Source organism: Mus musculus, chromosome 1 (genome assembly GCF_000001635.26).
Source record: "Mus musculus strain C57BL/6J chromosome 1, GRCm38.p6 C57BL/6J".
Taxonomy (NCBI): domain Eukaryota; kingdom Metazoa; phylum Chordata; class Mammalia; order Rodentia; family Muridae; genus Mus; species Mus musculus.
The window spans coordinates 154,018,891-154,163,069 of NC_000067.6; the positions used below are offsets into that span (position 1 = coordinate 154,018,891).

The following is a 144,179-nucleotide window of genomic DNA, read 5'->3' on the forward strand; positions in this document are numbered from 1 at the left end:
TGATATTCAACCCATTGATTAGGAAATAGTATTCTAAGAAATTGTTTAATAGGGAAGTGTCATTTTTCTCTTTTCTATTAAATATTTATTTTTATGAGTGTGTGTTTTGCCTGCATGTATGTATGTGCACCATGCATGTGCAGTGCTGAAGGAGGTAGAAGAGGGCATTGGGTCCACTGTAACTAAGTTATAGAAAGATGTGTGCGACCATGTGAGTGCTGGCGATTGACACCAGGTCTTTTAGAAGAGCAGGGAGCATTCTTAATAATCAAGCCATTGCTACATGTCCAGGACTAGAAAATTGGGACTTCTTCTGTTTCTCAAGGTCACCAAATCCCCAGAAAAGTTAGTGAAAAAATGGCCAAGCAATCTGGGAGAGGAGGCTCTTCGTATCTTCCCTGTCATAGTCTTCCACTTTTATTTAAAAGTTATTTTACTAAGGTACAGCTTGTTACACTACAAAGCTAACATTATTTGTAATAGTATACAAAACACAGTGGGTCAGACTTTACAGGTCAGCATGGGCTATGAACATACCAGGCAGGCTTGTCACAGCTGCCCTGGCTGTAATCAAGTTAAATAAAGCTTTTCCGTGCTTTCTGTAACACACTGTTGCTGTTTCTACAGCTCTGATAAGTCTGCTCATGCCTCCTTTGCTCTACTCGGTCTGCATCTACCGATCAGATGAAGACCACACCCAATACCACTGTCTCATTGGTGAACAACCTTAAAACTGGGTCTTCAAAACAAAAAAATGGTTTGAATCTATTATGATCTTATTAGTGATGCTATTAATCTAGACCTGTGTCCTCAACTAGAATACTATTTTCTAACCGATGGGTTGGATATCTTTTGTCATTTATAGCTGATCCACACCCAGGTGGTCTTTTGACAGTCTAGCATTTACCTACCTACCTATCTGTCTGTCTGTCTGTCTGTCTGTCTGTCTAGGTATCATGATCCCCTGATTGCCCTGCACAGTCTTAACATCAGCAAAGGTGGAGAGCCTAGGTCCCTCTGTACCCTCAAGGTCAGTCAGAAGCAGTCAAATAGACTTGACGTCTGCCTCCTAAGTGATTTTAGGGTTTTAATGCCTGAGCGCACTAGGAAGCTAGCAGATATCAGCAGGCTTGGAAGCCACTGAGGACAGACTTTCTCTTACAGTTTTCTCCTCCAAAACCTCTGATATCAGACACTCTCCTACGACCCCAATGAGGATACTGCTCTTGTTTAGCAGGAAGGAGCTGAGAAAATGACAACTTTGCCTTCACCTAGCTAATAGCACAAAAGTATGGATGTCAGCCAGGGCCACACCATTTTGTAGGCTCCTTCGTTTTGGTTGGACTGTGACAGACAGCCCTTGTAATTACAGTAATTTGGTTCTTAGAAGTAAGTTAACTTGCTTCTTGAGATTCTTGAGATTCTCTGCCCCAGGGGACCCCATCCAGGTGTTCATCGATCACCCAACATTCCCTAAGTGACTATTCACTGGGCATTCCTAACAATGACCAACTGTGAGCCCCCAAAGAAAGGTCCCAACCTCCTCCCCTACACTCCTTTTGCCCTCCAATTTCCCAACTTGTTAATAGAGTCCTGATTCGTACAGATAGCTCCTTCTGCAGCTTCCCCCACAGATAAAGACCTGCACCATCATTAAATCACCATCTCCTGTCTGTCTTTTCTTCTTTCACTGGCTTCTCACAGTTGGTAAGTTATAGTATATGTTCAGAATGCACTATAGAAGTCTTATAAAATTGAATCCCCACAAAATATGCAAGAATGCCGATGACAGTGACGGTGACCATGTGACAACATAACACTTTGACCTTTAGTAGTCAGCCTTTTCTTTCTGTAGACAAGTGAGGGGTTGTGAATGTGCAAACATGTGCCCTCTGCCCCTTGGGATTAGGATTTTTTTTTAAAAAATCAATGTTTTAGGTTAAAACAGTAATAGGACTCATTGTGGGTGCCCCCTCCCCAGAAGATAAGTGGTGGCCAATGAGAACGAAGGGAGCAGAGTGAGGAACGGGATTTCAGACAGCCTATGAGTATGAACGGAAATGACACCATGTTCCAGGATCAGCTTCTGGGAGACTGATCAACTTTAATGCATGTAAGTCAAAGGTCATATAGCTCTGGGAGAAGGGGGTAGGGATATCCAGGGTGCACAAAGGTACTGAGACACCTCATTAGCACAGGGAGGCACTCCAGGAAACTCAGGTGCACTGGTTGTGTTCTAATCGGGAGAAAGGAAGCTGAACTTGTAATCTAACCAAGGTGTTCCACAGGTAGAGGTATGTGAGGGTTTGGAGGTCTCCAGACAAGGTCAGAGAAGGAGAAACCCTGCTTGCTAAAGAGTCTGCCATTTTGTGCTGAGCTTAGAAGACTATCCAAATAATCGTAGACTTCAACCTTAATTAGCAGGGTCTTCATCATGAGGTCTTTATACATGAGTCCTTATAGATTGTTCTTGTTTACCCTCTACATATACTTCCCCAAGATGTAGTCATATGATTCTAGGAAAGGAATATCTTATAATTTCATAGAGTCCCATGGAAACTTTTTGGTTTTGGTTTTTTGGTTTTTTTTTTTTTTTTTTTTTTTTTTTTTTTTTTTTGAGACAGGGTTTCTCTGTGTAGCCCTGGCTGTCCTGGAACTCACTCTGTAGACCAGGCTTGGCTTGAACTCAGAAATTAGCCTGCCTCTGCCTCTGCCTCTGCCTCCTCTGCCTCTGCCTCTGCCTCTGCCTCTGCCTCTGCCTCTGCCTCTGCCTCTGCCTCTGCCTCTGCCTCTGCCTCTGCCTCTGCCTCTGCCTCTGCCTCTGCCTCTGCCTCTGCCTCTGCCTCTGCCTCTGCCTCTGCCTCTGCCTCTGCCTCTGCCTCTGCCTCTGCCTCTGCCTCTGCCTCTGCCTCTGCCTCTGCCTCTGCCTCTGCCTCTGCCTCTGCCTCTGCCTCTGCCTCTGCCTCTGCCTCTGCCTCTGCCTCTGCCTCTGCCTCTGCCTCTGCCTCTGCCTCTGCCTCTGCCTCTGCCTCTGCCTCTGCCTCTGCCTCTGCCTCTGCCTCTGCCTCTGCCTCTGCCTCTGCCTCTGCCTCTGCCTCTGCCTCTGCCTCTGCCTCTGCCTCTGCCTCTGCCTCTGCCTCTGCCTCTGCCTCTGCCTCTGCCTCTGCCTCTGCCTCTGCCTCTGCCTCTGCCTCTGCCTCTGCCTCTGCCTCTGCCTCTGCCTCTGCCTCTGCCTCTGCCTCTGCCTCTGCCTCTGCCTCTGCCTCTGCCTCTGCCTCTGCCTCTGCCTCTGCCTCTGCCTCTGCCTCTGCCTCTGCCTCTGCCTCTGCCTCTGCCTCTGCCTCTGCCTCTGCCTCTGCCTCTGCCTCTGCCTCTGCCTCTGCCTCTGCCTCTGCCTCTGCCTCTGCCTCTGCCTCTGCCTCTGCCTCTGCCTCTGCCTCTGCCTCTGCCTCTGCCTCTGCCTCTGCCTCTGCCTCTGCCTCTGCCTCTGCCTCTGCCTCTGCCTCTGCCTCTGCCTCTGCCTCTGCCTCTGCCTCTGCCTCTGCCTCTGCCTCTGCCTCTGCCTCTGCCTCCCATGTGCTGGGATTAAAGGCGTGCACCACCATGCCCGGCCAGTCCCATGGAAACTTAACCGGGAGCCTGGGTGGGAAATTATTGAACAGGATGTTGACCTTCTACCATTTAGTTCCATTCCCACAGAAAAATATTTACTGTGTGTATTTATGTCTCGCGGGGAGGTGATGTTAAAAGAACCATGAACAAGAGATCTGTTGGAATCAGGTAAACTAAAAACTGTGATCACAAAACTCTGTACTCTGATTCTTTCAAAATATATTATTGTAGTGAGCAGTGGTAGAACACACCCTTAATTCCAGCACTGGAGAGGCAGAGGCAGAAGAGGGGCAGGGGTGGAGGGTAGAGGGCAGAAGCAGGTGGACCTCTGAGCCTGGTCTAAAGAGTAAGTTCTAGGACATTCAGGGCTACTCAAAGAAATCCTGTTTCAAACAAATCTCTCTCTCTCTCTCTCTCTCTCTCTCTCTCTCTCTCTCTCTCTCCCCATATGTGTATGTGTGTGGTGTGTATAAAAGTCCATATTTCACAACCACACGGTGACTCACAACCATCTGCAATGGGATTTGATATCCTCTTCTGGTGTGTCTGAAGAGAGTGACACTACATAAAATAAATAAATAAATCTTTTTTTTTTAAAGAGGCATTTTTAAAAAGTCCATATTTGAAATGTTGTTTCCAGTTAATTGTTGATGATTGGTCTGTAAAAGTAAGATTACTGTTTTATGTCTTTCACTTTAACTTCATAAATGAGTAAATTATTGAGTATATCAAACAAACAAAGCTATTACTATATTTTATGGACACTTACTTGGGCAGAGGGCCTCTAAGACTTTTGGACTTTCTGTTGCTCTAAAGTTGTGACCAAGGTGTTTGTCTTGTTCTTGTCCCTGATGCCACTGAGAAATTTTCATCTTTGAGGTGGGTATAATAGAGACTGGCTCAGGGATGAAAAGTACCTGTCAGCAAGCCTGGTGACCTTAGTCCCTTCTCTGGGACTCTCCCACAATGGGAGTAGAGAATCCACACTCCCAGAAGGTGTCCTCGGACCTCCATACGTACACTGTGGCACACACACAAATAAATGTGTTAAGTTTTAAACGAATATAACAATAATTATTTAAATTACTGGGAAGCACTTATGATATTAAGTTAGAAGCAGTTTTCAAAGAGCTAAATGTTTATCTGTATTTATATCATGTACAATCTGTGTTTCATTTGTTTCACATATAATGTGACCTGTGGGTCTCAGACCTGTAGCTGGTAGTTTTGGCTATGGCTTTGAGCTCCCTGTGAGTTGCAGCTGCGTACCTGCCCAGGAACTATCTTGGATGCACGGATGAAACACACACACACACACACACACACACACACACACACACACACGCACGCACACACACACACTAGCTCATTTTTAACCTGCCTTACTGGCTCAATGGCTGGGCTCTCCTAAGCCTCCTATGCTTAGTGTGCCCTTATCTTTACCCCTAGCTTGGCAGCTCTAAATCTTCCCTCAGCTTAGTTGTCCAGTTACCTTCTGTGAAGCCCATGGGCCTCTTTCCCTTTCTGCCTACGTTTTGGAAGATCTCCCTTGTAGTTCTGAGTCTGTTCTGTCTTTCTCCCCCAAGTATTTTGAGTCTCCTCTTCTCTCCTAGCCTGCAGGAACCTGGAAGTCCCACATCTTTATTGATTGATCAAGAACCAATTGGTGACAAGGACCTTCAGCATCAGTACCTGAAGATTCCTGAAAAACTAAAGCATCAGAACACAATCCTATTTCACAAAAGGAAAATTTAGCAAATTGAGTTACTAATGTCTGTATTTTTATTTTAGTTACATTCTTATCTCAGTAGCAAGATGATGGAAATATCAACAAAGTATCCTTTACAAAGTGACTCAGACAAATATCTCCGAGGGGCCTTCCTTTCCCAGGTTATTCAACAGTATTCTGTCTAGCCCCATCTTTATTGCTATACTATAAAAATACCCACTTCCAAGGCTCAAGGAAAATGTGGTCATTTCATTACACAGCACTTGAGCAGTGCTGTGTAATGAAATGACCTTCAGTCTTCCACCATAAAACGACCCATTGCCAGATGTCAATGCCTTGACAGTCTTTAGAATTGTGTGTGTGGGAGTGTGATGGTTTGTATATGTTTAGCCCAGGGCGTGGCACTATTAGAAGGTGTGGCCCTGTTGAAGCAGGTGTGTTACTATGGGTGTGGGCTATAAGACCCTCACCCTAGCTGCCTAGAAGTCAGTCTTCCACTAGTAGCCTTCAGATAAAGATGCATAACTCTCAGCTCTGCCTGCACCTTGCCTTGCCTAGATGCCACCAAGCTCCTACCTTGATGATAATAAAGTGAACCTCTGAACCTGTAAGCTAGCCCCAAATATATGTTGTCCTTTATAAGACTTGGCTTGGTCATGGTGTCTGTTCACAGCAGTAAAACCCTAACTAAGATGGGGGAAACAATCTTTTATTATAAACCACCCAGTCTCAAGTATTCTAGGTTAGCCACACAAAACAAAGTAAGACACACAGGATAGTTCTGTTACAGCCCACTGACCACTCACTCGGTTGGCTGAGTTCTTTGGAGACAGCTGTATACTTGGGAAGACACCTGGGCTTGTTGTGAATCAGCAATTGACTTTATGTGTGGCTGTGCCATATCAGCCTTGCTTCTTGTGTGTCAACTGGGATTAAGTGTACCCACACTGTCTTTCAGGAGTTACGAGTCTGCAGGCTGAAACCGCACTGTTCATTCCTGTTGCTTTCCTAACATGTCAGTCTAACTCAAACGTTCAGGGAAGGGATCCCCTACCGATGAGATGGCCCAGGGTCGTTCTCTCCTTTGACAAGCATTTCACTGCTTACTAAATCACCAGGTTCTGTGCTTGGCCCTAGTGCTCTGGGGAGACAGAGAAGGTGCCGTGGTAGAGATGCAGGAGTTTCTGCTTTGTTTGGGAGACAGCACTTAGTAAAGAATCTCTAGAAGTCTCTGCAAGTACTCCGGGTGCTCAGTATAGGTAGTTGTTATCTCATTTTGGTGGGTATATTTTAAAAAGAAAGTTAAAAAGAAACAAAAAGACATCATAGGTAAACGGGCACTAGGAAAATCGAAAACTATTGTTTTGAAACAAAACAAAAAAAAATATTTTTTAACATTCCAAAGAACTTCTTCTTGTTGCTGTTGTTCAACAAAAAAAAGGGGGGGGATTTTGCTATGTTAAATATAGGAAAATGTACCCCAAATGACCTGAATATGTATAAGGTCAAGACAGAGAAACCTTGGCAGTTCTAGGCTAATGCATTCTTAGTCTTTAACAATGGCCTTTAGTTCTTTCACCTGCCAAGACTGACTGCCCTTGATTCCTGCAAATCCTGCTTCAGATTTAGATTTTACTCTTCATCTCCCAGACTCCAGCTCTCCTTACTTTCATGTGGATGTGACTGAAATCGTATTCTATCCTTCTTCCCTCCTTTCTCTGTCTCTGTCTGTCTCTGTCTCTGTCTCTGTCTCTCTCTCTCTCTCTCTTTCTCTCTGTCTCTCTCTTCTCTCTCTCTTTCTCTCTCTCTCTCTCTCTGTGTGTGTGTGTGTGTGTGTATGTGTGTTATCAGGGCCATGCTAATATTCTACATTGCTCTATGGTGTATGTGCTGCCAAAACGAGCCCGGCTTATCCTTTTAAAATTAAAATGTACTATTAGTATGCTATGAGGGGGGCAAGTGTCTAATGTGGCCAGCTGGCCCATGTGCCTCCTCTTAATTCTCTCGTGGTGGTCTCTACCTTCCAGCTCACCACAGGAGTGCTGAACATACTGATGCACACCATCACATATGGCTTTTTTTACTTTGGTTCCTGAGATAGAATTCAGGTGTGGGTAGCAAGTCCTTTAGCTGCTGAACCATCTCACCAGCAGCACCCCCTACCACATCATCATCATCATCATCATCATCTTATTATTATTGTTATTGTTATTATTTGGAGACAGGGCTCTCACTGACCCTGGAGTTTGTCATTTCAGCTAGGCCAGTGAAGTCCACTCCTCCATCTACTTGTCTCCACCCCCCATAGCTGCTGTTATAGTTTACTATGTTTGCTGGAGTCAGGGTTTCTATTCGTGCACAAACATCATGGCCAAGAAGCAAGTTGGGGAGGAAAGGGTTTATTCGGCTTACACTTCCATACTGCTCTTCATCACCAAAGGAAGTCAGGTCAGGAAGCAGGAGCTGATACAGAGGCCATGGAGGGATGCTACTTATCTGCTTGCTTTCTTCCCCTGACTTGCTCCCAGGGATGGCACCACCTACAATGGGCCCTCTCCGATTGGTTACTAATTAAGAAAGTGCCCCACAGCTGGATCTCATGGAGGCACTTCCCCAACTGAAGCTCCTTTCTCTGTGATAACTCCAGCTGTGTCAAGTTGACGCACAAAACCGGCCAGTACAGCTGGGGAATCAGAATTCAGGCACTCACACTCTGGCAGCAAGCACTTTGCACACTAGGCCATTTCCCCAGCTCCTTCTTAGTATTTTACTTTATTTATTTATGTATTATATATATAAGAGTGCTTTATTTGCATGTAAGCCTGCAAGACAGAAGAGGGTATCAGGTCCCATTACAGAGGGTTGTGAGCCACCTTGTGGGTGCTGGGAATTGAACTCAGGACCTCAGAAAGAGTTACCAGTGCTCTTAACTGCTGAGCCATTTCTCCAGCCCCTGTTAACATTTTAAAGTACAAAATGTGGTGAGAGCTTAGCAGCTCAAAACCAAAGATAGGTCTAAATGGATGCTTTGTGATCTGCGGCAAGACCAAGCATTCTCTTGTGCCTTTATAGCTTCGAACCACTGTACTCTTCACAGGTCTTCTGCCCTGCTTTGAATGGGGGTAGAGGGGAAGGTGGAGCTCTAAGGATGCTTCCGGAAGGCTTTTGCTGCCTCTCAGCCCTGCTGGCTCACTGCAGAGGTGTGGCCCTGAAGAGTCTGTTTCCCATGTGATCAGTGTGACTTCCCACAGAAAGCTCCAGCTTTGTAGATGAAGGCTATCATGTGAGGCCACCAGAGAGGGACATTGTGTCCTCTCTCGGTCTGGAACATGGCTTGATAAAAGCTAGCTTCCTTCTAGCATTAAGAGCCTGTAGATAAAGGGGCTAGTTTGTTTCACCTTGGGAAAGCTAGGGGTGACAGTTCGCAACATTAAACAACAGAAGCAAACAGCCTCAGATTTCTTCAGGCAGCATCAAGAGTAAATGAACATAACCTGTAGGGAAGATAATTATTTTTAAACTAAAACAAACAAACAAACAAAACAACAAAAACCCCCACCAACCCTACCAAAATCTAAAAACCACCAATCACCAACCAACCAACAGTCAACAGCCCCTATAAAACACAAACAGACGCTCAGTGATGAGAGAGAGGGGTGATGAGGGCCGGGGGTGGGGTTGGGGTGGGTAGTGGGAGGAGGATGCTCTAGTCCTGACAAACCCTGCTTGGTATTATAGGGAGGAGCAGCTTTGCCTGTAAAGATAGGGACATCCAGGTGAACAGATTAGATACCAATCCAGCTAATATTCTTTTGTGTGTTCACATGTGTGCCCACATACATGCACATGCGATGTGTGTGTATAGTATGTGTGTAAATGTGCACACCTGTGCCAACCAGAGGTCAACTTCAGGTGTCATTCTTTAAGAGCTGTCTGTCTTGTTTTGGGGACAGGTTCCCCCCCCCCCACCACCACCACCACTGGGACCTGGAATTCACCAGTTAGGCCAGGCTGGCTACTGGCCACCCTCAGAGATTCACATATTCCCACCTGGTAGCGCTGGTGGGCTGTAAGTGTGAGTCACCATGGACAGCTTTTTTCTACTCAAGCTCAGCCCTTGTGCTTGGGCAGTGGGCACTCTCTAGCTCCATAGTATTCTTTTGCTATGAAACTGCATTCTCCTCTCTGGTCTTACCATTGAAACTGTACCTCCGGGCAGTGTGTTCTGGCAGGGCTCTACGTTGAAGTCCCCTCCAAAGGCGTGCTGCTCCATGGACTCTCTGCTAGGTTGCCATTTTTCTAAAGGCATCTTAGACTTTACTCCAAGCAATGTGCATCCAGAAGAACCCTCCTTCCCACAGACAGCAGAAGCTCTCAATGTTATGGACATTTTATGTAATGACAGGAGTCCACCATGTATCTTATCATAGGCTTGGATAGGAGTACCTGCTCTCTTACCCTGTCTATATTGCTGACTGGCCATGACCATGAAACCAGAGCAGGTAGCTTAACCTGTTTTGTCCTTGCTATTTTTACTGGAACCATCTGGGAGTTTTGCCTAGATAAACTCTGAGGTCCTTCTCAGCACTGATACTGAATCATTTGCTGTCATTTGTGTCCTGTCCGTGACAGAGCTGACTTGTGTTCAAACAGAGTCACATTAACAATGACAGTTGCTGTTCTGTGTGTGGATCCTAATGCCCTCAAACACGACTGTAAGATCTTTTACTACTCAATTTATTACAAGGACTCATCAAGAAACCTGCACAAGTGCTCATGTGATCCCATATGGCCTCTGCCCAGGGCTTTGTCATTGGCTGTGCCCCACTTATTGACATTCACTGCCCAAGAAGTCGATTAAGGATCCTCAACAGCACTGCTGACAGTGACATTCCTGATAGTGCTGATGTCTGTCACTGTCACCAAGCTATAGACCAATGAGATGTTAGTCTCAGAGGTCAGTATCCCCCAAATGCCTCAACACTTGTACAGAAGAATGGGACTTCTCGCTAGTGTTGGCTGCCCTTTGGCACCTGGTGTTCAGTTTATCATGCAGTTGGTATCTTCTCTAGCTTCTGGAATGGGCAGGGCTATTGTACCTTCAGCTTGTAGCTCTTCTTTCCTCCTAGTCTGCCTCCTCTGCCCTCTGGGACATGAGAGGGCTCTGCTGGTGTTTGGGAAATTGAACTCTGTTCTGCCCAAAGAGCTATGCTGCCACCCAAATCTCCTTCTCAAATCACTCTTGCTCCACCTTTGGGTCACACTCACCCAGAGAAGCCTGAATTCCTGGAATGGGCACTACTTAGACTGAAGAGGGAAGACTTTGATGTGCTATTTAAGGGGATTGGGGAGAGAATCAGGAATTTTGAAGCTATTCATCTTGAAGACTATTCATGGAAGCAGAAGAATTAAACACGGTATCCTTGAATATATACCATCCAGGAGCAAGGACTAGGCTATTGTTTTCTTCATAATGACAGTATATCTCTGGGGGCTTGTGAAGTGGGCATAGCGTCTGCTCAGCACAATCGCACAGTGCCTATCAGGTATCAGAAGGAAACGAGAACAAAGCTGTATTGTTAGAAAGCCCGAGGGCTGACCCAAACTCAGCAGAACTCAGAAAGCTATTTTGGAAAATAGTTCCTATACAACTGTCTGTGGCTATTCAACATGATTCTTAGTCAGCCTGGACTGGAAGAGGAAAACTACGGATCACTCAGGCGAGGGGCCTTCATATTGTTTTGTGGTTTGTTCCATTGAGAAGACAAGGGGCAAGGGCAAACAGAGGAGTAAGGGTAGTGGGCTGGGCCATGATTCAGAGGAACCTGTAGTTCTGCTTTTTCTTTTCTTTCTCTAGTTGCAGATGCCGTTAAAGTGAAAGACTGATTCTAGGTAAGCACATGGGTTGCTATTAAAGAATTCCTGCCTGCCTGACTAACTGCTTACTTGATTAACTGGAGGCTCAATCAATGTTGGAATTCTCAAGAGGGTGAATCTAGGATCTTTATTAAATGTGATTAAACATGAAGGCTAAGAGTTGGTTATCAGTAACTCCTGCTCCTTTTGAATGCTCTAAAGTAGATCAGATGCATCAGTAGAAGCCACGGAGGTTAATATGACTGTTGGAGCGAAAGTTTGAATCAGGATTCTGTGGTTGGATTTTTCATGTGGCTAATAAATCAATTCATTCCTTTAAGTATGTAGGGGAAAGACCATTTGGAGGAATCCTGGAAACAAGTGCAAAGATAGAAGTGCATATGGGAAAATAGACCTGCTACTCTTGAGTGGTTCACCTCATGTGGATGGCAGTGACCTCTGGGAGTCCGTTCATTTACCCATCCATTCAGTCCACTCACATTATGGAGCCCTGTGATATGCCAAGGAATCAAATAAAGAAGCTCGCTGCTTCTGTGAACTTTCAGCCTGGCGGAGGAGGCAGACCAGCAGGACACGGATGCTTATGTAATGGTACTATAAGGTCAAGGAAGGAGAAGCACAAGGTGCTATGAAAACAAATAGCGAGAGTGGTCAGGGGTTAGAAAAATTTCCATGAAGGAAAGCTGAACCCCCTGAGGGATTAGCCAAATGCAAGGGGTGGGAGCCTAGGGACACCCAAGCAGGAAGCAGCAGCATGAGTGAAGGGAGGAACAGTCAAGGAAATCTCAACGAAATGAAGTAAGCTCCGCGTAAGAGTGAGCAAAGGTAAATGCAGAGGAAAGAAAACAAAATCAAACCAATGACAGGGTAAAAATCCTGCTACTGAAAGCTACTCGTTGAGGCCAAGAGTATGCAGGGCTCTCTACTTCCCATAATGGCTTTGGCTCCAGACACACTGAAAGTCATGGGCTTTTTAAGGAAGCCAGGAGCCAGAGTCTTCTACCCACATCCACAGGCTGATAGCCTGGTGCAGAAGGATGCTGTCTATCTGTCTATCTATCTATCTATCTATCTATCTATCTATCTATCTATCTATCGTGAAACAAGGACCTGCGTAGCAGAGGCTGTTCTTAAACTCATGCCTTCCCATCTGAGCCTTCCAAGTCCTGAGAGTACAGGTGTATTCCACCAGGTTCAGTCAGTGAGTTCTTCCTAATATTAATGCAATTGTCCAATGGGGGAGCACCAATGCTGGAAGAAGAGATAAAACCAGAATGGCTGAGTACTTGTGATGGAACAGGCAATGTCAAGACATGTTATCTTTCCTATCTTATTTAATATTCCAGTGCACCTGTATTGCATTATATTCTCGAGAACTGAGCGTCTGGGAAGGAGAGTAATCTGCACCCCCTCCCCCAAAGGAAGGTGGAGACAAGCCTAGGGTGACTTCTGTACCAGGGGGATTCAGCACTGTGGTTTACCTTGTCGGCGGGATACACAGCTCATCAGATTCGGACTCTTACTTTCTAGAGAAGACAGTGGCTCACAGGGGCTCAGGGCCTCTTATGAATGAGGAGCTCGCATGGAAGGTAGGACTGGTTCAACGTTGCTATTCTACGAATACCTCTACATGTTGCTGTTTAAAAATAAATAAATAAAACCCAGTAATACCCACTTAGTTTGTAAATTATGCGAGTGCCCAAAGGTTACATGAGTTCATCCACATTCCTCATGTTCCTTGAGTTCCACCCCCTACTCCTTTTTAGATGAAAAACTCAGAGGTGAAATAGACAGTGAGAAGGTGGCTATGGTGATACACGCATGCCTTTAGTCCTAGCACTGGGGAGGCAGAGGTAGGTGGACCTCTGAGATCTAGGCTAGCCTGGTTTACAGGGCTAGGTCTAAAACAGCCAGGGCTACATAGAGAAACTCTGTTTTGAAAAACAAATAAAGAAAGAAAAAAGAAGAGAAAGGAAAAAGAAAGAAATATGTAGCGAGAATGTTCTATTATAACACAATAAAACAAACTCTCTAAATGACACATTTTCTAAGGAAGCAATCACACTTTAATGTGTTTTTAAATTTGGAGTTCTGTATTTTGAGGGCTCTCAAGGGAGTGCACACTTGTATGTAGCAGTTTACTTACTCCTTTTAATATGTCCTTCTACATTCTTATAATCAAGCACAAAGTGCAGTTATTTAATTCTCTAGTAAAATGTCATCTGCAGGGTAATATCCATATTTCGAACTAATGGAAAAATACTGTGCAATGGGGAGATGAAGATAGTACCCGTGGCTCCGTCAAAGGGTGACTCTGACATTTGCTGTTACCCATTGCTTCAAATTAGGTCTGACTGTAAGTATGTGACTTCCATCTTCTGGCCTCAGATTTAGCATCTGGGAGAGTTGTCCTGTGGGGCCACCTATAGCTTTGAAGTTCAGAGAGACAGTAGACCTTGGAGGCATATTCCTAAGCAACCCACCCCTTCTTTACTAGGCTCCAGCTGTCATCTCACCTGCTGGCTCCCTTAATTTTAGTCTCTAGCCCTTCCCTACTGGAACTTGAAATACTAAAGGGAACGGTTAAGAAGTTTAATTCCTGGACCGGAGCGCCCCCTAGGCACACCGAGCTAAACTGTGACGCGCTTCATCTGACTCAGGATTCTGGGAAGTTGATGTCCAGGGTCAGCATCGGATCCTTGAACTTCCCGGTTTGTATTGTGAGGCAAGCACCCTGGGACTTTCCTGACTTGGGCAGGGAGGGTGCAGGGAAGGAGACGGGGAAGAAGGAAGTGGCAAACACTGTCCAAGCAGGCACCGAAAAGGCTATGCAGGGGTTGCTCCTTCAACAGACACGTGGGGCTAGAGTGGGGGCGGGAGTGGTAGATATACCAGAGACTCAGGAGATGCAATTCAGCAGGCAATATTCAGCAGCCGCGGTGAGTGCACAGGGACAGAAGAACCATCACTTAATAAAAAGCACTGTTAGAGCCGGCCAGTGTGGCACTCACCTTTAAACCCAGCATTTGAGAGGCAGAGACCGGAGAATCTCTGAGTTCGAGGCCACCCTGGTCTACAACCGGAAGTTCACAGAGAAACTCTGTCTTGAAAAAAAACAAAACAAAACAACAGCAAAAACCTGTTAGAACAGAACAACCCATTTCAAGTCAACTATTTATGTTCCTGTTACTGCTCTCTTGTTACAGTGAATCTTATATGTTCATTTTAAACAAGGATTCTTCAAGTTTATAACTTTTTTGCTGCATTTTGATTTTCTTTCCTCTTTTTTTTTTAAATACTTATCTCCTATATACATAGCTAACATAACCAAAGCTTTGTGTCAAGTAGTATGTTACATTTCGTCTCTGTATGTGTACATTGTGGTGATCTAGTGTATAAGACCTGTGTGCAGTGTTTATCTGTGTGTCTCTGTGGGATATGTATATGACGCATCCAACATATATGCATTATATGTTTCTATCTATGTTTGATATTTTTGAATGTTTATATGATTGTGTGTGTCGTATCTATGCTCTATATTTGTGTATCTGTTTCTGTGTGGAGTGAGTGTATATGTAGTGTGTTTATTTGGGGTGAATATATTTCTGTTTCTACAAGTATTAACATGGTCTGTGTATGTGTGTCCAAGTATGTGTGTGAATTTGTGTATGAACAAATGTGTGTGTGTGTGTGTGTGTCTGTGTCTGTGTGTGTGTGTGTCTGTGTCTGTGTGTACTATGTTCATGTTTGCTGACTCTAGCATCTCAGGTCCAAATTCAGACCTTAGTTACTGTTCTGGAAAGTGAGACTTCCCAGGCACAGCATCTGAGACTGGCTAGCATCTAAGAGTTGGACAAGGCACTTTGCATGGTAGACGTTTGAGAACCTGCACAGTCACTGTGTGTGCTGGGGGCAGTGACATGCCGCAGCTTCTGCCGAGGCCAGCGTCCGTGCTTATCAGCAGTCAGCACCCTCAAGAGCCATTATCACAGGCCACAGAGCGCTTGACTTCACATGCTATGTGTTTCTTTCTCCTCTAAGATACATTTTCATTCTCACCTAAAGACAAAAGGTCTCTTGGGTGGATCCATGGGTCCTTTTTCCTTGTTAGGCCAGTCGACATCAACAACGTCAGCCTTTTTGTCGGGGCAGGAAGTGGTGGCGCAGATCCAAATCAGCAAGGTGGCCTTTCCCCTAGTTTCTAGCCACAGTTCCGACTTGTGTACACAGCTCTGCCTCACCCTGCACAGTGAGCATGCCCCGCTGTGTGGCTCAGTCAGCCTCCTGCCTCCTGACCTGGCTCTTACACAGAAGATGAGACAGTCGTTAGGCCAAAGCATTCAAGGTTTAGTTTAATCCCATAAGTGAATTCCTCTAGTAGCCATCAAGAGGTGTGGCCATACCCTAGGGGAGGAGGGAAGGCTGAGAGCTTGGCTCAGGGTAAGCTAGAACTCACACCCATCCAGGTTCACTCCTTACTCTGTGACTGGGATACACAGGATCTTTGGGCTCTGCTTCCTCAGTTGTTCCTGACTTACTTAGTGTTGGGCAGCAAACCTGGTATAGAGTTCATAGCGAAGTACATAGACTACGACCTTTTATTCAGTGTGTAGGTTGGCTTCCTGGACCCAGCCTCAGTCTGAGGGAGAACAGGTTGGGAGCAGAGTTCTTCCCAGACTGCTCTGTAGTCAAGGTTCTAGAAGCAAGTCATCGTTTATACTCCAACTAAGATGTGCAAGGCCAGAGGAGGGGTGTGTGTGTGTGTGTGTGTGTGTGTGTGTGTGTGTGTGTGTGTGTGTGTGTGTAAGTTTGAGGGGGTGTGTCCAGGTGCAGAGACTAAAACCAGAGGAAGATATCACTTTTTGGCCTTTATTCCCTGGAGACAGGGTCTCTCACTGAACTTGGAGCTAGGCAGCAGCCAGCAAGCCTGGGACCCTTCTGCCTCTGCCCCAGCACTGGGGTTGCAGGTGCTTGAGCAACCACATCGACTTGAATGACATGGATCCTTATGCTTGTGATGCGAGTGTCCTTACCTGTGAGCCGTTTCTCCACCCCTACCACTCACATCTCGGCTCTTTTACCCTGACTTCCAGCGGCCAACATCTGCACATATCTGACCTTGCACGTCTCAGCCTCCTCTAGCTCCAGCAAACCGGGGTTCCCTTAACTTGGTGCTTTCTTTCAATATTTAAAAAAACGAAACAAAACATCCATCACCACCACCAAACTTTTCTCAACAACCCAAGTACTGAATTCTTCACCTAACTGAAAAGCATATGAGAAAGCTTCCCGTATGCTTCTGAACTATTCTTTGATGAGACAAATCTGACCTTCTTTTAGCTGCATCTCCCAATGGAAGGTGCAGCTTAGCAACTAGCGACAGCTGGCTTGCCTTTGTTAGGGACTTGGACACCCCAGGTGACAGGAAATAAATACATTTTGAATTTGTGTGCTTAATAATTTATAAAAAAGTGTTTGATGATGATGAAGAAGAAGAAGAAGAAGAAGAAGAAGAAGAAGAAGAAGAAGAAGAAGAAGAAGAAGAAGAAGAAGAAGAAGAAGAAGAAGAAACCCCCAGGGGCTGGAACAATGGTTGGTGGTAAAGAGCACTGGGTGCTCTTCCAGAGTACTACCTGAGTTTGAGTCCCAGCACCCACCTGGTGCCTCACAACTATCTGTAACTCCAGTTCCTGGAGATCACACCCTGTCTTCTGGCTTCTGAAGGCAATAGGCATGCATGGAGTGCACAGACAGACATGCAGGTACAACATCCATACACACAAAATAAAAGTATTAAAAAAAAATCTCCCAATTGATCATTTCACAGGATTTTTAGAGAGGTACTGGTCCTCTTTCAAGGGAGCAGGCTGTAAACTGGGGATGTGGCAGCCATGTGCCCCATCCTTAGATAGCCTGGGTCCCTGAACCTTGACTAGGGGTGATGAGAAAATGAAGAAATGACAACCACAGAGACATGGGACAGCTGGGATTGGATGGACCGGACTCTCTGATGGAGAAGACACAGTGCCCTGAAGGGCGGCATATTTACTATATACAGTGAACGAGGAGGCAGATTTTTACATGCTGATAAACAAGGCAGGGTTTGTGGTATACAGCTGAACAAGGAGGTGGATTTAGCTAATCCCAGTAAGGACAGTCTCTGTAGAGGAGCAGTCTTTAGGCCATACATCTGGGGTAGAAAGCTACGGAGAAAGCACATGTTCTGTAGGTGATACCTATGTTTCCACTCAGAGCAGGAGAGAAGGCATTGCCCCTTCCCTGAGCCTAGCAGGGGCTTTGCCACACCTGTGGAGCTGAGATTGTGTGGCTGATGACATGGCTGTGTCCTTGTTAAACAATACACATTTGATGAGGACTTTACCCGATCCCTGAAGCCCTGTCTGTAATCTTAGCACTTAGGAGGTGGATGCAGGAGGATTAAAAGTTCAAGGCAGGAGTATAGTGTAGATGCAGTGCTCATGAATAGGGTTCTCAAAAGTAACCAACTACCAACCAACCAACAAAATAAATAAACCTACTTTGAAAATGTTCAAGGTTATCCTTGGTTAGTTCTTATATAAACTGAGGACATGGCCATTCCATGATCTTATTAAGGGGGAGATTTTTTATTATAGATGTGAGTGTGTATGTGTGTGTGTGAGAGAGAGAAAGAGAGACAGACAGACAGACAGAGACAGAGTATCTAGGACACAGAGAGAAAGTACCAGACTGAACACGCCATGAGAGAAGCAAGAATGGGGTGTAAAATGAGGAAGCTGGAGTGCACAGCAGGAGGGAGACCAAGAGCAGAAGACAAAGACAGGGAGAATAATAAGATAGCAGGGTTATAAGGACAATGAGAAGCTGGGGGGAGGGAAGCCCATGAGCTGAAGGGAGGTTAGGGTAGGCGGGGAGGTGAAAAGAGCTAGGATGCATGGACTTTGAAATGTGTAACAAGTTCCGTTTGTACTGAGGGAGCCTGGAGGCCAGCATGGGCGTTGGTGTGTTCATAGGCAACTAACTCAGATAGCCTTTTGTCCTTTTTGCCTTTTGAAATTTGGGGAAATGAAGTTTCCTTTGGACTTGACAGTTCTGAATTAGCTTGAGTTGTCTTACACACACACACACACACACACACACACACACACACACACACACACACCATAAACAAACACATTTTCCATCAGAAGAGGAGGTTAAAGCCAGAGTTCCCCAGCTGGGCACCCCATGCTTCTCCATGGGTGAACCTCCCAGTTTTCCCTCTCAGAGCTGTCAGAACAAACAAAGGGCCTGGGCCTTTCTCTCTGCTCATCCTCTCCCTACCTTGAACATGAGTGAGGAGCTGGCAATGTTTTCCTTAGCTGTATGAGGGGCCTGGGGCCAGCCTATGGTGTCAGCGCGGTGGTGAAGCAGGTTTATTGTGGACATGGGTTAAAGGTGTGCACCATCATACCTGGGTAATTTTTCTTTTCTTCTTTTCTTTCTTTTGCTTGCATTTTTGAGAGTGTCTCCAGTTTATTCAAGGATGACCTTGAACTCTGCAGGCCAAGGAACCTCTTCCGGTCAAACTCAGGAACATAATAGAGTCAAGGCAATTCCTCTTCTCTTGGATCTAAAGCTCTGAATGGTCAATGTGTCTGAATTCTTCATCAGGATGAGTCTTTCCTGTGAACCAGATTGTCCAATGTCCTTTCAATCTTTTACCTTTATCTTCCATTCCACAGCGCAAAATTAAAACTTTCTCCATTTTGAGTTAATTTCAGTGTCATCTACAACCACAAGAAACAGAGAACTGAATTTAGTTCTTCTAGAAGAACTCTTAACCACCGAGCTGTCTCTCTAACCTCCATGTTGACTTTTAAAAGACTCTAACCCTCAGTTCTTGATCTAGGGAATTTACTAATCTGTTCTTTGTTTCTACAAATTTATTGTTTCAAAAAAATGACAAAAATAGAATTATATATTACATGACCTTTGAATTGGACTTAAAAAAAAACAACCTCTGATTAGTTCTCTAATTCTTTGGGAATTCATTGAAATTGTTTTATTTCTCATTGGATCGTGTGGCTGCACCACAGCGTATGATGTAAGCATTCTTTCTTTGTAGCTTCGTGTTTGATTTTAACAGTTTCACTAACCTACAGTCTAGGGCATCTGTGTCACCAGGCATGCCCATCAGTGATTCTGAGTGACTGGCTACCACACAGCCTCAGCAGCAGGTCTGAGAGCTGTTCCAACAGTAGCCCAAAGACTGGGCATCTAAGAGGGGACACTATCTTCTGCTCCCAGTAATCTCTTTAGTCACATGCAGATTAACTTCCATCCAACCCTGGCTGGGTTCAGACATGCATGCGACCTCATCCATGGTCAGTCAAAACAATTAGGCCAAAGTCACAAGTTCTTCTATTTATAGTTAGGTATTTAGGGTTCTAAGAAACAATCACTCCCATATTCCTTCGTGAAAGGTACTCCCAGAGGCCAGTTTGTACCACAGGACCCTGACCTACCCATATGGCACAGGGGTTGAGGATGGCTTTGGTATGACTTTTAGAGACAGCCCAGTCCCCTTTCTTTGTGTGTGATTATTTGAAACCTCTATCAGATGTCTCTCTTATGTAGCTGCAACCCCTCCCACAATGCTCCTTTTAAGATGCTTCTCTCAGATAATCTTGTTATATTGGTGCAAAACTAACAAGATGCTTTGCTACTATTGACAGTTTTTCATTTGTTGGGGATCTTTGTGTAATTTGTTTATTTCTATATTACCCCCAAATACAAAACTCTATGTTGCAGATATAGTAGCAACGCTCTCTTCCTTAATTTGGGGAGCTATACATCTGCAAACAAGCAAAGGCTACAGAGACCCTTGAGCAGGCTCTGTCCTTGTTGATTGATTGTTTTTGTTTTTCTGAGAGGTTATTAGCTAGCACCCCTGCACCCCCTCTCGTGTGTGTGTGTGTGTGTGTGTGTGTGTGTGTGTGTGTGTGTGTGTGTGTGTGTGTGTGTGATTTTGGGGCAGGAAGGAATTTACAGATCTACAGTACAGTCTGTCTTGTTAGCTTCAGTTTGCCAAATACTTCTGCCTCTTGAACCAGCTTCAGATCATTCGTGAGTGTGATGACAAGTCCTCTCAGACCAAAGAAAGTTTCAAATGCTGAAGAGGACAGAGTAGTGAGGTTCACCTTGCCTACAAACTAACAGGCTTCACTTAAGCGTCTCGGAGCTCAGGTGCTTAGTGAGTTAGGAATTCACCCTGAATTTCACTGCCATCCCTGGTGAACTCTTTAGCCAAACGTTTTCTTAGACCAAGCTACACTACATTACTTATTTTGTAAGTCCATCAAAAATGTAAATCCACATTCGATGGGACTTGCTTTTCTGATCCCTAGTGGGTGTCTAGCATTTGCAAATGTTTTATAGTGTTCCCCTGACTGGCTCGGCCTTAAGCAGTCAGCCTAACCTTTCTTTGCCTCTTCCCTCAGCAAACACAAAGAAAACAATAATCTCTGTTGTCTTTACAGTTTTAAAGTTCAGGCTTTTTCTAAGAGTACTATCCTAGTAATATTTTGTATCCATCTTTTAATATCCGAGTAGCTCCTAAGGGCTCATATGATGGCTCAGTGGGAAAAGGTACTTTCTGCCAAGCCAGAAGACCTCAGTTTAATTCCCAGGACCCACAGGGTAGAAATAGAGTCTTGACTCATGAAAATCGTACTTTGCTGGAACACACACACACACACACACACACACACAGACACACACACGCACACACATGTGCATGCTTGAGAAATAGGGAACAAAAGTAAAAGAAAGAAGAGGCTTGGCTAACAAGTGGGCTTTAGAGCCAGATAAACTTGAGTTAGGCTTTTGGTTTCTTTACCGTGTGCTTGTAACTTGAATTAGTTTTCCTGTTAGCCTTCAGGGTTTTTTGTTTTGTTTTGTTTTTTTCCACGTTTTAAATGGGGGTGCATTCTTAAGACTGTGAGAGAATTTAATAATTGCCAGTACATTGTGAGCATCATCATTTTATAATCATTTATTTCTGTGTTCAAACATGTTATGTGCTCAGCAAATAAAAGCTATTTTTGTTTGATGATTCTTGCACACATGATTAAAATCATTGCCTGTCTCTTGTCTTTATATATGAATGGTGTTCTGTCCAACAAGGGCCTCATTTCCTCAAGTTTCCTCTTCCCTCCCCATCCCCTCCCCCTTCCCTCCTCCTCTTCCTTCCTCTTCTTCCTCTTCCTCCTCTTCCTCTTCCTCTTCCTCTGCTTTTGCTTCTGCTTCTTCTTCATTTATGTATGTGAGTACAGTGTAGCTGTTTTCAGATACACCAGAAGAGGGTATTGGATCTCATTACAGATGGTTGTAAGCCACAATGTGGTTTCTGAGAACTAAACTCATGACCTCTGGAAGAGCAGTCAGTGCTCTTAACTGATGAGCCATCTCTGCAGCCCCATACTCTGCTTCTTTAAGGAAGGCATTTGCCAGATTATGTTTGGAGACTCAGGCTTCCTGGTGTTCAGATAGGATCCCTTCTCAACACCTGTTCTCTTACTGAAATGTGTCATGGAAAAGCTTGAGCTCTGGCAACCCTAACAAGTTGTTCTCAGCCACCCATCCTCCATGCACCAATTAAAAAGTCAAAACAGCAGTGAAAAGTAGAGAAAGGAGATTTAATCAATTCAGCCATATTGGAAAGAGGACCCAATACAGATCTCCAGTGGCTTCCAAGCGTACTTTGAGGTACTGGCACGAAGTTTAGGCTTAAGTAAAATAGGGCTTAAGATGTATGCATAGAGAAGCATTTTGGGTCAAGGGGAGGTCCCATCCATTGACCCATCTTTGTCTAGATTAAATCTGTTCTGCAGGTTAGTTTGATGCGTTGTCAGGATTGTGTAAAATCTCTTTCTGGGAGATAAGCTCCTCCTCTGACTACCACTAGGGCTTCAGTCTCTCCTTCCTCTTTTATGAGACTGTGGGGATATGACAGCCAGCCCTAACCTGATGGCCCTGTGTTTTTGCCTGTCCACCAATGAACAGCTCTGTCCTAGTCGTTAGTGTTCAGACCTAAGTGATAATTTACAGGTCCCCTGTATAAAACTTAATATGGAACCAGGAATCCCTTAAGGTCGGTTGACCTTTTGTTCTGGAATGCCTGGGAGAGCCTAGTGGCCTGCAGGTGAGAAAAGATAGGCTAATGGGCTGTGAGTTATTAACAACTGCCTTTGCTTGCCTGCTTATTGCTATAGGGAAGGGATGAAATTGTCTTTTTTATTAAAATATTGGGAAAGTAAGGAACAACTGAAGGAAGAAAAATAATTTTGCTGTCCAGCTGTGGATTCCATGGGTGTAGGGCACATCTTTCTGATGTCTGCCTTTAAAATTCTACCTTACCCTTATGCTTCCACAGAGCATACTGTTTGGCTCTAAGGCTGCTGTCCTGTTAACAGTAAGAATAAATCCACTTAAACTAAATTTGAATTGAGTCTAAGTCCTTGGTCTTTCCCAGTGGATTTGAAAGACATGACAAGACTCCTAGGAAAATTCCAGGTGTTTTGGGGGGACCATTATTTCAATACTGGTAGCTAAAGGAAGGGGAGCGTGACTCTAGAGTGTCGCCTCTCCTGTCAGAACTGTTAGGAGGCATTTCATAATGTTAGTTGTCAGATTTATATTTTAAAAAATGTCTTCCACACCTCTAAGTGTTTCCCACAGTCTAACAATTCTGCTCTTTAGTTCTCTATGCTATTGTTTGTAGAGCTGGAGGTAAGGCTCTCAACACTATAATTTCTCCATCCTCCAGTCAGTTGTGATTACCTTTGGTAAGGGAGACTCTGCCATGAATATGTATCCAAACTGTGTATCCAGAAGTTACTTTTAATAATTATTTTGTTGTCTTTTAAAATACTTTATCTTTAAGCCAGATGGTAGTGATACAATTCTTTAATCCTAGCGCTAGGGAGGCAGAGGCAGGAGGATCTCTGAGTTTGAAACCAGCCTGGGTTACAGAGCTAGTTCTAGGACAGCCCAGACTGTTTCACAGAGAGATCCTGTCTCCAGGGTGTGTGAGGAGGAAACCAAAAAAAAAAAAAGATTATTTTAATTTTTAATGATGGGGGAAGAGAGCTGTGCAAGAATGCTCAACAGCTAAGTGTTACAGTGTTCTTGAAGAAGACCTGAGTTCAGTTCCCAGGACTCACATCAGGTGACTCACACAGCCAGAGGTTCCAGTGCTCTCCTCAGGCTTCCACAGGCACTGCACTCACATGCACAGCTCCCTCCTTAGCTCCTCTTATTATTTACAATTACATCATCTCTCTTTCTCTCTCTCTCTCTCTCTCTCTATCTACCTATCTATCTACTATCTATCTATCTATCTATCTATCTATCTATCTATCTATCTATCTATCATCTATCTACTATCTATCATCTATCTACTATCTATCTATCTATCTATCTATCTATCTATCTATCTATCTATCTATCTATCTATCTATCTATCTATCTACTACCTACCTATCTATTTTTCTATCTACCTTTCATTCACACACAGAATGTAGGGGTCAAAGGTCAACACCAGGTCTCTTCCAATTGCTCCCCTACCCTCACAGTTTTGAGACAGTGTCTCTCATGGAACCTGGTTCTGCATTTAGTTAGGCTGGCTGGCCAATGAGCTCCAGGGATCTGCCAGTCTCTGCTTCCCCGGGGCTGAGGTTTACAGACATGTGCCTCTGCTCTCAGCTTGTTATTTATCTATTTAAGTGCAATTTTAAACTCATTCTTTGAGAATTTCATATGCATTATATAATGTATTTTTTATCATATTCACCCTTCATTTACCACCCCTGCAACTCTTCTTGGTTCCTTCTGTCAACTTTATGTCCCTGCAATGTGTTTTTTTAATAACTTACTGAATCTAAGTAGTGCTGCCTATACACCCATGGGTGTGAAGCCATCTAGTGGAACATGGTCATCTTATAAGGGCCACACCCCTAAAGAAAACTGACCATCCCTTCCTCTCAGACAGCTCCACAGCTAGGGGTGGAGGCTCGTGTGTTCCTCCCCTATGCATGATGCAATGTTGACTAGTTTGATCTTGCTTTGCTAAGCACAGCTGCTGTTAGTTTATCAGTATTCGGCCCTGCCATGTCCAGGGGACACTATTTTGCACCAGCCCTCCCTGTTCTACCTCTTATAGTCTTTCTGTCCTTTGCTCTACAGTGTTCCCTGAGCCTTGATGGAAGGAAGTGTGATAGACACGCCCAAATTATGGCTAAACACTCCCAAAACACTTATTCTTTGTACCTTAACCATTGTGAGTCTCTAAAACAACCACTGTCTAGTACACAAAGAGACCTCTCTAATGAGGGCTGAGACCTGCACCAATCTATGGGTAGAGAGATGCAAATGTAGAAGGCAGTTTGATACTGTATCCAACTGGCAAAATAATAGTATAAAGATCTTCCCTGTGGCTTATGACCTCCTTGGCCATTCCATTTGGGCCAGATTTATAGAATTGGGCATCCATTTCTTTCTGTGGAATGTGCATGAGCCTTAAATCCAATCAGAAATTGATTGGCTAGCCCTGCGACATTCGTGCCACTATTGCAAAGCTAAGTAGAAATTGTAACTTGTGGGGTTCCCAACTAGGTAATACAATTAGTAACTTCTCCCTAAGCAGCTAGGATAGCACCATTTGGTATTATGAAAGCTATGCAGCCTAGAAGAGCTTCAAGACCAGTAACTGCTTTTTATGTATGTGATGGGGAGGGAATCTCAGGTTCTAACTCTTGAGTGACAGGTACCTTACCAGTTGAGCCTCTTCCCAGCCATTATTGAAATGCTTTATTTATTTTTCTTTGTATTGGAAATATTTCAACTACATTCTTATTAGTTTAGCTATTAAGGTAAGTGGCTAGGTGGATAACAAAATAAATATTCCATGAATTTCCTTTTTCTTTTTGATAACTGAATAAATATATACAACATGTTGTAGTCATACTCGCTCCCCCTATTACCCTCCTTTATCTTCTTCCTGTCCTCATGATCCCTTCCTTACTTCTTTACAACTAGTTCCTCTCCTACTTTCACATCTCACATGCATGAGCAAGTATTTGTGTGTGTGCACATGCACATGTGCAGGAGCCAAACTTTTGTGCAAGCAGCCATAGTTGGTAATGTATGTTCATGACTGCAACAGAAGAGTCATATCTAGAAACTATCACGTCATAGCACCCATCTTCCATCCTCCATCCTTACATTCTCTCTGCCCTTTCATGTGTGGTGTATCCTGAGCTTCAAAGGGAGTGATAAAGATGTCCCATTTGGGCCTAAGTACCAGACTTTCATTTACAGCCTTTTGTCTGGTTAAGTATCTACGCCAACCATTATTACCCCTCACAAAAAGAAGCATCTCCTATCAAGGCTGATAGTAACACTAGTCTATGGATATAAACATAAATACTTAGAAGGCAGTTTAACTCCATGCCCACTTAGCAAAGCATCAGTAGTAGGTTCAGCCCTAAGGCCTGTTACCTTCCTAGCCAGATTTACCATACCCGATATAAATTCCTTTCTGTGGAGCAAGCCTCAGATCCAACCAGAAGGCAGTTTGCTGGTCACCCACAAAACAGTCATGCCACGATTGCACCAAAGGTTGGTGGTGTTGTTGTGACCCTCATCCACAGCTGCGTAAGACTGCTGAGGACTCTTCTCCTCCGAGAGCCCACATAGCACTGCCCAGAACTGTGAATGTTACCAGCAGAGAGGGAGTGTCTGGCCCAGTTTCAGCCTGATTCCTCTGTGCCCTGAATCCAAAATGCGCTGTTTCTTCAGCAGTAGGTCTTGCCATCCAGGTCTGGTGGGCAGCCAAGGACAAAAGCAATAGCCTATGCTGTGTCAGAAGCCACTTTGTCTTCCCAGCCAATAACTCTTAGGATGATATTCCACACTGTGTACTGGGATTTTTTTTTAATTTAAAACCTACCACTTCAATATATATTTGGATGTGTGTTTATACATAATAAATCATGGTTGGACTAATATTGTATATGGGGACTAAATTTTTTTCTTAATATTATAAAAGAAGTTTTCTTCCCTCTCTGCGTCACTGATGGCTTACATCTCTCAGAAAAGTGTCACCTCTGTTCACAAGAGGGAGGAGCCTAAGCTAAATCTAAGTAAGCCTTAACCCTGAACACCTCTTCTAAACTACACTTTCTTGCCACTGGGTCTTGGGAGGATGTGAAATGGCATTGAATCTTTATTTGATTTGATCCATTAAGACTTTTGTTTTTGGGGCCAGAGAGATGGCTCAGCAGTTAAGAGCACTTGCTACTCTTGTAGAGGGCCTGAGTTCAATTCCCAGCACCCACAACCATCCATTGGCACACACATGATACATGCAGGGAAACCCTTCCTACACATTCAAAAATAAAATAAATCCTAAAACAACAACAACAACAAAACAAAAAAACCTTTGCTTTAAAATGGTGTGTGTGTGTGTTTTGCCTACATTTATGTTTCTGTTCCATGTCTATGCTAGGTGCTCAAGGATGACAGAGGGCATTGAATCCCCTGAAACTATAGCTATGGATGGTTAAGAGCTGTGATGTGAATGTTGGCAACTGAATCCAGGTTTCTTGCAGGAACAGCAAGCACTCTTTACCACTAAGCCATCTCTCCAGCACCACATTAAGGGTTTAAATAGGAGTAAACCTTTTAAAAGACCTTTTAAAAGTTATTTAGTGTAATATCGTAAATGTATTCCTTGAGAATTTTATATAGAAAGATGCAGTGTATTTTGATCATATTCATCACCCACTTCCCTCTCCAACTCTTCCAGGATTCTCCACTCCATTCCAGGAGAACAAACTTTGTCATGGCTCTAATATACTTCACAATTTACATGGCCTCTTGCTAACATCTCCCTTTTTCTTTAATTACAGAATGTCATTTTGCAGCTAAAGGGCTGTGCACTTCTGTGTGCTGTGCAACCAGATGTGGTCATGTTTCTGATCTCTGGCCAATGATATAAGTTTCAGAACACTGCTGAGAAGATAACCATGACAATGACTCATGCTCTTGTAGTCATCTTGACTCTTACATTGACCTCAAAACTGGAAGATGATATAGATGATATTAGATGTTATTATCCAGACCACTCTCTTGGAGTCCTTTTATGAAGCCTAATAAATAAAAAACTATATTGTTCAGTGAAAATCAAGTCAAAATACCAAATGTTTGTTTAATTTGAATCTGACTGTTTCTATGATCTATATGAATAATGAAAGATGAACAGTAGTTGTGGCTGGAGAGATGACTCAGTGAGTAAGATCACTTAGTACTCTTGCAGAAGATCTAGATCTGCTTTCCAGCACCCACATGGCAGTTCCCAACTGCCTAGAAACTCACACATAATTGGCACCATGTTACAGAAGCCTTCCTAGCACTGTTGTCTGAGTAGTTAAAAGAGTAGGAAAATTACTAAATAATATATATTTATAGATTAGACTATAAGACAACACAATAAGTAAGAACCTCAACTCCAACAACAGTATGAATTAATTTTAGAAATTTGGTGGTCATTAAAAAATAAAAGACATGAATTATACCTCCTCTCTCTCTCTCTCTCTCTCTCTCTCTCTCTCTCTCTCAATCTCTCTCTCATCATTTCTGTTGTTATGTCTCCCTTTTCATTTCTGATTTTGTTATTTTGGATACTGCCTCTGGGCCCCTTAGTTAGTTTAGCTAGGGGTTTATCTATCTTGTTGATTCTCTCAAAGAACTAGCTTTTGGTTTTGTTGATTCTTTGTATTGTTCTTTTTGTTTCTATTTCATTGATTTTGGCCCTGAGTTTGATTATTTCCTGCCTTCTACTCCTCTTGGGTGAGTTTGCTTCTTTTTGTTGTAAAGCTCTCAGGTGTGCTGTTGAGTTGCTAGTGCAGGATCTCTCCAGTTTCTTTACCAGAACACTAAGTGCTATGACTTTTCCCCTTAGCACTGCTTTCATTGTGCCCCATAAGTTTGGGTATGATGTGTCAACATTTTCATTAAATTCCAGGAAGTCTTTAATTTCTTTCTTTATTTCTTCCCTGACCAAGTTATCATTAAGTAGAGAGTTGTTCAGTTTCCACCTGTATGTGGGCTTTCTGTTATTTTTGCTGTTATTGAAGACCAGCCTTAGGCCATGGTGATCTGATAGGATGCATGGAATTGTTTCAATTTTTTTGTATCAGTTGAGGGTTGTTTTGTGACCTATTAGATGGTCAATTTTTTAAAAGGTACCATGAGGTGCTGAGAAGAAGGTGTATTCTTTTGTTTTAGGGTATTGTAGATATCTATTAAATTAATTTGGTTCATAACCTCTACTAGTTTCATTGTGTCTCTCTTTAGTTTCTGCTTCAATGACCTGTCCATTGGTGAGAGTAGGGTGCTGGTCTCCCACTATTGTTGTGTGGAGTTCAAAGTGTTAGTAAAGTTTTAGTAAAGTTTATTTTATGAATGTGGTTGCCCTTGCATTTGGGGCATAGATGTTCAGAATTGAGACTTTCTCTTTGTGGATTTTCTCTTTGATGAAGATGAAGTGTCCTTCCTCATCATGCTTGATAACTTTTGGTTGAAAGTCAATTTTATTGGATATTAGGATGGTGACTCCTGCTTGTTTCCTGGGACCATTTGCTGGAAGACCTTTTTCCATCCTTTACTTTGAGATAGTGTCTGTCTTTGTTGTTGAATGTGTTTCTTGTATGCAGCAAAATGCTGGATCTTGTTTGCATATCCAGTCTGTTAACTTATGTCATTTTATGGGTGAGTTGAGCCAATTAATATTGAGAGATATTAAAGACAGATGACTGTTGGTTCCTGATATGTTTGTTTTTGTAGGTGGCTTTGTGTTCTTGTGGTTCTCTCCTTTTGGCTTTGTTGTGAGATGCTTAATATCTTGTCTTTTCTTTGGTGTAGGTACTTTCCTTGCGTTGGAGTTTTCTTTTTGTTATCCTCACTAGTGCTGGATTGACAGATAGATATTGTTTGAATTTGGTTTTGTCCCAGAATATTTTGTTTTCTCCATCTATGTTGACTGAGAGTTTTGCTGGGTATAGTAGCCTGGGCTGCCATTTGTGTTCTCTTAGAGTCTGCCTGACCTCTGACCAGGCTGTTCTGGCTTTCATAGTCTCTGTTGAGAAGTTTGGTATAATTCTGATAGGTCTACCCTTGGCCCTTTTTCCTTGCAACTTTTAATATTCTTTCTTTGTTCTGTGGATTTAGTGTTTTAATTATTATGTGATGAGAGGATTTTCTTTTCTGGTCCCATGTATTTGGTGTTCTGTAGGCTTCTTGTTCCTTTATGGTCATCTCTTTTTTTAGGTTGGGGAAATTTTCGTCTATGATTTTGTTGAAGACACTTTCAGGTCCTTTAAGCTAGGAATCTTTGGTCTCCTCTATTCCGATTATCCTTAGATTTGGTCTTTTCATTGTGTCCTGAATTTCCTGGATGCTTTGGGTTAGGAGTTTTTATATTTGGAATTTCCTTTGACAGTTGTGTCAATCTCTTCTCTGGTATCTTCTACACCTGAGATTCTCCCTTCTATCTCTTATATTCTATTGATGATACTTACATCTGTAATTCCTGGCCTCTCTCCTAGATCTTCTGTTTCCAGGTTTGCCTCCACTTATGTTTTCTCTTTTGTTTCTACTTCCACTTTTAGGTCTTGGACTGATTTATTCAATTCCTTCACCTGTTTGATTGTGTTTTCCTGTATTTCTTTAAGGGCTTTATTTGTTTCCTCTTTAAGGGCTTCTACCTGTTTATCTGAGTTTTCCTGTATTTCTTTCATTGAGTTATTTATATCCTCCTTAAAGGACTCTATTATCTTCATGAGATAAGATTTTAGGTCAGCTTCCTGATTTTCAGATATGTTGGTGTATTCAGGACTTGCTATGGTGGGAGAACTGGGTTCTGATGATGCTCATGTAAATTGACTTCTGTTGCTTATGGCCTTGCACTTGCCTCTTGCATCTGGTTGTCCCTGGTGTTTGTTGGTCTGGGTGACTCTGTCTGGAGTCTGCCTCTTTTGTCCCTTGCTTCAGGTCTCCTGATAGGCCTGTGGCCCTGGCTGTAGCAGACCACCTTGTCTTCTAACTGGGGGCTCTTCAGAGGGGCAGAGAAGCTGCTGATCTGCTGCCCTGGCTGCAATAGATTTCTTGGGTTGCCTTATACTATTGGGTCTTCAGAGGAGCAGTCAAGCTGTTGTCCTGTGTGAAGATGTTCTCCAGGCGGCTCTATGGACTGTGGTTTCTGTTTCCCTGAATGCAGCAGAATTTCCAGGGAGGCTTTCAGTCTGTTGGATCAGTTGCCTTGAATGCCAGAGAGCCCCTATGAGGTCTTCAGACTGTGGTGTCTGTTGCCCAGTTGCCCTGTGTACAGAAGAGCTCCTGGGATGCCTTCAAGCTGTGGTGTCTTCAGGGAAGCAGACAAGCTGGCAATCAACTGATTGCCTTCTATGTAGCAGATCTACTAGGATGCCTCAGGCTGTGGTGTCAGTTACCCTGAGGGCAGTGGATCTTTTGGGATGACTCAGAATATGGTGTCTCCAGGGGAGCAGAGTAGAAAGGACAGGGTGGAAAGTGGAGGGGTATTTGTCGGGGAGGGGGCAGGGTTGGGTAGTGATGGGTCCCGAGTCCATTGGTCTCCCAGTGGCAGCTGTGGGACTTCCAGAGGGTTCTTACCAAATGCTCAGAGTGCAACGGGTCTTCTGGGCTGGCTCAGGATATGGTGTCTCCAGGGGAGCATACTAGCTAGCAGTGTGCCCAGCAGAAAGGTCCAGGTGGGAACGGAAGGGGCATAAAGTATGCCTTTTAATTAAAATGGATGTAAAACAGAATAAAAGATTAAAAATCAAGAAAGCAGTTACTTGAGGTTTTGGGTTATTTCTAAGAAATGTAGGAGAAGTGGCCTACTAATAGCATGGCTAATGTTTCTCTGGCTTTGTTAGTTCTGCCAACCACCTAAAAAGATGAATCATGAGTCTGCCCAAATATCTTCAGAAACTAATTTATGAAGCCTAAAATACCCTGGTACTAAAATCTGACAAAAAACTCTAAAAGTAAATTATAGATCAAGATCTTTCATAAACACAGATGTAAATATTCTTAATGTTTTCATGGGGAGGTCAGGCAGGCCTATCAGCACAGTTTCCAAGAAGAAAGAGACGATGCATGTCTATGTCAAAAGCCTAAAAAAAAAAAAAATAATAATAATAATAATAACCTAAGTAAAAACTCTAAGAAGTGAGGTTGGAGGATGGCTCAGTGCTTCAGAGCATGGGCTGCTCTTCTGGAGGAACAGGGTTCAATCCCCAGGACCCAGATGGCAGCTCTCAACCATCTGTGACTCTAGCCCCAGAGGAGTCGATATCTCCTTTTGGCTTCTGAGGGCACAGCACACACATATCATGCAGATACGCAGGCAGAGCAACCATATACAAAATAACAAAATTGAAAAACCCCAAGCAACTGTGATAGTTTTTTTTAAAAGATGTATTTACTTGTTTGTTTATTTTATGTGAGTACACTGTTGCTGTCTTCAGACACATCAGAAGAGGGAATCTGATCTCATTACAGATGGTTGTGAGCTACCATGTGGTTGCCGATAATTGAACTCAGGACCTCTGGAAGAGCAGCCAGTGCTCTTAATCACTGAGCCATCCTTCCAGCCATGAAAGAAAACCAAATGAATTAGAAAACTATACTGTGATTATGAGTCAGAAGTCTTGATATTATAAATTTACCAGTACTCTTCAAATCAATCTGCCGACTCAATAACAATAAAGCATATCTCTTAGTATTTACATCACTACTCCCTTATCTTCGGTATTTCAGCTTTAGAAGTTCTTCAACCAGGTACTTTTCTTCAAAAGCACTAGTTACCTTTCCATGTAAATTTTAGAATCCATCTGTAAAAGCCCTTCCCCCACACAAACAAAAGAGAGCCCCCCCCTTCCTGAGATGCCCTTTAAAGGCACTTGCCACCAAGCCTGGTGACATGTTGGATCCCTTGTATGCACAAGGTGGAAGGAAAGAATTGAATAAGTGTGGAATCATCTACAAAGCACATCTTAAAGGCTTTTGAGAGGCAGCCAAGAGCACTGGCCTGTGCTGTTTCAGCGACTATCCGGGACCTCCCTAACCAACGACTTGTAAGAACATATCCTATGCCTGGCACTAGGGTAAGCTTTTAATAGCCTATGACTTATAGAATCAGTGGTGTCCATTCATGCAGTTTTCAAACTCCGAAACTGAACTACGTTTGTGTCAGTCGTTGCATTGGTAAACCTTGATATGCAATGCACAGATTCACCTGGCGCTTTTAGCAAGCGGAAGTGATCTTTCATTTTATTTCATTGAAAGAATCTTCACCTCTTCAGAGCAGGAGCCACTGTGTACAGAAAGAGAAAGCAGAAAGCACCCTCAACATTTCTGTAGTCCAGTGGTTCTCAGCCTTCCTAATGCTGCAACCCTTTAACACTGTTCCTCATGTTGTGATGACCCTGGACCAAAAAAATTATTTTTGCTGCTACTTCGTAACTGTAATATTGCTATTGTTATAGATCACAATGTAATAACTGATATGCAGAATATCTGCTCTGCGATGCCTGTAGGGGTCCTGACCTGCAGGCTGAGAACCACTGCTCTAGTCAACTCTTCCTACAGATGAAGAAACTAAGTCTCAGGAAAGTAGAGGGACGTTCATTGGGAAACATTAGAAGCCACACCTCCCTTCCTGTTCTTAGCCAAAGATGTCTGCCTTCAGAGGTCAATCTATTAAGAAGAGAGAGCATTGCCTGCCTCCCTCATTCAGTGCTGATTCACATGGAGTTCTCAGGGCTGAATGTGATGGCTCTCGCCTGTGAACCCCTGCACTGAAGCAGGAGGACTGAGAGTTCCAGGGCTTGTGGCTCTCTGAAGACAAGATCTGGTCATCTTTTTTTGGGGGGGGGGTGCTGTTTCCATGGTTCATCATCCTAGGCAGATAAATACATCAAGATATGGGAAAAAAATAAAAGTAGTTTAATTTGGCTGCCTCCCTTTAAAAAATAATGTTGATCTACTTTTTTTTTTTTTAGAAAAGGGGTTTATTTTTATCTTCAAATTACGAGTATTGTGTGAGCAGGGGTGTGGTAGGGGTGTGTGCATCTGTGTGCATGTGACCCTGAAGGCCAAATGCTTGGACCCTTCAGCACCTGGAGTTATAGGTGCTTGCAAGCCATCTGATGTGGGTGCTGGGAATTGAACTTGCATTCTCTGCAAGAGTGGCGTGTGTTCCTAACTGTTGAACCAGATCCCTGACTCCCCATCTTTATTTTTGCTTTAATCGCTGAGCAAACCTTCTGGGTTCCTTGTCTTTGTTTTTAATGACGTATTAAAATAAATGCAAACCTTCAGATAAAAAAAATAATGATTTTAATTGTCATGGTGTGGGATAAGTGCTTAGTGGACATGAGAAAGGATGAAATTATATATTAATATGGCGGGGTAAACATAATACATATGGGACTTGTCACCACCTGGAATTTAAGACATCCACTGAAGGCTTTGAAAATAGACTATGGATAAAGGAGAATTCTTGTATCTGTCTCACAGTGAGTAATAGGTAGAATTGATGAATCTAGCTCTTGTGTTAACTTTTGGTAGATTTTTTTGTTTGTTTGTTTTAAGATGATGAATGTAAAAACATTTTCTCGGGATGGTCAGGTGATACAGTTCATGTACATAGATGATAGTCTAGCCTAATCTGGCAGTTAAAAAAATGGAGTAGTTAGTGCCATCATGTCTCTTAGGCTTTTAACTAAACACAGAGAATAACTCCATGTTGGGTCTTTGATGGGAGTTGCTGGACGCTACTGGACTCTCAGAAAAGTCTTCCTTATTACAAAGAAAGGCAGGTGCACATGGCTTGGGAACCAGAAGATGAAGGTTCCCTATAGCAACTGAGGAGCCTATGAGTAACACCACAAGGAAGGGAGGCATGCCTCTCCCAAGTACAGTTAAGCCATCGGAAGTTGCGTTTAGTGGAGGCTCCAAAATTCACCTCAAAGAGAACAATACGAATATTTCAAGTTAGGCTATAATAACTTGGGAGAAGCCTCTGTAGGGTCTGGGCAGACAGTTTAGTGCTAAGAAGCATGGCTTCTTCCTGGGATCCTGGAATAAATCAGCCAGAACACACACACACACACACACACACACACACACACACACACACACACACACACACACACACACACATACTCACACTCACACACACACACACACACACTCACACACACACACACACACACTCACACACACTCTCACACACACACACACACACACACACACACACACACACACACACACACTCACACACACACCAGGAAACTGTAAGCACTAAAGAGTTATGCATATTGACCAGTAGATATTATATCTGTCCCATCCGAAGTCAGTTATCTTTGTTTTGTATCTTCTCCTGGTTAGTGCTATGCGCATGCTCACTCAGGGTGACTACTTAAAATCGTGACCTGGTATTGTTGAAATGCCCCTCCTTGCTGATTTTAGTGGTGGAGTTAGAATGCAGATTTTGCAGTTCTGTCCAGGGGACCTTCATGAAATTCTTCTACGGCTTAGTTCACAAACCCAGTGAACAGGAAGGATTTATTCCTCCTATTAGTTAGACTCAGAAAAAGATATTAGAGGATATTCTTGATTGACTGGCTGCCTGATTGTGTTAATTAGAGGATTCGGATTCAGAAAAAGCTGTTCTTACGAGATGTACTGATTACTTTCTGATCGCCATGACTGAACATCTGACATAACCGACTTAAAGGGAGAGAGGCTTGTTTTGGTTCAGTCCATCTTTGTGGGGACGCCTTGGGTGTATCCAGATCCTGGACACAGTGGCTGAGGCATGCTGCTTGCTCTTATCTTAGTAGATGAGGAAGCCCAGATAGGGGGATATTAGCTGGCTTTCTCCTCTTTCTCATTATTATTATTATTTTTTTAATTCAGATTGTGACTCCAACCTATGAGATGGTGACACTCACATCCAATCTGGGTTCGCCCCACTTAGTTAGTTATCACAGACATATCACAGACAAAGGCTAACTTCAGGAATAGCCAAGATATTTTCTAATCCAATGAAGCTGACTATCAAAATTAACCACCATGGGGATCTTTCATAATGTAAGCTACACCAGACAGGTATTTCAATTCAAAATGTTTCATGCCTCCCCATTAGTCTTTGGTGAAATGAAACTTCTTTCATCGACCCTTTGGGCTTGTGTACTCTGGCCATACCATCTATCTAGTCATTCCATTTGCCACATTAGACCACCATCATCTTTACTACAAAAGGGCTTTGACCCAGCTATTCCTGCTGTTCAGGATGCCCAATGCCTGGCTAATTCTTGTCTTTGTGGTCTTTAGTTAAGTCCCCTCCTAACCCTTTCTCTCTCCAGTTAGAATCTCCCTATGCTCTCACACACACTTTACTTTTTCTTTATAACCCTTACCATGATTTTAATGATTTAAATAATTACTCAAACAGAGTATAACAGTTTGCCAGTAGATAGCAAGTTCCAGGAGGACAGAGACCTGCTGTGCTCAGAGACCAGTGCCCATGTGGCAGGAATTCTGTAGAGTTCTTGAGTGTCAGGTTATTAGTTCCTATAAGTATGGCTGTCCCACGAGGTACTGTGCCTAGAAAATTCATTAACCTCCTTGTACCAAGTTGGTTCTAATCATTACTTTAGAGTGGAAGTTATAGCTAACTTTCTTTCCTACCTTGCATGTCTTCTATTTTCTTATTCATGCTGAGTAAAGAACCTGCTGTGGGAGGAAGGGGTGCTGACTCTACAGACAGGAGACAAGAGCCAGCAGGAGATTTGGAACTGCATCCTCTCAGTTGGAAGATAGCCTTGAGTGTTCTGAAAGCTGGGGAGGGAGGGAGGAGCCTATCAAGGACCTTCATCACCCAGGAAACATTCAAACCAAGAACAACTAGCAATAGCCTAGTAGCCTTCCCGAGACTTCTCCAGGCCTGGAGACCTCCCCATGGAGTAGCATCCCTAGAGGAAGAAATCAAGTGGTACAGAAACCTGGTAATGGAAGATGCAATTGATTTTCACACTAATGAGGAAAAACAAAACAAAATATCTCTAAGCTATGATCTTCCTGCTTGTCTACAAACTCTGAATTTCATAAATAATAAATGCTAATTTATTTGTGCATAGACGAATCTAGATGCAAATAAAGTGTATGCTGGGGGAAGATTCTAAGAAGGGGCTCGTCTGGTTTGAAAGCTCAGGATCAGAGTGTCAAGAGATGGCTTTGGGTCTGCTGAATCTAGCTTCCCATTGCCCGAGTCCTCAGTTTCACCCTGAGATGCTGGGCCTAGATAGGATAATGACTCAGATACCAGCTGCTCAGTGCAGTATTCTAAAGGGAATTGGAAAGAAGGGAAAGGAACCAACTGTAAAGCAGGGAGGACAAGAGGGAAGGGATGCTGGCTATCAGAAACTGTAGGACTGAATAGCATTAGTTATAAGTGATAGAAAGCCCCACATAATGGTGATGAACATGCACTCTTATCTCAAGTGAAGATGTAGAATTTGGCTGTCTATGACTCCAATGGGACGCCAGGCACAGGGACTCCTACCTGTGTACTCTGCCTAGCATGGTGTGTGTGTGTGTTTTGTTTTTTTTTTGCCAAGGCTGAATCCTGATCTAAAATGATGGGTCATTGCTTAACAGCATGAGTGAGAACTTAGACCACCTGGGGAAAGACACTTGTCACATACAGTTGGGTTTTTTTTTTTTGAAAGATTTATTTATTTATTTAGTATATATGAGTACACCATTGCTCTCTTCAGACACACCAAAAGAGGGCATTAGATCCCATTACAGATGGTTATGACTCATCATGTGGTTGCTGGGGATTGAACTCAGGACCTCTGGAAGATAGTCAGTGCTCTTAACCGCTGAGCCATTTCTCCAGCCCAACCAATCACATATAATTTTTGTTTGTTTGTTTGTTTGTTTGTTTGCTTTACGAGACAGGGTTTCTCTGTATAGCTCTGGCTGTCCTGGAACTCACTCTGTAGACCAGGCTGGCCTTGAACTCAGAAATCCACCTGCCTCTGCCTCCCAAGTGCTGGGATTAAAGGCGTGTGCCACCACACCTGGCCACATAGTTTTTACATGGTTTCAAAGTTTTCTCTTTTGCAGAGTAAGAGGAGAACAGATGTTAGAGGATATATATAAAGGCCCAGCTAGAGTGGGGTTCCCAAGAAGTGCTGACTGGGAGAGGCACAGCTTTGTAGCACTGACCTCTGGTCCTGAAAATAGAATGATGATCATTAAGTCTGCTTTTTCTGCAATTTAGTTCAAGTACAATAGAGCAATCAGCTTCTTCAGCATCTTAGGGAAAGAGAGGCTTTAGTTTGGTTTGAAAAGGGAAAGGCATGGTTAACAAGAAGAGAAAAGCAAACTCAGTATTTCATACAAATTTAGGGGTCAAGATGAGACAGAAGATGCTAGGACACAGGCAAAACTGAGACCGAGCAGAGAGGATCCAGAGCCAAGGAAACCTAAGTAAGGTGGAGAAGAAACGGAGGAAGCCAAGGCACCACTTCAGTGAACTACATGTCTACAATTTCCTGTGTATAGCCTTGGGGCAGGCTTGAGGTTCCTCCCACTGTCATTTCTCTGTGAGGTTGCTGGTGATCCTCAGGAGATGAGAGGAACAGAGGAAGCTAGAGGAACAAGGAATTTAGGCACAGGGTTGTAGTTCCAAACAGGCATCCCAGCCCTCCTTCTTTATCTCTGTCAGCTATGAAAATGGCAGAAGAGCTGGTGTTCAGAGAAAGGTAGGGGGCTGCAAAGGAAGACCACTGCAGGCCAGAAGGGACCTGGAGGCTTATACCATTGCCCATCTGTAGCAAAGGTTCATGTCTGCATTATGAGGAAGATGTTCTAATTGGGCATCTAAAGAAGGAAGATACTGAAGCCGCTTGATAGTTTTATCTTCACCTACATGACTGTCTCTCTAGACCATGACACATCGTCTTCTGTCTTTTTTAGACCTTTAGCACTCCCAAGAACAAAGAGCAGAGTCATAACAAAACAAAACAGTGCCCCCTAAAAAAAAGACAAGAGAGGAAGACAAAAGGTGAGTGCACTGGCTGTGTGAGCTGCTACAACAGCTTAATACCATAAAATTTATTTCTATGGCATCTCATCTAATGATGGGGAAACTGAGGAGTGGTGGGCTCTGCCCTCTTCATCTCTCAGCTGCCATCACTGCCCTGATTTTCATCCTTCAGCTTGCAGGAGAAAGAGCATGGGAGATTTCAAGTGGATGGCTTTTATCACAGGCCCAGAAATGGCACAGATCATCGCTACTTATATTCCATTGGGTTGAATTCATGTTCAGCTTAAGAGACTGCAAGGTGTGGACTATCTGCCCAGAAAAGAGGAATGAATCTATGGTCAGCCTATGGTTTAGGTCACAGTTGGTTGACATAAGAGGGCAAGTAGAACATTCTGTAGTGATCTGTATCCGGTGGTAATGACAGTGCAAAATTAACCTGGGACTGGAGATGTAACTCAGCAGATAGGTTGCCAGCTTACCACACACAAGGGCTTTGGTTAGATCACCAATTCCATGTAAACTGAGCATAGGGTACATGCCTGTAATCCTATTTGTAAAGTGGAAGCAGGAGGATCAGAACTTCACCATCTTTGACTATATATGGCACTCAAGACTCTGACAGAGAGTCTGACAAACACAAAAAAAGGTTAATCTTTCTTCAAGATGTTTAGACTATACACTAGAGGAAAAAACCCAAGGTTTCCATGGTTCCTCTTTCTCTCTGGGCAACTTTGACTTGGATTTATTTCCCCTATTGCTTTTTGATCTATTATGGAAATCAGATCAAACTGTCTCCCACAGCTAATTTGCTGAGTTTGATGCACATGATCTTAGGGTGTCTCAGTTACTTTTCTACTGCTGTAATGAAACACCATGACATGAAGGAACTTAGAGAAGTGTGGTGGTTTGAATATGCTTGGCCCAGGGAGTGGCACTATTTGGAGGTATGGCCTTGTTGGAGTAGGGCTGACCCTGTTGAAGGAACTATTTCACTGTGGAAGTGGGCTTTAAGACCCTCATCCTAGCTGCCCAAGGATGCCAGGCATCTCCTGATTGCCTTTGGAACAAGATGTTGAACTCTTAGCTCCTCCTGCACCATGCCTGCCTAGATGCTGTCATGCTGTTGCCTTGAAAATAATGGACTGAACCTCTGAACCTGTAATCCAGCCCTAATTTAATAAAGAGTTGCCTTGGTCATGGGTTCTCTTCACAGCAGTAAAACCCTAACTAAGACAAGAAGGAAGAATATTTGGACTTAAGGAGTCCATCCTAGTGGAAGCCATAGCAGTGAGTGGTAGGCACAGCAGCAGGAGCAGGCAGCTGGGGTTCCCTTTCTGGACCTTCAGTGTGAAGCAGGGAGAATGACCTGGAAGTGGTTTGAGGCTTTTGATCTCAGAGTCCATCCCCTAGTGACATACGTTCTTCAACAAGGCCACATCTTATAGACCTTTCCTACTCAGTGTCAACAATTGTTAAATTGCCAAGACTATGGGGCACAATTCTCCATCAAACAACTAAGATAAACTCAATAGGAACTCTAAATCAACCATAGCCTAAAGATACTCAAAAACTCTACATGGTTCTGCCAAGGAGCTATTGCTTCAATATTGCTTCTGTGCTGAATACTTTTAAATCTTAGAAGGGAGACCAAGTTATCAGTTAATTAATTAAATATATTTTAATGCATTCTCTACATTAATCACTAGAATGCAATATGACAAAAAATCTTGTCCTCTTAAACACCAAGAAAACAAACAACCCATTTAAAAACTGGGCAAGGAACAAAAAGAGAATGCTTAAAAGAAAAAAAATACAGCCGGGCATGGTGGTGCACGCCTTTAATCCCAGCACTCGGGAGGCAGAGGCAGGCGGATTTCTGAGTTCGAGGCCAGCCTGGTCCACAAAGTGAGTGCCAGGACAGCCAGGACTACACAGAGAAACCCTGTCTCGAAAAACCAAAAAAAAAAAAAAAAAAAAAACATAAAAAAATTACAAATGGCCAAGATGTATTTTTTTAAATGTTCAACATCTCTAGCCAGTAGGAAAAATGAAAATTCAAACCATTTTGATATTTTACCTCATCCCAGTCAGAATAGCTGAGAAAGAAAGAAAGAAAGAAAGAAAGAAAGAAAGAAAGAAAGAAAGGAGAGAAAGAAAGAAAGAAAGAAAGAAAGAGAGAGAGAGAGAGAGAGAGAGAGAGAGAGAGAGAGAGAGAGAGAGAGAGAGAGAGAGAGAGAGAAAGGTGGTGGAAGGGAAACATTACTGTTGATAGGGATACAGACTGATGTGGCCACAATGAAAATAATGTGCTGTTTCTTTAAAAATCTAGAAATAGGTCTACCATATGAACCACCAATATCACTCCTGGGAATGGTCCCAAAAGACTGTATTCTATTACCCATGTATTTGTTTATCCATCCATGATCATCGTTGTATTCACTGTATCCAGAAAATGGAAACAACCTTGATGTCCATCAATGGCTTAATGGGTAATGAAAATGTGGTACATATACATAATGGAATATCATTCAGCAGCAAAGACAATATGGAATTCTGAAGCTTTCAGGTGAATGGATGAAGCTGGAGGTAATCATTCTGAGTGAAGTGACCCAGACTGAGAAAGAAAACGATACCACCTGTTCCCTCTCATACGTGCTGCTAGATCTGAATCCTTATATAGGTGTGCTCAGACTGGAGCACCTGCAGAAGGCAGGAATGTGATAGGGAGCCGATGGCGCTGTGTTCAAGTTAGGGATGAGAGAATGTAGATGATGTGAAGAGTGGGGAGGAGTAATGGAAGAGAAAGAGTTCAGTGGGGTTGGAAACTGGAAGACAGGGGAGAGGAGGCAGCGTGGAAGACAGGGATGACTAACACCGAAGACCTCTGAAAAGCTATATGAAAATCAGCTACTGTAGAAGCATCCTAAGAAGTATACAGATACATATATGAAGGACAATATTTCCCTCAGACGACATATGCTAACAACAACAACAAAATAAGCTCAATGCCAGGTATGAATTACCTCTTTTTGACTTCTTTGTCAGTGGGAACCTGTAGTCTAGACCCCTGTGAATACTATAGCCTATTGCTATTTCTCTTGGTGACCATCCAGAACTCAGTGGTAAGATCCTATTGCCCAAGATAGCACATGTTAGAATCAAAGGGCATGGATGAATCAAGTTGTTAACCACCTGGCAGTCCTATCGCTATTGGCTTGCTTTAATAGTGCTAGAAGGTGCTAGGTTGCTACTAGGAGGAAATGATCCACACCTTTACTCAGTGAGTGACAACAACAATTGGCCTGGAAAGAGAGGCTCATGGGGGCAATAGTGGCCTGGGTGTCATGGGAGTAAACAGCCACCTTTTGATTCAGTTTAGGCCTCATCTACAAGTTAGAATTCATGCCTGGTACTGTTCATTGGTAAGACTTGTGACTAGCTAGGTTACAGTCTTAGGGGATAATCTTATACTTTCAGTCTGCTAAAATAGACATAGCAACAGGTTGCTCTGTAAGTTCTTATTTGTATTTTTAATTGTGTGTATATATGTGTGTCTGTGTATGTTTGTGTATCTGAGTAGCAGGTCTAAGGAGATCAAGAGAGGGTCCCCTAGAGCTGAAGTTATAGATGGTTGTGACCCTCTGGCATGGGTGCATATGCTTTTAACTGGGGAGCCACCTCTCCAGTCCTAGTCTTTACCTTTATACCCATAGAGTAGTACATCTTTCCATTCTTACCGGAGAATCTTTTTTTTTCCTCAGTAGACCCAACCAAAGCACTTGCATTGGGTCAATATTAAGACCAATATAATAGGTCAAGAATAAGATGGTAGAGTGTTCACTTCTAAATAGGACAGCCATATCCCATTCCCTTTTCCAAGGCTCAGAGATTATCATGGAAGGGGAGTGTATGCAAAGAAACTAAGAGCTGGGTGTAGTGGACACTTGTAGAGAAACATTGCACTGCTGCTTCACACATAAACCCATAGCCGTAACTATGCAAGACCTGCACAAGATCAAACCAGCCAAAATTCCATTCTGGACAGGGGAAGGGGTTTAGGAAGTCCCACCCTGCTGGGCGTGGTGGCGCACGCCTTTAGTCCCAGCACTTGGGAGGCAGAGGCAGGCAGATTTCTGAGTTCGAGGCCAGCCTGGTCTACAAAGTGAGTTCCAGGACAGCCAGGGCTAAACAGAGAAACCCTGTCTCGGAAAACCAAAAAAAAAAAAAAAAAAAAGGAAGTCCCACCCTTTATTGTACAACTAGTAGGAACTGATGACTTCTGGGGAAGTGAGTTGATTGTCTTCAGGGATTTAACCCCTGAAAGGCTACTCATGCTCTAGTGAGTAATTCCATACCTCCACACATATAGCCAGCACTGAATAGGCTAAGTTTTTTTTGTTGTTGTTGTTTTTAAGAGCTTATGGAATTGTGAGGGAAAAAAAAATCAGTGGTAGAGGGAAAGAGAAATGGATTTGATCAAAATGCATTAAAACACATATAAAGTTTGTTTAGTATGTGTGTATGTGTATGTATGTATGTATTTGTGTGTATATGTGTATGTGTGTGTATATGTATGTATGTGTGTATGTACACAAGCACATCTAAGCCACAGTGTGCATGTGGCAGTCAGATGACAACTTTTGAGAACCAATTCTTACCTTCTATCATTCAGGTTCTTAGACTTGGCAGTGAGTGCCCTTTCTTGGCTGAGTCATCTTGTCTGGCCTGACTCACAGCTTTTAATACACTTCTTAGCTGTTGTATTTGTCAAACTGGGCTGCATACTTTACTTCTGCTGATGGCACAATGTCCTGTTGTACAGGTTGCCCATCGATCTGAATTAAGAGCAGATATGATTCTGTAGCTTTCCTCTCCAGGAGTGGTTGGCCATGGTTTGAATCCCCTCCAGATCTCATGGGGTGAGAATAATCCCCACTGTGCCTGTGTGGGGTGTTAGGGTATAATGTTGAGGTCATGAGAGCTATGGTTTCATAAATGGACTGAAGTCCCTGTGAAAGGGGCCTTGTGCAAATGAGCTCTTTCTGCTTCTGTTCTGCCATGCAAGGAACAGTGTTCTTATCCTATGGACAATATTGTATTTACGATTCCATACCGGCAGCAAAGACTGGATTCCCAGATACCAAACCTGCTAGCACCTTGAGCTTGCACTTCCCAGTCTCCAAAAAGGTAGCCAATATTTTTCTGTTCTTTATAAATTAAAAACAGACTAAGATAAATTCCAATGCACTTGACCATAGTTATGTCTAGAAAAGTCACCCCTAGTTCCCCCAGAGCATTTGGAAACTTCCCATACAGTATTTTCTAAGCTTGCTTCTCTCCAGGGAACATTCTGGAGTCAGTCATTTGCTCAGATGCAGAATTGTGTCTCCTTTGCCTTTCCATTTCAGGCTTCTAAATGTTGTCCCTGGGTCCGTTTCAGCATCTGTAATTAGATCATTTGGGGCAGAGCCTGCGGTGGAGTATCTCATTCACTTGCCACTCTTGTCCATATTCATCTTGGGGGAAAAAATAGAAGCTATCACTCACTGTTCATTGCAAAACTTGCCTATGCTCCGGATTTCAAAAGCATTGCGGAGCTGCATCTGTGCTGTGGTCACGCTCTCAAAGCCACCTCCCACTTTGTGTTGCCAACTCAAAACATATTTGTGCCTAGAAATGAGGACGATTTTGAAATTGTTCTGGACTATGTTCTACAAGGTCATTTAAAGACCCCGACTACTCCCCACCCTGCCCTCATATACACATGGTCTGTCTCTCACTTCCTAAGAATGCTTCCCAGCCCAGTGTATCAGACTCTGGTGTGGAGCTGTCTGTCACTAGGAGACTGGCAAGCAAAATTATCCCTAATGGTCCTAATTTCAGAATGCAGACAAAGCTCATTATATCCATAAAAATCTGCTCATTTTCTCCTACTGGTTTCCCTTGTTTTAAACAGCCCTGGAATGTTTTGATGATGCTATGAGCAACCCCAGCAAGTGACTGGGGCTCCCTTGACACCTGATGTGCCTTATCCCCTTCAGAACACCACCCCTACCCCACATGCAGTTCCTGTCTATCTCGCTCCATCATCTCAATGCTGTGTGTGAAGAAATGAAGCACACTCAGGTCAGTCATATGTCTAACGACCCCACACTAGCAGGCCACACATGTTTGACTTCAAAGCCAAGGCTTTCTACTGTCCCGTTCAATTAATTTTCTTATTTGACAGTAAGAATCAATAGGCATATGACTTTGGACAAGCCAGTTCACTTTCTCTGAGCCCAATTCCTTCCAAATTGAAGGAGTCGGGTTCAATGGAGGCCTGAGTGTTCTACCTCTAATGTTCTCTCTATTCTCACTGCTCCAGGACTGGCTCTCTCCGGAGGAGAAGGATACACCAACATCCAGCAGCAGACCTACCATCAATCACGTACATTAGTTGAGTACCAGCTCTGCATGTGGTAGGTTATAATTTTGTTTCAGTCCTTCTGACAAGATTGTGAGGGTCTGATAATTATCTTGTTTTGTAACTGAGAAATTCAAAAAGCACAGCTTGAGTCACACAGCAAATAAGAAACAATCTGGGAGGATCTACTTCTCAAGTCCATGTCCCTGTGAACACCACGCTATGTTGGGAGGAAAGGGTGGAAGTACTGTAAGAAATGCTTATATCTAGGTATACAAAAACATCCCGGGGCTGGATGTGGCTCAGCAGTTAAGAGCACTGACTGCTCTTCCTAAGGTCCTGAGTTCAAATCCCATCAACCACATTGTGGCTCATAACCGTCCATAATGAGATCTGATGCCCTCTTCTGGTGTGTCTGAAGACAGCTACAGTGTGTTACATATAACAATAAATAAATCTAAAAAAAACAAAAACAAAAACATACCATAACATCTCATTAGCACAATCAATCTTCATGGTTTTATGTGTTAGTTTAAAACAAGTGGAATTAGTAACAAAAATTAAAATCTAAGAGGGAGGAGCTGGAGAGATGGCTCAGCAGTTATGAGCACTGGATGCTCTTCCAGAGGCCCTGAGTTCAATTCTCAGCAACCACAGGGTGACTCACAGCCATCTGTAATGGGATCTGAGACCCTCTTCTGGCATGTATCATATATGCACACAAAACATTCATTCATAAATAAATAAAATGTAAAAGGAAAGGGGGGACCAAATTAAAGCCAGACAAATCTGTGAATGTGATCAAGTGGTCAGAAGTGATCAACTGAAAAGATAGCAGATTCCTGGAGGCACAGGTAAGTAGGCCAAGCTGGTTTTGCAGAGGATCAGATGGATGTGGGTATAGATAATACTTTGGCCTTATTCCCATCCGGCCTTAACTTACAGCCTCAACCAATAATAAAAGGATGCCTGGAGCTTTGTAGGGTGGTGCTAAGTATCATCAAGAGAAGGTGTAGCACTCTGAGCACACCAAAGAGACAGAAGGGAAGGATGACGCCATTGCCATGACTACAAGCAAGCATCATCAGTTTTCATGCTGTTCTGCTTGTCCAAAAACTAGGGTGTGACCACTTCGTGAGTCAAAGCTGACAATATTCACTGGACACCAAGTCTCTGGAATTAAAAACCAGTTCCCGAGGCTGCCAGGACACACCACTCAGAATCTAAGTGGAGGAGTCATATGCCTATTTATGTAGGGAAATCTGAAACCCACCTTTTTCCTGCCTCAAAAGAGACGCAGTTATTGCCTGAATTTGACTATTCTATGAGAGAATGAAGGAATGAAAACTCAAGACGAGTAAAAAGTGAAGCTAGATCAGCCACAGCAAAGAAAAATCACCCAAGAGTCAGGATAGGCTTTGAAAGGTGGGAAGGACGTGCAGGATGATTGACAAGCCCGCTATTGAGCAGGTGTGCTTGTGCTCTAAGTGAGGGTTTTGTCCAGGAATGATATCCAGTAGCACACTTGTTTAGTGACCTGTCATGCTCCATGAAGGTGATAAAATCTTGAGTCACTTAAAACACAAAATACAGAATATGACTACATAGAATATCATGCTTATCTGGGAAATGGAAGCTACACATGATGTCTGAGCTACAAAGTCCTCCATTATCCCAAGCAGGGCACTCTTGGGAAGAAACTTCCAGAACTTTGCTACGTGAGTCAACAGACTCTTCCTCATTTCATTACTTAGGCTCATCTGCTGCCTGATGAATTGGAAGTTGAGTCAGAGGATAAAATCGGGGTTGAGCAGCAGTGGGGTATGGGGAGGGTGGCCTCAAGAATGCTAGATCATTGTTAGTCACTGGCTTGATACTATGAAGTCAAATGGAAATGAACCGAAGGACCGTTCCTAGCTGTTGCAGCTCTATCTGTCTTTCTGGGAGGCAGAGGAATAGAGCTTAAAGAGTGGACAGCATTAGTCAACGGCCTGGCTCAGCCTGAGTCAGCACCTCCCGGCTTCACCCTTTGCACACTCATGTGATCTGGGGTTATCGAGAAGGGTCCAAAGGGAGATTGTCACTTACTGACCTTTGAAAAGCTAGGACATCTGAGGGATCGTGTCTGTTCAAGCCCCCATTGGACGTGGGTATGGATGTATGTGTACCCGATGGGTGTTATGAATACGCCCTGCTGATTCAGGATATGTACAAAGGCTACCTCATCCCTATCCTCCACGTCTCGGGCCTCCTGTGTCTATTTCAAAGCTCTAGAGGTAGGCTGATCTGATTTCTGTCCATCCTGTCCCCTCCTTGTTTACTGGAACATTGGGTCACTGCAGTACATCTGGAATGTGAGCTCTGGACAGCCCTGTGAGGCTAAGGCGGGCCCTGCAAGGCTTCTTGTCATTGCGCTGTTTTTCCTTCCCTCCCACTGCGTTTTCTTGGAAGTTCCCAGCCAGGCTCAGTGTGTATCTCCAGAGACACATTCCACAGTCCCAGCTGCTTTCAACTCAGCAAGTCTCGCCTGCCTCTCCTTTCAAAAGCCTGTGCATAGGCAGGAGGGGAATGAAACGAACACTGTGTGATCCCAGGAATGGGGGCAGCCAAAGTTTTTGTTATGGCTTGAGGATGTACTTTTTCACATACAGACGAATCATCTTTCCCTTCTTCAAAAGCAAAGATGAGACCCATCTCTGGACAGGAGTCATTTATGATGTGGCTGAAGAGAATGAGGTACCTTGAGTTGCTGCTTAGTAGAGGTGACCTGAGGTAGCTATGTTGCCCTTTCTCCCTGATCACGGAGCTCATGTGACACTCTGCCATCTGAACCCTAGGGACCTGCAGCACCCCCACTCCCCCTTTCCCCTCAGCGCTCCAGATCTCTGACTTTCCCCACCCACTCTTCTTTCAGGTATAATTACTTTATCCTTTCTATACTCTAGGAAATAAATAAGGGTAGGAGAGAGAGATACGAAAATACATCAATTATTTAAAAATCATATCTAAGGTCTGGGAGATGGCTCAGTTGATAAAGTACTTGCTTATGGGATCTCATGTAGCTGAGGCTAGACCCAGACTTAACTATGTAGCTGATCTTCCCATTCTGGGATCCCAGGCATGTGATACCATAACCAGCTTTATGTAGCACTAGAGACTGAATCCAGGGCTTTAGGCATGCGAGGCAGACACGACCAGCTGTGCCAGTACTCCAGCCGTGAGTTGTTCTTGTTACCAGATGCTACATGGATACTGTAAGGTTGAGGCAATCCTCAAGATGTGATCCTCTGAGTGCAGTATCAGCATCTCTCCCGACTTGCTGGATCCAGGACTCTTGAGGGATAGCATAGAAATCTGAATTTTTATTGAGCCCAAGAACTAGAACTTCTTTTAGTTCAAGAAGCCTTGAACTAGAGTCTTCCTGGAGTTGGGGTGAGGGAAGGTGGTGGGGTTTCTTTGTGCTCTCCACACATGGTCTGTCTAGTTCAGTCTGTGGCAAGAGTGAGCAAGAACATGAGAAGGACCAGAGGTGGCAGTGGCCATGTCTGACATTGCTGAGATGTCTTCTCCTGCCATTCTCTGGTTAGGGCTGTAGTCTGTCTGGTCTTCACATTGTGCCCGCACCACTATAAGAACACGAGGTGCTGATGCCTGTTCTGAAATGATCTTGACTCTGTCATTTTGTGTCTGGTTTGCCTTAGGCAATAGGGAGAAAATAAAAATGGTATGTTTTATTCTTTTAAACTTTTTCTCTTATTGAATTAAATACACCTCCCCTTTTGAGTCCCGTGAGACTCTCAAAATGAGCTCCCAAGACCATGAGAAGGGTGTAGGAATTACTACTTGTCAGAGTCACTTTTGTGATTTCTAGTCACAGGTGGCTATTGAGCCATTGAAATGGAGATGGTTAGGGCTGAGATGGGCTGTGTGTATAAAGCATATACTACATTGCAAAGATGTACACAAAAATGTGTAAATTGTCTCATAAGCGGTTTTATATACATTTCATACTGAACTGGCAGCTCTTTGAATATGCTGGGTTAAATAAGATATCATGAAAATTAACTTCCTACAGCCCTTTTTTTTTTCTTTAAAAACGTGGCCACTGGAGAATCTAGAACTACAAATATGGCCTGTGTTGGTGACTTACACCCTATTTCCATTAGGTAGCACTGGTCTGGCCCATCTGCAGCTCTGATCAAACCCAGGGTTTAGAAAAGGCCAGTAGTCATGACAGAAGCAAATCCAAGGGACAGGTACACAGCATAATCCAGGCATTCAAGTGGGTAACTCACAGAGGCAGGCAGCGATGGAACTAGAGTGCTAGAGTTGGCTTTGTTCCCTGCCTCTTGCTGGTTGAGTAATACTGAACTTCTTCCCTCCCCTCCTCTCTTCCCTCCTCTTCCTTCCCTCCTCTTGCCTTCTTTCCCCATTTTCCTTCCCTATTTTCTTTCTTGCTCCTCCCTTCTTTCCTTCCCTCCCTCCCTCCCTCCCTCCCTCCTCTATCCTCTGTTCCTTCTCTGTGCTGAGGATTGAATCCAGGCCTTGAGCACACCAAGCCACACTATGCCACAGAGCTTCCACCCCTAACTCTGACATCTGTAAAATGGGATTATCTCAAACGAGTTTTATCCATTAAGAAAATGATTGCAAAATATTTAATTCAGTTTTAGGCTGGTAATAACTATCCAATAAATTCCATTTATTTATTTACTTACTTTCTTATTTGAAACGAAGTCTCACTGTATAGATCTGGCTAGCCTGGAACTTACTGTGTAGACCAGGCTAGCCTTGAACCCACAATGATCCACAGAGACCTCTGGAGTTCTGGGTTTACCATTGTTCACTGCACCCAGCCATTAAATCTTCTTAAATAAGAGGAGATTTTAGGGTATTGGAAAGATGGCACAGTGGTTAAAAGCACTTGCTGCTCTTGTAGAAGACCCAGTTTCTGGATTTGGTTCCCAGTGCCCACGTGACAGCTTATAGCCCACTGTAACTACAGTTCCATGGGACACAGTGCCCTCCTCTGGACTCCAAAGGCATCAGGCACACAGGCTTAACACAGGTGCATGCAAAGCATTCATAGGAATAAAATAAAAGTAACAAGTCTTTGAAAAACGATGCTATAGAAAGAAGTGGTTGTTGCTATATGGTGTTAAGTGTGTGTGTGTGTGTGTGTGTGTGTGTGTGTGTGTGTGTGTGTGTGAAGTCTGCTTCTAAGAGTCTATAATATTTAGATTAGCTTTTTATCTATAAAGACTAGCTACAAAAACGGGGTGCTTGCCCCTTCTCCCCTTCTTCAGATGTAAGCCTCTGGCTGGCTCTGAGCTTTTCCCAGTACCATGTTACTCTAGGTCCTCCTAGGTAAATCAAGGTTATAGACAGTTTGGTCCTGGACAGCTAGTTTGTTATGCCTACAAAACCTGACAGCTTATGTGTCATACACAGTGGATGGAGTCTGGGAGTGAAAAAGGACAGTACACTTCCTGAGTGGCGAAACTGTCTGTTACTGTCGCTACTGGAGTCGGGCATAAGGCTTTGGTCTGGGCTGAGATTCCCTACTGAGCTTTGAAGAGGAGATCTAGTGGTTCCATCTAAGTGACAGCTGGTAATATGTTATATATATATTTGTTGTTGGTTTTTCCAGATGAGGTATCTCTGTGTAGCCCTAGCTAACCTGGAGCTCACTCTGTATACCAGGCTGGCCTCGAACTCACAGAGATCTGCCTGCCTCTGCCTCCTGAGTGCTGGGATTAAAGGTGTGTGCCACCATGCCGGGCTGAGTGTCAGGATTAAAGGCGTGTACCACCATCTCCTGGAGATGTTAAATTTTTATTCTTCTTCAGAGAAGGCAGGCCACTCACTAAATTCATAAGAAAACAGGATAAATGAGAAAATGGAAGGCTGTCCCAAACCGACAGGAAAAGGTTGCCCCTGGCTCTCTTATGAAAGATGCTGAGTGTGGGTGTCCTAATAGCTTCTCTCTAGGTATGAGTTCTCCAAGCTCCTAGAGCTGACACTGGGATGAAACCCTTAACAGTTTATTCAGTAAGAACAGCAGCAGTAGCAACAGTAGCAAATCCTCAGCTTGCTTCCATGGATACTGGTCAAAACAGCTACAATGCACAAACAGAGACTGCACACAGGTTATCCCCTTCCAGGTATGTGCTCTGGGCTGTTTCTAACCTTGAGAAAAGAAGCAAAGGGTGGAAATGCTGTGCTTGGCTGAGGAAGGGATTAAAGAGTCTTCCCTGTCTCTCTGAGTGGTGTTACCTCATTTATCACCTCCATCGTCATCAGGGCCTCATTGTCATCCACATCACAACAGATGCCTTTTGTTCCCCTCTTCCTGCATGCCAGAGCCTTTGCTCATCTTGGTTGATCTCACCTGCTTCTCCTGACAGCCGGCAGGGAAGGACTATTATTAAACTCTGTCTACAGATGAGGAAGCTGAAGCTCACAGACATCACATAACTTGCTAAGAAGTCACGCCCCTGCTGATGCCCCGTACTGGGATGGAGACTGCCTTTTGTGAACCAAGAAGGGATCCCTGGACTGGAAACTCTTGACCTCATGTCAACTCCAAAGACTCCTTTATAAGAAATATTTCATAATATAAGCTGAAGTTCATAAATTAGGTAACTCCTGAAATCACAGTGTTAGAAAAAAAATATTAAAGAAAAAGAAAAATAATATTTTGCCATGAAGAAGCATGAAATGCATATTTTTTAAAAAAATAAGGAATGTGTGTTTTATAAGTAAACACTCAAGCATGGGAGATTGTTGAGTATTCTCACATACATCCAGAATTATCAATAAAGGGCTAAGGCATGACTGAGTGGGTCCAGCACTTGCCAGGCAACCATGAGGATGTAATGAGGATATAATTTACATCCTCAGAATCCATGTAAAAGCTAGGACCATGGCTCATATCCATAGTCCCAATGTTCTTATGGTAAGATGGGCAGTGAAGGCAGGAGCATCTTCAGATGCTCTCAGGCCGGCTAGCCTGCCATCATAGTGGGGAGCAACAAAGGAGAGACCCTGTCTCACACCCACTGGAAAGTGAAGACCACCATCTGTTGCTGTCCTTTGACCTTCAGGTACTGTCAGTCCTACGCTTCCTATACTCACACACATTCATGAATATGCACATACGTGTCACATACACACATACACACACACACACAATCAATAAAAGTCATATTTGCCAGTGTGATTTACTCAAATACTGCAAAGGGTACTAATATCAGTAATTGGGCTATCTGAACAGGTGAACCATTCCAAACAGAGTAAAACACAATTTATAGCATATATTATTTTACAGTCTATGAAAATTTAGTACATACCAACTGAACCAAGCAGCATGCTTTGGGTTTATGGGAAAGGTGGAGTCCTAACTCAAATGTGTTAATATCCAAGTGTATTACTATCCAGTGAGACATTCAAAAGTCAAAATGCATTTCCACTGTGAGGGAATTGACCAGGCATGAGACAGCATCAAATCTACACCTATGCCATACCCCGTCACAAGACTGCAAGCGACTCCTCCGGATCAGTGACTGAACAGCACGGATACTTTATCCTTCAACAAAGTCCCTTAACTAAGTCTTAGGACAGAGTTTCTCATTCTTAGCCCCACACTGCAATACTGTGAGGGACCTTGTCTTTAATGCTGATTTGATGTCATCTATGGAGATTCTGATGTAACAGGCCTATTATCAAGGTTTCAAGCCCTTTCTTAGCTGAGTTCATTTCTTAGCCTTAGTTGAATCAGAATGCCAGACTATTGGCTTGGCAAACCTTTGTTCTGTCCTGTGGATCTGGTCCTTGGTCAGAAAGAGTCCAAGACTCCTGAACCTGAGGAAGACCATCTTTAACTATAAGGCACTGAAGGGACTGTGTGACTCCAGGATCTGACAAGTCAAGACCCCATTTTGAAGTGAGTTAAAAATTAGCTCTTCAAGACCCCATTTTGAAGTGAGTTAAAGATTAACAAGTTAAAGATTGTTAGTTTACTTCCAAGTGTAAAAGGAACAGAAGAATAGAGTTTAACTAAAGAAAAATTCAAATCAACCAGGGACTGACTAGCTAGGGAAACCTACTCATTTCTTCCCAGGCCAGGCTTGGACATTTAGCCCTGCTGGAGCTACTTTTTATGGTCTGAAGGGAATGTCCAATCCTTAAATCCTTAAATAGAAGGTATATCTTATTTCCAGTGCCAACTGCAAATGGATAAGGTATGGCTGTCTGCAGAGGGACTCCAGGCCCAGGCCAGGGCAATTGAAGTGTGCTCGGGTAGGTTGGTCAATGCCACCTGTCCCTGGCACCTAATATGGGAGGTACTGAAGTACCCCCTTTCCTCCCTGAGACTCTACACTTTATCATAGGAGAGGAAGCCCATTTCTCAAGAATAAATAGCACATGAATTGCCTGATCCTCATCAGCTTCTCGAGTCACTTTAAACATTGCTTATTAATTTTTAAATTCAGTATTAGAGATTGACTCTAGGGCCTTGCACACATGCTTTCCTGCACTCTGCTTCTGAGTTATACCCTCAGCCCCAGCTTTAATCGTCCTCTTCTTCCTCTTCCTCCTCTTCCTCCCTCTTCCCCCTTCTTCCTCTTCTTTTTCCTCTTCCTCCTCTCTTCCTCCTCTTCTTCCTCTCCTTCCTCTTTCTCCTCCTCTTCTTCCTCTTCATTCTCCTCCTCCTCCTTCTCATCATCATTTCTATCTGCTGAGGCCCAGTTAGATGTCATACACTTTATAGAAATTTACTTCATAATCTTTATAACACTTTATGTTAGATTCCTTTTTATCAAATTTGTGTGAGATTGTAAAACTTTTCAAAGAAGTGGTCCTCAAATTTGGGTCTACATGACTGGTCCAGCCAGGTATAGAATGCCTTTAATCCCAGCACTCAGGAAGCAGAGTCAGGAGGATGTCTGTGAGTTTGAAGCCAGCCTGTTCTAGAGTGAGCTCCAAGCTAGCCAGGGTTACACAGGGAGACCCTGTCTCCAACAAAAACTGTCCTACTACAATAGTTTCACGTGAATACAGTTGAAGACACTCCTCAAAGCACTAATATTCTTTATCCAGTGCCCGCATCCTTGACTTCTTTGTAAACAGTGTCTCAGCACTTCTGTGTAATTTCCAGATATCAGATTTTATCTATGAATTTCATCAAAGACATCTTGATTAAAATTTTTCTATGTATTGTCTTCTCCTCCCCGTCCTTCTCCTCCTCACCCCTCTCTCATTCTCTCGCTCCCCCTCCTTTTCCTCTTTTTAGACAGGATCTTATTTAACCCAGGCTGATCTTCAACTTGTCTTATAGTCAGTGCTAGCCTTGCCCTCCTGATCCTCCTGCCTCTATCTCCTGAGTGCTGGGATTGCAGCCATGCTCCTACTACCAATGAACTTAAGATGGTTATATTCTTGCATCAGCTCACTATAATAGTGAATTCAATTAGGTGCCGTAGACTGATACCTAGCAAGGAGCTGACCTGTGGTGGGAAGTAAATATTTAGAATCAATTAGCCAATGTTATTTTAATTAGAGTAGCTTTAATTTTTGTTCACATGTTTTGTTTCTTTTGAGGTGGGGGTCTCTTTATAGTTTAGGTTAAACTATAACTTTCTATGTGTTTTCAACCTTTCCCCTCTCCTGCTTCAGCCTAGTGAGTGTTGGAATTACAAGTGTTAACCACTCTGACTGGCTAGGGTTTAATTTTGATGAAGTTTCTTTTATGGTTATCTTTTCTTTTTTTAAAAAAAAATATTTATTTATTTATTATATGTAAGTACATTGTAGCTGTCTTCAGACACTCCAGAAGAGGGCATCAGATTTCATTATGGATGGTTGTGAGCCACCATGTGGTTGCTGGGATTTGAACTCAGGACCTTTGGAAGAGCAGTTGGCACTCTTAACCACTGAGCCATCTTACCAGCCCTGGTTATATCTTTTCAGCATGGACTCTAAGAAATAGTGGCCTAGCCCAAGGTCAGAAAGATGTCCTCCTATGGTCTTTTCTTGAAGTTCTACAATGATAGCGTTTACTTTTAAGTCCATTATTCATCTCGTTGTCTTTCTTTTAAAGTCAGGGTTATTTCTTTTTATTATTTTAAGTTACATGTTTGGAGGGGTGGAAGGATGCACCCAAGTTCAGGTGCCTGTGGAGGCCAGAAGATCGTGTCAATGAGCCACCTGACATGGGGTCTAGGAACCAAAGCAGTAAGTGTTCATAACTACTGTGCCATATCTCCAGCCCCAGCATGAAGATTCTCAAAGCACCATCATATGCTCTGCAGACGCATGTGAAAGTTTAAGAGTTTAGAATGATGTCTTCTCTCTTGAAATGTGGCCTTTAAAGTTGTTTTCCAGCATAATCTGCTACATTACCATCTGTATCGGTTAACTCATTCTCCTGCCCTCCCTCCTCTCCCCAATTTCCCAATTCTACTTCCTCTAAGCTAAACACAAAACAAAACAAAACAAAACAAAACAAAACAAAACAAAACAAAAACAAAACGAAAACAAACCAACCAACCAAAGAAACAAGAACACCCCAAACCACCCTGGCTAAAATGTCTTTGTTTCTGAGGAACTCTGTCCAGAAAATAAGGTATTGCTCAACACTTTCCACTCCCTACAGCCTGACCAGATAACAGCCCATGACCACCATTCCCAAATGCAGTGCCTACATTGTTTACAAAATAATCTTCAACCTAGGACTCATGGAACAGACCACCAAGAGGAAGGCAGGGCCTGCAGTGGATGCTGTAATTGCAGAGGCCAAGGCTATCTGGGATAAAGCCTAGCTGCTCTAACTTCACACTGAGCTCCCTGTGAGCAGGACACTGGGTGTAGGAAGTTGGAGGAGAGGGATGTTGTCAAAGGATCCTGTTCTCTGAATCTGTACAGCTCCAAAAGATTTGATTTCGGAGCTGAAATTGAAAAGAACGTTCTGTATGCTCACAAGTCTAATTGCAAGTTTTATGGCGTATTCCTACCCCCTTTGACATTCTGGGAAGGATGAAAAACAAGCAGAAAATGGACTTTGTTCAATCTAGATTAGATATGTAGAAGAACGTTTGCTTCTCACAGTTAGGCTCCTGTCCTCTACTGTTTGGGTCAAATATTCTGGCTTACAATTGTCTGGGCAGGAAAGTCTTCCCTCCTGCATCCTGCCTGTTCTTCCTCAACCCAGTCTTTTCTGTAAAGCCAATGTACCCAGACATTTTCTATGCTTTAAAACACTGACATATTAACACAGGTATACACACACATACACACACACACACACACACACACACACACACACACACACACACACACACACAGAGGGAGAGAGAGAGAAAGAGAGAGCGAGAGACAGACAGACAGACAGACAGACAGAGACAGAGGAACACAGAGAAAGAGATGATGAGGAGGGAGGGAGGAAGCGAGGGAGGGGGGAAGGGAGGGAGGGAGGGAGAGAGGGAGGGAGGAAGGGAGGGAGGGAGGGAGGATGATGCAGGAGGGGGAGAGAGAAGAAGAGGGGGAAGAGAGGGAGAGAAGGAGAACAAACCCAAAGCCAGCAGCTAGGAGAGATGCTGGAGCACACAAGAACCCTTAGCTGGTTTCCATGCTAGTACAGATTTTACCACAACAGCTTATTACAGTGCAATGAGATGCACATCCTACACAAAGAGAATGTGCAAGAAAGCTGGGCACTTATCGTTGCCTGCCTGCTACAATTTGAAGTATATAGAGAGAGGAGATTTCAAGGAGGAAGAAATAGTTTCCATTGAGTTTTGAGATAATCAAAACTTGATATAGGATATCGGTGGGGTGGTCTCAGAAATTCACAAGGCACGAGAGAGTTTGGGAACTCCGGAGAATAATAGATGGTCCCATGATCCAGAGCCCACTCTGGGCTAGTTAGTAGTTAGTTAGGTGTTCCTCGTAGCTGATTTTATCTAGTTCTGCTCAGAGTGGAAGCTGTTACAATGATGGTTAAGGAAAGTGTGTCCATAAGGTGAGTGTACAAGTGTTCTGATTTTCCAGGTGAGCCAACTTCTTGGTGCATTCAAGCAAAGTCATTCAGATAGGTAGCCCCCTGCTCCAGATACCGTTTCACTGTTTCAAAAGCAGACACAAAGACATCCCTGCTTATTCTTAACCAGGTGCTGGCTACTTTCATGTCTACTTGACACAAACTATAGTCATCTGAGATGAGGGACTCTCAACTGAGAAAATTAATAAGGTTGGGCTGTAGGCAAGCCCAATCTTATGAGCATTTTCTTAGTGATTGACAGGCGAGGTGCCATCCCTAGGCTGATGATCCTAGGTTCTATAAGAAAACAGGATGAGCAAGCCACGAGGAACAAACCAGTAAATAATACTTATCTATGGCCTCTGCTTCAGCTCCTATCTTCAGGTTCCTGCCCTGTTTGAGTTCCTGCCCTGACTTCCTTAAATGATGAACAGTGATTTGGAAATGTAAGCCAAATAAACCCTTTCCTCCCAAGTTGTCTTTGGTCATGGTGTTTTATCATAGCAACAGTAACTCTAGCTAGGACACAGTGTATCAAAGGGATGTAACTAAGATGCTTTCCAGTTGAGTTCTAGCAATGTTGTCCTTTATGCCAGGCCAGATTTCTAGTGATAAACCTAAAACTGGCTCCCTAGAGGACTACTCTAAAGCTGTGCTTCAAACAGAATGTAATGAAGAAGTAGCAAGAAATTTGGCAAGCATTTGAAAACCAAAGTGGGTAGTTTGAGCTTGCTTCTGTGGGCAGAGTCTAAGAGACTCTGTTCCCAATGGGCTCCATACAGTAGACTGATCCACACAGATAAAGATTTGACTGTTCTGCATTACTTTTAAGGCGGACACCAGTCTTCCCAAATGAGTAATATGTGCTCTAGGAGCAGCAGAAACCCCACCTAACATTGTGTTTCTCTACCCATGTTCCAGCATATAGAAAGTTATCAAAAACATGTCAGTTAGTAGCTTTGAACGGTCGACCAAAGGAGAGATGCAGGCCTTTAGAAAGAGACTTTGTAAAAACCTTACAAAAATCAGACCTCTAAGGAGCAGACAGATTGGCGTTTTCATTTTTAATACAGAGCCTGACATTGCTTATAGCAAATGGCTATTTCTCTTGATTTTCCCTTTTCTTCCACTAGAAGGCAGCATCATTCCTGTTGCGCTCAAGGACAGGGGTTCTTTAAATAAATGCATAGTACACACCTAAGTATACATCCCTATAATGTGAACAGGAATCTTAACCTCTGACTTTAATTGAATAGGACTACGTTACCTGATGTCACTTGGCTTAAGGCTCAAGGCAGGAGGTTCTGGAACACAGAACTCTAACCTCTTGTTAACCCCCAAGGAATTGCTCCATGAGCCCATGAAAACAGTCAAGGCATCTTCAAGGAAGATGGATTTCCCAAGCAGCAAAGAGGCGTTCAACGATTATAAAACTCTACAGTAGAGAAAGAGTGTGCAGAGGGTGGTGTGGTGTGTTTTCCGTTGAGTTTTATGTAACCTTGGGTCCCCAGGGAGTTTCTGCAAACAGTGCAGGGTGTGCTGGCTCTCTTGTTGCAGCTTGTTTTTGCACTTCAGGCTCCTTTCAGCACCGTGATTCTTGTGCTTATGTTCATAGCTTAAAGACTCAGGATGACAGAAAAGAATGTCCCAAAGGAGTTGTCAAAGCACGCCCTAGGTATGCTTTATTTTTATGAAAAATTTTAAAGATTTATTTATTTATTATATGTAAGTACACTGTAGCTGTCTTCAAATACTCCAGAAGAGGGAGTCAGATCTCATTATGGATGGTTGTGAGCCACCATGTGGTTGCTGGGATTTGAACTCCGGACCTTCGGAAGAGCAGTCAGGTGCTCTTACCCACTGAGGCATCTCTCTAGCCCGGTGTGCTTTTTTTTTAAGGCCCAGATTTTCTACATCTGCTGGGTTAATCTGATCTTTGCCAATTTGCATGTTGTACATTGTCCGGGCATCTGAGGTTGTCCTGGGAAGTATTTGTCCATTCAACAGAACTTCCAAGAGCTTGTTACATCAGAGAAGTTCAGGTTATGGGTGAGTCATAAGAGGAACAGCCTAAACCAAGGATATGGGCAGCCTCACTCAGAGACACAGCTTGGATTCCTATTTTCTTTGATAGGTGACTAGTGTCATGTTGAAGATTAGACAAGACTCCGTGTGTGTTGGGGACAAAGAGGCGCCGAGATGGAGCAATGATTTAGGAGGAAATCTATCTCCTTCCTCCTTCGCTCGCTTTATTGCAGTATCTGTCGTATGTGAGACATCTGTACCTGAACCCACAGTCTCCAAGGGAGGTCTGTATTCTAGAATGGGTCATTTTCTAGCATACGGCGTGGCACTGCTGCTCAGTGGCACTTCAGGACAACGAGGTGAGCTGCATGACCTGTTCCCTGGGCATAAACAAAGTTTTATTTACATTATGCTGTGTCTACAAAACTACTCTATATAAGCGATTTATTTTAGATCTTAGATCTCTTAATTCAGATCACCTTGTGATTTGAGTCTGTAATGTCCACTGTAGACTCTAGTGTTTCAACATTTGGTGCTGTGATTAGGATCCACAGAAGGCTATAGGGATCTTTGACAACTGTGGCCTCACCATCAGAGGTAAGTATATTCTAGGGGTGTGGGGGTGACACAGGTGTATCTACTTCTGGTTCCAACTGAACTCTTTGCTTCTTGGTGAGCCCCTTTCTGTCAGTTGGACTGAGTCACTCCTACACCTTTCTACTACAATGGCTGTTCCTTCGGAGACACTCCTCTCTTGAGCTGTTCCTGTTAGGCATTTTGTCACAGGCACAAGGACAATAACTAATGCATACTTCACTTCACAAAAAAAAAATGCATGTAATGGTCTGAACCTTTGGAAGAATTGTGTCAATAGACTTGTGCCACACAATGTCGCCACAAACCTTAAGTTTGTAAATAACACAACTTCTATGAAGCAAAACAGAGCAAGGTAAAATAAAATTTGGTGTGGTTCTATCTACTGAAGATGGATTCAACGCCAACAAGGGCTGGTATTGTGGTGGAATGTGCTTTAACAATCCAGTCTCAAAAGAAGTGAAAAATAGTTTGACTGTTCTGGGGACAAGTATCTGCCCTCTGATTGGATTAGATTTCAGACAAAGCCTGGGTGTTTATTTTTTAATTTTTTATTGGTTCTTTGTGAATTTCACATCCTGCACATAATCCCATTTATTTCCCTCTCCCCTAATACCCACCTTTCACCCTTGTAAGCTCTCCATCCCAACAGAAAAAAACAATTTCATTGTGGAATCTATGGTCAGCTGAGGGTCAGCACTACTATGCTGCCCAGGTCAGGCACAGAATGCTCTCCTGAGTGCCGCAGCAGGTGAGGGCAGGGACAGCTCTCCTGCTCTGATGACCTTGGGGCCAGCTCTCTTGCCTGTCATTTGTGGCAAGGGCAAAGGGGAGGAGAGGGGTTCTCTTCCTCACCAAAGCCACCACAGAACAGATGAGAGGCAGGGGCAGCTCTCCCACACTCATGCTCTCAGGGCCTGATCACTGGAAACCCTCTTATCCAGGGCCAGCCCTATGGTGCTGCCCAGGCGACGTGCAGGGACCGCTCTCCAGAGTGTTACAGCTGGTGAGGGGCAGAAACAGGTCGAGGGGTGATGAGGGGTAGGGTAGGAGAAGGAGGCATGTCTCTTATCCACATCACTGCTTGGGAGACAAGGGGTAGGACCATGTCTCCCATCATGTTATCCTCAGGGGCTGGCTCACTTGCAACTCTGAAAATGTGCAGGCTGCTCTCCCCAGCACAACAGCTGGCAAGGTGCAGGGGTCAGCTCTCCTGCTCTCCTGTCCCCAAGGCAAGCTCTCCCATGATTCCCAGGTGAGGGGTGGGGCCAGTTCTGCACAGCCCTCAGACATCAACATGTCTCTGAGTGGCAACCCAGATCAGGGACTTCTGCCTGGTGTTTGGTGGTAACAGATCCTCCCTCCTGCTGCAGAGCCATGGACCCAGACATGGCCTTTAGTGACAGCACAGGCCAGGGCCCCACCGTGGCCCCAGATGGCATCACTGGCTACTCACATCAAGCTGTTCCTCACTACCCTCAGGTCTCTAGTTCTGCCTCTCTTCATCTTCTGCTTCTCTTTCTCTTCCATTTCTCCACATCTTACTTACTTCTCTAAATGTCCTGGGGATCTTTGAGTGCCTGGGGTCATCTTGGGCACAATGTGCCTGTTCCAGGCCTAGGCAATGCCATCCCTACTGGTGGCTGTCTCAGGCTAGCTCCTTTTCTGAGCCCCCCCTCCCCCCTATGGCATGGACTGGCAGTTGTCTCAGGTTCCCCCTTTTCAGGAAATGTTAGGCTGCTAATCATTCATATAGTCATTGCTCAGAACACTAAGCATAGACATGGCCCCTCTCCTCTCCGCCAGCTACTGACATACTGATATAGCAGCCACACCTGCAATGCTAGGTGTTTTTTTTTTTAAAGACCTCTAATCAAATTAAATAGATATGATTCTCATTTATTCAGTTATGTATTAAGGGCTGTTAAATAATTCCTCCTGAAAATAAATGAAGAGACTTTTTCCAGACTCCAGATTTGGATAGCGAGACACAGTCTCTTGCGATGCAAAGATGGCAGCATCATTTTATTCAAACCTTTATTCTTCTGTTCAGAATAATTTGGAGAGCTTTCCCCACACCAAGCACAATTCTGAACGCTGGGGTAATGTGTGACTGTCATAAGCGACCAAGTAGGACAGATATGAGTCTCTGTGTGAAGTGCGCCTGCTGTGCCTGAGACCTAACACAAGGCTCAGCTTTCCAGGACTTCTCCCTTTCCAAGGGCGCAGCCCCTCAGCTTATGGAAGCCCAACCATTCATGTGTTCAGTGTTTGTTCACATTCCAAGACTTTTAGGAACAAGCTGTTCATGCTTCTCTGGCTCCAATTTCTGTGTCCTAATGCCACTGTTTAGAGTACAAACTCAGAGCCTATTTTATAGAACTGAACAGGATTCGGGTTTTCAGATTGCCCAAGATGTCGGCCCCGCCCACTTTCTTTCCATTAGAAAGCAAGAGGGGTGTGGAGAAACAATTCACTAATGGTCCCTGGGGTGAGGCCCCACCCACTAAGTCACCTTTTCCCTACAGCACACAAGGAGGGGTGGAGGAGAGCAGGAAAGGGGAGACTGGTTCTTTCCAGAATGATTCTTCAGACCCAGCTCAAGAGAAACATTCTCCCCCCCCCACCCCACCCCCACTCCCGCCCCAACCGGGAAGCAGCTCTCAGAGGCAGACCAAGGCTAGGGCCACCTGCTGACATAATGAATGGTCCACACCTGGAAGGACTGGGCCAGCAGCTTCTGTAATAAATGGTCCACACCAGGAAGTGGAATTTGGCAACAAGCAGGAAGTCAGTGAAGGTAGGTGGTAACTATCAGAGCTCAACTCTGAGAATAGGCTCTACCCCATCCTCCTAGCGTGACACTTTGGGGAGTGTGTGCTCTAGTCTGCATACTGGACTAAGAGAATAGATGAGGAAATGAGCATTGAGTGCTTGCTTCCTCCACCCAGAACTTTTCAAAGCATCCATTCAAGTTCCCTCTACAACGCAAGAATCGGGGATTTAGTGGGGCTCCTTTGGTCTGGAAATATTATGTTAATCACAAAGACCCAGATGCTTTTAGGTTGAAAGAGTATAGGTCGAAAAGAAGAGTACAGAGGACATCTCCCAAAGCCTGTTCAAATGAACTAGAGCCCCGCCTCCCCGCATGGCTAGTCTTGAGCTTCGTTGCCATCCTGCCAAAATCAGGGGTCAGCATTATATGATAAAGGCTTAATGGCTTCTGAGTCCAACAACCCTGGGTTCTGTGACAATGGGAAAGTCACCTCAGCATCCTCCTCTTCGACTTGCTACGCACAGATTGGAGATTGAGATGGGAATTGTACCCTCCCACAGGGTTACTGGGATGGTTAATTTATATCCTGGTACCTAGGAAGTGCTGGATAAACAAGTTCTAGCTATGTGAACAGCTCAAGGCATAGCACATAACACACCTTAGATGTTTCTGATCAACAGAAATGGGGTTGAGCTTAGAGAAAGTAGAACAAACGAGACAGTGTGTAAACTCTTTCTGGGCCTATGACTTTCCCATTGTCACAGAACCCAGGGCTGTAGGACTCCGAAGCCATTAAGCCTTTACTATATGATGCTGAGCCCCATTTTGGCAGGATGAAAGAGAAGCTCAAGACTAGCCACGTACTTCAGCTCAACCCTTTTGTTGGCCTAGTCATTTATCCACATGAAAGCAATGCTGGCTTCTTCACAGTGTGGAGAATGGGCATGCAATTAAAGATGGCCCAAGTTGGTGGAAGCCCCTGCAATGACGGTTTCCAAGGGACTTATTCCTGGCCAAATGTCATAAAGAGCTCTGGGACTGTTGATGTGTGGCTAATTTCCCCCCAGCTTTATTAAGCAATAATTGATAAAAGCTTATATGCTCATGATATACGGTGTGAGAGATATCTGATTAGATCAAGTTATATGGCACATGCACTTGTTATTTCATTATGGAGAGAGAGAACACCGAGATAGCAGTTCCCAAGTATCCAGCACTCACCATGCTGCATAAGAGATATCTAGAACTTCATCATTATGCTGATCTGAAACTGTGGGATCAGGCTGGTGGGATGGCTCAGAGGGTAAGAGCACTGACTGTTCTTCTGAAGGTCCTGAGTTCAAATCCCAGCAACCACATGGTGGCTCACAACCATCCATAATGAGATCTGACGCCCTCTTCTGGTGTGTCTGAAGACACCTACAGTGTAGTTATGTATAATAATAAATAAATTTAAAAAAAGAAAAAGAAAGAAACTTTGTGATCCTTGGCCAACATCCATTCCCCAATACCTTGTAACCTCCTCTCTCTTCCCCACTTCTGTGAGCTCAGAGCTCAGCATTTTGAACTTTGTGTATTAGTGAAGTCATATGATGATTGTCTCCATGCTTGGCCTCTTTCACTTAGCACAATAGCATTGATGACATTTCAAATTATAAAATCGTACTCTTTTACCTGCCAAATGGCACTACACTGTGCCAATTTATCTCATTTTCCCTGCCCACTCATCTGTTAGTGGACACTTCCATCACTTTTATATGTTAGTTACTGAGATGGTGCCATAATGACCACAGATATCTCTTCCAGAAGCAGATCTCACAGGTCTGTTCTCTAGCTGACGTGAGTGGAAGGTAAGAGGAAGTGTACCTAATGGCCACTAGAGTGAGGCTTGTGAGACAAAGAGAGAATTCTGGAAGCATATTAACTTTTTCCACAAGGGCAGGAGACATACTTCTCTGAAAAGAATTAATTAGCTTTGGTTGACTATGAATAAATATAAAATAAAATATTGAGTGGGGTGCAGTTGTTTTGGCAAATCAATGTGCTTAAAAACTATTACCATAATCAAGAGATTACACATTTTATCACCCTCCAAAGTCATTATAGGTAACCCCTTCCTGTTTTCTGTCATTATAGGGATTTGGGGGGGGGGTAGAATTTTATATGAATGACATCACCCAGTAGGTAGTCTTCCAAGTGGTATTTTCTTGATCTACACTGCAGTTTATACCCATTGTTCGCTCATTTTCATGCCTGAGTAGTATTCCCTATCTCTTTATACTTTATTGGAGTTTCCCCTTTCATTTTGGTTTTTTGGGGGATCTTAGTCTCTATCCCAGATTAGTCCTGAACTTACTTCTATCCTCCTGTCTCAGCCTCTTAAACGCTGGGATTATACATGTTTCTTACCAACAGTTCTATTTGTCTATTCAGATATGAATTTGAGTTGTCAATGGTGGTCACGTTAAAACTGATTTCATGTTTAAGTCTATGTGGATACATTGATGGGCAGTGAGGTAGATACAAATTCTTTTCCAAAAAGTGAGTAAAGACTATTTTCTCCAATTATCTGTTTACCCTTTCATTTACTCATTGATGCTGCTTCTAGGAAATACATATTTTGTTTTCATGAAATACATGCATAATAATAATAACTATTATTATTATTATATAGGTCTATAACTTTAACTTTAAGTTTTTATTTTGTTTTAAAACAGGGTCTCTCTTTGTATCCCCAATTGTTCTGAAACCTGATATGTAGACCAGGTTGACCTTGAACTCAGAAATCTGCCTGTCTCTGCAGCCTCAGGGCTAAGATTAAAGGTGTACACCACACACCTTGGCAGCTTTAATTTCTTTGAGGTATAGGGATCAAATCTAGGTTCTCGTGCATAGCAGGCAATTGTTCTACCTCTGAGCTGCATCCTAAGCCCTGCTTTGACATTTCTAATGTGTGCAGTTGCTTTGCTGAGGCCAGAGACTTTGTTGACATTCTATGACTCTTCCCAGGAGTCTTAGAACCTCACTGATCTCTATCTCCTGATGATAGATGCTAAAGCCATGGTTGTCTTTGAGAAGGAAAAGGCTACAGGAGAAAACCTCTTCTTTTGACCACTTGTTTTTCTAGCCCTGAGCTAGAAGAAAGCAAGGGAGTCGGAGACTGATAATGACTGCATTATAATGCTTTGCCAGGCAAACTTCTCCATGATGGATGCTTCACACATGAGGAAGCTGAGGCCCACAGAGTTAATCACCCACTGTAGTTACACAGGGATTGTCAGTCTTGGAATGATAACTTCCTGTGTCATGAAGATCTTTTGAACTTCCGCATCCAATGGTATCTCTCTCTTCCAATGCATTTTTCTTTTTCCTCTGTGGGAAATGTTATTATCTAAAGCCAAAATATATTAACCATATATAATTAGTGTTTTTTTTTCAAGCTGCTGCTAAATTATGAACAGAGCAGCCCAGAGTTCTTCTTTTAGAGCTTTGGCACTATTTGCATCTCTAGTATGTGGGTCACTTGGTAAAGAACAAAAGCAACTGATTGATCAGTGTGTGGAGTGAGATGCAGAGGGTGTCTCTGGAAGTCATCAGCTACAGAGTGAACACCAGAGACCATATGCATGCACACACACATGTGCAGATGCACACATACACACAAACATATATAGATATGGAGGATATAACTTACACAGGGCACTGGCAGCCATGCCACTGTGGAGACAAAGTCGCTACAAATCATGTCTCTATTATCTCAGGAGCTACATGGCTGGGCCCCTAAATGGTGAGTTGGGACCTGACAGGTGATCCTCTGGCTCTCTCACTAACCACCTGTGACTTCCAGCCGTAATTGCAAAGCAGTACTGTTGGGTGCCAAGCTTCTAGTGTCCAAACTGTGACACCTACCTTTATTAGTTTTGTGAGTTTAGACCAGCTCGCTCAGCTTCTCTGTGCTTGGTTTTTCACATATAAAATGGGACACTGGTTTTCATAGTTCTACTCTGGAAAGGAATATGGGGGTGAAAATGGGAAAAGGTACTGTCTTCCTCAAAACTGTGTTCCCATTTGCTTGCCCCACAAATAGTGCCTTATGGTGCTGGGGTTCCTGAGGACTGTGTAACGATGTTTAGCTTTCATGTCACATCTCTGATTGCTGTAGGTTAAGTGGGGAGAGTGGGTCATGGCTGGCACATCTGGGAGCAGTTTTAGAGTTCTCTAGAAGAACAGATTTGATAGGATGAAACTACATTTATTAAAAGGGGATTTATTAGAGTGACTTATATGGTCCAGCTAGTCCATCAATGGCTATCTCCCAACCAAGCCAATAATCTGATAGTTGTTCAGCCTGGATGTCTCAGCTGGTCTTCAGTATACATTGGAATCCCGAAGAGGGAGGCTCTAAAGCCAGCAAAGGAATTCCTCAGCAGCAGGATAGAGAACTTGTCAAGAAGAGTGAGGGTAAACAGGCAAGAAAAGCAAAAGCTTTCTTCTTTCCGTGTCCTTTTATGGAGTCTGCCACCAGAAGGTGTGGCCCAGGTTTCAGATGGGTCTTCTCTCACAAATGATCCAATCAGAATAATCCCTCACAGACTTGGTCAGATGCCTGGGTTTTGGTTTATTCGAGATGTAGTCAAGTTGGCAACCAAGCTTAAACATCATTGAGGAAATATGGTCTCTCCAGTTCCTTTGCTTTCGAACACGTGGCTATCCCACTTGTGTGTGATTCAGCTGAGTCCTAAGGCCGCATTGCCCATATTTCTCTAAATTCACTCTGCTGTTGAGAGTTACTAGGGTCATACTCAGGCAGGTCATACACAGTGGGATGAAGGGGGTTACTGCATGACATGGGAAGAGGGGAGGTGACAAACGGAGATGAGTGGTGGGGAGTCCCAGAGCAAACACAAGAGCCCCAACTGCAGAGGCCCCAGCTCAGGCTGTTAGGCCTCACAGCAGCATGTTACTGTCTTAGCTAGGGTTACTATCACTGTGGGAACCATCAGGCTAAGCCCCTCATTGGCTGGGTGACCACTGGGAGACAGCACCCTTCTCTACAGCAAAAGGATGTTGGGATCAGGAACTGGGTGACTGAATTTCTTTTCATTTACTGCCCTTTCTGTAAGATTACCAATTCTGTGACCTTGTGAGTCACAGAACTTTCCAGCCTGTTTGTATGTCAGAGGCCTGTGTTGTCTTTTTTTTTTTTTTATCTTAATATCCCTAGTACCCAGTTGAGGCCTGGTAAATGATCAGTGGTTCAGAACTGCTTGCTGAAGTGAATTAAATTACATCCATCAGAGCTCTGGGGAGAGATCTCAGGATCTGCACTGGAAGAAAGCCTTTAGCTGTTAATAAGGGCAAACATTTTTAACAGGCTTTGTGGATTCAGTTCTTGTTTGGTAACTTGCCTTACACTTAGCTGAAATTCTGCTCATTTGTTATGACTTCAGGGACGAGAATTGGTTTGTCATACACTTGAGAATTGGTTTGTCATACATCATTTCTTTTGCCTGACTTGTTTGCTTTCAAATCTCAGCGTCAGAGGGATGTGGTAAGTTTTTCAGTAAACATGTTTAAAGGATGACAGGAAGACTGGAGGGACTCAGAAATCTGCTGGGACTGTCTGGTGGAGTTGTCAAGGATACCTGCCTCTGTTGTTCTGGTCTCTCATGGATATTGCTTGAGATTATCTGTGTATTAGCCATTTCACAGACTGGAAGAAAGGCTAGTCTTTGCATCCTGATCACAGAGGTAATCCGTCATCATAGTTTATTCTATGGGGCCAAATCTTGCTCATCCCCTCAGGTGGCTGGATGAAAACCTCTGTGTATCTGGAGCTGACCCTTTGGTACCTTTTAGCTCATGTCATAGCTCATGTCAAACCTCTGTTTCTTCTCAGAAGTGTTCTCGGTTTGACAATAAATAATAAGACACTCTATTTATTCACCTTCTTTCTAGCCATGGCTAATCAATCAGAACTTTATGGAGGAATTGAGTTGTATAGGTAGATAACAGTTACTAGGGATTGCTTATTCTAAAGTCAACAAAATCTGTATTTTAGCCAAAGCAATATATTTCATGTGTTTTAAAGGCCATTGGGACTATAAAGGTAAAATAAAATACAATTTCCTATCAGTTTGTTCCTATTTCTTCATAAATTTGTCACCTGCCTTCTAAACAATGCATTGTTTTTTTTTCATTTTAGCATTTTATATCCTCTGTTGATTTCAATGATAGAGTGGTAGAATCATATACTTCAAAATTTGTATATACTGGCAGAAGCCTAGGCCTCCAATCTGACTGTGTTTGGAGACAGTGCCTGTGAAGTGGTACTTAGGGTCATGAGAGGGGGATTGCCATCTCACAAAACCAGCATCTTTGTAGGAGGAGGAAAAGGAACCAGAATTTCCCCGGTGCCAAGGTATAGAGAAATTTTAATCCAGCAACATGTCTGCTCTGGCAAGGGATCCCATCCAAAGACCTCCTAGGTCTGTGTGGTCTAGGAACGACACAGCTTTAATGCTCTAGCTGGAATGCAGGCATGTCCTTAGTATACACCTGTACTCCCTAGCAATGAAGGTAAAATCAGTTTGTAGAAGGAAGTAGCCATGTTTGAAAATGGTGTCTAGTTGAGGGGCAGACAAAGTGACAAATCAGAAACATTGGACAGAATGAGTCAGAGATAGGATATGCCCAGCTCTCAGGAGAAGTTAGAAAAGAGAGGCTATTTAAGAGAGCAGCACAAAGGGAGAGGAGAGAGAGAGAGAGAGAGAGAGAGAGAGAGAGAGAGAGAGAGAGAGAGAGAGAGAGAGAGAGAGAGAGAGAGAGAAAGAGAGAGAAGAGAAGAGAAGAGAAGGAGAGAGAGAGAGAGGGATTGCAGTTCAGTGAGTGTAGTTTAGCTGAGTTCAGGCAGTGCAGTGGAGTTCAGTTGAGTTCAGCTCAGTGCAGTCCAGTTTGTGGATTTCAAAGGCAGTTTTCCAAGGAGAGCAATTGAGTGAGAATCCGAGAGAACCAGTTTGAATCAGTCAGCTTGGAGAGGAGTTTGAGCAAGAACAGCTGAGTTGAACCAGCCAGCCAGAGTTTAGAAAGAACTGGAAGGATGAGGCTTTGGGGTTTTTGTTTTATTTTGCTTTTTTCTGCAGTAAGCCTCTGAGGTGACCCTATACAAACATGCATACACATGTGCATTCGTGTGCGCACACATACACACACACACTCTTCAGCTCATCATTTTCTTCTGATCCTAATACTTCTTACCTAGTGACTCTTCCAGACTCATTTTTATTTTGTTCTTAAGATTTTGGGTGTAAGGGATTTATTTTTAAAAACCTAAAGCCAGGTATGGGGGCTCATGACTATAGTCCTAGAACTCAGTGCTCAATCAGGAAGATTACCGAAAGTTTGAGACCAGCCTGGTTTATATAATGAGCACTATGCTATCCTTGACCAGGAGTGAGACCTTTTCACAAATAACAACAAAACCTTCTTCCAGACCTGTGAGTGGGGTTTAGAATAGTGCTTGCATGTTCCAGCCACCATGTTTAGAGAGCTCAGTAGCATTCTTGTGGTATTTTTCTACCATCATGTCTGGCCTGTCTGCTCCTGCTTTGCACGATCACTGAGAGATGAAGTGAGTCGTGAAGCAGCATGTGTGCCATCTCTTGCCTCGCCTGAAAAGCTTTGCAATGATCACTCCACTTCTTCATCTGTGATATTTTTAGGTCCTGAATTTGGCTGATGGATGAGCTGATCTGGTGTCCTTTTAGGCTGCATTTCCAGCTCCATGGCACTTAGCTAAGACATATCACTTTGGTACAAGGCATGGTACACAGCGGACTTTACCCAGATCCTCAGTTCCCAGCAGCTCACCCTTTTCATTCTGTAGTGGCCATAGAGATTCTAAATGGACACTTAGGTATCTATCTATCTATCTATCTATCTATCTATCTATCTATCTATCTATCCATCTATCTCTATCTATCTGACTTACATTCCAGTGAGGACACTGACTTAGTCAGAGTTTCTATTCCTGCACAAACATCATGACCAAGAAGCAAGTTGGGGAGGAAAGGGTTTATTCAGCTTACACTTCCATACTGCTGTTGGTCACCAAAGGATGCAGGACTGGAACTCAAGCAGGTCAGAAAGCAGGAGCCTATGCAGAGGCCATGGAGGGATGTTCTTTACTGGCTTGCTTCCCCTGGCTTGCTCAGCCTGCTCTCTTATAGAACCAAGACTACCAGCCCAGAGATGGTCCCACCCACAAGGGGCCTTTCCCCCTTGATCACTAATTGAGAAAATGCCTTACAGTTGGATCTCATGGAGGCATTTCATCAACTGAAGCTCCTTTCTTCATGATAACTCCAGCTGTGTCAAGTTGACACAAAACTAGCCAGTACAGACACCAAATAGCTTCTCAAGAGAAGAAATGAAATTCTCCCCACCTTCATAATGATATTCACTTTGGACAAGCAGCAGGAATGGTATTATAGAATATTATTTTGTTGGTTCACTTGTTGCATAGCTCCAAATAATTTTCTACTGAATTTATTTTGAAAAACTTCATTTAGTAAAGCCTATATTCCAGACATTAATTAGTAGATGAAAGTGACAGTTGACATTTATAACCTACTATCTATATCCTGCATGTCTGTACAAGGTAACTTCTAATTCTGCTTCTGGTCCTGTTAAGGTTCTCATTTTAGGCACCTGTCTATCTGTCTGTCTGTCTGTCTGTCTATGTATCTATCTGTCTATGTATTTATCATATATAAAAAAATAAGAGACATAAGAGACAGTTAAGGAACCTGCTTAGTCTATCTCACTGGGATGATTTTGCTCTCCCTGCCCCCTTTTAACTTTTGGCAACCACTGGAGCCAGTTTCACTTCTCAAGACTGGTGAGGGGACTGTACTGTAAGGCATGAGGATGGTGCCAAATACCCTACGGCTCATAGAACTGCCACTGCAAACAATTATCCAACTCCAAGTATCAACAGTACTGCTACTAGTCAGTTCGTGGAAATCTTCTGGCAACTCTTACTGAGTCATCCACGAACACTTGGTGTATACTGACCTAATCAGGTTAAGGCAAAAAGAAGAGAGCTTTGGAAATGGCCATTTTCATTTGCTATTTCCTGCTAGGGAAATGAAAAAATATGTTGCCTGACATGTCTGGTATGAATCAATTGAAGAGAAAGAGCCATCCCATGAAGCAGGAACTCAGGACGGCAGATGAAGGTAGAGAGACAGACCTGTGTCCTTGGGAACACAACTGACTTTCACTGAACCATATCTTTCCTGGAACCTAAGCTGTCCCTAGGCTTCAGGCTATGTAAGATAACACATCCATGTTATTTAAGGCTGCTGGAGAGGGAGTTTTTGGTTCCAGACAGCTGGGACTGCCATAGCCAACTTGTGTTGCCAATCACAGGAGATTTCTCAGAAAGTTTAACAGAGATTGGGTCACATGATAAGATTGTTTCACCCTTCCGGTTAAACCTTGACTCGGGAGATTAGGAGACTCTGTCCTTAGTTTGGTTCTCCTACTGTCTAAATGAATGTTCACAAAGTAGAGACTTAATCAGTGAGCTGGTAGTTAGAGGACAATCCCACGGGGCAGTGAGGAAGAAGGGGAGGCCAGGGGGGCTGATCTCAGTGTGATTAGAGAAGTGGAATATTATCTGAAAGGATAGGTGCTGTCTCAGGATCCCCAAGACCAAGTTCTCAGTACAAAGATGTATTTGCCTCAGAGGGACAAACGGCAGGAAATAAGAGACAAAGGCAAGAGATAGAGGAAGCGGGAGAAGAGGAAGGGAACAAAGGAGAGGGTGGGAAGAGGTATTTGTCTCAGTGGGACAAAGGACTGTCTCTGGATAGAGAGGAGACAGATTGGCACATAGAAAAATGGCAGTTTATAAAGTAAAGAGGGAAAACTGTTAGGATGAGGTGTTTAATTTTAATTCAGCATTGTAGTTAGGTGAGCCAAAGGGGGCTTTTGGTTGCTAGACTTCAATACTTTGACAGGTGGACCTTGGTAGTCAGCCAGAGGAGGAAGAAGTAGTCAAATAAGGGAATAGACTTTGGTGTATCACTTTAGGAATGTAATCTAATGGCGTTAGGCAAGGTAAATGGAATGTGGAGAAGGTTAATGCCTGCCAGAGCCATGCTTTCAAGCTAGCTAAGGCCCTTTGTTATCCACATGGAAAAAGCACAGTGAGTTAAACTAATGACCTCTGGGTAAGGGTCATCTGTTTGCTGGGTGTAGGAGATGGATTTTGTGGTGTGAAGAAAATGCTACCCCACCACCCCAAGTCTCAGGTATTTGAATACTTGGTCCTCAGTCGGTAGTCCTGCTTGGGAAGGCTTAGGAGCAGTGGACTTGCTGGGAAATATGTCCCTGGGACAGACTTTGAGAATTTAAAAGGCACGCACATGATTTGCTAGTGCACTCTCACTACTTCTTGTTTGCAGCTCAAGAGGTGAGCTCTCAGCTTCTGCTCCAACTGTCATGACTGCCTGTCACCATGCTCCCCCCACCCCCAGCCCCACACCCTGATGGTGATGGACTCTTATCCTTCTGTAAGCCCCAAATAAATCCTGGCTTCTGTAGTTGCCTTGGTCATGGTGTCTCATCAGAGCGATAGAAAAGTCACCAGTCCATGGAGTTACTTGAAGGAGCTGGTCTCAGAAATACTGTCCTCAGCTATGTTGTGTTGAGGGAATTGAAAAGAAAAAGGGGGGAGAGGTATTTAAGCCTTGCCCCAGCCTAAAGTGCTGCCTCTGAATCAAAGACAATGGTGTCCTTCATTGTTTGGTACTCATATAACACCTCATGAGTCCCAGTGGTGACTACTTCTATATTTATTCTAGAAGCAACTAGAATACACACACACACACACACACACACACACACACACATAATAATATATATATTGCTGTTAGCCAAGTACCTGCATGAGGTAGATGAGAGGTAGACTGTGATGGTTTGTATATCACAGTCCAGGGAGTGTCACTTTTAGAAGATACTGCCCTGTTAGAGTAGGTGTGGCCTTGTTGGAGTAGGTGTGTCACTGTGAGTGTGGGCTTTAAGACCCTTATCCAGATGCCTGGGAGCCAGTATTCTCCTAGCACCTTCAGATGAAGATGTAGAACTCTCAGCTCCACCTGCACCATGCCTGCCTGGATGCCGCCTTGGTGAAAATGAACTCTGAACCTGTAAACCAGCCCCAATTAAATGTTCTCCCTTACATGTTAAATGTTGCCTTTGTCATGGTGTCTGTTCACAGAAGTAGAACCCTAACTCAGATAGAGACCCACTTATCGGTATGAGTGACCAGAATGACCCTTCCTGTCATTTGATTCATCTGTAAGAGATAAGGAGTGGAATGTGAGAAACGTTGCCTTAAAGGGTTGAGGGTGCCTTAGGTAAATATGCTGACTGATTCTCTTTTTTTAACATACTTTTTATTAGGTATTTTCCTCATTTACATTTCCAATGCTATCCCAAAAGTCCCCCATACCCTTCCACCCACTCCCCTACCCACCCACTCCCACTTTTTGGTCCTGGTGTTCCCCTGTACTGGGGCATATAAAGTTTGCAAGTCCAATGGGCCTCTCTTTCCAGTGATGGCCGACTAGGCCATCTTTTGATACATATGCAGCTAGAGTCAAGAGCTCCGGGGTACTGGTTAGTTCATAATGTTGTTCTACCTATAGGGTTGCAGTTCCCTTTAGCTCCTTTGGTACTTACTGTCTCTAGTTCCTCCATTGGGGGCCCTGTGATCCATCCAATAGCTGACTGTGAGCATCCACTTCTGTGTTTGCTAGGCCCCAGCATAGTCTCACAAGAGACAGCTATATCTGAGTCCTTTCAGCAAAATCTTGCTAGTATATGCAATGGTCTGACTGATTCTCTTAACAGCTACATCACAGTAGGGAATGTCCTGGAATCGGCACAGACAGGCATTGTTGTCTTTCAAAAGTGAATTCTCAGTTTGGTTTCTGAACTCTGGAAAATGTAATTATTTCAGTATAAGCTACAGCAAGAAACTGGTGTTGTAATAACGCATGGGACTGGCCACTGTAATAAATGGGCTTCCCTTATGACCTCGGTGGTTATCAGTATCAGGTTATCCTGGTTTTGACCATGAACAGTTGTGAGCACAGTGCCATGAGGGTACCTTCCTTTAAGACCTCTGTGACATAAGCAAAGAAAACAACAACCAAGAAAGCCAATGGCTGTTCCCAATTATTGATTTTCCCAGTTTCCTGGGACACAGAGAAAGCAAATGTATCTTGTGAGTAATTGTGAGACCATTGGGAACCAGGCGTGCTCTGGAAAGTCCAGGTTAGGTCGCACGTGAGCACAAACACTGCCTGATGTTGCTCTTTAAGTGGTTGCAAATCCACAGACTCCTCTCCTTGCAGAAATGCTTACCAGGACCACAGAGTTTCCTGTTTTTGCCTCTTCCCCCAATTGCCCAAGTTAGGTTTAATTTGATTATTCTTTCTAGTGGCATCCACGGAGGGCAAGCTTTGCTGACATCCAGGCTCATTCTTTCTACGGAGGAGCAGCTGTGTGATCTAAGCTTTGCCTCAGTTTGAGGCTCACCCACACATGTTTCCCAATCCCTTCCTGTGTAATCACATCAGGCCTTTTCCCTCCGAGGCTGAGACAGGCTGATCTGCCTCTCATCTCAAGAACCAAAACGCCTGCCCTTTCCCAAAGATAACCTCAGAGATAATGACATGGAATTCCAATTTTATATTTTAGTAGATTTCAGCTATTATTTTATTTAGGAGACTTTGTTTGTTGGTTTGTTTTTGTTTTTTGAGACAGGATTTCTCTGTATAGCCCTGACTGTCCTGGAACTCACTCTGTAAACCAGGCTGGCCTCAAACTCAGAAATCCGCCTGGCTCTGCCTCCCAAGTGCTGGGGTTAAAGGCGTGCGCCACCACTGCCTGGTCTATTTAGGATACACTTATCTCTTGCAGAAGGACTCTTACACCTGAGGACAGTCTCCTGGAATGAAGTGTTTGGGTTTTAACTAAGTGACTGGATATCAGAAACACTACAGTCATTTTCAGCCTTCTTGGGAAGAGCTACTAGGGGGTTGTGACACAAATTTAATGGATTATAATTACCATTTTTTTAAAAAAAATAGACATTCTCACTATGTAGTACTAGCTGGGTTAGTTGGCCTCAAACTCACAGCGATCCAGAGACCTATCCGTTTCTGTCTTTCTAGTGCTGGGATAAAAGATGTATACTGTCTGCCTAGCCTCTAACGTCATCTTAAAGATGGAGCTGTAGTGAGAAGAATAGCAGAACTGCATATATATGTGAAAGGTCAAGTGATGCTGAGTCAGCTCTATCAACGTGAAAGCACACACAGTCACGGTATAAGGACCTATTTCTTTCTATGAGCTACACTTGAAACAATGTGAGTAGGGTGTGGCACACATCTGTGATCCCAGGGCTTAGTGGGTCAAGCCAACAGGGTCCCAGGTTCTGCAGCAGGCTGGCCTACATAGTGAGACTTCACCTTAAATTAATAATAGCTGAAAAGTTCTGAAATATAAAATTGGAATTCCATGTCATTATCTTTTTAAGATAATCTGTGGAAAATGGCAGGCATGCTGTTCCCTGAGGTAAATAACCAGAAATGCCTTGAGCTGCAGCAACAATCTATCAACTCTGAAATCCATCCATCTCTTAGAAAGTAACTCTGGGGGCTGGAGAGATGGCTTAGCTGTTAAGAGCACTGACTGCTCTTCCAAAGGTCCTGAGTTCAAATCCCAGCAGCAACCACATGGTGGCTCACAACCATCTCTGATGCCCTCTTCTGGGGTGTCTGAAGACAGCTACAGCAAGTGGGGCCAGAGCAAGAGCTGGAGAGTTGCTTCAGTGGTGTCTTAGTCAGGGTTTCTATTCCTGAACAAACATCATGGCCAAAAAGCAGTTGGGGAGGAAAGGGTTTATTTGGTTTACACTTCCATGTTGCTCTTCATCACTAAAGGAAGTCAGGACTGGAACTCAAGCAGGTCAGAAGGCAGGAGCTGATGCAGAGGCCATGGAGGGATGTTCCTTACTGGCATGCTTCCCCTCGCTTGCTCAGCCTGCTCTCTTATAGAACCCAAGACTACCAGTGCAGGGATGTTACCACCCACAAATTGATCACTAATTGAGAAAATGCCCCACAGCCGGATCTCATGGAAACACTTGCCCAACTGAAGCTCCTTTCTCTGTGATAACTCCAGCTTGTGTCAGGTTGATACACAAAACCAGCCAGTTCAAGTGCTTTCCCGGAGGTCCTGAGTTCAAATCCCAGCAGCTACACAATGGCTCACAACCATCTGTAATGAGATCGGATACCCTCTTCTGGTATGTCTAAAGACAGCTACAGTGTACTTACATATAATAAATAACTCAAAGAAAGAAAGAAAGAGAGAGAGAGAGAGAAAAGAAAGAAAGAAAGAAAGAAAGAAAGAAAGAAAGAAAGAAAGAAAGAAAGAAAGAAAGAAAGAAAGAAAGAAAGAAAAAGAGAGAGAGAGGGAGAGAGGGAGAGAGGGAGGGAGGGAGGAAGGAAGCAAGGAAGGAAGGAAGGAAGGAAGGAAGGAAGGAAGGAAGGAAGGAAGGAAGGAAGGAAGGAAGGAAGGAAAGAAGGAAACGCTGTATCAGACCCAGGAAAGGGCATAGATGTTTAGTCCCCTTCTCTGCCTTTGGTTCTTCTCGTTCGCTTTGGGATTCTTCAAGAGGAGCCACATTCCGAGAGTGTGATTAAGAAAGCAAACTGGAGGGCTGGTGAGATGGCTCAGTGGGTAAGAGCACCCGACTGCTCTTCCGAAGGTCAGGAGTTCAAATCCCAGCAACCACAAGGTGGCTCACAACCATCCGTAATGAGGTCTGACTCCCTCTTCTGGAGTGTCTGAGGACAGCTACAATGTACTTACATATAATAAATTAATAAATCTAAAAACAAAACAAAACAAAAACAAAAAAAGAAAGCAAACTGGAAAATCAAATCAGATGCTCCAAAGCTGTGTGAAAACTACCGTAAAGTGTATACGGGTGGGAAGGGCCCTGAGCCAATCATGGCACCAGAGCAGAGCAGCCTGTCCAAAGAGGAAGCAGGAAGGTCGCCCCCTGCTTTGCATACCTTTTCTTTCCTCTGTATTGCACATAACTTTTGACGTTACCATTTGGACGTTACCAGTTAAAAGCTGTCTAATCGCATAAACAAGACAAGCAGGCTCCCCTGGACCTTCACATGTGTCTTGGTGTATTGGAAGGACATGAAACTGATAGATCCAGAGGCAAGCTAAGGAAAGAGGCGGGGCTTGGTTGGGTCATATGCCCTGAATGGCAGGATGTGAGGATGGAGCCAGTGTCTGGCTGCTGTCTCTCCAGCTGCTTTGAGCAGGTAATGTGTGTGTGTGTGTGTGTGTGTGTGTGTGTGTGTGTGTGTGTGTGTGTGTGTATGTGTGTGTGTTATACCCAGAAGAGTCCAATACTTTAGGAAAAGTGGAAGTTGTTTGGAGATTCTGGAAATACATGAGGACTGTTTAGCTTGCAATTTCAAGTTCAGACAACGTTTTCTCTTTGTTCTTTGGCAGCTCTTATTGGGCTTTAAGAGTAAAACTGCCATTGGAAATCTCCATTTCTGAAGGAACTCACTGCACAGAAGGCATCAACAAACAAACAAATGACAAAGAGCAAGTGGAGAACCCACCCCCCTCTCCCTCCCCCCCCCACACACATACACACCTTACAGGAAATGTGGACCACTGTGCCCTGGAGCCTGACTGATATGTCTTGAGAGCCTTGGATCTATAATTGTTGGAAGTATTCCTTTAGATCCTTTGTGCTTTGTTTGTTTGTTTGTTTGTTTGTTTGTTTGTTTGTTTTAGATAGGCTTTTCTGTGTAGCCCTGGCTGTCCTGGAAGTCACTCTGTAGCCCAGGCTGGCCTCAGCCTCCTGAGTGAGGTGTGACCCAGCTTGTTTATATCCTTTGTAAGATGGAGAGGACTCAGATTTATCATGCAGGTGGTTTATTCCGCAGAACATTAAAAAAAAAAAAAGAACTTATTCTGAGCTAGTTTCAGTTAAGGCGTAGAGCCTAAGTGTTCAAAGAGTAACAGTCTCAGAATTTCTAATACAGGTGATCAGTTTGTATTGAGAAGTATGTTCTAGTTATTTTGTGTGTAAGGTGTTACAATTTTTATGACTCCCATTTTGATACAACTGCTTTTCATATCGTGTACCTACTATGTCTAAATGCATTCGATCATTTCACAATAAGTAAAACATATGAGCCTAAAAAGAAGAAAGGGAAGAGGCGTGCACACTGGACTGGGTCATTTATCTTAAACACCTTTGGCGTTCCCTTACGTCGCCACCGTAAAGGCAGAAGGAGACTGTTCTGGAACGTGTGGTAACACTGTGTGGGTGAGGAAGATACACGGGGAATAAAAACTCTAAGCATAAATGCATGAATGGATCTAAACCATCCTTTCTTATCTGCTAAGGTCCTTGAGACATGAACACCATTGGTACTTCAATCCTCCTTAAATGCTCAGTTCATGGTGGCAAGGGCATTCAAACTGGTGGGCAACCGTCTGCAGGCCCTTCTCAACTTCCCCAACCACACTCAGGACTGACTAAATAAATACTACCCGTTCTTCCTCCGCCCAGCCTGGCAACCCCCGCTCCACTTCCGCTTCCAGGAGTCTGGCCTCTGACAGACTTCATGTCAGCAAAATCAAGTAGCGTTTGCTTTTTGAGACTGGCTCATTTCCTCAGTGCCTTCCCCTCTGGGTTTATCCATGCTATAGCATGAATCAGAATTGCACTTCTTTTTAGGATTAAATAAGAATCCATATAGGTAGGTACATGAGGATTATTTTCAAAATACCCCCTTTTTCCTCTCTGGAAAATGTACATTACTCATTTCATGCCAGCCAGAGAGGGAAGAATGCTAGGAAGCTATTATTGTCCCCAAAAGACCTGGTGACAGAGGATCTGACAATGCCACAGCCCAAACAATCTGGTAAATGATTTCCCTGCCTCCCTTTTGCCAGTGCTGGAAACTTGCAAAAGTTAAAACAGGTTTTTATTTGCTTGTTTTGTTTTGTTTTCCCTTCTAGGAGGTCAAACTTTCAAAACCCCACTGAGGGTTTTGGTTCACAGGCCCAAAACTGGGACCTGGCACACCTTGAAAACAAGTTGGTTCTTCTTTCTCAGGGATGCACGAACATGTCTGCATAATCATTTGAGCCCACTTCCCATGTTCCTTCATGGATCTTAACTGCAAGGTTCCCGGCAGATATCCACTAGGCTCTGTTCTCTGTCTCCGACTGCCCAGATTCTAGAGCGTGGACAGTGAAGAACTATAGAATGGCATTGGGACCAATGAGTCAGGCAAAGGGCCCTGCTTGGATATCTTAGGTCAGATCTGAGGATTTAATGACATATCCAGCTGTCCTCGTAAGAGACAAGGATACAGTTCATGTTCTGAGAGGTGGCTCATCTGAGTGTGTCTGTGGGACTGTGAATCAACCCAGCTCTGGGCACTACTCAGTAATAGAATTGTATTCACCTTCGGGGGTTGAGCTCTTCTGAATGCTACACGATTTCTCTCATTTGGGTCTCACAGTTTCTCTATAGAAGGTTCTACTGTGACCCTGACTGCATAAACGCAGGCAGGTGAATAGTTTGTATACAGAGCACAAAGTTAACAGGTGCAGGGATCCAGCCAGCTCTGCAGTTCCCCCCCACTCAATCAATTCACTCAGTTCTCAACTCAGAAGCCTGGAAGCCCAGCCAGTGGTCCATCTCAGCCTTGGAAAGGCTCTGAAGGGCTGTACCCAGCCAGTTCCTCCCGCACTGTTACAGTGGTGAGCCCCTTGGTCATACACCAAAGAGACATCGCAGATCTCTCTCTTTATCACTGTATCATAGGGACAGACAGCATTTAGTAATGGTAGCCTGAAGGAAGCTCCTGACCTTAAAATAATCACATTTTCTTTTTAAGATCCACTGATTACCACTCATAGTCTGAATACCTATTTATTGGCTAGTGCTGAACTGGGAATTATGATGGACGAAACATAGGAAAGAAAGAGAGAGAAAAAAAGGAAGACCCTAGGAATCCACACACATGTAGTTGCTTAGTTTTTCAACAAGTCACCATTGAGTGGATAATGGTCCCTTCAGGGAATTCTCTGTGGTAACTTTGCTGTTGCTGTTGTTCTCTCTCTCTCCTCCCCCCCCCCCCGTGTGTGTGTGTGTGTGTGTGTGTGTGTGTGTATGTTCAAGAGCTTTGCAGAGGTCAGTATCAATGTCAGGTATAGTAATTTATCATCCTCCAGGTTGCTATCTATCTATCTATCTATCTATCTATCTATCTATCTATCTATCTATCTATCTATCTATCTATCTTGAGACATGGTCTTTCATTGAGCCTGGCTCTACCAATGGCCAGCAAGTCCACAGAGTCTTACTATCTCTGCCTTTCTGGTGCCTGGGTTACAGGTGATCACCATCACATGCTGACTTTTTCATACGGATGCTAGGGATCCGAACTCAGGTCCTTGTGTGAGCCTTTTACCCTTTTAGCCATCTCTGCATTAACTTTAATGGGCAACGATGGTACATTTCCCCACAGGAACTTTATTTATCATTTTGTAGGCAAGGTCTTGCTATATAATCGAGGCTGGTCTCAAACTCCTGATCCTCCTGTCTTAACTTCCCAAGTGCTTGAATTACCAGCCTGTAGCACCATGCCCATCCCGATTTATTTGAAGATTAAAACATTCCCCCATAAATTGTAGAGGTTTGATCTGTTGCTCTGTATTGTAATGCTAAATTCTGTATCCCAAGGTCTAGTTGTCTCTAGACAAGTAAATTCTCACGTAAGCCAACTTTTGTTGTGGAAGCTGTGCTCCTAAATTTAAAACTATTGATTGAATAAAGATGCTTACAGACTAGTCTCTCTCAGAAGAGAGGTAGGTGGGGCTTTGATTCCTGCACTTGAAGTCTGAGGCAGAGACCGTGTGGGAGGAGAAGAGAGAGAGGAAACAGAGTGAAGAAAGCGCCATGGGGTAGGTAGAAAATTCCCAAATAATATTTACTACAACAATAAGTGTTCTTAAATCCTTTGTCATTAATTAGGGTAACTAACATCACATAAGGTTTGGGGTCAAAGGTTTCACTGCACACAGAGATTGCCCCATTTCAACCAGTCCCCATAAGGATGAACAAGATCATTGAATATGACTTCACATCCACCATGGGAGGTGTCTTAGTCAGGGTTTCACTGCTGTGAACAGACACCACGACCAAGACAACTCTTATAAGGACAACACTTAATTGGGGCTGCCTAACAGGTTCAGAGGTTCAGCCCATAGTCATCAAGGCAGAAACATGGTCACATCCAGGCAGTCACGGTTCAGGAAGAGTTGAGAATTCTACATCTTCATCTGAAGACTATTAGCAGAATACTCACTTCCAGGCAGCTGGATGAGGGTCTTAAAGCCCACACCCACAGTGACACCCAAGGCCACACTTACTCCAACAGGGCCACACCTTCTAATAGTGCCACTCCCTGGGCTAAGCATATACAAACCCTAACAGGAAGCATTCCTCTCGGCCTTTGTCATTCTTATTTCTGCTCGCTCTCTGCTTCATTTCATTTGGCTTTGCCTAGGTCTCACTTTGCTAAAGTCAGAAATGACAGCCAATGAATCCACTGTGAGTAGAGCATGGTACAACCTCTTTGGAAAATGAAAGAGACCTGTGACCTCCTCTTTATGAAACATTGTGGTGTCTGTCAGTCAAGAGAAACTGAAGGGTGCCAGTCAGCTCTGAAGAACTTGAGATGTCTTTATCTTTGGGGCTGGAAAAAACCCCTCCTCACACAGGAGGGCCAATTGTTCAAAGTGCCACCCAGCTGGAATCCCAACTGCATCCTCTTGGAAGTCTGCTTATTCTGTAGCATTGGCTATATGCAGATGTAGGTACGCCCTGATAAGAGCATTTTCCTATTGTTCCTCATCTGTTATGTTTGAATAAGAAATATCCTCCATAGATGAGTATCTTAAAAGCGACAGGTGCTGCTGTTTTGAGAAGTTCTAGAAAATGGGGCCTATCTGGAGGACATATGTCACTGGGGTTATCTTTTCCCTAGCCCCTTACTTGTTTCTCTGCTTCCTGGTTGTCTTGGCTTCTTTTCCCAATAAAAGTAACTCAAGAGAGAAAGGACTTATTTCTGGTCACAGTTCAATTGCACTGTCTGTAGTGGGAGGGAAGTCAAGGCAGCAGAAACTTGAAGCACCTATTTCTGCCATGTCCATAATCAAGAAGCAGTGATGGGTATCTGCTACTGCTCAGTTCACTTTCTCTACTTCTGCTGTCCAGGATCCCAGCCAGTGAATGGTGCCACCCACCGTGGGCAGGACCTCCCATGTCAATGGATGCAGTCAAGGACATGTAGAGATGTCCTTCTCCCTTTGGGACATGAGCACTCTGCCCATCCCACCCTCTTTGCCATGGAGGATCAAAAACTGAAACTGTGACCTCAAGCAAATCTTTCTCCCTTTAAGTTGTTTTCTTGGGCATTTTGTTCACTGGGGAACTAACAGATACAGCATCTGTCTGAACCTGCAAGAACTAGGGTGCTTGTGAAATATGAAGAGTTTGTAACTCCACTCAAGGCTTAAGAACAACAAATCTTGGAGGTGGGACCAGGAATCAGCACGCATCCCCAGAACACTGTACATTCTCTTTACCGAGCAGCCACTGAAAAGGCAGAGGGACTCAAGCCAGCTCAAATTTGGGAAAAGAGCCATTGAATAGTTTGGGAAAGAGTGGCCAAACCTACTCCATCTTAGAGACCAGCCTCCATCTTAAAACAAAACAACTGAAAAAAAAATGGCCTGAGAATTTGGCCCCAAGCTGCATTCACATACCAGGAAGGACCACATGGCTGTCCTTGACCAGAGCTATTCCCTAGCTACTTCATAGCCACAGTTAATCAAAGATTAGTCTGATTGTTTCAGATGTACTTTCAGACCGCTTGTGATTGTATACTGTCTTGCTTCAGAGCACCCACCTGTGAGCTTACAATAGCCATTTAATTAGATGCTTGCCAGAATGGACACCCCCTCACTTGCTTCCATTTTCTATAAAACTTGGTCCTGATGAGAGTTTGGGGTTGCTCCACTAGATTGTCCTGTGGGCTGGAGGTGAGTTGGCCCACACTCGAGTTTGTAATAAAGAGACCCTACTGTGATCACATTGGAAACGGCTCCTTGGTGGTCTTTTGGGGTTCATTAATGCTTCCTAGCATAACAGGAAAAGTATGGGACAGGGTAGTATGCCTCCTAGGCATGAAGAATGATGACCAGGGAAGGGACAGGATGGAGAAGTGACCAGGAGTATTTATCTCAGGTTCTGAGAGTCTTGGACAAATGGCAGGAACTGGAAAGAAAGATAGACCCAAAAAAACAAAACCCAAACTCCACTGCCTAATTGTAGATTTTCCTGATGTCCCACTGGCTTTTGCTACTCATACTTTATGAAAACCAGGTTCCCTCTTCACATTCTTCATTACCCTCTTCCATCTTCACCCCCTCCCAACACCTATTACCCAACCTACATTTCATCCAAGTGTAGCCTGGATCCAAATGGAAAGTTTGTTAGAAGAAAAAGAAGAGGATGTGCAGTGGCAAGGGAAACTGCTGGTTGCCGTGGGAACTGTGCTGCTGCAGGGTCTGAATGGCTTTCTGTTTGCTGACGTCCATTCTTCAGGGCAGGCCTTGGCATCCGCAGGGACTGGGCACCATATCCTCTGTGTCTCCCGTTTCCGGCATCCGGCCTGGTGGCATGCACCCCAACAGGTCTCCTGGTAGCAGGCAGGGCGTGCAGGATTGAATGCTTCCTCCTGACCTCTTGTCCCATTGCTGCTGCCCTGCCCAGCTGGGAAACGAAGGGAAGCAGAGGGTGTTTCCCAGCTGTTTGAAGAGAGAGTTCTTGTTTTCCACTTGCATTTCATCCTTGCTTCCCCTGTCATCCAAACATGAGCCATTGGCTGTCTGCCTGTCTCCTGCTGGCCAGCGGTCCTCGCTGTTCTCAAGGCTTGAATTTCTATTTATACTGTAGGAACTGAAGAATTTGTTTTCACTCAGCTCGGTACCCTGGGTGAGCTGCTGTCTGTAATATATCCTCCTCAATTTTGCTGCGGGAGCTGATTAGAATGGTTGAAATGACCATGTCTGAATGATCCCCGGCCACATTAGACAGGGTTGACCTAAATAGACAAGGTTTATTAGATTAGGCTAGGGATGGCTAAGGCCTCCTGGTGGCTTTACCACACTGGATATGGACAATGTGTGGCCACACTGCAGGTTATCATTTCGCACGCCAGTTCCCCCAATTGCCAAGTGACCTTACACCCCTCCACCGTCACACAGGATTTTGTTTTGTTCTTTGATTTTTTTTTCCCCCTGCTTGTCACACTTTTTACTTTGTCTCACTGAGGCCTGAATGACCTGGCCTGGCTTGTGAGGTTTCAGGGGGAAGTAAAGATTCTAACAGGGACTTTTCAACGATGTTTTGTGTTAAGAATATACTGTTCTGGTCAGGTGGCGCTGAAGAAGTGGTTGTGATGAACAAGAGACTGAAACCACTGAAGTGAAACCTTTGCTTTGCCGTGACAAAGGATACAGTCAGCTGGGGCCGAAGAAGCAGCTCTGATTAAAGGGCAGCATCATCTGGGAGAAAAACCTTCCAGTGTTTCCTTGGGGATCAGTATATAGATGTTGTGGCCCAGAGGGAGCCAGGGCTTTGCCTTGAGCTTGGAGCTGAACTTATTAATGTGTACAAGTCTTCTAGTTGGTACTTGTTTTGAAAACATGAAGGGGTCACGGAAAACAGCTGAGGACTGGCACCATGGAGAAGCCAGGAAAGGCTATTGGGGAAGGTGCAGCCTCAGTTGCAGTAGAAGCCCCAGGGAAGAAGGGATGGTGGAAAGAAGACTTGGCATCCGGTGGCATGGTTAGAGTCCCTGAAGAGTGCCTAGGAAAGACTTTTGGTGAAGTTGCAGCCCAGTTGCAGAGACCTCAGAGTTTTGAAGATGCCAGTACCATGGGATTACCATCAAGGGGGACAGCAGAGGTGAAGCGGAGCCATTGACCCTATGAGATGCACTATGTGTGCTGTGAAAAGCAGAGACAAAGAAGTGAAACTGCCTAGGTCCTCTGGAACCTAGAAGACTGTGAGTGCCAGACGTCTGAAACTGCACTTCCCCACTGTTGGGCTTTGGTTTAGCTTTATTTTGATTCTAACTATGCCTGTGTTCTTCCTTCTTGGTATCAGAAAACAGCATATTTCCTACTTATAGAAGATGACAGTTAACAGAGTTTGGAATTTTAGAGAGACCTTGAATGTTGAAAGAGACTCTGGATGTTCTAAAGAGACTAAACTTTTCAAGTGTTTGAATTTTTAACGGCTGCGGGAGTCTTAGAAGTTGGAATGTTTTATAAAGTGATAGTGATATTTATATGAGATCTTAGAGATAGACAAGAAAGGCAAGTTTGTGGTTGAATAGTTATGTGTTTGTGTGTCAGGTTGACACAGGTCAATTGTGTTAGTTAGTCTTATGTCTGTTTGACCCAAGCTAAAGTAAGAGGGACTATCAATTGATCAAATGCCTTGATAAGATTTGTCTATAGTCAAATCTGTAGTACATTTTCCTGATTAATGCTTAACGTGGGTGGGCCAAGCTCACAGGAGGTAATGCCTTCTCTAGACATGTGGTCCTGGCTAGTACAAGAAATCTGGCTGAGCACAGGGAGAAAACTAATACAACATTTCTTCATGGCTTCTGTTTCAGTTCCTGCTCTGACTTCCCAAAGTAGACTGTGACCCAGGGTAAGTAAGCCAAATAAATCCTTTTTTTCCAAAGTAGCTTCTGATTATAGTGATTTATCATAGCAACTGAGACCTTAAAACAGTCCTAAGAGAAATAAAATGAGAAAATTCACAAATGTGTTGAAATTAAGTAACAGAATCCCAAACAACCAATAGATCAAAGAAGAATTCGAAACATAAATTAGGAAATATTTAGATAGTAATGAACATGAAAATATAATACACAAAGCTTATGGAATATAGTTAAAAAAACCAGCACCAAGAGGGAAATTTATAGTGTAATTCATATATGTGAATAAACAAGAAGGATTGGCATGGGTACGCACATATAATCCCAGCACTCTAGAAGGTGAAGTAGAGCAACCAGAAATTCAACACCAGTCTTGGGTACATAAGCTATGTACAAACAAACAAACAAACAAACAAACAGGGCTCAGTGAGATGGCTCAGTGGATAAAGGTATTTGCCACTCACCGAACCTGACCAGCTGAGTTCTATCCCTGAAACCCACATGGTGGAAGGAAAGAACCAACTCCCATAAGTTGTCCTCTGATCTCCACGTGCTCACTAGGATATGTGCACAATAAATATATGCAACAAATTAAAACAAACAACATAAAATGTTATGCTAAGTGAAATGAGCCAGTCACAAAAAGATAAATAGCACACGACTCCATTTATATGTGCAGTTTAAATAGTCACAGGCACTGAAAGTAAGGTGATGGTGGCCAAGGGTAGGCTGGGGAAATGGGGATTACCATTTTGTCTGATTTATAAGATAAAAGGACTGTGAAAATGATCATAGCACAACATTACGAATGTGTTTAACAACATTAAAGTCTATACTAAAATAGTTTCACAAAACTTGTGTCTTGGGGTTTTACTCTTATGAACAGACACCATGACCAAGGCAACTATTATAAGGACAACATTTAGTTGGGGCTGGCTTACAGGTTCAGAGGTTCAGTCCATTACCATCAAGACAAGAGCATGGCAGCCTCCAGGCAGGCATGGTGCAAGAGTTCTACATCTTCATCTGAAGGCTGCTAGCAGAATACTGACTTCCAGGCAGCTAGGATGAGGGTCTGAAAGCCCATACCCACAGTGACACACCTACTCCAACAAGGCCCCACCTTCTAAAAGTGCTGAGCATATACAAACCATTACAACTTGTAAATTATTTTATAATAAAAATGATTTTTACAGGGCATTTAAAATAATAATAATTATTATAATAATAAAATAATTTTCATGAGCTTTTGGTATTTTGGGGAAGACACATTTAGGTTTTGACAATGGACTCATTGCTTGACTAATAATATAGTTGTGCCAATTTAAAATAGTTGTTCTTATTGCAATATAGCACCCCAGACTATGTCCTGGGGAAAGCCACTGGAAGATGTGTGTTAGAATATGAATAAAATATCATTTGGTTAATAGGAATCCATGGCTTTGCTTCTGTAGATGTACCATGATAAGGTAGGGTGTATTGTAAAAAACAAAACAAAACAAAAAACAAAACAAAACAAAAAACAAAAACAAAACAAAACAGAGTGGGTAAGGGCCCTGCTTGTTCTTCCAGAGGATCAGGGTTCAATTCCCAGCACCTATGGGATGGCTCATACCATCTGTAACTCCATTTCCAGGGGATCTGAAACCTTTTTCCAGCCTCCATGGACACTGCACACCAGATAGGAACATACATGGTGCATAGACATACACAAAGGCAAAATACTCATTCATAAAATAAAAATAAAGGCATCTTAAAAAAAATCTGGGTGAAAGGTTAATGACTAAAAGCAATCAGGACTGGCTCCAGAATAGAATGCTCCATGGAACAAATGTGACAAAATTGCTAATGCATTAAGGAAATATCAGAAATTTACAACTCACCAAGAGATCTACCAACGAGATTAGGGGAAGAGCCCTTGCTCCACTCAAAGACTTGGTCACATTTTCCAAATTATTTGAAAGAGAGAAATTAATAAATGTTATCTTTATTTTGCCCAAAGGTAACTTACAGGAACTGGAAGGGTGGGCTTGGACAATGGGCTGACAGATGAGAACATGCCTTTGATGAAATGAAATCCTAGGTGATTAGAGTCCTGGAAAGATTTTCTGAACTCAAGCCTGAGCTGGGCTCCCCTTCAGTTATCCACACATCCTGAGAGGACAGCAGAAATCCAGTTGACCAACAACACTCAGTACAGAGTTCAGGAGGACAGCCCGGAAGGATGGGACACAGGGGAGGTCTTCAAAAGAGGCTGGAAAAGTCATCACCAGATAAGAACAAAGAGAGATAAAACTGACAAATAGCACTTACTCACACTTAGTTAAAGATCAAATCTGAACTTTGAATAGGTTGTGGGTTAGACTTTTAAAGCTGGCCAAGAACATCTTTGGAGGTGGGGCTGGGTCCAATTTCCATTCTGCCTTGCTGCTAACTTGACTGGGCTGTCCCAAACCCCGGTTTTAGTGCTGCCTACCTCTCCTCTGCTGTGATATCTCCATCAGTATTCTATGTTGTTATTCACCCCTTCCCCAAAATCTTTACCAGACATCCTCTGTGCCCTTCCCCCAGCATTGAGTAGACTGAATAAACCTTAAATGCCCCAGGTGGAGTCTTCCTCCTTGTCCCACCTGCATTTTCCTACAGGAGTAAACTGCCCACTGAGCTTGCTTTGCAACATAATCCAGCTGAAACAAAGGATGGGTCTGTGGGCTCTCCCTATATAAACACAATGCTAAATATTAAACTTTGAGCCTTGATCAGGAACTTTTCTCTTGGCTTCATCCTTCTCTCTCACCCTGCTCCTTTTCCATTTCCACCCCCCTTTTCGGTATACCCAGTTCGTCCTCGGCTGCTGGACGGCTACAGTCCTCAACCTTCCTAATGTTGTGAGCTGTTAATATTGTCCCTCATGCTGTGGTGACCCCTAACCATGAAATTATTTTCGTTGCTACTTCATAACTGTAATTGTGGTACTGTTATGAATTGCTATATAGACATCTGATATACAGGATATCTGATATATGACCCCTAAAGAGGCTGGGGCCACAGGTTAAGAACTCATTTCTTCTTGTCTTTCAATCAATGTTATCCAAGCTAGCATTAGCCAAGCCATGTACAAGGAACTGGGATGACAGGGAAGCCTTCCCGAATCACCTCTCCTCTTTCTCTGTGGACTCCTGTGGACTCCAGAGCAGATGTTTAACCAGATATTATATGTTTTAAACTTGTGGAGTGTGTGTGTGTGTGTGTGTGTGTGTGTGTGTGTGTGTGTGTGTGTGTGTAAGAGAGAGAGAGAGAGAGAGAAAGAGAGAGAGAGAGAGAGAATGGGTGGGACGTTGGGGGTCTCATGAATAATTTGGAGCATAAATGTTCAGAATTGAGAATTCTTCTTGGTAGGTTTTTCCTTTGATGAGTATGAAGTATCCTTTGTTATCTTTTTTGATAAGTTTTGGTTGAAAGTTTTTATTTGATATTAGAATGGCTACTCTAGCTTGTTTCTTGGGACCATTTGCTTGGAAAATTGTTTTCCAGCCCTTTACTCTGAGATAGTGTCTGTCTATGACACTGAGGTACATTTTCTGTATGCAGCAAAATGCTGGGTCCTGTTTACATATCCATCCAGTTCTTGGGGAATTGAGTCCATTGATGTTAAGAGATATTAAGGAATAGTGATTGTTGCTTCCTGTTATTTTTGTTGTTAGAGGTGGAATTATGTTTGTGTGGTTATCTCCTTTTAGGTTTGTTGAAAGAAGATTCTTTTCTTGCTTTTTCTAGGGTGTAGTTTCCCTCCTTGTGTTGAAGTTTTCCATTATCCTTTGTAGGGCTGGATTTGTGGAAAGATATTGTGTAAATGTGGTTTTGTCATGGAATATCTTCGTTTTTCCATCTATGGTAATTGAGAGTTTTGCTGGGTATAGTAGCCCAGGCTGGCATTTGTGTTCTCTTAGGGTCTGTATGACATCTGCCCAGAATCTTCTCACTTTCAAAGTCTCTGGTGAGAAGTCTAGTGTAATTCTGATAGGTCTGCCTTTATATGTTACTTGACCTTTTCCCTTACTGCTTTTAGTATTCTTTTTTTTTTTTTTTTGTTTAGTGTATTTGGTGTTTTGATTATTATGCAACAGGAGGAATTTCTTTTCTGGTCCAGTCTATTTGGAGTTCTGTAGACTTCTTGTATGTTCATGGAAATCTCTTTCTTTAGGTTAGGGAAGTTTTCTTCTATAATTTTGTTGAACATATTTACTGGCCCTTTAAGTTGGGAATCTTTACTCTCTTCTATACCTATTAACCTTAGGTTTGGTCTTCTCATTGTGTCCTGGATTTCCTGGATGTTTTGGGTTAGGAGATTTTTGCATTTTGCATTTTCTTAGACTGTTGTGTCAATGTTTTCTATGGTATCTTCTGCACCTGAGATTCTCTCTTCTATCTCTTGTATTCTGTTGGTGATGCTTATGTTTATGACTCTGATCTCTTTCCTAGGTTTTCTATCTCCAGGGTTGTCTCCCTTTGTGATTTCTTTATTGATTCTATTTCCATTTTTAGATTCTGGATGGATTTGTCCAATTCCTTCACCTGTTTAGTTGTGCTTTCCTGTAATAATTTAAGGGATTTTTGTATTTCTTCTTTAAGGGCTTCTACCTGTTTACCTGTGTTCTCCTGTATTTCTTTAAGGGAGTTATTTATGTCCTTCTTAAAGTTCTCTATCATCATCATGAGATGTGACTTTAAGTAAGAGTCTGGTGTGTTGGGATATCCAGGGCTCTCTGTGGTGGGAGAACTAGGTTCTGATGATGCCAAGTAGCCTTGCTTTCTGTTGCTTATGTTCTTGTCCTTGCCTCTCGATATCTGGTTATCTCTGATGTTAGCTGGTCTTGCTGTCTCTGACTGGCTTGTCCCTCCTGCAAGCCTGTATGTCAGTGCTCCTGGGAGACAAGTTCTCTCTAGGAGGAATTTGGGTATGGAGGGCTGTGGGACAGGGTCAATTCCAGGGTACAGACAGAAACTGGAAGGGTCCTGTCCCTGGATGTTCCTTGGTTCCTGTGTCCTGATGACACTTGGCTGGTCCCTCTTGGGCCAGGAATTTGAGCAGAAGTGGTGGTCTTACCTGTGCTCAACGGTGTGCCAGCATTCCTTGGAGACAGCTCTCTCCTGGCAATATTTGGGTATGGAGTGCTGTGGCACAGGATCAGCTCCAGGCACAGACAGAAACCTTAATCATCCTTTGAAACAGCCTCTCAGGCACACCTGGCTGTGTGCTTTACTAATTTCCATCTCCATCCCGTCCAGTTGACAATCTAGATTAACCATTATATGAAGTGACTCAGTAGAGATGGAGAAAGTGCCCTTCTGGCTCACAGAATGTCTTTGTCATGGGCCAGAGGTCCTATGAGGACACTCAATGTATTGGAAAAATGAGACTTTCCATGGCAGTGTGAGATTGGGGCTCTTCAGGGTTTGCCCAGGACTTCTGTGAATTCCTTTCTGAGACATGAATTTATTCACCTGCAGGAGTGACCTTTCTCAAAAAGCCCTTCAACACTCAACTCTGGGAGCATCTTCACAGAGACCTCCTTCTCCCTTCCACCCCAAGTCCTCATCACAGATGTGTCTACACCTCCCTCTTTTTATCATCATTGTCTCTAAAACCCAGGCCCACAGACCTTTCCTCGTTAAGGTTCCTTTTGAAATTGTTTGAAGAGGAAAAATCTTTTGAAAGCTGTGGAGACTTACACAGAATCAGAAGGAAGTTGTACTCTAATAACAATAACAGTAATCACAATCTTCAACACAATCTCTGGCTTCTGGAGCCCCTCACTGAAGCCACAGCACCATGACCTAGGCTTCACTGCCCATCCCAGCTGCCTGCAGACATGCACACATGTGCTCAGTCTTATTTCTTTGCAGCATCTCCCCCAAGGCTCTCTACAGCCAACTTTACATCTCCCAAACTTCCCCTAGCAACTAGAGAATTTCTAGAAGGAAGTAGAAGTGAAAAGGGAATGAGATCAAATATAAAGATTTCCCCAGGTCTGAGTTGTCGTAGGTGTTCAGCAAAATTACTTTGGGTTTGATATAACTTATTTTTAAATGCTTTAAGACACTGTTACTATAAATAATGTCCCCCACCCATTTGGTAATGTTTATTCTCCTGATCTTTTATATTAAACACTTGAGAAGTGATTCTTTAAGTGCTAGTGAAAAAAAGGCAAATCAGACACAATCTTGGCATAAGGAATTTATAGTAAAAAAAAAAAAAAACAAACAAACCCAAAAAACAAAAAACCTTCCAACATTTATTCATGCTTGCCTGGGTGACCTATTATGTGTTAATTTAGGGTTTTATTGTTGCTTGTTTGTTTTGTTTCTATAGTATATAGGTCTAGGAGGAGATGAGATTTTTGGTATAAGAAGGGAGGCAGGAGAGGTGATAGCATTCATTAGTGGAGGGGACAGAGGAAGGAAGGGAGGAAGGGAGGGAGTGGGGCAGGGAGCTCTTCCAAGCCTGAGGGCTGGGGGCACAGGGAAGAGTGTGGTGTGGCTTCATTCCAGATGCTGGACGATTGGCTGCCTCCCTACCCACCATACTGTTATAACCCCCATGTTCAAAACTCCCTGGCTTGGCTTCTGAGTTTCCAGATAGGTTTGACCCAATAGACATTTCAAAGAGCAGAATAATCCACCCTGTCCCCTGCTCTGCACCCACAGGTCTTGGCAAGAGCTAAGGCAGGGTCTCAATAATTCCCACAGACGCAGAGAAGCTTGGGAAGCAGGGTCCAGGCATTGATGAGCATGTCTGAACTCAGTCTCCAGCCTATAATTAGTAGTATAATCCTAAGTCACATGACCTTGGAGTCTCAGTTGTTCTCAGCCTGATGAAGACAGAGGACCCAAGTTACTGTGTTATTATCAGAATTAGATACATTATTGTCATATAGCAAATTATTCATGCTGAGCAGGGGGTAGCGGGCATGAACCCCCAGAACCCAGCAAAACATGCCCTTTAATTACTCAAGCATTTACCCAAACCCAAATATCAAAAAAAGAAAATGTTGCTCATTACCACTAATACATCGCTATAAACTCATCAGAATAACCAGTACCAAATCACCTTGAGCATAGGGGTCCTTAGAAGATGGAGAAACAGCATCTCTGGTTTTGTAAGCCAGCTGCAACTGTGATATGATGAATTTGTGTTTCTTTGTAGGCACCAGTGGAGATCTCAGCACATCCCAGGATCGAGTTCTGGAGGGTATGTATGAAAAGGGGAGACTGTTAGCAAAAGCCACGTTCATCCCTGGGATGAAGAGTTAATTTTTAGTAACCGACATACTACAGGGGAGAAATGGTTCTTTGTTCTGTTTTGTTTTATTGTTCTGACTATACTGTACTGAGTCGAAATTTTAAACCCACAAGTGCTCTTAACTCTAATGCTCTGACTACTAATTACTATTGTAGCAAATACTCAGAGAGCCAAGTGCCAGGCACTGACCTAAGTGTTCCCATTTGACTCATTCAGTCATCAAAACAATGCTGAGAGCTGTGACATTCCTAGCTGTATTTCACAAACAAGGAACCAGGACATGCAGAAGCTGAAAAACCAGCCTTTAGGCAAACAGCTAACTAAGGAAAAGAGCTGGCTCTCAGACAGAGCCATTGGCTCCTGTGGACAACCCGCCCTTATTAGACATCACTCCTCCCGTCCATTTGAACTTAGAACACAGAGTCAAATTTTCCTGTCTTCATGGAAAGAGTATGAAGTTTTCTTTTTCTCATTAAACAACTTATTTGCAGGGACCAGATGACTCGGTGGTTAAGAGCACTGACTGCTCTTCCAGAAGACACACGTTAATTTTCCAGCAACCACATGGCAGCTCACATGGCTGTAACTCAAGTCCCAGGGGATCCAACACCCTCTTCTGGCCCAACGTGAATGAGGTACACAGACATACACATAGGCAAAACAGTCATATGCATTATAAATAAACTTTAAAAAATTATGGAATGTTTTGTCCTAGTTTTATTTCAAAGTTTCTATTTCTGGACAAAACATCATGACCAAGAAGCAAGTTGGCGAGGAAGGGGTTTATTCAGCTTACACTTCCACACTGCTGTTATCACCAAAGGATGTCAGGACTGGAACTCAAGCAGGTCAGAAAGCAGGAGCTGATGCAGAGGCCATGGAGGGATATTCCTGACTGGCTTGCTTCCCCTGGCTTGCTCAGTTTGCTTTCTTATAGAACCCAAGACTACCAGCCCAGAGATGGTCCCACCCACAAAGGGGCCTTTCCCCCTTGATCACTAATTGAAAAAATGCCCTACAGCTGGATCTCATGGAGGCACTTCCCCAACTAAAGCTCCTTTCACTGTAATAACTCCCGCCTGTGTCAAGTTGACATACAAAACCGGCCAGTACAGGTTAGATCAAACAATATAGAGATCTATGACTGACAGCTTGCTAAGTACCACAGAGCTGAAACAACTGTGCTCTTGGTTCGTGAGCTTGGCTTTGCCTGGCAAAGCCTAAGTAGAAAGTTATACAAAGGCCATTGGTCAAAGCAGCAGAAAATTAAAAGATGAGACAATGGCCCATTGGAGGGCCAGGAGAGGGGCACTCTGAAGGCAGGGATGTATGAAAGAGACAAGTTAGGGGGTGTTCTGGCATCCCACGAGCTGCTTGATGCTCATGGTTCCTCTGCATTCCACCGTTAGGTCAGCCCCACGCCGGTCAATGCCATTTCCTCCACCTCAGCAGCTTAGTCTCACACTCAACTTGCAGAAATCACGTCTGATCACCTCACGTGTGTTTCGCACAGAAGTGTTTCTTCCCTGGTTCTTCTCAGAGCTGTCATTATATCTGCAGCCCTGTAGCCCGTGGCTTCCTAGAATCTAGACAACTCAGCTTAGAAGAATGGGGGCACCAGAACACATGTTTTTGAGTGTGGTACCTAAGGTACTAACACGTAAATATCTACACACAAGAGGGGTTGGGAAACCCAATGGTCAGCAGCAGTAAAAGTTAAAGGGAACACAGACCCAGCTCTTCTGCTCCCAAGTTCAGAATCTGCCCCAAATTCTGTATTTTCTCCAAAGTTATCACAAAGGATTATGAAGAATTATGCCAATACTTGCCCTGGGCTATCTGGGCAAGGTAGGTTAATTGCAAAAAGTTCAACCAGGCTTGTTCAACCAGTTGCCCTCAGGCTGCATATGTCTCAATGTAGCTGTGACTGTGGCCTGTCACATTCATAGACTACAATGTCATGTCACACTGACAGAAGATTTGGCAACCCCAGATTAGTCCAAACTCAAAATAAGTGTTGGAATCCTAGGCAGCTATATCATGGCAGATGCCTGTGTCTGCTGCTCAGCCAGACAGACGTCCACTGCATAACTGCTGTGTCCCAAAGTCATCAACGGCTTGTCAGAACAGCCAGCATAAAAGTCTAAGCACTTTTTCTATCCTTCTTTCTGTCTCTCCCTCCTGAATTCTCAGGAGGACACCCGTAGCACCCAGTGAGCTCTGTCCAGGTGTAGACATTGGCTACAATTCTATTACAGGACCCACATCCTGAAGAGCCAGCCTCTAAGAACACCGAAGGAGCACTCTCTGCCTAAAAGAACAGTTCTTGCTTGCTGAGCTCTGCACTGGCACAGAACCTCAGGGGAGGCCTGTTAGCTAGCTCATGGGCCTGAGTTTTTCATTCACTGAACATGGCTGCTGTGACGTCATTTCCAAGTCCCCTTAGGATGACAATCGTGATTTCTTTTTTCCTTTGTTAACACAAGATATGAAGTATGGGTCTTGGGACCCTTTTTTGGCAGGAAGATTTTTTTTCCATTTTTTATTAGGTATTTAGCTCATTTACATTTCCAATGCTATACCAAAAGTCCCCCATACCCACCCACCCCCACTCCCCTGTCCACCCACTCCCCCTTTTTGGCCCTGGTGTTCCCCTGTACTGGGGCATATAAAGTTTGCAAGTCCAATGGGCCTCTCTTTCCAGTGATGGCCGACTAGGCCATCTTTTGATATATATGCAGCTAGAGTCAAGAGCTCCAGGGTACTGGTTAGTTCATAATGTTGTTCCACCTATAGGGTTGCAGATCCCTTTAGCTCCTTGGCTACTTTCTCTAGCGCCTCCATTGGGAGCCCTGTGATCCATCCATTAGCTGACTGTGAGCATCCACTTCTGTGGCAGGAAGATTTAATGCTGGGGAAGATGGAAGGGATGCTGATCTAGGATGAAGAAGCACCATCAGCAGCAAAAGGTAAAGAGAGATGACCTAGTTGGGTACAAGAAGCAAGCCTTCCCGGATGCACTCACAACCCTTCAGAGGCCATCCTCACAGTCTATATTCCTAAGTCACCTCGCTTCCGTTCTTCTGGAACATTTGATGTCGACAAAGTGACCCCATTTCCCTCTGGGGGTAAACATACCCGTGGCTTTAATTATTAACATTTCAATGTTGTTATTGAAAACGTTTATTTTAATACTAATGTAACAAGATGGAAAAATTTCACGAGGGTGTCCTGCAGCCAACTTCTTATCTGTTGCTGCCAAGAAAAAGAAAGGAAAGAACAAAGCTGAAGAAGGTTGGGACGATGAAGACGATGAAGCCAGCTGATAGAAGCCAGCTAGGCAGCGTGTGGCAGGGACCCTGAGGGCGGGCGGCAGCCGCAGGAATGTTGTTGCTGCGGGCCAAGAGTGCCAGAGAGAATTCTAGCTCCCAGGTCCTCCTTAGTTATGGCTTCTCCGGAATGAGTACTTCTCCCTAGAAGCTATCTGTATGAGCAGGTACCTAGTCCAGGTACCATCCCTTCTAGTAAACAGCTTTGTGTTTCCATAGTGGAAATGGCTTCTAGCTACACCATACTTTCAACTCATCTCTTAAGTGACTTTAGGACCTCCATTCCCGAAGAGAAATGTTTCAGTACCTTCAAGGCCACCGAAGCTCTGGGTCCCGCTTCCCGTTTCCCTAGTTAGGTTTCAGCTTTTCCACTCCTTAAAAGTTTGTTCAAAAGGATAGAGCACCTCTGGCCCTGGGTGGAGACATTATACTTTGATGCACTCCAAAGATTAGAGCTTTTCAGACTAGAGTTTCCTTCCTTCAGGGTTGATCCGGTTGGGCCTGTCAGTCAGCTGGTCAGAAAGACCACGCCTCTGACAGACCAGCTAAGAAGAAGGATGGAATAATGCTCCCTTAATGAGATAATGTACTTTGCTTTTCCTAAAACCATGCCCACACCGTGGTCACCTAAGGAGGGGCAGCCTCGAAGTTCTGCTGAGTCAGCCAGTTTTTTTTTTTTCTGAAGTTTTCTGAGGTTTAGCTTCCCCCTTCTCTTCTTTGCTGTCTTTTTCTTTCCAATCTTGGTTAGGACCTAAGCATGTTTTCTCTGGTGCTTTGGCGCTCTCTCATGTTCTCTGAAGCCACAGCTGCCTGCTGCCTTGTGGACACTTCATGACCTCTGTTGCTGACCATGCCAACCCAGCTCGAGAGCTTTTTTCCTCTCTTTAACATCCTTCCTCCATAGCCGCTAGGAATTACTGTTTACCTATGCTGTTGTTTTCTCTCAAACTCTCTTAAAATTGTCTCCAAGCTTCTTAGTGAGTCCATTTCAAGCTCTTTTTTTATTGACAAGACTAAGAACTAAAAGAAGGAACCCCAATTTTCTGGTAACACCAGGAGGCTCAATAAACACTATTTTAAAGATTATTTTTACGTCCAAGACCTGTCCTTATCCTTGCTATTCTATCTTGCCATGTGAAAATGGTCTATTTGGTTTATTTAATTTGTTCTATGTGTAGGAGCGTTTTTGATAGGTGATAAACATGGTGAACTTCTGAGAGTTCTTTCTCACCATCCTGATCTGAGACAAAAGCCTAGCAGCTAAAAAAAAAGGTGTGTGTGTGTGTGTGTGTGCTGGTTCAATCAGACTGTGTTTGCACAACAGTCGTAGGCTAGTCAACTGTACTGTCTTTCTTCAAGCTAACCAACCCTAAGCGAGAGGACAAAGAGCCTTCAGAGACTTAAAAAGCCCAGTCTTCTAGAAGAGACTGGGTTTTCAGGTTCCCGAGACCCCTTTCCAAAAATCGAGGGGTCTTTTTCTCTGTGCGTCTGCTCTGTGTGTGTGTCTCCTCACCCCGCAACCCCCCCACACCCCCATATATGCCTTTCTTCAACTACTGATCCTACATGCTGTGTTTGAGATTTATCTGTGGCTACCTGTCCAGCTGGAAAATTTCCCCACCTTTTAATTCTCTAACGAGAAGAGAAGATGAATCCCATCTAGACCCCTGGAGACAACACTGTGTCAATGTGGTTGCTGGGAAGGAAATCTCGGACTTTGTACCTTTGCAAGAGCAGCGAGTGCTCTTAATTCCGAGCCTCCTCTCCAGTCCGAGCGTTCCAATTTTTCAAACCCGCAGTTTGAAAGAAAACGAGGAAGAGGCGCCAGAGTGCAGATTGAAACCCGTGGCTGGTGGTGTTTACTGCTTGAAGGGACCAGAAGTTCATGGCAGCCTGGCTGGCCTGAGAAAAACCTGTTCTGCTTAGGGAAAAACCCAGCGGCAGCAAAACAAGAATTCTGGCCAGAACTCTGAGGTGTGTACCACCCCCATCCCGCCTTCCTCCTCAAGGTGGGCTTGCCCCGAATTGGCAATGCAGCACCCTGTCTGTCTCCCAACAGCGATTTTTTTTTTTGAAGTGCAAGCTCCCCGAGAGTCAGCTCTGCCGTGCAGACTTTTCTAGACACCAGCGCAAGCTGGGCCACGTGCAAGAGAGAGAAGGAGGGCAAAAGGAAGACAGCTCAGCCGGCTGGCCTTGGCCCTTGAAGAAAACAAGCCGCGGCAGGGGAAGAAACATAGTGTTCCCTACAATCTGATCAACTGTGCAAACCTCTGGCTTGCATACCGGGGGACGCCAAGGCCCAGAGGCGAAGCTGATTAGACCAGGCAGGAAAGAGGAATTGGAGATTGTTCCGGGGCAGATGAGAAACAGGTTATGAGGAAGGGAGTATTGCGTGTGTGCGTGTGTGTGTGTGTGTGTGTGTGTGTGTGTGTGTGTGTGTGTGTGTGTGTGTGTGCTCGCGTGCCCGTACATATGCTCAGTTTGAGCCTGTGTGGGGGTGAGGAGGATGCTGCCCCCAGGAGGAGACAAATGCATAACACTGTTTGTGCACTGAGATCCCAGCTCCTAGGGTGGCCTCTGGCAACTGCTGAGGCCTCACAGCGAGAAATCTGGAACAACAAAGGCTGAAGGACAGAAAGGTCTCTGGCCAGAGGGGCTGCTGGCTTTCCAAGGCCAAGAACTTTACTTCAGAGGGACAGGGGACAACCAACTAAGGGGCTGTGAGGTGAACAGAGTTTGGAAAGAAGGAAGCCAAGGAGGCCGCGGATGTGCTGTGTGCAAGGCGCAGTGTGAGGCTCATACACACGGGGGTCACACTACGAAATTGCACTCAATCATAAAATGGGAAGCAAACAGCTCTTTTCCTTCCCCCAGGTCAGTGACACCTTGCGTTGCATAATACCACACCAGCCCCATTTGTTTATAAAGTTAACTAGAAGCCAGCCGGGGAATTTAGTCATTGTGAGACAGTATAGAACATGCATTTTAGTTTAGAACTCAGAGGATGATGTTCAGGAATGTGAAGACTGTAGTAGTCCTCAAGTCTTTGCCACTACCCCTGGAATGTCCTGCTGGGCACCTGTCATACCAGCGGACACCTTTTTCCGCTGCCTCTACTCTATCGCCACCTGCTGGCTCTGACTGCATAACAACATAGCTTGCTCCACTCAACTTGCCTGTTTGCCTCTCCACATTTCTTCAGTCTATTTTTTTTAAAGGCAAGACTTTAATTTATTCATGAACAAAACCCAACAAAAGCTAAATACTTCTAAATTTATAATATATCCCCCATTTGAAAGGCCACACTTGCTGCAGTTGTTTGAGCCCATTATTTGAAATATACAGGAACACTATATTTAAAAAAAAAAACTCACAATCTAAAAATGATGATTAAATAACAAGAAAATATTTTAAATAAGTCAATATTATTGAACATATGTTTATAGAAGAGAGTCAGTTTTATATGTAGATACCCACCTAGGATTTTTGAATTTTATTTTATTTGTATAGCGACAGGGTCTCGCAGCTTTTCCCTGGCTGGGCTGGCACAAGTCGCGCTGCTTCTTCGTCTTGCCAAGCACCCTCAGCATTGTTTTCAGACAGATCTGGCTCTCTGTTTCTTGTATAGCCTCTTCTCCGTTGAATCTTTCCCCTACAATTTTCTTTCTTGTTTAAATTATGAAATTCCATTGATCTTTGTTGTTGCTTCCTGTGGGTTTTTGTTTGCTTGTTTATTTATGTGTGCAGGCATGCACGTGCAACAGTGTGTTCGGGGGTAAAATGCCAAGTCTCTGGGGTTGGCTTTCTTCTTTCCCCCGGTGGGGTCCGGGACTTGAGCTCTGTCTCTGGGCTTGCCTGTAAGGCCTTTACCCGCGGCGGAGCTGTCTCAAGAGTCCTTTCTACCGCTTTAGAGGATCTACCTTCCTTCCTCCACATATTTAGAACATGTTGCAGAAAGTTTGGTTTGGTCCTGTGTGAGAGACACAATGTGGACTACTCAGTCTGTGCTTCCCGACAACACCCAGTCAGTGCCTGTATCCAAGGGCTGAGTCTGGGCGCACCAGTGCAGTCCAATTGTGCAGCAAGGGCCTTTCATGCCCGAGAGCCCTCACTGAGGACGTTAGATGAGTTTTCTGCTTTTGACAAGGATAGTGTGACTCAAAGTCCAGTTCTCATCCACAGAACCTGACCAATCACAGTGGGAGAGTCAGCCTGGGGCCAGTTGGTGTTGATGGTGAGCTTGAGAGAGAAGAGTTTTCTCAAAGTGGCAAGGGTGAGTGTTCATTGCAAGACAGAAGGTGAGAGCCAGAGTGTAAGGGTCACGCCAAGTAGATAAAGAGGTCGGATAAGGAGTAGAGAGAGACACCACAGCTCATTGCTTAAAGGTTTTCAATCTCTTCCTACTGTTTCCAGGTAGATTTGTTAACTTCGTTCCCATTGACCCATGCATTTGAATATGTAGACCCCTGTTGGTGGCACTGTTTTGGGCATTTGTGGAAATGTTCGGGACATGGGGCCTAGCTGGACGACAGAGCCCTTCAAAGGCAGATTGTACCTGGTCCAGTATCACTGAGATGTTAGCTTTGAGACAAGCTTTCCAAGGCCAAAGAGCCGTTCACTGCTATACCTTCCTGACCAGGGTAGACTGTGTCCTTCAAGCCATGAGCCAACCGAGATCCTTGCTCTTCTCCTTCTCTCAGATATTCTGTCATAGCAATAAAGAACTAACACAGAATTGACTTCAGAACCCAGACTTGGGAAGTACACAATGGAGGCAGACTCAGCAAGCGTCAGTCATGGTTTGGATTCTAAGCACAAAACATGGCACTTGAGACAGAGATCTCGTAAGATATTCACTGACACGAAAGGCAGCTATAAACTCAGTATACTCAAGGTGGATTTTCTTCTTCCTAGGATAATTAAATAAGGTGTCAGTTTGGATGAGGAAACCACCAGGTCCATATTATGTGAGCAAGCACCCAGTGTCCTATTTTGTACAATCATCTGGAGGGCCAGGTTAGTTTTCAGATGTACAGTCTGTCTGTTTAACTCAAAACCTGGCTAGGAATGAAAAGTCACTGAAGCATGGAGGGGGTGGGGAGAATTGGCAAGCTAACCACAGAAGTGCTTGAATTCTGGCCTTGGGGAAGAACGTTTCTCATCCAAGCAGCCCAGGAACAGAGCCTTCCTTGGCCAGCCTCCACCTCCTGGCAAAAGACCAATTCCCATGATGAAATAAGACACAAAGCATGCTGTCTGACTTTAAGACTTCAGCTCAGTATGGAATCTATACTGATCTATACTACAGATAGAGGTAACCTTGATAAATAACAGAGCAAAGTTTTTTTTTTTCAAAAAGACAAAAAAAAATGCTGATACTTCCTAAATCTCAGCAAAACCAACTGTACGAGATAGCAATGGACCAGGAGATGAGGTAGCAAACAGGTTCCTTTACAGGCCTGGGAGTTGAGGTTGTCTTAGAAGACATGAGATACATATCAGAGAAAATGACCATATTCAGCAAGAGCAGGGGAGTTAGCCCGGGAGGGAGATCAATCATGGGTGCTGAGCACCCACAGTTTCCCAGGGTCTGTTCCATTGTCAGCTCTCCTGAGGTGCTAGAGTTGCCAAGTGTGAGTGCCCACCTTCTCCTTAATTTTCCCCTTGCCTCTCTATAGTCCCAATACATACTGTCTGGGTATGGCTTTTCACAGAAGCCAATTATACTGCATTTTTTTTTCTTATTAACACCTCCTATAGGGAAACCTATTTTCTCCCTTTTAACAGAGTCTCACTAGGTAGCTCAGGCTGGCCTCGAACCTAATGATCTTCCTTGCCTCAGCCTTCTAAGTGCTAGGATCATAGGTTAGCTGCCATGTCTCATTTTAGTATAACACTTGGGAAGCCAGTGTAAATTGATCAGTGAGACAAAATTAATTCTGTTCTTGATCTGTCCAGTCCTTTACACATTCATGGTTTGCAAACAGCGACAAACCATGACTGCTGTGGACTTTGGGGGACCAAAGGAAAAGGCAGCTGTGATCCTGGGAGGTTTGCTGGAAAGTTGATGCAAGCAGTTGAAGAAGAGTGAATCTTCCTTCTTCCAATGTCCTTATGTAGGCCTTCAGCAGAAGGTGTGGTCCAGATTGAAGGTGTGTGTACCACCACACCTGGACCTGGGACTTGCTTTGGCCCAGGCTGACCTTGATCTCAGAGATCTCCTTGCTTCACAATCCTGGTATGAAAGGCATGTACTACCTTGCCTGCGCATAAGCTTTTCATAGCCACTATGCCTCAAGATCTCCCTGCCAAGATCCAGGTCAGAAACTTGTGTCTTCCAGCCTGAAGATCTGGATCACAGGTGAGCCCTTCAAGTCTGGAGTGTAGTTCCTTCCAGGTAGAGTCAAGGAACAGCCTGCCTTGAAGGGCTCTGTAAACATGCTCTGCATGGGAAGATGAGATGCCTTTGATGTGCTGTAGAAAATACTCAGGACCACATTAATCTTTCCCAAATCCAAATCAACTCTCTACTTCTTCCTCGGTTATGCTTCTAGCTTTTGCATTAATTAAAGAACTCAAGTTATGTGGTGCTCACAGCATAGAGCTGTAGCTTCTTTCTGGATTCAGTTCTGCAATTTTCCCCTCCAAGCCATTATCCAGTTGTGCTTAATTCATATTGACCACGTGTGTAGGGCTTGGATCTTCTGTAGTATTTCTGTACCAACAAAATTGATGAGGCTCAGCTTGGGAAGGGAAACCAGCATACAAACTCCAGGTCTATATGCTTGAATGTCGTGTGGGACGGCATCAGACATCACCTATACAGCCTGTAGCACTGAGTCAAAATCGAAGACTGTGCTGAGATGACATCACTAGGTACGTCTTCACAAGAGAAGGAATTAGTTCCGTCTCACCAATCAATTTACATTGGCTTACCGAGTGCTATACTAAAAGAAATTGTAAGACCTACCCTTAGCCACATGAATGCGAACACAATGATCAATTAGTGATGTCTACCAAGGGTAGGTCACTGTATTGAGCAAGAGTATAGAAGCTACAGTCGGAGAGTTAGAAACTCAAGCCTTGTCTTTGCTACTTAGTAGCTCAGTGATATTGAGCAAGTCACCTAATCACTTCCAGTCTCAGCATTAGAAGGCAGGTGGATTATAGTGTCTGCTTTGCAGAGTTGCTGTGAGGTTTCACTGAGGTAGTGCATGCCAAGTGCTTAGCACAGTATCTGGCACAGAGTATTCAATGAACATTAGCTGTTATTATCATAATTAATAATACCTGGTTCAAATGTGGTCACGGCAGCTTGAACTCAGCACATCCGAGGGTGGATGGCATTTGAGTCTCTGTGTTTAATTACAATTACAGGCCCTTGTAGTGGTGGTTGGGACTTCCTAGTTTCTAAGACATAAGCAAATTTGATGCTCTCTCTCTCTCTCTCTGTCTCTCTCTCTCTGTCTCTCTCTCTGTCTCTGTCTTGCTCTCTCTTTCTCTCTCTCTCGTATGTAAAAATGAAAAACAGATGTCCTTGTAGGTCAGTTGAGTGGTACAATCTCTCACTATAAGAAAACACTGGTCTTGTCTGACCTTGTGGATTGGGTCCTAGTTATTTATAAGACAGAAAGAATTCCTTGGCTTCCTCTCTCGGAGTTTTCAATCTTATCTCCTGATTTTCTCCAATAAATTTCCTGAGCCTGAATCCATTATTTTTGTATCCCTGCAACATGCTGTTCCTGCTGAGAGTTCATGTTGCCTGTCTAGACACTATTTTCTGAACAGTTTGCGTAAGGTTAGAATTATTGATGCTTTGACTAGTTGGTTAAATTTTCTGATGAGGTAATCTTGGACTAGGGTTTTTCTGGAAGGTTATTACAGACTTGATTCTTATGGCTTGATGATTATCCAGGTCTTATATACATTCTTGAATCACTTAAGTTACAGCTTTTGGTTTTGAAAAGAGCGAATCAATGTTGTTGTGTGGCTGTGATCTCTGGAGCTTTGACTGTGAGCTGCCCTCCATAGACTTGTGTTTGAATATTGGTCTCAAGCAGTTTCTTCTCTTCTCTTTCTTTTTTTTTCTTTTGCATTAATTAATTTACTTTGCATCCAGATCACAGCTTCTGCTCCCTCCTCTCCTCCCAGTCCCTTCTTCCCTTTAACCTCCCCCCCCCCCTATGTTTGTCCTTCCTCCTAAAAGAAGAGGTTTCCCATGGACATCAACCCCCCCTTGGCCTATCAAGTTGCAGTAGGACTAGGCCAATCTTCTCCTATTGAGGCTGGGCAAGGCAGCCCAGTTAGGGGAAAGGGATCCAAAGGCAGGCAGCAGAGTCAGAGACAGCTCCTGCTGTTAGGGGTCCCACATGAAGACCAAGCCTCACATCTGTTACATATGTGTAGAGGGTGCTCTCTGGTGGGTGTTTTAGTCTCTGTGAGCTCCTATAGGCACAGGTTAGTTGATTCTGTTGATTTTCTTGTGATGTCCTTGACCCCTCTGGTTCCTTCAATCCTTCCTCCCCCCCTTCAACAAGGGGGGTTCTTCTAGCTTGGCCTGATGTTTGGTTGTGGGTCTCTGCATCTGTTTCTATCAGAGGCTGGATGAAGGCTCTCAGATGGCAGTTATGGCAGGTTCCTGTCTGCAAGTACAGCAAGAATAGCTGGTTTGTCTCATTGACAGAGTGTCCTTTGCCTTACAGAAGCTTTTCAGTTTCATGAGATTCCATTCATTAACAGTATTGGGGGTTCAGAACAAATTGTGGGGCTAAGGTTTGGTGGCTGAGTTGGTGTCCCTATTCCTCCATTGGGAGTCTTGCCTAGTTAAAGGAGGTAGCCATTCCAAGTTCAATATCCCCTCTTGTTAGGAGTCTTAGTTAGGGTCACACTCATGGATTCCTGGGAGTTTCCATTGTCCTAGGTTTCTAGCTCCTCCCAGAGATGCCTCCTTTCCCTGAAGCTGATTCAAGTTCTCTCTCCCTCTGGATCCCTCCCATTCCCTTCTCCATTTTCACTCCCATCCAGATCTCCCTCCACCCCTGTCCACCCTCATGTCTATTTTCTTTTGTGAGATTCAAACATTCTCCCTTAGTCCCTCCTTGTTACTTACCTTCTTTGGGTCTGTGGATCATAGTATGGTTATCCTGTACTTTATGGCTAATATCTACTTATAAGTGAGTACATACATTTATGTCTTCCTGGACCTGAGTTACCTCACTCAAGTTGATATTCTTTATTTCTGTCCATATGCCTGCAAAATTCATGATGTTCTTGTTTTTAATAGCAGAGTAGTAATCCATTGTGTAAATGTACCACATTTTCTTTATCTATCTTCAGTTGAGGGACATCTGGATTGTTTCCAGTTTCTGGCTATTACAAATAGAGCTGCTATGAACATAGTTGAACAAGTGTCCTTGTGGTATGGTGAAGAATCTTTTGGGTAAATGTCTAGGAGTTGTATAGCTGGGTCTTGAGGTTGAACTATTCCTGAATTCTTGAGATACCACCAAATTGATTTACAAAGTGACTGTACAAGTTTGCATTCCTATTAACAGTGGAGGAGTGTTGCTGGCATGAGCTGTCACTTGAGTTTTTAATCTGAGCTGTCCTGACAAGTATAAGATGGAATCTCAGAGTTGTTTTGATTTGCATTTCCCTGATGACATTTCTTTAAGTGTTTCTTGGTCATTAGCAATCCCTCTGTTGAGAATTCTCTGTTTAGCTCTGTACCCCATTTTTTAATTGGATTATTTGGTTTACTGGTTTTTAACTTCTTGAATTCTTTATAGGTTTTAGATGTTAGTTCTTTGTCTGATGTAGGATTGGTGAGGATACTCTCTGGCTCTGTAGGCTGACATTTTGTCCTTGACAGTGGCTTTCACCTTCTAGAAGCTTTCCTGTTTCACAAGGGCCCATTTATTAATTGTGGATCTTAGAGCCTGAGCCACCGATGTTCTGTTCAAGAACTTGTCTCCAGTGTCAATGCATTCAAGGGCACGTCCCACTTTCTCTTCTATCAGAGTTAGTGTATGCAGTTTTATGTTGAGGTCTTTCATCCACTTGACTTGAATTTTGTGTAGGGTGGTTAAATACAAACCTATTTGCATTCTTCGACATTCAGACATTCAGTTAGACCCGTACCATTTGTTGAAGATGCCTTTCCCCCCCGTTGGTTAGTTTTGATTCCTTTGTCAAAAATCAAGTGTCTGTAGGTGTGTGGGTTTATTTCTGGGTCTTTGATTTGATTCCATTGATCAACCTGTCATTAGGTCTTGCTTTAAAAGCCACAAAATTCGAAAATCTAAATGAAATGAATTATTTTCTAGACAAATGCCACTTACCAAAATTAAATCAAGATGTGGTAACCAATTAAAACAGACCTATAACTCCTAATGAAATAGAAGCAGTCATTAAAAAAACAAAACAAAACAAAACTCCCAACTCAAAAAAGCACAGAGCCTGATGGTTTAGCACAGAACTCTGGCAGACTTTCAAAGAAGAGCTAATATCAATACTCAATTATTCTACAAAATATAAACAGAAGGAACATTGCCAAATTCATTCTATATGGCCACAGTCACCCCGATACCTAAATCACACAAAGATCAACAAAGAAAGAAAATTTCAGACCATTTCCCCTTATGACTATCAATGCAAAAGTACTTAATAAAATGCTCACAAACCAAATCCAAGATGACATCCAAAACATCATCTGCCATTGTAGCTTTAATTTTTTTCAAAGCTTACTTTTAATGGTGGTTTTTAAATGCTTTAACCTCCCTTCTAGCCCACCACCCATCAGAGGTAGTGGGAAAGAAAGCATGCAGGTGGGAGGGGAGAATGAGCCTGTTTAGAAATTGTTCTTGGGAGCAAAGCCCATCTGCATCACTAGGAAACCAGCAGTTCAGTTCAAAGGACAGCAGCAGCTCCTCCACCCACTCGCAAACACTTCCCAGATACACCAGCAGTCTAGTTCAGTAGAGTCGGGATAGCAAACATGAATGAGCAGTGGTGGCATGACCTAACAGGAACAACCAGCCCTCAGCCGAATCAGTGAGTCAGCAGGACAGACCAGGGCCAACAGGAACGCCAGAAGAAGGTTTTTTTGTTTGTTTATTTTGTTTTTGTTTTTATTTTTTGTTTTTGTTTTTTGTTTGTGTGTGTGTGTGTGTGTGTGTGTGTGTGTGTTTTGTTTTTTGCTGTGGCTCTCTTCCTCTGGACTCTATAGCAGGACCCTTTCATTAAAGGATCTTAGTGTCATCCGTGGCTCCTAGACTACCAACTTCTGTACCAATATAGGGAAAGGAAATAAACTTTATCTTGTTAAAACCTTTGCCCATTTGAGATAGATTTAGCTGCATTTGATACAGACCCTGATGGCCCATCTGCAAGCATTACTTCAAAACCAGCCTGTTACATGCATGTTTTCAAACACTCGAAGGTTCTGCTCTTTTTAATTAATTAATTAACTTTTTACACTCCATATTTTATCCCCTACCCCGTCCACCCTCCAACTATTCTACATCCCATATCTCCTCCACCCCCACCCCCATCCCATCCCCCCTATCCCCCCACCCCCGTCTCCACGTGGATGTCCCCTTTCACCCCACCTGACCTCTAAACTCCCTGGGGCCTCCAGTCTCCTGAGGGTTAGGTGCATCATACAGCAGTCCTCTGCTGTATGTGTGTTGGGGACCTCATATCAGCTGGTATATGTTGCCTGTTTGGTGGTCCAGTGTTTGAGAGATCTTGGGGGTCCAGATTAATTGACTGCTGGTCCTCCTACAGGGTCACCCTTCTCCTCAGCTTCTTTTATCCTTCCCCAATTCAACCACAGGGGCCAGCTGCATCTGTCCATTGGTTGGGTGCAAATATCTGCATCTGATTCTTTCAGCTGCTTGTTGGGTCTTTCGGAGGGCACTCATGATAGATCCCTTTTTTGTGAGCACTCCATAGCCTCAATAATAGTGTCAGGCCGTGGGATCTCCTCTTGAGCTAGATCCCACTTTGGGCCTGTTGCTGGGCCTTCTTTTCCTCAGGCTCCTCTCCATTTCGGGTCTGAGTTGTAACTGTGGGATGCGCCGGTCCCCATTTGATGTCCTGTCTTCCTGCTGGAGGTGGGGTCTTTAAGTTTCCTCTTCCTACTGTTGGGCATTTCATCTAAGGTCCCCTTTGAGTCTTAATGGGCACCAGTGCCTAAGGGTAAATAGCCCAGAATGGTCAGTAATGAATCTTCTGCTTCAAAATGCACTCTCTAGGCCCACAGGGGAGGAATTTATCTTGAAAGCTGAGTTTTACTGAGAGATAAAGTTTTTATTCTCCAATTCTCTATACATCAAGAGCAGTATCCAGGGGTTTGCTAATAAAGTATCAAAGACCAGGCTCTAAAGCACAGTATTGAGATAAATAGGATAGGACTTGGGATTTCCAACCCTAAGGAGAAAGGAAACTCTCAACACAGGCCTCAGGGAAGGAGGCTGGGACTTTGATTTGAGCATCCTTATTCTGCCCCAAAGCCAGCTGGGTCCATGGCAGCAAGATGGAAGGACATTGGTCTAATGAATGGAGATGCTATGCCCAGGGCTGAGTCAGAAATTGAGAGTGATCAGTAACATGAAGACAGGTCAGAGGGGTGGACAGAAAAAGGAAAGGCTGGGAGACATGGCTCCTGGTAACCTAGAGAGAGCATTGTAATGGTAGAAGACAGAAGCAGGGCTGCAGAGAGATTTTAGTCAAACAAGCAATGTGAGTGGAGTTACAAAGGGCAACTGATTTGTTTCTGTAGGCAGAGCCAGAGTACTCATCCTAGAATCTTAGGAAGCAGACATTACATCCTAATTGTGAGACACAGGAGAGAAGACCCTGAGTATGTTCAAGGTGTCCCCGGATAGGTGGAAAGGGGGTCACAGGTAAAGGGGCCTCTCAAAGGTAAATGTAATGAATGCATGCCACTTGTTCATGTTGTCCTAACATAGTGTTCATTCCTCTATGTGGTCAAACACCAAATCGTTTTGTTTAGAATATTGTCTTTTACAATCATCTATCCTGAGCATCTTAATATTTATAAAGTTTCTCAAAATCTTATTGGATTTTCAAATGTCTAACTTGTAGAAGGCTTATGATTTTGCATGTGTTTTTTACCTTATATGTCTAGTTTTCAAATGCAGTGTCTTGAAATTTCTGATTGCTCTGAGTTTCTCAACACGTGGCAGATTAGTCAGGCCTGTCAGACTGTAAATACGCCCAATGATGTTGAGTGATGGACGTTAGTAGGTAGAATTCACAGGGAAGCATGGTGGGGTGCTAAGGCAGCTTCACAGCTACCCTGGGTTTTGGGGTCCCCCTTCTCTGTGAAAATCCTTCGTTATCACCCAGAGACCACTGTCACATAGTCACATTCCATCCCTGGATATTCTCTGAGAGGTGCTGACGTGCTCTGTCTCAAGGTTTTCTCATACTGAGTTGTCTTGGTTAAAGCCTGGTTTTCTGCTGCAGTTAGCTGTGTGTGGCTTGACATCTCTCATCCCAAATGGCACAAACCACAGCCATTTAGACAGGAATGAAAAGCCTGGGGACATTTTTTTTTCATTTTTCTCATCAGGGTCTATGGCAGACACCAGAGCTTCCTAGCTTATATGGACACAGGCAATGGGGTCTGACGGAAATGTAAGAGGGGACAGTGAGTGGAATTTCCATGGTCAGATAGAGACACAGACTCTTACTGAGTTTTAAACTTACAATAAAACCTAGAAAGAAAGATCCCTGTTAAGTTGAATTCACCAGGAGTTCCTGCTTAGATTAGAATTAAGATGTTTTTTTCCTCTTCTCTGAAGGTGAGACAGGAACTTATGGTCATACAAGCACACCTGGTGAACGTTTTAACTGTTGGGGTTCTATTGTGGTTGCTATTGGATATTTGCTGTGTATGGCCACCCCCTGCTCTCTGCTACAGGGAAGGGTTTGTCTAAATGAACTTGCCCAAGGGTACAGTAAACAGCTAACCAAGGAGTAAATAATTCACTTAGTTGTCAACTCCAAGATGATACTGTGTATGTTTATTGGGATTGTCACACTGCACGCCTTTGTGGTCGTCACACTGTGTGGCTTTATGACTGTCACACTGTGTGCCTTTGAGGTTCTGGAATGGGTCCTATCATGTTTGAGAAAGGATTCTAAGGTGTTGCAGTCTGAGAAGGAAAATTTTAGCATTTATTAGTGACATCTGTATGGGAGCAGGAGGGAGGCAAACTGCTATCAACTGGGCTCTTGGCACCTTATGCCTGATGCTATACTTTCTGCCCCAGCAATGGCAGGCACCTTCTTCCTTACCCCCTCCAACTCAACAGTTCTTAGCTTGCAGATTTCATTGATGCTTGGCTCGATTTGTTTTTTTATCCCCATTTGAGATCTATGTCCATCAGTAGCTCTTGTGAAATCTCCTTCCCTTCAGACTCCCAATTTTAAACTTCATCCCGGCCACCTTTAAAATGTTATTATTTTAAAATTGTTATTATTATTTAAAACTTTGCGTTTTGTGTTTTTCTGTGTGAAGGTGTGTGTGTGTACACTTTGAGGCCAGAGGCCAACCCTATCGCTCTTTGTGAGTACCAGTCACCTTATTTTTAAGAGAGGTTCATTCATCAGGCTGGGCTGCCCTACTGCGCTAGGCTAGCTGGTTAAGAAGATCAGGAATCTACCCCCTCCTTTCCCCCAGCAGTCACAACCACATCCTGTTTTTTCATTCATTTGTTTTTTGCTTTGTCTTGTTTTATTTTTTATTGAATTTTAAAAATTAAAATATAATTAGAACATTCCGCCATTCCCTATATTTTTTCAGTCTCTCCCTTGCCCCTCTCCCTCTCAACTTGATGGCCTCTTTTGTTTGTTTGTTTGTTTTGTTGTTGTTGTTGTTGTTTATTTTTCGAGACAGGGTTTCTCTGTATAGCCCTGGCTGTCCTGGAACTCACTATGTAGACTAGGCTGGCCTCGAACTCAGAAATCTGCCTGCCTCTGCCTCCCGAGTGCTGAGATTAAAGGCGTGCACCACCATGCCTGGCTTGGCCTCTTTTTGATTATCATTGTTACATAGATATGCATAACTATATATGCTTTCAGGGCTATTTGTATTAAATAACTGATTAGGGGCTCCTCCCTGGAAGGTGCTAATTCCCCCACCTCAGCAATCACAAGTCACAGGTCATTTTTTTGTTGGGGGTGGGATCCTGTGATATTCCCCACGTGGAGTCTTGTTCAGGTGTTGTTTAGTTAGCCAAATTGTTGAGGTATCATGGGTGCAACTTCTCTGTCGTTCCTAGGAGACACACTCGCACAGCAGACTTCCTCTCTTGGGAGTCTTAGATGCTGGAATTGTGTGGTAGATCTATTCATTTGGGACTGGGCTCCACGTAATCTGTATTATAACCTGTTGTGGTTTCTGTAATGGTCTCTGCTTGCTGTAAAGAACCGCTTCTTGGATGAGGAGCGAGACCAACACTCATCTATGGTTATAAGGCTGCATTTTAGAATGCAGTTTGGAATTATTCCAGTCTACTAACGAGGTAGTAGCCGGTTCTCTCCTAAGGCCTATGGCCTCACTAACCCTGAGTAGTTGTCAGTAAGAGACACTGGCTAGGTTTTTTAGTAAAAGGCATGGTTTCCCTCCCACTGAGTGAGTCTTATATATGATCAGACAGCTGTTGGTTACCTCTAAGATATGAGTGTCACTATTGAACTTTTAGGGATATTTTGCCATGCTGGTTATTGTTATAATTAATTGGCATCATTGCTGGATAGGACTATCAATTGCTTCCCTTCATTTGCTGTTTCCACAGGAAACCACGTAAACGTTTATAGTGCTTTTCTAGGACTATAACAGTGGGCTGTATGAAGAAGAGTCTTAGTGTGGGTTCTGGGAATGACTCAGGACCTCGTGTCTGTAAGGCACAGGCTTTACTGACTGAGCCATCTCCCCAGGCCCCAGGCTGTCTTTTTCAGACTGGAAAAGCTATTGTCATCTAGAAGTGGGGTAGTTCATGGAATGCCAACTGGATGCCTGGAAATGGTCCCGTGAGTTAGTACAGCCTTGAGTACCTCACCATATGTAGTTTAGGAACCCTCTTAGTTTCTTGATGTAGGAACTAAATTGCAATCAGTACCTCAAATTAGATTCAAATGGAACTGATTTATATGAATCAAAGACACCAAAGACTCATCCATCATTATAGCTTTAAAAATGTACTTTTTTTCATTGTTGTTATTTATTTTTATTTATTTATTTATTTATTTTATTACATATTTTCTTCAATTACATTTCCAATGCTATCCCAAAAGTCCCCCATACCCTCTCCCCCACTTCCCTACCCACTCATTCCCATTTTTTTTTTTTTGGCCCTGGCGTTCCCCTGTACTGCGGCATATACAGTTTGCGTGTCCAATGGGCCTCTCTTTCCAGTGATGGCCGACTAGGCCATCTTTTGATACATATGCAGCTAGAGTCAAGAGCTCCGGGGTACTGGTTAGTTCATAATGTTGTTCTACCTATAGGGTTGCAGATCCCTTTAGCTCCTTGGGTACTTTCTCTAGCTCCTCCATTGGGGGCCCTGTGATCCATCCATTAGCTGACTGTGAGCATCCACTTCTGTGTTTGCTAGGGCCCAGCATAGTCTCACAAGAGGCAGCTACATCTGGGTCCTTTCGATAAAATCTTGCTAGTGTATGCAATGGTGTCTGCGTTTGGAAGCTGATTATGGGGTGGATCCCTGGATATGGAAGTCTCTACATGGTCCATCCTTTCGTCTCAGCTCCAAACTTTGTCTCTGTAACTCCTTCCATGGGTGTTTTGTTCCCAATTCTAAGGAGGGGCATAGTGCCCACACTTCAGTCTTCATTCTTCTTGAGTTTCATGTGTTTAGCAAATTGTATCTTATATCTTGGGTATCCTAGGTTTTGGGCTAATATCCACTTATCAGTGAGTACATATTGTGTGAGTTCCTTTGTGAATGTATTACCTCACTCAGGATGATGCACTCCAGGTCCATCCATTTGGCTAGGAATTTCATAAATTCATTCTTTTTAATAGCTGAGTAGTACTCCATTGTGTAAATGTACCACAGTTTCTGTATCCATTCCTCTGTTGAGGGGCATCTGGGTTCTTTCCAGCTTCTGGCTATTATAAATAAGGCTGCTATGAACATAGTGGAGCATGTGTCCTTCTTACCGGTTGGGACATCTTCTGGATATATGCCCAGGAGAGGTATTGCTGGATCCTCCGGTAGTACTATGTCCAATTTTCTGAGGAACCGCCAGACTGATTTCCAGAGTGGTTGTACAAGCCTGCAATCCCACCAACAATGGAGGAGTGTTCCTCTTTCTCCACATCCTCACCAGCATCTGCTGTCACCTGAATTTTTGATCTTAGCCATTCTGACTGGTGTGAGGTGGAATCTCAGGGTTGTTTTGATTTGCATTTCCCTGATGATTAAGGATTTTGAACATTTTTTCAGGTGCTTCTCTGCCATTCGGTATTCCTCAGGTGAGAATTCTTTGCTCAGTTCTGAGGCCCATTTTTTAATGGGGTTATTTGATTTTCTGAAGTCCACCTTCTTGAGTTCTTTATATATGTTGGATATTAGTCCCCTATCTGATTTAGGATAGGTAAAGATCCTTTCCCAATCTGTTGGTGGTCTTTTTGTCTTATTGACGGTGTCTTTTGCCTTGCAGAAGCTTTGGAGTTTCATTAGGTCCCATTTGTCAATTCTCGATCTTACAGCACAAGCCATTGCTGTTCTATTCAGGAATTTTTCCCCTGTGCCCATATCTTCAAGGCTTTTCCCCACTTTCTTCTCTATAAGTTATAGTGTCTCTGGTTTTATGTGAAGTTCCTTGATCCACTTAGATTTGACCTTAGTACAAGGAGATAGGTATGGATCGATTCACATTCTTCTACATGATAACAACCAGTTGTGCCAGCACCAATTGTTGAAAATGCTGTCTTTCTTCCACTGGATGGTTTTAGCTCCTTTGTCGAAGATCAAGTGACCATAGGTGTGTGGGTTCATTTCTGGGTCTTCAATTCTATTCCATTGGTCTACTTGTCTGTCAGTATACCAGTACCATGCAGTTTTTATCCCAATTGCTCTGTAGTAAAGCTTTAGGTCAGGCATGGTGATTCCACCAGAGGTTCTTTTATCCTTGAGAAGAGTTTTTGCTATCCTAGGTTTTTTGTTATTCCAGATGAATTTGCAGATTGTTCTTTCTAATCCGTTGAAGAATTGAGTTGGAATTTTGATGGGGATTGCACTGAATCTGTAGATTGCTTTTGGCAAGATAGCCATTTTTACAATGTTGATCCTGCCAATCCATGAGCATGGGAGATCTTTCCTTCTTTCTGAGATCTTCTTTAATTTCTTTCTTCAGAGACTTGAAGTTTTTATCATACAGATCTTTCACTTCCTTAGTTAGAGTCACGCCAAGATATTTTATATTATTTGTGACTATTGAGAAGGGTGTTGTTTCCCTAATTTCTTTCTCAGCCTGTTTATTCTTTGTGTAGAGAAAGGCCATTGACTTGTTTGAGTTAATTTTATATCCAGCTACTTTACTGAAGCTGTTTATCAGGTTTAGGAGTTCTCTGGTGGAATTTTTAGGGTCACTTATATATACTATCATATCATCTGAAAAAAGTGATATTTTGACTTCCTCTTTTCCAATTTGTATCCCCTTGATCTCCTTTTGTTGTCGAATTGCTCTGGCTAATACTTCAAGTACTATGTTGAAAAGGTAGGGAGAAAGTGGACAGCCTTGTCTAGTCCTGATTTTAGTGGGATTGCTTCCAGCTTCTCTCCATTTACTTTGATGTTGGCTACTGGTTTGCTGTAGATTGCTTTTATCATGTTTAGGTATGGGCCTTGAATTCCTGATCTTTCCAAGACTTTTATCATGAATGGGTGTTGGATCTTGTCAAATGCTTTTTCTGCATCTAACGAGATGATCATGTGGTTTTTGTCTTTGAGTTTGTTTATATAATGGATTACATTGATGGATTTTCGTATATTAAACCATCCCTGCATCCCTGGAATAAAACCTATTGGTCAGGATGGATGATTGCTTTAATGTGTTCTTGGATTCGGTTAGCGAGAATTTTATTGAGGATTTTTGCATCGATATTCATAAGAGAAATTGGTCTGAAGTTCTCTATCTTTGTTGGATCTTTCTGTGGTTTAGGTATCAGAGTAATTGTGGCTTCATAGAATGAGTTGGGTAGAGTACCTTCTACTTCTATTTTGTGAAATAGTTTGTGTAGAACTGGAATTAGATCTTCTTTGAAGGTCTGATAGAACTTTGCACTAAACCCGTCTGGTCCTGGGCTTTTTTTGGCTGGGAGACTATTAATAACTGCTTCTATTTCTTTAGGGGATATGGGACTGTTTAGATCGTTAACTTGATCCTGATTTAACTTTGGTACCTGGTATCTGTCCAGAAATTTGTCCATTTCGTCCAGGTTTTCCAGTTTTGTTGAGTATAGCCTTTTGTAGAAGGATCTGATGGTGTTTTGGATTTCTTCAGGTTCTGTTGTTATGTCTCCCTTTTCAGTTCTGATTTTGTTAATTAGAATTTTGTCCCTGTGCCCTCTAGTGAGTCTAGCTAAGGGTTTATCTATCTTGTTGATTTTCTCAAAGAACCAACTCCTCGTTTGGTTAATTCTTTGAATAGTTCTTCTTGTTTCCACTTGGTTGATTTCACCCCTGAGTTTGATTATTTCCTGCCGTCTACTCCTCTTGGGTGAATTTGCTTCCTTTTTTTTCTAGAGCTTTTAGATGTGTTGTCAAGCTGCTAGTGTGTGCTCTCTCCAGCTTCTTCTTGGAGGCACTCAGAGCTATGAGTCCCTCTTAGAAATGCTTTCATTGTGTCCCATAGGTTTGGGTATGTTGTGGCTTCATTTTCATTAAACTCTAAAAAGTCTTTAATTTCTTTCTTTATTCCATCCTTGACTAAGGTATCATTGAGAAGAGTGTTATTCCCTTTCCACGTGAAAGTTGGCTTTCCATTATTTATGTTGTTATTGAAGATCAGCCTTAGTCCATGGTGGTCTGATAGGATGCATGGGACAATTTCAATATTTTTGTATCTGTTGAGGCCTGTTTTATGACCAATTATATGGTCAATTTTGGAGAGGGTCCCATGAGGTGCTGAGAAGAAGGTATATCCTTTTGTTTTAGGATAAAATGTTCTGTAGGTATCTGTTAAGTCCATTTTTTTCATAACTTCTGTTAGTTTCACTGTGTCCCTGTTTAGTTTCTGTTTCCACGATCTGTCTATTGATGAAAGTGGTGTGTTGAAGTCTCCCACTATTATTGTGTGAGGTGCAATGTGTGCTTTGAGCTTTACTAAGCTGTCTTTAATGAATGTGGCTGCCCTTGCATTTGGGGCATAGATATTCAGAATTGAGAGTTCCTCTTGGAGGATTTTACCTTTGATGAATATGAAGTGTCCCTCCTTGTCTTTTTTGGGTTGGAAGTCGATTTTATTCCATATCAAAATGGCTACTCCAGCTTGTTTCTTCAGACCATTTGCTTGGAAAATTGTTTTCCAGCCTTTCACTCTGAGGTAGTGTCTGTCTTTTTCCCTGAGATGGGTTTCCTGTAAGCAGCAGAATGTTGGGTCCTATTTGTGTAGCCATTCTGTTAGTCTTTGTCTTTTTACTGGGGAATTGAGTCCATTGATATTAAGAGATATTAAGGAAAAGTAATTGTTGCTTCCTTTTATTTTTGTTGTTAGAGTTGGCATTCTTTTCTTGTGGCAGTCTTCTTTTTGGTTCGTTGAGGGACTAATTTCTTGCTTTTTCTAGGGCATGATTTCTGTCCTTGTATTGTTTTTTTTTCCTGTTATTATCCTTTGAAGGGCTGGATTCTTGGAAATATAATGTGTGAATTTGGTTTTGTCGTGGAATACTTTGGTTTCTCCATCTATGGTAATTGAGAGTTTGGCCGGGTATAGTAGCCTGGGCTGGCATTTGTGTTCTCTTAGTGTCTGTATAACATCTGTCCAGGCTCTTCTGGCTTTCATAGTCTCTGGTGAAAAGTCTGGTGTAATTCTGATAGGCTTGCCTTTATATGTTACTTGACCTTTCTCCCTTACTGCTTTTAATATTCTATCTTTATTTAGTGCATTTGTTGTTCTGATTGTTATGTGTCTGGAGGAATTTCTTTTCTGGTCCAGTCTATTTGGAGTTCTGTAGGCTTCTTGTATGTTCATGGGCATCTCTTTCTTTAGGTTTGGGAAGTTTTCTTCTATTATTTTGTTGAAGATATTTGCTGGGCCCTTTAAGTTGAAAATCTTCATTCTCATCAACTCCTATTATCCGTAGGTTTGGTCTTCTCATTGTGTCCTGGATTTCCTGGATGTTTTGAGTTAGGATCCTTTTGCATTTTGTATTTTCTTTGATTGTTGTGCCGATGTTCTCTATGGAATCTTCTGCACCTGAGATTCTCTCTTCCATTTCTTGTATTCTGTTGCTGATGCTCGCATCTATGGTTCCAGATCTCTTTCCTAGGGTTTCTATCTCCAGCATTGCCTCGCTTTGGGTTTTCTTTATTGTGTCTACTTCCCTTTTTAGTTCTAGTATGGTTTTGTTCATTTCCATCACCTGTTTAGATGTGTTTTCCTGTTTTTCTTTAAGGACTTCTACCTGTTTGGTTGTGTTTTCCTGTTTTTCTTTAAGGGCCTGTAACTCTTTAGCAGTGCTCTCCTGTATTTCTTTAAGTGAGTTATGAAAGTCCTTCTTGATGTCCTCTACCATCATCATGAGAAATGTTTTTAAATCTGGGTCTAGATTTTCGGTTGTGTTGGGGTGCCCAGGACTAGGTTGGGTGGGAGTGCTGCGTTCTGATGATGGTGAGTGGTCTTGATTTCTGTTAGTAGGATTCTTACGTTTGCCTTTCGCCATCTGGTAATCTCTGAAGCTAGCTGTTATAGTTGTCTCTGGTTAGAGCTTGTTCCTCAGGTGACTCTGTTAGCCTCTATAAGCAGACCTGGGAGGCTAGCTCTCTCCTTAGTTTCAGTGGGCAGAGTATTCTCTGCTGGCAAGCTCTCTTCTTGAAGGGAAGGTACCCAGATATCTGGTGTTCGAACCTGCCTCCTGGCAGAAGTTGTGTTCCACTCACCAGAGGTCTTAGGATCCCGTGGGGAATCCTGTGTGGGCCCTTGCGGGTGTCGGGAGACTCCACTGGTGAGGCATCCCGGTGCTCGAGTGGAGCTGAAGGGACTTGTGCCCCAGGTCAGGCCCAGGTCGTCTGCTTCCCTAGTTACTGCAGTCTCAGGTTCCAAGCGATTGGATTGGGGGAGATGCTCTGTTCCACTCACCAGAGGTCTTAGGATCCCGTGGGGATTCCTGTGTGGGCCCTTGCGGGTGTCGGGAGACTCCGCTGGCAAGGCACCCCGGTGCTCGGGTGGAGCAGAAGGGCTGTTATTGTTATTTTTAGATGGAGTTTCTCTGTGTAGCTCTGGCTTTCCTTAAGCCCACTCTGTAGACAACTCAGAGGTCTGCCTATATCTGCCACCTAAGTGCTGAGATAAAGGGTGTGCATGCCATGCTTGGCAAAATGTACTCCCTTTAGAGCAGACTGCAGCCCTCTGACCTACACAGTGGTCCCCAGTACAGAATCTCCATGCCAATGAGGATATGACCAGGGCATGGTTTGGTAGACATGAAACTGTTGACCAGGGCATGGTTTGGTAGACATGAAACTGTGCAAGCTAAAGGGATTTGAGTCATGGTGAGTTCCCTTCTCACTGACCACTTCACCCTGCTCAGCCTCCTGTGTTCCAGCAGTGCTCCCAGAATCCTGCGTTCTGGCAGTGCTCCCAGCATCCTGTGTTCCAGGAGTGCTCCCATTTTCTCTGGCTTGCCTTCCAGTGGCTTCTTGATGAGCAGCTCTTCTTTACCAGCCTCAGAGAAGTCACCTCATTCGAGTTTTTCTGAGTAAATGTCTTTTTCTATGGGGTGACCCTTGCAGGTTGGAGGGTTCCCCTTTTTCAAACCTATCTAGCTCATGTGCTAGTGACTCAGCCTCACCACCTTCCGATGATACTTACTTACTTGACTTTAAATCCTTTTTACTGTAAAGTATTTATTCTTATTTTAAATAATGTGTGCGTGTGTGTGTGTGGGGGGGGAACTATGTGTGTGTATGAGTGCAGGGGGCCTAGGAGTCCAGAAGAAGAAGGCATAGGATCCCCTGGGGCTGGAATTATAGACAGTTGTGCATTCTCTGACATGGGTTCTGGGAACTGAATTTGGGTCCTCTGCAAGAAAGCCTGTACACTTAACCACTGAGATCTCTCCAGGCCCTCATAAAAGGCTCCTACTCCCTTAGTGATAGTGCACATTGGATGAGCCTTAGGTAACAAATGCTTCCAAGGCAGTGTGCCACAAATTACTCCAAGAAGCTTGGGAAGAAGGTAATGCCTTCTACCACCTTTATCTTACAGGTAAGGCATCTGAGGAACTGTGCCATGCTTTTCAGGTAAAATGTGATTCTGGCTATTCAAAACTGACATTTAGAAATAGAGATGAGCTGGGCAAGGATGAAGGGGTCCACTGGAGGGAGAAAAACAGGGCAGCGCATCAGAATCTGCTTAGTCCCCTGCGAATCGAGGAAGAAAGCGAAAAGAGGTCGTTGAAGAAGCTCTCCCAAGTTTGGGCCCGTGTTTTCTGTGTATCTGTTCTTTTCCCACTGAAGATGCTGCTAGAGGTTCCCAGGCTCTGCAGGGAGTTGGAACGACAGTCTGCAGACTAGACCACTACTCCTTCTTCTGCCTAGTCATGTGCCCTGAGCTCCCTGTCCTACTTGCCGTGTCTTGGCAGAGGTGGAACCAAGAGGGAACGAGTTTGGAATGTACTCTGGATGCCATCTGAGTGCCCTTCCCTGAGCTACATGGGGTATCAGTTTGGCAGGTCACCTTCTGCTGGCACTGGGACTCAGAGACCTGAGAAGCAAGCGAGAGGGACAATTGACAGAGAACTGAGCATTTTCAGTGCAGGCTCCATCCCCATTTCCATTCAGGGCTCCTCATTAGGCCACTGATGCCCCATGGACCTGTTATTTCCTTAGGTTGGCAGGGCCCACTGTCCCATTAGCAGCAATGTGTACCAGAAGAATTCCAGTGAGAGGAAAGAGGCTGAAAGAACTGGAGGTTCTGGTCCAATTTTTAAAGAAAAGCAGAGAATGAAAAGCCCATAGAGCCCAGAAATACTTCTTTCCCTGGTTCATTCACATGGAAATGTAAATCTGCTGATAATGGACATGATGGCCCTGGAAGCCAGAGTCAGCATGGCTCCAGGCTCTCAGTTTAGACCCTCCATACCCACAGGCCTCACTCCCTGGGCTGCCAGTTAATAAACCAGGCATGGTGACACATTTGTAATCCTAGCACTTGGGAGGCTGAGGCAGGGGGATTGCCATCAGTTCAAGCCAGCTTAGGGTACATAGTGAGGCCAGTCTGGGCTGCAAAATTAAACCTTGTTTGTTGTTGTTTATTTGTTTGCTTGTATTTTTTTTTTAAAAATTCCTTAATGTTGTATCTCTGGATATTTGGCCAGAAGAGACACAAGCATTCTAATTAGTGAACTAATAAGCACGTAAGAGCCAGACCAACCCATCCTGGAGCACGTACTCCTGAGAACTGGGTGCTGGACCATTCATTCTCCATCAAGTACAAGAAGACTCTTTGCTTGTTGTCTTCACGATGTGGAGCAGAACAAAGTCAGCAGTAATGACATTGGCAGCAGCTGTTGTAGAGACTCCCCTGGGCCCGCTATTTGTGCTGCATTGAATGAGTCCAGGCTGGGCAAGTTCAGGTCAGTGCTGAAGGGAAGGCAGATCCCATTTCCTCAAAGTTGAAGAAGCAGGTATTGAAATAGAGGGAGAGAAAGCACGTTCGACTCTGCCGAGACCCCTCTGCTTGCTACTTAACCTGTAAGTGGCCTGTCCTGACACAGCTCTGCAGACTCCAAGTGGGGACATCCAACCTGGACCAAATGTGTAACCTTCACCTTTGACCATTGTATTCCCAGCCATCTTTTCTTGACCCCAGCAAGCCAACTGCATGGTATTACCCTTCCAATCTTACAAACGAAGAGACCGAATCTCTTTGTGGAGGTGTGCCTATTTCCAGTAGAGTTGATGCTCAAACAGAGTTTTGGGCCAGGTACAAGACTCTTCCAAGGACTTCCCTTTTTAAAAGATCTCAAGCTATCTGTGGTGGTTAGGATTAAGAAAGGAAATCAAATTTGGGACGATGAATAACTTTGCATTTGAAGGCTAGTTTTAGGATATATGAATTTCCCAAAGATTTATTTTCTTTTTATTTATGTGTGTTTCTATACATATATTCCACATGTGCTAGTACCCAAGGAGGTAGAAGAAGGTGCTGGATCCATTGGAGCTGGAGTTACAGGCTGTCATGAGCCAGCTGATACGAGTGCTGGGAACCAAACTCAATCTCTCTGTTTCTCTGTCTGTCTGTCTGTCTGTCTGTTTCTCCAATCTGACTCCTTTGAGAAGCCCTAAGCCAAAGCTTTTGTCTCAGAAGACAGCCTGATAGTAGTAATATCCAAACAGAGCTACTGTGTCCTCCAACTTCTGAAGCCAATACCCTGTTCTGATTCCCACCTGGTGTCAGGTGTCACCTCAATGCTCACTGCCGGTCTGCTCCTCCTTCTGCTACCTTGACTTTGATTTCCCTGAGCTTAGGGCCCCCTTTCTTGCTTTCTCCACCATGCTGTTTAAGAATAACTGTGGACCAAACCCAGAACATTTTCCATTAGCAGCTTGAGTCTGCTGTGGACAAGAAACAAGAAAAAGGCACTGGGTGGGCCCTCCAGCATGGCGGCAGGACTCTCGTGTCTAACCTCACCCTAGACCCATCAGATGGGAGTGGTGCTGTACTCACAACCTCAGCTTTCTAGAGCCCTGCTGGGAAGCCATAGGTTCCTATATATAGGAAAGACTGAGGAATATACAATAGCTTTTTATGTGGGAAAATGCAACATTCACGTATCTGTTACCCAGGGCTACAAGAAGAACATTGAGGTGCAAGAAAGAAGCTGCCTTAGTGTGAGAAGGCAGTAGCTTTCTTGAGCACATGGCTGGTAACATCCTCTTTTCTTAGCACCCCAAGGTGCCCTCCTTACATTTATTTTTCCCCCTTCCAAATTGGCCTCCATCAGGAGGAAGAACCATAGAGCTCAGCCAGACATTGCCTGGGTTCTGTCCTGTGCTCCTTCCCTGACCTCACACTTTCAGTCCTCTGGGCTGATGATGACCGAGTCACTTTGGAGTCTAGGAGATTTGGAGAGGATATCCGAATCCCTGGGATTCTCAGAGGCTGGCCAGGATACATGCAGATGGAGACAGTTTTCTTTGTTGCTCAGATTGGATGAGTACAATTGATTTCTGTACTATTCCTTGGTAGGCAAATGTTGAGCCCCAACTTCCCTAATTGATACAGTTTGTTGAGCTCACATTTTTTTCAAATCTTTTAAAATATGTTCAGCAATGGCTACTTACTGCAAATACATAAATCACGGGCAATGACTGTGTTTGGATTAAAAAAATATGTATATAACAAGATTTCCTATACCAAGCTTCTAACCAAACAACTAACCAAATATGAGATCCGTTTTATCATTCTAATTTGAAGGAAGTAACCACCCAGGCCAGAAATGGGTTAACTCCACAGTAGCTGATGGTCAGGGAGGCCTCAAAGGGCCCTAAATAATAAGGCTTTCACTATTCCTCTAGGTTACCCACCAGTACTAGTTGAGAAGGTCCTATTTCAGAAGATGCCATGTGGATGCAGTGAAACGGAGCTGGATAGAGCTGGAAGCTTCCTGACCCTGTATGCTAACTCTCATAGTGCTGAATGGTGCTATCCAGGCTGCCAGAGGGCTGACGAGGTTGGGTAGAGCCCTCTGTAGCCTTTATCGAGCTGTGAAGTCTATAAACTACTTGCCCACTTGCCTGATAAGAAATATCCACTGGAGCAACAGTGGCACAGATATAATGGGGAAAACCAGTTGCTCATAGAGTAGGTTCGAGTCCTGCTCTACAAGAGGGAATCCATTGTAAGTCTGGTCCAAAAGTCATGACTAAAGAGGTCTTGGGATGTGGGGCAGAGGCACCTAACACTTATGTTTACCTGAAGTGACATATCAAGCACTCTTCTAAATATGTTCACACCCACGGAGAAAGGCTATCCTCAGCTTTAATCAGAAAACTCTCTTCACTTAGTACATGAAGGTGAATGCAAATAATCAGCTGCACCAGATTCTGGGGATAAAGGATAGTTGAGGCTTCGTCCCAAACCAGACATTTCTACCATTTTCTGAAAGCTCAGGGAACATCGTGGAAGAAAGGTGGAAAGAATAAGAACTGGAAGATAGGGAGAAGGGTACCAAGACCATGGTCTAAGAACAACACAGCTATAGCAACTGTGATTTCTCAGCACTTGTATGGGCTTATTGGCATGGGGCTACCCAACAGTCAGCCATGGTTGGAAAAGGGACTCAGATGCTACCACTTACTGCTGATCTATTAGCGACTAATAGATGTGGGAGAAGGGGAGGGGAGTACCTACTTGTGTATCCACTGGTAAGCCCACCAGGTTTTAGCTTTAAGCCAAGCTTGGTTAAACTTTGTGGGACACAAAACGATAAGTAATGAATATGAGGGAAAAATGTGTAAGGAAGAATGGCTGCTGACAGGACTTGGAGGAAAACAGAGTCTGAGGTGAGGACCAGACTATATTTTATACATGTATTAAATTGTAAAAAAATAAAGCTTATTTAAAAATAAAGCATTTTCATATTAGTTTCTTTGAGCTTCTTTGGAGTCATTTTGGTTTTCCTATAGCCATTCTCTTCCACAAACGTAGTCTGGGTTAGACTGGTAAGCATGACTGCAAGTGAGAAACTGACAGATGTGTCCAGCCCTCCCTCTCTTCCATCTTCAGGGCTCTTCACCCTTTGACCTTGGGTCACCAGCTCATTTCCAGCCCAAAGCTGCCCTGGGGTGAGGGACTCCTTCAGAGATGGCTGTTCTGCAGTCCCTGGTGACTAGACTCTGAGATAATGAGGTCTATTCTCTTTGCCAAACATCTGCTTATCACCAGGCTGGGCAAATATTGTTGGAATGTTTCAAAGTACCGCTACTCAAATTCCAGGGCAGTCCAAATCACCTGGTTAAGTGCTTTGAGCTCTCATTTAGTGCTGGCATCAACAAGTCCTTGAAGTAGGTCAATGACTTCAGTGAAACAAGTATAGGTTGTACATTTTGTGATGTACACATGAAACTGAGATATAAGAAGATAAGCTCATACACATAATTATCTAGAGGTGTGTGTGTGTGTGTGTGTGTGAAGACTACCTGCAATATACTCTTTTAATGGAAATCTTAAATCAACTATTATTAGCCAACATCCCCACTCTGCTCAGAGCTCTATTTTTGTGTGCAAAACTTTGGCCTGTTTCTCTCTCTTCCCCAGGCTGGTATTGGAGACTTATTCACAATCTATGTGCATTTCAGTAACTTTAAAATGACTACATATTTAGTGGAGAACATGTAGGCGTTTTCCCTTCCTTGTATAGCTTATTTCACCTAGCATAATGACCTCCAGGTTGACTTTGGCAGAATCTCTCGTTTTAAGGTGCACGATATCTCTATGCTGCTATGTGTAATTGTGTATGAGTAGAAATTACATAATATAATTTCTTAATCCTTTCCACATTGGAAGAGGCTGGTTGTTTTCTATTTTTTCTATTTTGGCTGTCATGAATATTGCTTCAGTGAATGTGGAAGCACAGCTATCTTTCCAAGGCGAAGATTTCATTTCTTTTTTTTTAATGGATATATATATATATATATATATGCAACTATACACACATGAGAGAGATTGATGTGTGCTATAGTATGTCTCTATTCAGTTTTAATTTGTTTAGGTACCTCCATGCCTTCTCATCATGCTGTCTGCCTCTCATAAACAATGCAGAGGAAGTTTTCTTTCTACAGCCCGTCTCCAGTTCTCGTCACCATTTGTATCAGTTCATCTAATAAATAGCTAATCTCATTTGCATAATAAGGAGGGATGCTGAGCACACTCTCATATATGTTGTGTCCATTTGAATGTTTTCATTAGCAAAATTTCTGCTCAAAACCTTTGCCCATTTTTAAGTCGTTGCTTTTCTGCTGTTGAGTTGCTTTTGAATTTTTTATATATGTTGGATATGAATCCCTTAAAGGATATATAGGTGGTTGTGCACATGTTTTTTTTTTCTTATTCTTTAGGGGAAGTTATTTCCATTTAGTTGCTTCCCTTTCTGTTTACCAGACTTTACTTAAAATACCAAACTATTTTAAGTCTGGTGTAGTTCCATTTATTTATTTTTGCTTTTATGGCTCCAAGTTTTGACATGATATCCAAAGATATCATTGCCAAGCCCAGTCTCAAGAAAATTTCTCCCAATACTCTTAATTCTTATAGTCAGCTCTGTGATCCATTTTGTGTTGGTTTTGTGTGTGGTAAAGAGTCTAATTTTGTTGGTTTTTTTTCCATATAGAAATATAGTTTTTCCAACACCATGAATAAAAGAAACTGTCCTTTCTACCTTGGCTCTTCTTAGTGCCTTTGCTGGCATGCTTGGGGTTACCTTCTGCTCCATGGGCCTCTGGACCTACTATCAAGCCAGTACCAAGCCATTTTATCACCACATTCACAAAATACTATCCTAAATCAGGAAGTGTGGTGCTTCCAATTATGTGTCCCCCTTAACTTGGCTGTTTCTTTGGAAAGCTGTTCTCATCTTCCTCTTCCTGTGGCAACTGTCATTGGTATAAAGACCGACTGATTATTGCCTGGAGTGAGATGAGTTTTATAACAGTGTGATCTGTCCACACTGTGGTCCATTCATGTGTGCCTTCTTCAGCTCCTGAAGTGACACGTGACAACGCACATGTGTGATCATGTACAGGGTTGATTTCTTGTTTCTGTTTTTGCCCCTCCCCCCAAAGAAAGGTTTATGTATAGAAATGTATAGAACTGTTCTTTATCTTGCAGCTTTATTAAGTCCACTTACTGGTGTTTGATAGAGTTTGGATCGAGTCCTTTGAACGTCCATGTAGAGGACAGTGCTTCTGTGGTCCCTGCTTGGATGTCTGTGGTACTTTCACTGTTCTGCCCATGGTGGTGAAGACGTTTGAATGAATGGGATGAGGATGCTTGCCTTGTCACTGACCACGGGGAAACAGTTTTCCTTTTTAAGCGTCTACTATACTATTGGCTACAGGCTTTTCATAGCTGCTTTTTATTTTGGTATTTCGATTCAAGTGAGTCGAGGGTAGTAAATAATAAGAAAAAAACTTTAAAAGTGTTAATTTTTCCTTCCACTGAAAAGCACAGATCTCAGTTGACTAACTCGAAAGATTCAAATAAGTTTAGGATCCAGTGTAAACAACATCTGCGTTATGATAGAGGGAACTTCCATGATCAGAAAGTCCCCCCCATGACCCCTTGAAGTCAGTTGGCAGCTGTTGCTTTGACTGCCACCCCCTAAATACTTGCAATGGACTTAATATCAACAAACTAGCTTAGAATGTACTTTTTAGCATCTGATATTTAAAAACCCAATGTGTTTTTGATATCTATCTATGCTACTGCATATATTATTAGCTTTTCCTTTTCATTGCTGAGTAGTATTCCAAATATGTAATATTCCATAGTTTATTTATCCATTATCTTCTTGATTGACATTTGGTTGTTTCCAAATTGAGGCTATTATGAATAAAGCCTACAAGAACATTCTTGAGTAAACACTTAAAGATGGAATTATTGGAATACACAAAATAAGTAACATTATAAGAATTGGCCAAATTGCACTGGTGAGATGGCTCACAGGGTAAAGGTGCTTACAGTGAAGCCTGCCTACCTCAGTTTAATCCCTGTAAAAGTAGAGAATCAATTCTGCAAAGTTGTCCTGTGATTACACAAATACTTTGACATATATATTCCATGACTCCCTCCTTATCACACAGACAGACAGACAGACAGACAGATACACACACACACACACACACACAGAGAGAGAGAGAGAGAGAGAGAGAGAGACAGAGAGAGAGACAGAGAGAGAGACAGAGAGAGAGAGAGAGAGAGAGAGAGAGAGAGAGAGAGAGAATTTGGTTAAACCATCAGTAATTTGAAATAAGTTCCTGCATATTATTGTAGTTTAGATTCCTTTGCTTTTCTTCACTCAAGTGTTGTAAAGTTAGGATTTTTCTCACCTCACTTCTTAAACAAAGACTTTCTTGATTACAACAGTAGTTATAAAACATTTTTAATGTGTGATGCATATTGGATATGTGATAGCTTCCTTGTGTTCTGCTAGAGCAGAAAGCCAGTCTTTGTGTGGGGGAAGCTCACAGTCTAGATGGGCAGTCAGGGGTGGAGAGCAGTGGTGTGTGCTCAGGACAGGAAGCAGCTGCACACCTGAACAGCATCTGTCAGCCGTGGAGGGGTCTACGGAATACTGAACATCCCAGAGAAAGACAATGTCCCAGGGAAAGAGAGGATGATTCATCTGGAGATGAAGAGGGTGCCCATGACTATGTCAGCCAGGGATAGGGGAGGCACCTGGGAGCTAAGACCTGGATCACAGAGGGCCAGGAAGGCTCCTGCAAGGCATCTGGACTTTACTTGGTATATTAGTTACATACTCATGACCAAAGCAACTTTGGGAGGAAACATTTTATTTCCCCTTATGGCTTATAAATCTATCACTGAGGGAAGCCGTGCAGGAACTCAGGGCAGAAACCTGGAGGTAAGAAGTGGGGGAGTGCCTTGGAAGAATGCTGTTTACTGACTTGCTTCTCTGGGCTTGCTCAGCCTGATTTCTTATGCCATCCAGCACCAGCTGCCCAGGGGTGGCACCACCCACAATGGGTTAGGCCCTCCCACACCAATCATTAATCAATACCCCACAGATGACTCTTATGGAAACACTTTTTTTTCAATTAAGAGTCCCCTTTCCCAGATATAACTAGATGTATGACAAGTTGACAAAAGTCAACCAGCACATCTTGCAGAGGACATAGAGCCACTGGCAGTTCTTGCATGTAAGAGCATGTGACATACGCAGAATAAAGTGGCCACCTTTCTTACCCACAAAGCTTTGGCTTGGACTTTTTTTCACGTCACTACCTTAGTTCCCCATGGTTCCTGAGCTTTGGACCCTAATTCCCTTCTGTCTGGTCCATATGGTCAACTTTGTGATTTGGTCACACTAAGAACACATGATTCTTAGTGATTTGCATGGCCCCAAGCCTGTCAACAGGTCTTGTGGGCACAGTGTTGGTGGGTATTTGGTAAAATGGATTGAACCATGAATTTCTAGAGAATATGGCTACCCTGTGGTAACTAGGTTTTTATTTAAGGAGGGTGTAAAGTAGAGCCCATTGAAATACACCTGAGAATTTCTGAAATTAAATATTATAAACAAATAAGGGCTACATACATACCCCTTACCGCATTCCCAATCATATCTGCCTTTTAAGCAGAATCCCACAAAGATGTGTCTGCACTGCTCTGCCGGAAACCTTGCTTTTCCAAAGTGCTCTGGAATTTCTACATACTGAACAGAGGACATTACATTCACTTGGGACACAGAAGAATTTCCATGGATTCAAACTGCAAAAGCTTGAGGAAACCGGAGTATGGAGTAGAGTGAGTGGGAATAGAACATGATAGTCAATAGAAAGCGAGCCCCATACAAAGAAAAAAAAATCTAGTGGAAGCCTTAGCCAGCAGTCAGGGCTCTACAGGACAGGATGTGTGGAAGCTAGAGGTGAACATTCACAGGCCCTGTGCTTAGCTGGGGTTTCAATTATAAGCATGGCAATCTCTCTCTCTCTCTCTCTCTCTCTCTCTCTCTCTCTCTCTCTCTCTCTCTCTGTATGTGTCTGTTTGTCTCTTTCTCTGTATAGCATTCCTCTTATGTGCTTTGCCCCAAGGACACAGAAATGAAAGTCCAGTCCCTGCCTCCAGGGACATGAGCATCGAGGTGAGGACAGACAAATAGAAGGTTCACAGGGAAAGTGAGAACAGAAGAGTGAGGGCCCAGCCCCTCCCAGGACCCAGGAGACTTCTGGGAAGGCACTAGGAGCTGGCGGGGCGGGCGAGGAGACTGGGACTGCATCGAAGTAAAGAAAGGGACAAGGTCAAGGGCTTGGCAGAACCAACAAGGACACAGAGGCCCAAGGAATGAAGTAAATACAGAGAGATCATCTGTGTGGCATGGCGTCGTCAAGGGGTTGCGGCATGAGGTGCAGGCTAGGGGTCAGAAGGAGTCAGAACATTCAGGAACATCTGAGCACAACACCACGCAAGGTCACATAAATCACTTGCAAAACAAAGTGTGTCCAGTCAGTAGATAGATGAGGGTGTGGGCGTGTTTGGTAATTGCACAGCACTGCCAAGATCAACAGTTCGCGTGCACAATTATTCATTAATCTAAATACATGTAGAACAGAAGCGCTCGGTACCAGGACTGAAAGCCCTATGACCAGTGCTGCATTCCTGATAAAATCGCCAGCATTAGTTTGACCTCTAAGGCGAGACCTCTGAGGGAAACTGTTGAACGAATAAATGGATGGAGCCCCCATCCAAAGACCTTCCTGTTTCTGCTGATAGAAACTGTATCTCTTTCATATTTCTTTCATAGTTACTACCTAGCTTCTACTAACTCACCAGGGTAGGTGGATCACTCCCAGAAGGGTACCACTCAGATGGAGCAGGGACTTCATCCCAATCCCTGGTTCTTCAAGAACCAGACAAGCAGAGTGAGTGCCCGAGGAGATTTGAGGTGGAAGACCACAGGGGGAGTGAGATCTACAGCCAGTAGAGAGTAGGAGTCATTTTAACAGGAACACCAGCTGCTGCTAGTCAGCTAGAACAAGTTAGGATTAAGGCAGAGGGAGGGAGAGAGAGAGAGAGAGAGAGAAAGAGAGAGAGAGAGAGAGAGAGAGAGAGAGAGAGAGAGAGAGAGAGAGAGAGAGAGAAAGAGAGAAAGAGAGAAAGAGAGAAAGAGAGAGAGAGAGATGCAGATTTGTGTTTTCAGCCAAGTGATGCACCACTGTCTGAAGTTCTCCTTCTCACCACCACATGCCTAGGACTCAGCAGGATCAGACTGGTACCTGTATAGAGGAGAAGGCAGGCAGTATTATTTAGTAAGACATAGAGCCCCTTCCCCAATTGCCTTTTGTGATGGACATGACATTGAATTCTGAGATCTCTGTATTTAAAAGAGGGAATGTCTCTGTTCCCACAGACAAGACAAGGTGGCAAAGAGTGTCAGGTGTCAGGGCACCCCTCCCCCAATACACACACACACTTCTGACAGCTCTGGTGTTCACCTGTAGGCTAATCTCTGCCCACAGGCCTGGACCAGGCTTGACAACAGCTCCTCCCTCAGACCGCCCCAGCCCTGCTGGGTGGCGGTTGATGATTCCCTGGCTGTTTGTTCTGCTAGAGGAGACAGAAGACTGCAGTGTGCTGGAATCCTGCCCTGCCCACTCTGCACAGCTGCCTCCCCCAGCACATGGAAGCTGCTGAGCAGACAGAGAATCAAAGATGATTACGGGCTGCTGGAAAACCGTGCGCTTCTGCCTGGCTGCATCTGCCTGCCAAGCTGTTATGTAAGCCACAGACCCGTTCAGGCCTGGAACCAAACAATGCTGCTGACAGCCCTTCTGTGACCTGCTTATCAGCTAAGCTGCCAGAAACCCTGCCTCACCTGGAGCACACCTGCCCCTTGAGAACTTTGCCCATCCTGCGCTGACAAGCCATTTTCATATTTGTTTTGGGGTTTCCCTGTCTCTGCTCCCTTCCAGCACAGACATATGGGTGGGTCAGGGCCAAGAGTTGACTTTGGTCAGATTCCAAGTGACTAAGACATTTAACTCTGGAAAGCTTCGTTTCACAACCCAGGGGTTGTTTTTCAGCCTCCTAAGTGAATAATTCACTTTGGCTGTTTAGACACTAGAGCTGAACTCCTGGAGCCCCCAGATGACCTCCTGCCTGGAGAGGGACTGACCGATCTGCTCTGATAACCAAAAACTTATTTAGGGATCCTAGATATGCCCCACAGCCAAAGGCACCAAATTTGATGCCGAAGAACTTTACTTCCAGCATGTCCATGACTCGGTTAAATTTGTTGGTTTCTCAGCACTTCAGTTTCTTAGGTCTCTCTCTCTCTCTCTCTCTCTCTCTCTCTCTCTCTATTGTAATGCAGATGTCTGCAGTAGGCACACAGGAAAATTCAAGCTGAAATATTAGCTGTGCCCACGTTCTTTAAGCATACGTATTCATGTATGCAAGTATGTACTTGTTTTTGCATAGTGTGGCTTCCCTAGGTTGATAGCCGGTACCTTTCTCTTTCTCTCCACTCTATATATCGAGACAAAGTCTTGCAGTTGAACCCAGAACTCACACATGTAACTACTCTGGCTAGTCACCTTGCTCCAGAGAACCCCTGTCTCCAATTTCTGATCACTGGGATTACAACAGGGGGGTGGCCACCCTCATCCAGACTTTGTGCCGGTTCTGGGAATCCAAACTTCAATCTTCATGCTTGCATGGCAAGAATTTTAAATGCTAAGCCATCCTTTTAGCCTTTATTTTCAGCATTTCCAGAAGTATTGCCATTGCATCTGAAACCAGCTCCCAGTCCCACCAGTGTTGATGGTGTTTATGCAGGACATAGGCATTCAAACCTAGATGACACGGGTTTTCATTACTCTCCTTTTTGCGATCATAACTGGTGGTACCCCAGAGTCTGGGCTCATATGTTGGGACTTGGACCTTGGAGTTGGGTTTAACTCTGATCAGAGGCCATAAGACCTGTGCTGTAGCTTGAACCTCGCTGCATAACTGGACTGTCTTGAGCTCCTTTTTTTCCTGCATCACTTTATAATGCACAGGCTCTAAGGGGTCCCATTCCGACGTTGGCTGATGGCTGACCATATTCACCTTCATCTGTTCCAGCCTGGAAAGGGTGAGTAGGAGAGTCTCCATTGCTGAGAACAGTCTATTAGCTAGGATCTTAAATCTTTGGACTCAGGCTTTACTCCTGGCCCTTGCCTTTCTCGATAATACAGGAGGCGGGGGTGGGGGGCACTCACAAACCAGGATACCTACATAGCTGTTCAATTCACTCTCATTCTCCATGGATGGCTAAAGTGCCAGATCTAATGACTAATCCAAAACCCTGCTCCTAGGAAGATGGCCAGAAAGATCATGTCCTAAGGACAGGCATTCTGAACATGCTAAAACAGAAAGAAGAAATTGTCTTCTCTAGGTCCTAAACTGTAGAAGGCCTCCCGGCTCTCTAAGTCCACATAAGAGCAGATGTTTGCAGGAGTTCCCCATAGGTGACATGGCAGTGAGAGACCCACTTGTCTGCTGCCTGAGAATGACTTTATTCAAATACTTTATGGCATATTACAATGCTGTGGAGGAGCTGCCCTCCCATGGCCGCTTCTAAATTGGAGACGCCACCTCAGACCCTGATGCCCTACTCAAGGAAACTGTCCTCACTGTTCCTCAAGGTGGCCTGAAGCTGGGAAATAAAGGCTACTTCAGAACGCAGTAGAGTTTGGGCTTTCTTATTCTGCCTTGCCCTCGTCTTTTGGAGAGGTAAAAATTCCCTGCTCTTGGAAGATAGAGGCCTCCGTGGTGATGAGCTTATGCAGCCTCCACTGGCTTCCAGGATGGTCATTCCCTTATGGTTTTCTGTGTTTCTACACTAACATTTGGACCTGGATGGGATCAGGAGACTGAGAAGTTCTGAGCACCTTTCTTTTTGCCCCTGGAGGGGTGCTGGCCTCCTGCCCTCTTGCTGTACAGCTTCCAACAAGAACCCCTAGAACTCTTCCTAGAGAGAAGGGCTGAGGATGAAGTGAAGTGGTGTCATTTTACTTTAAGAAAGGAATTCTCACAGCATGCTCCCCCTAATGTGCAGAAGAGGAAGTTCAGTTGGACCAGGCAGATAACTAGGGAAAACTGCACAGTTCAAATGTGGAGGCTGCATTGATAGTGTCTCCCTGTCCTTGTCTCGGAACAGCTAGGATGGGAAGAATTTTAGCATAGGAGAACACTTTTGTGTGCCCAAGAATGAATAGTGTGTAAAAAGCCTGGGCAGCTATTAGCCTGAATGTATGACATCACCCTTCCAGGAGCCCTTTCTTCAACTCCAGGCATTAAGAGTACAATTCACTCTTGAGAGTTGGACATTAAATAAAAACATAAGAACGAGGAATCATTAGTCTCTCTCACAATTTAGAGATGCATAAACATTCTACTATACAATTTAGGAACTTAAGTATTGATTCATTAACCGTTGCTACTCAGTTAAATGTAAACTATCAGATTATGTACTGTCAATCAGTTATTTCTGGGAGGGTCTAAGATTCCACAGATATTTATTTGGCTTTGAAGGAATAATTTTTAATAAACTCACTTCCTTATAACATCCTTAGATGTACATGAAAATGACAAAGATGGAATTCCCTGTCGATAACATCTTAGTTGGACATGGTACATTTATTAGAATAAAATTAACAAGTCGACATGGATAATTATGATTAAAATTAAAATTGCAATCGGTTTTTTTGGTCAGTGCTCTTGGGTACCAAACCCAGGACCTTTCACATGCTAGGCAAGTGTCCTGTATTACTGAGCCACATCAAGACACCCTAATTTCTCAGAGAACTCATGGATCCGGGCTCCACCTGGCAGATAGAAAACCTTTGCTGGGTTTAGCTGTCACCTCTGGAGCACTTATGACTGTCTACTTTCTTGGGTATCTCCTGCAAGAAGAAAATATTAAATATTTTCTGATCTAAAATCCGAACGGTTCACTGCAAAGGAACTCTTGTCAGCTGTACCTCAGAAATATTTTATTATGATAGTGGCATGAAATGGCTCAGAATAGAGATTTTAGAGTCATTAACTCATCTGGAGCCTAGTTCTGATATCCTAAGCTGTCACTTTGGTAAGGCCATTTTTTTCCCCCATCTATAAAATAGAAATGCTAATAGCACCTTCTTCATTGACTTCCAGTGAGGAAGCACCTTGTACAGTTCCAAGTATACGGCAAAAATGTAGGAATCGTGGCTACCATTAGCTCGGGAGCTGAGGCCCTTTCAGAGAGGCAACCACGCTCAACGGGCTAGTCAATGAGTGTCTAGATCAATTTAGTGAAAAATAGCTTTTTCAACGAATATCAGTTTCAAAGGTCAGAAGGGAGAAGAAAAATGGTTGCATAAGCATACACTTAACTGCTTGAAGAATTCTCTTCACATTAGAAAAACAAGGCAATTATAGAGACTACTGACGTAAAAACCTGGGAGGAATTACTCACAGGTCTTTTCTGCTTTACCATTCTGCTTTAAGGATTAAAACGACAGCGACTGTTTTGAGCCACAGATAGCTCCACTGAGGAAAAAAAATGATGTCTCATGGCTAATTGGAGAGACACTCCTCTGCCTGCCCCCTTCCCTCCCCGTTTCAGCACACATACTAACACTGCATGTATGTCAACTTAGTGCACTAATCAGACATGCAGGTGCTCCTGCCTGGCCACACTTCTCATGCACCATTCCTTTGGCCTAGATACAGCTCCATAGTTTCATCTGACCACTATTTTCTCTGGACTGAAGTCAGGCATCACTTCCTACAGAAGGTCTTCCCTTGGTTGGCCCAAGGATCACTGTCCCCTTCACCCTAAGGTGAGTTCTGTAGGTGCCCAAGTATAGCAGAGTTTACATTTGGATGGTGATGAGGGTTAAGAAAGCCTTTGTGTCAGAATGCTTACAAGTCTAAGAGCCTTTTTGTCTTGTGTTTTGAGATAGTGACTCCCTGTGTAGCTCAGGCTGGCCTTGAATTCTGGATATAGCTCCGGCTGCTTTCCAACTTGTGATCTCCTGTCTCTCCCGTGCTGGGATGACAGGTCTGTATCATCATGCCAGGCCCAAAGGCTTTTGATTCTTCATCCAAACCCTGAAGTGGAAAACAGTTGGGGAAATAGATGAATTTGGTAAAGGTTATACTCTTAAGTCTAAATCAGGATGAAGAATGCTAATGGCTTCTCTTTATTTATTTATTTTTAAAAGATTTATTTATTATTATACATAAGTACACTGCAGCTGTCCTCAGACGCACCAGAGGAGGGCGTCAGATCTCATTATGGGTGGTTGTGAGCCACCATGTGGTTGCTGGGATTTGAACTCAGGACCTTCGGAAGAACAGTCAGTGCTCTTACCTGCTGAGCCATCTTGCCAGCCCCATGGCTTCTCTTTAAACAGCATCATTAAGCCAGTGTTGGGTTGACGGGTGACATGGATTAGTTTGGGTGGTTGTTTCTGGGGGTCGGTGAAATGTTGTTGACCTACTTCATAGTCTTCACAAATCAATAAGAATTTCACTTAGAAGGTAAAAACAATGACAATAAAACCCTGTCACTTGTTCTTGTGCCATGAGAGCTTTGTGCTATCCTCAGGTTCCCTGGGCTGAGGCTGTTCTAGGGAGGAGCTCCCTTGCAGCCTGCTTCCTTCACCTCTCCTAGGACGGTGCTTCACCTGCCTGCTTTTCCCATCTCCCTAAAACTGGTGATCATTATACTGAATACAGTCGAGGCCATGCAAGTCAGGTACCTTCTTGGAGGTACCAAGCCCATGAGTTGGACTCTGGAGTTTCAACCACTGTTTCCTTCAGCACTGGGCCTCTACTGGTGCTGTTGACTTCAGGCCCCCAGGACTGGCTCTCCCTATATAATGCTGTGCTCTCAAATCAGGTCTGTGTTGCATGTACCTGGTTTTTTTTTCAGTCTGGAGTCCACTAGTGTGCTCTTACTGCTTAAGAAGTAATTTTAGAAATCAAAATCATTAGTGGTGTGTGTGTGTGTGTGTGTGTGTGTGTGTGTGTGTGTGTAGCAAATGTGTGAGCACATGGTGATGGGGGGCAAGCACCTGCAATGGTGTGGAGATCAGAGAACAACTGGTAAAGTGGTTCTCCCCTCCAGCCATCATGTAGGTTCTTTGGTTAGAACTTAGGTGCCCAGGCTTGGGTGGTGGGTGCGTCTTCCCATTCAGCCATCTCACCAGCCCTCATTCAGGAAGCATGTCACCTGATTCTCTACCCTACTCATCCCATGAGTACCCCTGGTGTTGGGTAGGAAACAGGGTTCCAGGATGGGTAAGGAGGCATCTTTGTATTTCATTCATAACTTTTCCATACATCAGGATCCAACCTGCACCCAAGGATTGCAGTAGAAACCCCAGTGGTAATAATGTATTTGGGACACTAGCTCTAGAGTGGACTTCAAAAGTCCCTCCATGTAGATACATTGGACAAGAGCTATGCATCTCCCTAAATAGATAAATCATTGCTGGTGTTTGGGAATTGGGTTTAATATAAAAGATTCTTTGTTATGATTTTGTGATTTTTCTTGGCATGCCATTTAGTTTGAAATGAAATGTGCGCTATAAGACATTTGAAACTGCTTGATTAAATGCCAAGCCTGTTAACAGTGTGTGAGCGAAGGGCAGCCCATCAGTGTGGAGATTCAAGTGAGGAGTACTTACACGTCCTCTGGATTCTCTTGCCCTCGATCCCTGTGTCTGGAAAGACATTCCTGTATTCTGACGAGCATCTGCATTAGGGAAAAACATCATTAGTTCTCTTGGACCCATCCATCGCCTCGACTTTCAACATTCTTTCCCATCAAAGCAGGGAGGTACATTAAGGTCAACTACATGATGATTCAGAGAGGAAAGCCCATCACACAGCGATGAAAACAGACAGCAGCAGGAGGCAGAGCCCAATCAAGTGCAGCCTTGCCTTGCCGCTCCCTCTCTGGGAGATTAGTATGTGGTTTTGGCACAGGACAGCAACTTGGGGGAGAAAGCAAAGTTTATGGATATGGTTGTCTTTTCTCCTCTAAGCCAACTAGTGCCTTGTTTTTCTGTGAGCCTGCAACTGTGGGAAAATTGCTAGAGTGTAAAGTTTCCCTCTTTGTCCTCGGTGCACTTCATTTACCAGGGAGCCAAGTTGGGAACAGAGCCGCCTCTCACACAGCCCATGAATGACTCCATTTTCTCAGGGCAGCCACTGCCTGCCCATTGTTTAACTGTCATGGCCTCTTGTATAGGTGTTCCCTGCAGCCCGGGCTGTTATGTAACGCCTGGGCAGGGAACATTGCGTGAGAGAAAGAGAAATCAGAGAGGAAAAATCCAGAGGGCAGCCCAGACCAAACTGTCTTCCTGGAGGGGGTAGAGGTGGGTGGGGGGGGGGAGGGTGGAGAGAGAGAGAGAGGGAGAGAGGGAGAGAGAGAGAGAGAGATTCGTGTAATCATGTGTAATCTTTTTCCTCTGGCTTGTTTGCTTGAGTGATAAAGCCTGGATGCTGGCATTTAAAGCCCCACGGCTGGCAGAAATGAAGGCTTCTGTTTATATCCACAAGACAGGACATGCTGTACCCTCACATCAGTGCAGCTGTTACCTAGGTCCTCCCTCAAGACTCTGGCAAGAAACCCTATGCCTTACTGAAGGCCTAAGTGGAAAGGATTTTCCCTCACCATAGGCTACACCATGTTCCTCTTTCCTGCCACCTCTGTGGCTCAGGGAGCCTCTGAATCCTGCCTGTCAAACGGGCACCTGTGTCAATTTCCACGTTGGCATGGTTCTCCATCAAGTGCAAGGTCAAGAGGCAGCCACCTCTCAGTGCTGCCATTGTCTCTCATACCTGCATGAGTTCTGGTGTTTCCCACTGCAGTGATTTGAATGAGAAATGACCCCTGTAGGGATGGGTATTTGGGAAGTGCTCTTTGGGGACCTTCAGGAGGTACACCAGGAAGTACATCACTGGGGGTGGGTTTTGAGAGATTATAGCGTCCACTTCCTTTCAGTTCCCAGTGGCTCTGCTTACTGTTGAGAACTTAATTCCTCAGGCTCCTCCTCCTGTCCACATACCTGCTGATCATTGTCATGTTTTCCTGATGTGTTGATCTCCTATTCCTCTGGAACTGGAAGCCAAAATAAGCTCTGTCCACCACAGGTCACTTTTGGTCATCGTGGTTTATCACAGCAACAGAAAGTAGCTAATACACGCCTCATCCCCTTCGGTCACACTGCCAATACTGTGGTAGGATGGAGGGTGTGGAGGTGAGGCTTAGCCTGTCAGCACTGGCCTTTCTTCCTAGCTTGTTCTGTAGACTCTGAGTCCTGGCACCATCAGGACAGATCTCACGATGAATAAAGATGGATGCTCCTGAAGAGTGCTGCACCCTCTCTTCCAGTCTTAGAAAGTCACAGTCCTGCTGCACAAGGATACCCTGATGGATTTGCAAGTGAGAAACCTAAACCCCTCCCACAGGCCATTCTCAACCTGAACTGCTCTCCTGGGCCAATTCTCAGCTATGCTACCAGCTCCCTGGAAACAGAGACTTGACTTGTATTGGTCTTGGTTGAATTCGTTGTTCACAGCTCTGTTGTGGGTGTTTGATAACTGGTTGAGTTAAACTGAAGCAAATTTAGTTTAGAATACCTAAAGATAAGCATGCATTTTGTTTTGTAAATCAGAGATGTGATAATGGAGGAATAAAACAGGATCCAGGTGAAGCAACTCAACTGGCAGTGCAAGGTGTGTGTGTGTGTGGTCAGGCTAGAAGCGCAGGAAGAGCAGGGGGAAGAGAGAGAAAGCTCTTTCTCCAGTGTAAGACCTGTGCACTGTGTGGAAACCATGTTCTTCTGTGGAATGGTGAGTGGTTTTATTCTGAGACTCAGGAACGAATTTCTCTACTCTCTGGTATGAAGGCACCAATCAAATAGCCTGTCATATGTTTCCAGTTTGTGCTGCCAATATACTTCTGAGTGTTGGGGCCATCCCTGGAATATGGTCAACCTACTAGGAAAATTGACTCTCCCTCCTTCAGAAGCCATCAACTGTGCATAGCTTCCTAGTTAGGGATGGAGGCTCCCAAGCCCAGTCTTACTTTGTGTTAGAATGCTAGGTGGCTTGATCTTGTGGAGGTCTTGTGCAGGCAACCACAACTACCTCTAGTTCTTCATGAAAATGGCGACCACTGAAGTTTCTTAGACTATGGTCTTGACTCCCTGTGGAGTTGGGTAACTGAAAGTGGAGACGGAAACATTTGGCAATAGTGAAAGGCTTCTGAATAAATGATAACAACAACAATAAATCAGTTTAAAAAATCTAATGGATACTGAATCTAAGATGCTTCTCAGTGACCTCCTGTGTTACATTGTGTCTTTTCCTCATGGTCTGGAACACAGTACAGACCCACCTTGCCATCAGGCCCCACAGTACCAATGAGCACTGCTCGATACACCTTGACTCAGATTTGAGACCATTGCATGTAACAAAATGCAATGTTTTTGCTTTACTTACACATTTTCTGTTCTTATAGAAAGAGTAGTTTAATTATGGAGAATGAAGACTTTTATCATTCCTAAGCATGTAAGTATCAAACTCAGATATGTTTCAGCTGTGTTGTATTAGAATGTTTGATCTTAAAATGACTGATAGTGGTCTTGAAATAATGCTTCACCTATCTCAGCCTCTCTATTAGTAGGATTGTTTATTTGATGTTTTTACACTATACTATGGTTTTCAGAACAGCTTACATATTTCAAAACTATTTATGCAGCCAAAAGAAATGTAGACAATTAATTTGTCAGGTGGCTTGTAAGAGAACAACAAAGAGTGAGACTGAATGCTTTGCTTGATATTTATAACTATTGTATCAGTTTTGAAGAAGAGGACCTTTTAAGTGACTCTTTTCTGAGATGAATGTTTTTCAAAATCATCACAGCCGATGAACCAGAGTCTTTCTCTCACCTAATGTCTGTGCCACCCTCCAAGCAGAACCATTGTTCATTGAAACAGTTGATGAATGACTTCATGGATAGACCATCTTAATACACACACCATTTGCTAAATGAATGTAACCTGTTCCCTGTGGGCTGAGAATGATGATAATCACTCAAGTCAAATAACTTTGACCATAGCAGGAAATCTGTATTGAAATAATCGTGCTTTCATTCTTTCCTTGGCACAGCAGAACGGTCAACTCTTTTATTATTATTATTATTATTTATTTTTATTTATTTATTTATTTTTGCTGCCGCCTGCTCCTCAACTGTCAACTCTTAATGGAGGTAAAATCTTTTGGTGATGTGAAGGACACTGAAGTACAGCCTTATTACAATGAACTCCAGTGTCTAAAAATTGTTCTTATTTTGGGTTTGTACCACAGTAAAAGCAAAGATTTTAAGCTCTATTAAAAACAAAACAAAACAAACAGACTTTATTTATGTTCATTTAATAACATGTCCATTACTTTTATGATTGGTATAAAAATATATATTGTGTTAAATATAATAAAAAATGGCTGTTTGAGTTACTAAGTTGAATATCATTAAAAAATCATTAAATACATTTTGACTTGTGGATTAAGTCAGGGTTTCCAACAATTTCTGAAACTGTCCTATTTATATTTCTGCTAATTTGCATCTGTGAATTATACAAAATGTCACTCTCAATTATAGAATTGAAATATCGATCAACTCTAAAAAACATTAAAGATACAAGTCCTACAGTTACAAATATCAACCATTACTTCTTTATGAAAAATAATCACATCGCTCATTAGCATACAAATTTGTTTTTGTCTTTAACAAATGGTAAGGATATATATCAAGGACTTATTTTACAAACTTTCTTGGGCTAAAGGGGTCATGGATGAAAGTGCTGAAGAAACCCTGCTCGAGACTACATCAATTATTCTTTAAATCTTCTGTCTTCCTCCAGTCTGCCAAGAGCCCTAAAAACGACTCCTGTTATTTTGATGCAGGGAGCTTGACACAGATCTGAAGCCCTCTGGATTTAGTGTTCTACTGCATCATCCAAGGACAACTAAAATCTCCAAATTCTTCTTCTTTTCCTCAGAAAAGGCATTAAATAGTACTTTTGGGGCCTGAACTTTGATAATAAAGAGGTGTCATCCCTACACATTCCTGCACGAAAGTCCCATATCAAAATGCAGTGGCTTAAAATCATATTTATTTGTTCATAAATCATCAATTTCAGTAGGGTGGAGAAAGAATAGCTTATCTTCGCTCTCTGTATCACCGTGGAGGTACTCTACTGCTCCGAGGAGGTAAGAGAGTACATACGATTTTGAGAGGCAGCACTCAGCCTCTGTTTGTGAGTTGTGGCTACAGACGCAGAACTACTTTTCCTGTCTTCTCCTGTCCTTTTCTGTTCTCTCTTGTCCTCCCTGTCCCCTTCTGTTACCCCTGTCCTCTTCTGTCCCCTCCTGTCATCTTCTGTTCCCTCCTGTTCCCCTGTCCCCTCCTGTCCTCTTCTGTTACCTCTTGTCCCCTCTTTTTCCTCCTGTCCCTTCCTGTCCTCTTCTGTCTCCTCCTATCCTCTCCTGTCATCTTCTGTTCCCTCCTTTTCCCCTGTCCCCTCCTATCCTCTCCTGTTCCCTCCTGTCCTCTCCTGTCCCCTCCTGTCCTTCCTCTTCTTTCCTTCCCTCCTTCCCCCATGCTTTCCTCCCTCTGCCTCTCTCTTTCCTCCCACATCCTCCCCCTCTATCCAGGTCTGCCTCACAATACCTTTCCAGCTTCAGAGTAGTTGTGCACCTTGCAAGAAAGCTGTGTTGCCAAGGTGCAGGTTGGTTTGGTCAAGCACCATCAGAAGTTAACTAGGTTGCTTCTATCCTGTTTACAACCATCATCAAAGCGTCATCCAGGTTCCGGGGGGGGTGGGGGGTGGGAGATGAACTTCTCTTCTTGTTGGGGAACAGTAAGGTTCTAGAATAATATGTAAGAAAGACTGTAAATATCGCTATGGGAAGATTTTGTGAATTCACTCTGCAACAAGGAGCAAGTCACAGGTGAGACTATGGAGACCTTGGAAGCTGCTTAGTGATCACTCAGACACCAGGCTCTGATGCTGCCCTTTGAGTCTCATGGAAGGCTGAAAAAGAATACAGCAGTAAAACCAAATGGAGGCCAGAGCAGTGGTCCTCTCCTGCCTCTGCCCACCATGTTGGTTCTTTCCACCATGATGGTTCTTCACACCATTGTGAACAGGCATGGAAACAGAGACTGCCACTTTTATTAATCAGCAAGCCAAAGAAAGCTGGGATTTTCTGCAGCTTTCAACCGCAAAAAAAGTTGGCAATGGGTTTCAGGATTGATAGCTCTCAGGGTTAAGAGAACCCAGCTAGCTCTGAAAGCTGTCATTTCTGCTGAGGCAAATGACATCTGTTTACTCTACAGATCCAGGGTGTCATTCCATGACATGCACACTGGATTTGGCCTGCTTGTGGGATGAAGGAAGGTGAGAAACCATGTAAGTCCTAATTCTACAAGTAACAAAGATAAGGTTTAACAGAAGTGATGTAGTAATAAATGGAGTGCCATGCTGTGGACCCCGGTAAGGAAACAGAAATCTCCATGATGAAGTAGGAGGATGGAGAAAATGTTAGACTCTGTGAGGGCTCTAAAGAGAAGACAAGAACTCAGCATCACCGTACTATCTGGCTGTGTCTGCTTGTAAAATCATACAATAAACAGGTGCTGATAACTCGGAAAATAGATTTTTAAAATATACAATAACTATGAGTATGATTAACAATAAAGAGACACCATGACCAAGGCAACTCTTATAAAGGACAACATTTAGTTGGGGCTGGCTTACAGTTTCAGAGGTTCAGTCCATTATCATCATGGCAGGAAGCTTGTCAGCATACAGGCAGACATGGGGCTGGAGAAGGAGTTGAGAGAGGCAGCCAGCATGAGAGACTATATTCTGCAGGCAGCCAGGAGGGGACTTCCTTCCATACTGGGCGGAGGTTGAGCACTAGGAGTCCTCAAAGCCCACCTACACAGTGACACACTTCCTCCAACAAGGCCACACCTCCTAATAGAGTCACTTCCCAGGGGCCAAACATATTGAAACACATGAGTCTATGGGGGCCAAACCTATTTAAACTACCACAGTCAATATAAAGTATACTTGGAGTTTACATTTTATCAGTGATTTAAGCACAGGGGTTAGGAGAACAGGAGAGAGACAGGTGAGCAAAGGACAGTATATCTTTTAGAGTCTGCCTGGGCTTCTGAAGAAAACTGACACTCATGTGTCTTAATAGATATGTATATGAAAGTTCTTCAAGTTAGATTGTTCAAAGGATTTGAAAGGCAAAATAAAAACTTTTTAA

At 43.6% G+C, this 144,179-nt stretch overlaps 2 long non-coding RNA genes and 1 pseudogene across 7 annotated transcripts; 1 reads left to right on the forward strand and 2 right to left on the reverse strand.

Annotated features, from left to right (window-relative positions):
• Window positions 1-7,724: 7,724 nt before the first annotated feature.
• Window positions 7,725-98,963, reverse strand: LOC108167736 (uncharacterized). 4 transcript variants are annotated; one of them, NR_168298.1, is made up of 4 exons: window positions 98,550-98,963; window positions 93,306-93,439; window positions 18,672-18,987; window positions 7,725-8,835 (listed from the first exon to the last, which is right to left on the reverse strand). It is a non-coding gene; the product is annotated as an uncharacterized LOC108167736 (long non-coding RNA). The 4 variants fall into 4 exon arrangements; NR_168301.1 differs by lacking the exons at window positions 7,725-8,835; window positions 18,672-18,987; window positions 98,550-98,963 and adding exons at window positions 88,166-88,448; window positions 97,134-97,292; NR_168299.1 differs by lacking the exons at window positions 7,725-8,835; window positions 18,672-18,987 and adding an exon at window positions 92,420-93,066.
• On the forward strand, window positions 44,808-94,132 carry Gm46165. 3 transcript variants are annotated; one of them, XR_001779496.2, is made up of 4 exons: window positions 44,808-44,872; window positions 86,147-86,184; window positions 93,402-93,446; window positions 93,989-94,019. It is a non-coding gene; the product is annotated as a predicted gene, 46165 (long non-coding RNA). The 3 variants fall into 3 exon arrangements; XR_001779495.2 differs by lacking the exon at window positions 44,808-44,872 and adding an exon at window positions 58,963-59,241 and having other exon boundaries at window positions 93,989-94,132; XR_001779494.2 differs by lacking the exon at window positions 44,808-44,872 and adding an exon at window positions 84,973-85,528.
• Gm25336 lies at window positions 61,205-61,328 on the reverse strand (annotated as a pseudogene).
• Window positions 98,964-144,179: the final 45,216 nt, after the last annotated feature.